Below are 141957 nucleotides of genomic sequence, written 5' to 3' on the forward strand. Positions count from 1 at the left end.
CATAGAGGCAATAGAGTAAATAAAAATAAAATATATACTTTTTATCCTTTTGATCTTATACTTTTATTTTTTTGCTCATTTTTCCACTGAAACAAAATTGAACTCCAGAAGGGTACCATATACATCGATTTTTACTTTCCTGCATCTCTTTCCCCTAATTAAATAATAAACTATCTCTTATATATTCTTTTTTACTTTCACTTTTCTTATAAGGCTTTTCACCTCAACCAAGCATTCTCTAAATCTTTGGACAAAATTGCTTGTATATATATTTGTATGTATGTATATATATATAAGAAAAAAATACAAACAACCATCTTGTAATATCGTAAATGAGCAAATTACTACGAAAAAAAAAAGAGCAACTTACCTTCATGTATTGTTAAAAATTCAACAATTTACCCCTCTATGTTTTTTAATATGAAGCAATTTACCTCTCAATATTTTTTAAAATTACAGCAATTTATCCCTCTGTGTTTTTTAAAGTGAAGCAATTTACCTTTCTAAACAGGGAGGTAATTCTTCATTTTAAAAAATACAAGGAGATAAATTGCTATTATTTTTTTGTATGGTGGTAATTTATTCGTTTGTAATATCACAGTGAGGTGAATTACATTAAACCCATATATTTAATAAAGTACAACTATTTTCTAAAATTCTTATCTTACAAATTCAAGATAAAATATTGCTTAATTGAACAAATACATTTAATTTAAATAAAATAAATAATCAGCAGCTTGGGTAGTTGAAACTTCAAAGACTAAAAATTAAGTAACATATGAGTAAAACACATACATAAAAATCAAGAAAGTAAAAAGATATCCCTAACTTTTGAAACTTAGATTATCAACTTCTCAATCTAAGTATTTTTAGATAAAAATGAATAATTGCCTCTCAAATATCTTTTAAAAGAATTGGAACGAAAATTGTATTTGTTCACATATTTCTTTAATCTACAGCAATTCTTCGATTTTCAAATTTCTTTGATCTAAGTCAATCGAATATATCTAGTCAAGAAAAACAAAATCCCATTTGAGTAATTAGTTAATAACTTTTTTTTATTTCAAAAAAAAAATGAAAAAGTGTTTTTTTTTTTCAATGAATAAAATAAATTATTCAACCGTACTTGCTGAACTCATTATGGAAGATAGGATTCTTCGTGTTTCTCTAGCTGCTAGTTCTTGTGCATTATATAGATTTTGGCTTGAGAGACGCCACTCATTGAACACTATTGTACTGTACAATTGCACTATTTATCTAATAAAAATTATATTGACCTAAAAAAAAAAACTGCTCATTATTAATATTTGTTTCGTATATATCATACGAATTTATTGATTGAATTAGCCTGGGACAGATTATGATTTTGGCATTCTTGGAGGGTCGGCATGAACTACCCAAATCAAAACCTATAACTTCAAACTTATTCATAAAATTACGAAATTAACTTTAAGGCTAAGCTAGAACATCATTGGTATGATTGAAGAGGACAAAGCATATCACCCTTTCCGGTAAAAGATTAAGTAAAATTACAATTGTCGCCTATGATTTTATTATTTCATTTACAGATTCGTTTAGGTATAAACGTATTTCCTCTATTGGATTGAGTCACGTGTAAATAGCAACTGTCATTGGATGCGATCGTAAAAGTCTTCTACCACTATAAAATCATAATTATTACTGTTTAAAAGAAAAGTGCTTGCAATCTAAACCCGCTATTCAATTGTCAATTTCACGCCTTTGCATTAATAAACATCCCTACTGTATTGCGATCTCATAAAGTGTCGTAGCTGAATTTGGACTGATTAATTAGCTTGAGCAGAAAATAAAAAAGATGCAAAACACGATTCATCAGACTTATATGGATTTCTGGCGGGCAATGTGATAATCCTGAATCAGCAAACAGTAAGTCCAGACCTTCAAAATCAACACCCTGAAATAGCAAAGCGCAAACAGATACGGAGAATCCTAATTATCACAAAGTCCCACGGCAACCGGTTGCTACTGCGATGCCATAAGCAGCTAGACGCTATATCTTAAACTTCACAAAATAGATCAAAATAAAGAAACAAAAGTGTGTTTTTCTTTTCTTTTCCCCTTTTTTCATTTATAACTCGAGAGCAGAAAGCAGGAAAGGAAGCAGGAAGACTTTTTTTTCAAACGGACTACACAACATGCATTCGGATTAACTTAAGCTTAACCGCAATAGGGAATAAGAGGAAAAGCAGTCACCTAGTGCACCAAGGATATAATCCCGAAGATATATAGAATACCATAACTTTTTAGAGTTCAAGGGCCATGAGATGCCCAATATCTTGGGAAATTCTGGCATCGTCTGCCTCACGAGTCAGGTACAAAGTCTTTCATTATCAAGACCATGATTATATATAAGCCCCCGATGTTACAATCATCTTGCCTTCCACAAGCAGAGCTATGTTCCTGTCGTGGAAAATAAGATATGGACAGTTAAAATCAGAAGAATCAAAAAGGACCATAGTATGGTGCTATACTTCATTTGATACTCCTAACCCATTCCAGATGGAGATTGTGCACCTTTTTCCAGACATGTAACCGGAAATGCAACGAGATGAAACTGGACCACTTTTTTTGAACAGTTAAAGGATTCAATTAGAGTGTAAAACAGCAAAAAATTAAAAAAAACTATCTTACTGAACTAAACCAGACTATTACTGATTTGTAGCAAGAATTGCTATAAGGTTCAACAACTTAAAATAGGAGTGATTAGAAATTTGAAGTGACAGCATCAATTTCTTATGGAGCTGAAGAGTTCTGAGGTAACCACAGAAACATGCGTTGGTTCTATAACTCACCAGTTTTTACCACTTCCGATCACATGCAAATAGACCAGCCATCACAGATCATTGACAGTATATAGCTTGATCTATATGTGGAGGGATCTGCTTGATCTCTGTCCCCAACTCTTGTTCAATCCTATACCTAAAAGAAGACAGAAAACAGGGATGAAAATGATCTCTAATAAGTACATTACTGACTAGACTATCATATCTCATATTAAAAAACCAACAAATGCATCATACAAATTGAAACGGTCCTCATAGGTGATCAGATTCACAGCTAAACCAAGGTGTCCGAACCTTCCAGATCGACCGACCTACACATAACACGAAAAAAATAAGGGAAACAGAGGAAAAATGAATATTAAACTCACAAAAAAGAAAGCACCATACCCTGTGTAAATAAGTTTCTGAATTCTTAGGGAAATCAAAATTGATAACAACATTTACTGCCTGGATATCTATCCCTCTTGTAAATAAGTCTGCAATTTGATTGTAAGAGTCAATATGATAAGTTGCAAATATTCTACAGTCAAGATATAAAATATCATCAAATGAAATAACAATCAAATAATGAAGGTAAAGGAAGTCACGCCCCCTTACTGTCATTTTATATATATCTAGCCATTAAACTTTCACAAAGACATTCATTCAAGCACAGATCTGGGGCTCCCTGAGTTTATAGTTACATAATTGCATCTCGATTATATCCTTGAGAGGGCAATAAAGTGCATTTGACTGACAACAGAATATTTCAGGTCACAATATCAAAACAATAGTTAATTTTAGCAATGCTGCAAAACAAGTAAGATTTTTTTTTCCATAAAAGAAAGACATTACGATTTAGTTGGAGGAAAATACTAGGAAAAAAAAAAAAGATGAACAAAGAAGACACAAATCATCATAAAGCCCCTACAACCACTATGTCTGAGAGAAAAGTGTTCAGAAGGCCCACACCCAAGGGCAATTCACCATCCATGTAATCAAAATAACATAATAGAGGTGATCCTTGTATTACCCTTCTGCATATGATTAATCTATAAATTACTTGTATATTTAACTGCACTACTGAGGATTAATAATTCACAAACTGTGTCACCCTGTCAAATAGAAATCAACCTCTGCTTCAAACCAATTCTTTGCACCATCTTTTTCCATGGGAGGTAAATGAACTGTTTACCTATACAAATATCACTGCATACTTTATCTTAACTTTTTTTTCAAAACTACCACCAGGACCAACAATGATACAGTCGACTTGTCTACCTCATGAATTAAAATGCAAGACATTTACTAGGCAAGAAGGCCTATTGGGACATACCAGTGCAAACAAGATTCCTGCAAGCACCATTGCGGAAGTCATGAAATACTCTGTTGCGATGATCTTGAAGCATCTTAGCATGGATGTAGAAGCAAGAATAGCCAAGTTCCGTGATTTTCTTGGCAAGAAGTTCTACTCGATTCACAGAATTGCAGAAAATAATAGATTGGTTTATTTGAAGCTGAAGGAAAAGATAATAGATACATCAACTTCAGAAACAAAATCACCAAAGATGGCAAAAGATATTCACTAAGCTATAACTAAAAATTGCAAGTATTTTTCCTTGATCTTGAACCTTCGAGAAAAGAGTGTTGAGGCAGTGAACTTTCTGTCTTTCTTCAACAAAAGCATAATATTGCGTTATACCCTTGAGAGTAAGCTCATCCATAAGGTTGATGATATAGGGTTTATGCAGGTAACGATCTTTGAAATCTTTCACCGTAACAGGAAATGTAGCAGAGAACATAAGGATCTGACGATTTGCAGGTAAAAAGCGAATTAACTGTTCAATGGAAGGCTGAAATTCTGGTGACAAAAGCTTATCAGCCTGAAAGACATAAGAAAAATACGGGTATGATTATGCAATTTTGTAACACTTATGGAAATAAACATTACATTGTTGCCAAATTTGGGAAGGGGCACAACTAGAAAACTAAGAAATATATAGGGAAATGGAGATACCATGATCATGAACAAGAATCCACAATAGTTGAGTAGAAAGTACTATTATCACAAATTGGGATTTGTTGGGACAAATAACTGTAACACCAAGGCTCAAACCTTCCGCACTTCTCATTCATACATAAAATTATATATTTTCCAGCTATACTGCATTCAACATGAGAAGTGAGAATACCACCTAGCGGTGCCAACATGACCATATCTTATATGTTCTTCACTTAATACATTACACATTTCAGCAAAAATTTAGCATCTATCGACTGCTCCGATTCCCTTTCACAACCCCATAACCAGAAATGGGGAGTGCAAGGAGAAAAATTGATAATTGGAAACAAGGTAGAGAATAATAACACGATATGCGAAGATCACAACTATTCCGCATGCCAAACAGATAACGTACTCACCCTAGGAGAAAAGATATTGAAAACATAATTATACCTCATCCATTACAAGCATAGAGCATTCATTCAAAATGCAGACACCCTTTTTTGCAAGATCAAGAATTCTTCCAGGTGTCCCCACAAGTAAATGAACTGGTTGATAAAGTCGCATTATGTCATCTTTCAAGCTAGTTCCACCCGTGGTAGCCATGACTTGAATGCTTAAATGTTTTGCCAGTTCTTTACAAACTTGTGATGTTTGAAGAGCCAACTCTCTCGTTGGAACAAGAATAACAACTGCAAAGATACACACAAGAAAAAAGTCAAGGCAAAGGATTGAATAATATAAGAAAACAACTACGACAATAAAAAACTTATCAATGTGTTTTTGTGTAGAGGATACAGTCATGCTTATTAGAAAACTAGATAAATATAGACATGATTAAAGATACATAGTGATAATGACCAGGCCTAAACATCATTAAGCAAAAAGTTGCCAGAAAGTTCCTGTGTTTACTCCAACAATGACAAATTAAGTGGGTACATGGACAAATAATGTGCCAAAAGTCCCCTATATTCTTACTAAGACCTTTCATATCTGTAAAAAGCTATAGCTTAACCTCGTAACGGCAAAACTCAGCTGACTAATACTCCAAGGGAAAAAAAGAAGTAGCTACAAGCAGAAATTTCCCACAATCCACTAGACCAGCACATATACAACAAACATCTTCTCCAAAAAACTTCAAAGATTCTACGTTTGCATGAAGTTTCAATGAATAATTCAAACCTTGAATAGCATTTTTATCTTGATCAATTTTCTCCAATGCAGGAATGCAAAATGCAGCAGTTTTCCCAGTTCCATTTTTAGCCCTAGCCAAGATATCACTCCCAGTGAGAGCAATTGGAATACTCTCCTCCTGGATTGGAGATGGCCTCTCAAAACCCTTCTCATATATGCCCATAAGCAGCTCACGCTTCAAAAAGTAGTCTTCAAACTCATTTCCTTTGGTAGCTGTAACATCCTGAAAGATAAAAAGACCAATAGCAACAAAATGGCAAACCATAAATGAAAGTGACACAAATAATCACAACTCTCCATCAATCTCAAGTCTAATAACCCACATTATACTAAAAGGCCAGGGAAAAAGAGCATCGGGGGTTGTCTGCAGGCTCCATAGTTTATGATCAATTCAATTACTTAAGAGAGTCATAGCTCGAAATTTTAGATCTAATAAACCACATACTGATAGTAATCCAGTTCAGAATATAGTGAGTGAAGAAGACAATTGTTAAGATTAGCAACCTCACCATGCTGCGTGTTACAGAAGCAAGATGGAGGAAGAAGAAGCTGCTGCAGAAGGAAACAGAGTAGCAGCAAGAGGAACAGAAATTGTTTAAGTCTCGTCAAAGTCGTTTTTTGTTATTCGCACTTTTACTTCCTTTCTTCTTTTACGTTTTTGGTTAGTTCGTATTAGTTATTATTAGTTAATTAGTTGGGCAGGTTTATTCTTTTTAAGCAGCTTTGCTGCTCTGTATAACTGTAACAACTCTTCTTGATTTTTGAATACATGAATATATTTTTCTTCACCTTGGTTTCGAACATGGCATCAGAGCCACAAATTAGTTGCTTCATTACTTTTCCCCCTTCTATGTGAATGCTCCCATAACAAGATCTCTTATTCCCCTATAAATTCTTTTCTTTTCACTTCGCAATTCTGGAAAGAACACTGAAAGAACTGGAATTTTTCTGAAGATCAGAAAATGTCAGGTTGCCCTGAAAGATTGAGACTCCATGGAGGAGAACACCCTGGAACGTGCTTGGTTTCTGTCCCTTTGGATGGAAGCGACATGGAGCCGGTCTATTAAGCCATAGAGTGACTTTCTTAGCTTACAAACATATCGTGGTTTCACCTCAAATTATGTTTGTAAGCTAAGAAGTCACTCTATGGCTTGAAGCAAGCTTCAAGACAATGGAACCCTAAATTTATAGAAAAGATGGAAGTTTTTGGTTTTAAACAATCCAAACATGATTACTTTTTATTTACAAAGGGAATGGTTGGTGGACAGGTTGTGCTACTTGTCTGTGTTGATGACATATTAGTCACAGCACCTTCAAAAACATGTGTTCAGGAAGTGAAGCAGTATTTGCACGACCTTTTTACCATAAAGGATCTAGGGGCTGCAAAGTATTTCCTTGGAATTGAGCTAACTAGGTCACCAGGAGGAATGTTGGGCACTCAAAGCAAGTATATTTCAGACATTGTTCAAGATATGGGACTTGTGCAAGCTATAACTAAGAACACTCCTCTGCCAACAGGAATTAAACTCACTTCAGAATGTGGGAATTTGTTATCAGACCCTTCCAGGTATCGCAGGTTGATAGGAAGCCTCTTGTACTTAAGTTTTACTAGACCAGATGTATCCTATGCCATCCAGCAATTAAGCCAATTCCTGCAAAAACCATGTCAGCTCCATTGGTATGCAGCTGTGCATTTAGTGAAATACTTGAGGGATGTTCTTCTACAGGTTTGTTCTTTTCTTTAACTAGTGTCTTAAAGCTGACTGCTTTCTGTGATGCAGAAGTGGCAGATTGGGCAGGTTGTTTGGAGACTAGAAAGTCATTAACGGGCTTTTGCATTTTTCTGGGCAACACTCGTGTTTCCAAGTCAACTGCAGAGGTATAATATCGTAGCCTAGCCTCCACTATGTGCGAGCTCATTTGGATCGATTATCTTCTACAGGACCTCAAGGTTTTAGTTCCCAAACCAATTCCACTATTTTGTGAGAATAAGGTGTTCACATAAATGCTAATTCCGTGTTCCAATGAAAGGACTAAGCATCTTGAGATTGATTGTCACATAGTAAGGGAGAAGTATGCAGGGTCTTGTTCTTCCTACTCATGTTAGTGCTAAAGGTCAAGTGGCATATGTCCTAACCAAACCTCTCGCAGCTCCAGCTTCCCAGTTCATGAAGTCCAAGTTAAACTTGTTTTCCTTACCACCAAGTTCAACTTGTGGGGGGATGTTAAGATTAGTAACCTCACCACTGCTGCGTGTTACAGAAGCAAGATGGAAGAAGAAGAAGCTGCTGCAGAAGGAAAAAGAGTAGCAGACAGAAATTGTTTAAGTCTCGTGAAAGTCGTGTTTTGTGATTCGCACTTTTACTTTCTTTCTTCTTTTACGTTTTTTGGTTAGTTCGTATTAGTTATTGTTAGTTAATTAGTTGGGCAGGTTTATTCTCTGTTTCAGCAGCTTTGCTGCTCTGTATAACTGTAACAACTCTTCTTGATTTTTGAATACATGAATATCTTTCTCTTCACCTTGGTTTCGAACAACAATAGACTCTGGCTGTCTCAGCAACTAGAGTCCAGATGCTATTAAACTTTTACCGATTACTTAGTTGTGTTTCGCCACTTAGCTTGAGGTTCACCAAGTTCAAGTTGTGGGGGGATGTTAAGATTAGTAACCTCACCACTGCTGCGTGTTACAGAAGCAAGATGGAAGAAGAAGAAGCTGCTGCAGAAGGAAAAAGAGTAGCAGACAGAAATTGTTTAAGTCTCGTGAAAGTCGTGTTTTGTGATTCGCACTTTTACTTTCTTTCTTCTTTTACGTTTTTTGGTTAGTTCGTATTAGTTATTGTTAGTTAATTAGTTGGGCAGGTTTATTCTCTGTTTCAGCAGCTTTGCTGCTCTGTATAACTGTAACAACTCTTCTTGATTTTTGAATACATGAATATCTTTCTCTTCACCTTGGTTTCGAACAACAATAGACTCTGGCTGTCTCAGCAACTAGAGTCCAGATGCTATTAAACTTTTACCGATTACTTAGTTGTGTTTCGCCACTTAGCTTGAGGTTCACAGATTCATTACAAGATTAAATATCTTCAACTTTGACTTCAGTGAAAGGTGAACACTAGACTTTAGTGAACAACTGTTCAAGCATCCATGAAAAGAAGACAACAGCTTAAACCATGATTAAGGCTCCACAGTCGATACACATTACGCAACAGGAAACATCATCTAAGAAACAAAAGCGCATCAGCACTTAAACTCTTTTCCTAACAGACTAACTTAGGTGCAAAGGATCTCACACATTGCATGATATTACTACTTCTCACAGCCACTTAAAGAATCTGCATTTATAAAACATTAACACTTGGCTCAGCTAACAGAAGTAACAAACCCCCCAGTTATGTAACTCAGATACATTCATATACATATTGATTGGAAAACAATAATGCACCAAATGGAGAACTCAGAAAAGAACGAGTATAAAAGGGAATAACTGAGGCAGTGACTGATTTGAATCCTCTCAAATGATTATATTTACAATTAAGTCATAATTAGCCGATGATTTTCTCAAACAATCACTTTCCCAATTTGATCTTATAGGTTCTGACATCTCAGAAACATCCTTGCATAAAATCATCAATTTTCTAATAATTGATCATCCAATTACCATATTTACTATCACAAGCAAACCTGAACGTTAATGAGACAAAACCCTAGACAATTTCAACCATAAACTAAACGAAAAACCAAAATGAATTTTCACTACATAATCCACAATGACGCACATTAATGTACCTCGGTTTTGTAACGGGTGTCTGCTGGTGGTAACTTTAAGCGTGCCTTCCAATCTTGCGAACTGGACAAGGAGATAAGCAAGAATGATAAATATCTACTGTTACATGTGCATGATAAATCATAGCATTACAGCCGAGCGTATGAAGATGGAGAAGATAGAATGAGTCTAAAAGGTTTCATAAAGTTCAACCACAAAAAGTAATAATGACGCAGTAAATAAAGATACTGCCAGACAACCACAAAAATAAGTGGAAAGTGTTGAACAAGATTTTGCCTGCCAAACATTTGATATCAAAGAGTTTGATCCTGAGAGCTATTTTAGTTCATCCTTTAATTGAATGCACGGCCCATGCTACAAGCTCACACCAGCTACAAGGGAACTGCTCCATTTTATAATTGAAGTCATTCTCTTAAAATTCGGGGTTTCTTGACAAAACAAACAAACAGGATGGTTGAGGTCTCAGCATCGCTCAGAAAAGGTGTAAACATAAACTCAAAAAGAGGCTCTTCTAGTTCCTGAAAGATTGTCAACATCAAACAGAATAACAAAAGACTCAAAGAAAACTGTCAAAATTCAAATCATCATCAAGAAAGGTCTTCCCAAATTTGAAATAATCAACACAATTGATGCCAATTGGAACCAAAAACCAAAAATCAGTTTGAAAGATAACCTTCTGGTTCATTCAAAAGACATGCTCATCTCATTATCTACACTCCAAGATCAAATGCCAATGCATAATTCAGCAGACAAACTTTTAGGTTGCTATATTTGCTAAATCAAAAATAAAGGTAAATGTCTCCAGAAGTTCAATAGAAATAACTAGTTCATTGTTCCTTCTTCCAAATTTCCAATGGTCAATCTCCCGCTCAGCGGAAAGACACTAATATCCATAGTGCCACTCTTACACCAAAAAAGGAACAAAGACCAAAACATTCTTAAGCTAAACTTCCAATGTCTGACTCCTTGTCGACAGAGTTAAAGGAAAAAAGGATACAAATAAACATTGCAGTGGAACTCACCAACAATCATTAATGAAAAAAGACTTGTAGGAAAATGCAAAACATACTTATTTGACCTCTGAATAGAAAAGGCAATTAACCAAAACCCAGAGTGCCAAAATACAGAAAAAGGAAACGACATACTAACCCGGAATCTATGGCTTCTGACTGCACAGTCTTTTCAACCTCATCAACGGCTGAATCGGCGGACGAGAGCTGAGCTCTCCGCAGCCACTGCTGGGTGTGAGGATTTTGAGGCAACTGATGATTCTGATTATTCGACGCTGGACTCCTCTGTACATACTGCTGCGTAGGGTTTCTTGGTTGGAAACTAGGGTTTGGTCCGGCATTTGGGTTCATTCCTCCTCTGCCTCCGCCCATTCCAGGAGGTGGATATCTCGCTCTCGAACTCATCAGCACCCCCCAATTCCAAATACTTGATCAAAAATTTACAACTGTTGGCAAATAGTACAAATCCTAAGCGTGTATCCCCTATATTTACAAAGAAAAACACCACTAATCTAAGGCTACAGATTGACAGCTCTAACAGAATCCCTAAAAAACAAACTCGGGCGAATATGGATCAATTTGAAATGAGGGATGAATTTTTGACACTTTCGAACAAAGGGAAAGTGAACGTTGAAAGAGAGAGAAGTTTGGGAGACTAGAATTATTCGACCGTTCGTTCGTTCGCTCGAGGGCGTCCCATCATTACATACATATATTTATGCGGATATTTGTTTTCTCCTAAAGTCGTACTCTCTCTTTCCAGCGACAAGTACCTGTACTTGCCCATCCCAATTTTTTAAACAATTAAAAATTAACTACAGTAAAATCTCTATAAATTAATAAATTTAAAATTATAAAATTTTATTAATTTAAAAAAATATTAATATATCGATAAATTAATATTTTATTAATTAAAAAAAAAGACTTTTTAAATTCAGTAAATTTAGTACATATATATTGAAAATAAATGAATTCATATATGTTTTATTGATTATATTCATGCATCGACCAATTATTTGTAACTAATTAAATATATTCATTTATAATATGAATTCATTGTATACAATTAACTATTATATTCATGGACGCATGTACCAATTCATTGGAATTACTTAAATATACATATTTACATTAATTCGTTGCACTTAAAAAATTATTATTGCTAATTAAATATATTCATGCATGATGAATGAAACATATACTATATAAATCTCAATAGGAAAATAAAATAATTCATAACACCCAACCATGTCTTTCATCTAAAAGGCATGGCAAAATCATTAATGAATGATCAAATGCGTAAAGCATTACAAACTTCATATTTAATATTTATAATTGTAATATTTATGAATTATTAATTTAGAGTTTTAATGGGACATAATATCTATAAAGGGATTCTTCGAAAAATTATTATCTTATCGAATTTGATAATTTTTTACAAAGACCCAAGTGGGGACAAGAAGATTTTATTATTTTACAGAGTTTATTAATTTATAGAGTATTAATTTATAAAGGTTTTACTGTATAATTTAAAGGATAATTATATTTACACTATGAAATATGGTCTTTTTATGCAAAATATTCATATCTTTTACGTAATTATAAAAATTATTCTTGACAGTCAAAAAGTATGAATAATTGTGTAATGATATTGACGTTTCTATAAGTGTACGTTTAAAGTTTTAAAAAAACAAAGATGGTTTGTGCGTCCGATTGACATTTTTTAAGTGTGTATATATAATACTTCAGAAAGTCGGGATAATTTCAGGGGCGTGTGTCGTATTGTGATTTTCTTCCAAGATTAAGATGGTTTATAATTAATTTAAATGAATTTGTTAAAATCTTATAAATAAATTGGCAACTTCTTATTATTTCTTTTTAAAAGATTTATAAGCTCCTTGCATCGTATTTATAAGATTTTTTCAAGAGCTCGTAAGCTCACCCAAACACCCTCCTACTCGATATAAAACTTACAAATTTTTAATTATACGTGTTGTATGGTGTTCTCCTTCCAACGCTAGGAGGGTATCTGACTAGATTTATTTAAAAGATCTTATGCTCTCATACGTAGATATTTTTAGGGTTTATAAAGTATTAGGTGTTCTTTTAAAAATAAGTTTATAAAGTGTTTGGATAAAATAAGGTCATAGAGCTTATAAAACGTTAGTATTGACAAATTCGTAATTGATTTGAAAGAATATGTTAAAATCTTAAAAGTAAGCCGACAACTCCTTGCCTTTTTAACAATTTTATTTTTAAACTTCGCAACATTTTTTTCTAAATAATTTACCAAATATTTTATATTTGTTTGTATATACTTCTTGTCGACACTAATAAAAAAACTGAATAAAAATTTATGTTTACACTTGATTGATTTTATTATTGACCTATTACGTGTTAATAAATCTTTTTTTATCAAATTATCCTTATACATTTTTATGCGTTAATGCGTGTGAAGAGGTATATATCGTCACCCTTATAAGGGTATCATTTCATTGGTTAAAAAAGATTTGCTTAATCTACAACAGGTTAGTAATAAGTCAACTAAAGGTAAATATATATTTTTATTTAATTTTTTTTCTAATATCAGCAAATCAATAAATTTTAACCAATGGATGAATTTGTTGTAAAAAAAAAAAAAACAAACCTCAAGGGTACTAATTATAATTTTTCAAACTATATGGCTCTAAGTTTAATTACACCAAACTTTAAAGGAGAACGGTTCTAAACTAGTCAGCACCCACATGGGGTAAAAATATAATTATACATAAACTTCATACAATTTGCAAATATATGATCTTAAATAAGGGGTGTATTTTGCAATTACAACTATAATTTTAAAAAGTGTACTAGTTATTAACCCGTGCATTTCACATGCTTATTTTTTAATTAAAATTATTTGATATTTAATATTGTTTGTATAACATAATTAACTTATATGACCATGCACTAGGAAGATTTTATTGGGTTTTTGGCATTTAGGTGAAGATATTCCTTTTCACTCAATGGGTTGATTCCTCATTCAATAGCAGTGATAACTTTTTTAATTATTATTTTTAAATAATTGAATTTTTTACCAGTGTGAGTAATTTCAACACTTTGAGTGGTCTTGAAAATACATTCATAATGGCCCTTGATTTATATGATTCGACTGTGAATGCAGCTACATCTAAATACCTCTTCATCAGGTACCATAGGTCTCCCATCTTAAATCATCATTTTCTAGTAGTATAATTACTTCCCGAAGCTTACTAAATTTATAATTTACTAAGTCATCCTCTTCTTCTAAAATTTTTGTGTAGGATGTTGAAGATGATGATTCTTTTTTTCAGAGTTGATTTATGCTGTTCTTTTTTAAATTTGACGAACTATTTGAAGAGTCCGTTTGTTTCCTATAAAATCTTATTGTATTTTCCTATACAAGAGACATATCTATTATAAGTTTCCTGTTTCCCATATGTAAAATTTCACCTGATCGAGACCTACCTCCTCTTTGATTAAAGGGGTTTCTTCCTCTTCCTTGTGGGGAAGCATTCCTGCAAAATAAGGATCAACCATTTATAACTCTTTATAAAGAAAATTTGATTTGTTTTAGAGATAATCAAGTCTCTTATTTCATTTATAGCTCTATTTATGGGCTGAGTAATAAATTTGAATTTAATTATTTCATTTTCAAAGGTTCCTATTATACCGTTTTCATTAATCATTTTTATGGGGAACATCTTTTGAGGAAAGGTGTTCCTAAAATTATTTCATTGGTTAAATTTTTTATTAATAGAAATTGGGAATACATTTTCTGTTGTTACATATATAGGCTTTTGGGATTTTAAATTTATCTAATTTTTGTCTATTTGCAGAAGACAATGAATGAGTTATCTTTTCGAAGTATTTAATTGGGATTATTGATTTTTGGTACAGTTAATATCTGCTCTGCTACCAATTAGAGTAGTGAATGTTTTCTTAAAATTGTTATTTATTAATAAATAAACATCAAGCATCGATCTAGCCATTAGATCCTTCTATATAGGCGGAAGGCCAGAGATAGCAAAATAAATAAACAGAAACTTATAGAATATTATGACAAATATAGGACGAAATAAATAAACTCGAAAAGAGCTAATATGAGAACATTTTACGTAGTGTTAAATTAATAAGCATGAACTCAGTTAAAAGCATCACAAGAAAGCCCAAAATGCCATCTTTCGACAACAAGCGACAACAATGACAACATAGACTTTATTCATACCTATCATTTAACTCTATGAGCCAAATGAGCTCTAATCCATTTTTATTCAAATACCCCTTATATTTATCGTAATTTTAAATACTCTTTATATACATATACATATATATATATATATATATCATTCTCTTGCTATCTTAGTTAATATGGATAATTCAACAATCCAGCCTTTTATTAAGATATTGACAAATTCAAATAAATGAATCGGACATATAGACAACTGCATTTACAATCCCTTTTGAACGTTACGGATGGAATGTAATGCTTTTGGTTTGAAGAATGCACCTTCAATGTTTCAAAATATCATTAATGATATTTTTAATCAATTTTCAAATTTTATTACTATGTAATATTATAGTCTTCTGTAATAATAAAGAAGGCCATTTCAAACATTTAGAAATATTAAAGAAATTAGTAATTAAAAATGGTTTAGTAATATCAAAACCAAAAATGATCTTTTCCAATCCAGAGTAAGATTTTTAGAACATAATATTAAAAAAGAAGAAATTATTCCTATAAATAGGAGTATAGAATTTGCTGATAAATTCCCGGATAGAATAATTGATAGAAGTCAAACGAAAATTTTTTAGAAAGTTTAAATTATATAGCCCCATACCATAAAAATCTAGCTTAAGATACAACTTTATTGTATGATATGCTTAAGAAATATCCAACTGAATGGACAGAAGAGCACACTAAAGCAATTAGAATAATAAGACAAAAGGTTAAATCATTAAATTATCTTACACTACCTAATTCTAATTGAAAAAAGATAATCGAAACCGATGTATCTGAAATAGGATTTGCGGGCATATTAAAACAAATAGATAATAATAAACAAGAATACCTAGTTAGGTTCCGTCTAGGAAAATGGAAGACAATACAACTAAATTATGCAACTGTAGCCAAAGAAATTCATGCTATTGTAAAATGTGTTTTAAAATTTCAAGATGATCTATTAAATCAAGAATTTATTCATGCCCGCCTAGATAGGTACCAGAGTCTAGGTTTATCGAAAAAATATTTATTTATACTGTATTTAGATATTTTTTCCACTAACGGAGGAGACTCTTTAAGAAAATGGAACTGAACGAAAGTTCAAGTTACAACAGGAAATACTTGTAGATTCTGAAAGATCGAAGATGGAGTTTCTTTATGAAAATTCTAGAAACGAGAGAAGATTATCTCCAAATACCGAATGAGAGTTTGAGTGACAACCAAGAGTATTTTTAGATCTTGGAAATATAGAGAAAGAATTTCGCCGTAGGAATTCTAAAGAAGACCACAAAGCCGGATCCTGAACCTCTTAATGAGGAGGAACAAGAAGAATGATAGAGAATTCACTAGATCCAGAAAGTTCTACCAGGAAATGCGGTGAAAAACATATACAAAATCGAAGTCCATGGTAGATTACCAATAAAGAAAAATAGAACTGATAATTTTCTTCACTAATACAGTTCTACAAATTATGATTAAAGAAACTGATTTTTTGAATTTTAATAGGTTGTTAAAAAAATAATTTTATATAATTAACTTATAGAAAAATTAATTAAACGTAATAAAAAAAAATATTGTCGGATCTAGTTCTGCAACAACATCTAGTCGATTCGGTGGTGATGAAAATGAGGCGCAAAAGGAGCCAGTGCAAAATGTATACTTCATTGTATTTTTTTCAATGAAAATTAAAAAAAAAAAAAACAAAATGGTTGAAGTTGTGATATTTTACAATTGTACAAAAAAAATACTCTATTATATTTGTACCCTTAATTGTAAATTTTTTAATTAATACATTTTAACATTATAATTTTTTGGACTTTAATATATTATTAAAAATTAATTATATATAATTAATTTATACAAAATTTAATTAAACAAAAATTAAAAAAAAAACAAAATGGTTGAAAAGTTGTGATTTTTTACAATTGTACAAAAAAAATACTCTATTACATTTGTACCCTTAATTGTAATTTTTAATTAATACAATTTTAATATTATAATTTTTTGGACTTTAATATATTGTTAAAAATTAATTTATATATAATTAATTTATATAAAATTTAATTAAACAAAAATTAAAAGAAAAAGAACAAAATGGTTGAAGTTGTGATATTTTACAATTGTACAAAAAAGTTACAGTGTTATATTTGTACCTTTAATTATAAATTTTTAAATTAATATAATTTTAACATTATAATTTTTTGAACTTTAATATGTTGTTAAAACTTAATAATATATAATTAATTTATATAAAATTTAATTAAATGAAAAATAAAAAAAATAAAATGAATGAAGTTGTGATTTCTGAATCACGACATGAAATCGTGATTAAGAATCCGACTTCTTCAATTTATTAAAAAAATAAACTTTTAATGTCGAGTCACGACTCAACATATTATTATTAATGTATTAAAAATAATTATATTAATATATTTTTTATTTTTTTTACTAATAAAAAATAAATAACTCTTGGCCAATGACTACGACGTAGATGACGTTACATTTTATATTAAACTAAAAGATAAGAGCAAACGCAGAGGTACTGTATATGGTCTTAGTGTAAAATCTCAACTGCTTCCAATTTTGCATTTTAATTTGATTCACTTGAGCATAACTGGGTCGAGGTACTGGATTATTGGTTCAATGGAAGAGTCATGGAATGGGACGCCGGAGACTCACGACTGCGTAATTAAGCTGGTGAGTTCAACTCTATTTTGTAAGTGCACATCGCGCTATTGGATTAACAAGTAATGAAGTCAACGAATTTTAGCTTGTTTGGTTTTAACTCCACTATCGTTTCGATCCCAGAGGCTGAATCCGCAGAGGCGGAAAGATAAGATAGTAATCGGGTGCGGAGCTGGTTTCGGAGGCGATCGGCCTATTGCGGCACTCAAATTGCTTCAGAGAGTGAAGGATTTGGACTACTTGGTACTCGAATGCTTAGCGGAACGCACGTTGGCAGAGCGTTACAGTGCTATGAAGTTTGGTGGCAAGGGTTACGATCCCCGTAGTATGTTTAATGCAACTGTGCAGTTAATTAGTTTTTGGTCTGTTTTTATTTATAGTTTGTGATTGCTAGTTTGTGGTTCAGAAGTTAACAGTGAGATGTTGTGGAAACTTGATAGTTCCAGTTGTTAAATTGTTGATTGCGTTGCTCAACTTGTCAATGTTATATGGGATTGTATTTGCGTGATAAGGAAAATATCAGTTTATGGGAGGAAGATATAGGACTTTAATGATAAAATACATGATCAGAGAACTATAGTCCTTAGGCCTTACCTCCAGGAGAGAAGGAAATAAACACCTTAGGACTAAAGTTTAGGATTACAGGTATGGCATATGGGTGTACTTTATTTGTAACTTCTGTATTTGTGCAAGTTGGAATCTGTAAGATAAGTTTTCAGCATGATACAGAACTTGATTGATACGCACTTACATCGAAGGAAGGGAATTATGGAAATGTATACGACTTTAATATATAGAAGTATATCAACCTTGGTCACCGCTATCCCTACAGGTTCTTGTAGTTTGTATAATTGCTTCCTTTTGTTTCTGTACCAATGATGATAGCAATATGAATATTATGGTCTAAAATTGCATTTAATTCTGATTGGCTTGTTGCATTAAAATGGTAATGAGATGTTATTGTGTCTCTGCTGAAACTTGTCGTGATTATGTAGTTTCAGAGTGGATGCAGTTGCTTTTACCTCTGGCTGTGGAAAGAGGCGTTCGTATTATTACCAATATGGGTGCCAGTGAGTATTGAGTGGTCATGTCTGAAAATCAAAATCTCCTTTCTTTTTACATTTTTATCCTACTTATTTAATGGTTTTGTTTTTAATTTTGAGACTTTGAAACTTCGTCATCTCATATAAATATGTATTCATACGTATTGCAACTCGCTGGAAGAGAGTCCATATGGTGCCCAAGAAGAGGTTTTACAAATTGCAAGCAAATTGGGAATGAATATAAGTGTTGGCCTGGCTTATCAATCATCTGTTTCAGAAATAGGTATTCTTTAATTAACAGAGGAAAGTAGTAAATGAATCTTCTATCATCCAAAGTTGGACTCCTGTGATGCTAACTATAGATTTTGTCTTGAACCTGTCCAGGACTGGACAATCAACTGAAATATGTTGATGGTGTAAGATTTTGGCTCTCTTTACTGTCTCTGTGAGTAACATCTCTGTCCTGATACATGTAATATTACGAGTTATAACTTGCATTAGACACGGAATTTTAAGCTGTAAACTTCTTTTGGTTGCAGGATAAATATGAAGATATGATTGAGAGTAGTCAATATTTCTGTAGTGATGCTTGAACCCCCTCCTTTGCGTCCTATCTAAAGATTACCTTTGGTCTGTGTAGGATGTTAGCGTGTATCTAGGAGCAGCTCCTATTGTTGAATGTCTCGAGAGGTACACACCAGATGTTATAATTACTTCTCGAGTTGCCGATGCTTCTTTATTCTTAGGCCCAATGGTATGAAATTATATATCCCTTTCATCTACTAAAATGCATTGTTTGTACAAAGATGTTTTAAGCATAATAATCATTTGTTAACCCTTTTGCCTGATGTTGTTGTGCAACTTTTTCTTTGGTTCTGAATAGACGTGTGCTGCACGCTAAAACCTTTCTTTCAAAAACCCATAGCATCAAGGACTTGTTTGTCTTGCCACCACCTGATGAATGGCCTCTGAATTGGTCAGGTATTTGAATTAGGATGGAACTGGGATGAGCTGCAGCTCCTAGCGCAAGGTTCTCTGGCAGGCCACCTTCTGGAATGTGGTTGTCAACTCACAGGGGGATATTATATGCATCCAGGTGATCTTTTCTTCATCTTCACATAGTGCTCAAGCTGATCCAAATATTTAAGTTTGTATTTATTTAACACTTCTATCCTTGTACAATTATTTTGAAGAATTATTTGTGTACAATTCTTCTAGGTGATAAATACCGGAGCATGTCTTTCCAAAATCTCCTCGATTTGTCTCTTCCTTTTGCTGAAGTTACCTTTGACGGCAAGGTATGTGTAGCAAAAGCAGAAAGCACCGGAGGGGTTCTAGATTTTAGCACTTGTGCTCAACAACTGCTCTATGAAGTTGGGGATCCTAGTGCATACATAACACCAGATGTGGTGAGTTGGGTTGCAGTTGCATTTTGTTACAGTCTTTTGCACCTGAATAAAGGACTGGAAAGAGACTAAAGGATTCAAAAGTTGAACCCTTTGTTCCATAAACAGATTGTAGACGTTCGGCATGTCACATTTCAACCATTATCAAACAGCAAAGTTCTCTGTTGTGGAGCAAAGCCTTCTCCTGAATCTGTACCGCAAAAATTGTTGCTGCTGGGATCAAAAGTATACACTCTCTCTCGACCTCCAAAATGATGAACAAAAGCAAATATGTGATAAAATGTGTGTATATATATATATATATATATCAAGTTAGCTATCTATGTGCAGGCATCTCCTTTTGGATCTTTATATATTTCTCTTTCTTGTAGAAATTTCTGTTATAAAACAAAGGCAAGGATTAGATATTTGGTTTCTTATTTTCTCTTCTTTGCAGGACTGTGGATGGAAAGGTTGGGGAGAAATCTCCTACGGAGGTTATGAATCTGTACAACGGGCTAAAGCTGCTGAATTTTTGGTAATGATCTCCTAGTACTTATAATAGCATTTCTATTCTTTCTTTTTCAAGGGTGCAGTTGAATTCAATGGCATGATACTATTGTTCACGGGCATCAGGTAAGGGCATGGATGGACGAACTATATCCTGGTATAAACAATCATATCATATCCTACATTATTGGTCTGGATAGTGTGAAGGCAACGTGCATTGGCGAGATAATGTTAAAGCCCAGTGAAGATGTTAGATTAAGGATGGATGGCTTGTTTGAGAAAGAGGAGCATGCAGTCCAGTTTACAAAAGAGTTCACTGCTTTATACACCAATGGTCCTGCTGGTGGTGGTGGCATCAGGTCTTTATTTTCTCATCCTTACAGTTTTAAGGATAGTCATTGGGTCTTCTTGTTCTCACTTGTTATACATCTCTACATGAAGGCATGGCTACTCAACAATGACATTACTGAGCTTTGGTTTTTCTGTTGAATGATCTAGTTTAAATTGGTTAAAGATCGAAAGTTTTATCTTTGATTGTGTCACCTGTCTGTTGTTTAAGCATGCTGCAAGAAGTTGTTAAGTGGCTTAAAATTCATGAGGGTATTTTATCGATTCATCTCGTTCCCAAACTCCAATCATGTTCAGGAGGTATTGAAGTCCAGAAGGAGATGTTAGGTGTTAAGATATAGTATTGCACCATCTAATGATATTGCCTTTTGTACATACTACAGAATGTAGTGGTTTAAAGTTGTTTGGATTATATTTTGTATTACCTAACAATTTTGCTTTATTTCAGCCAGTATTATAATGTAGTTTGCTGTAGATGAAGCTCTCAATTTGCTGAATGTGATTATTTATCATCTCATTTAAGCATTTAGTAATTCTGTACCTAATATTTGCTTTACCTAAAATTGAGATTTTCATCTAATACATTTTTTTTTTCTGGAGTTGATTTATATTGTCTTACCATTTTTTACTTAATGCAGCACCGGGTGCAAGAAAGAGATTTTTCTCGAAAAAGGATTGGTACCTCTCTCTCTCTCCACACACACACACACACAGACATTTTGTGTGTGTGCCTGCACACACTTTCCATATGTATTTTTATGTATGCATTTATTTGTGTACTTGTACGCGCCGTTTTATTGGTTGGGTTTTTCTATGAGGGGCCTGGAGTGAGCATTGTTACTTTAGTTCTAAAGAACACTGAGAGTATGTTTCTTCTCAGAAAGTAGTTAATCCTCTAGGTCCTGCCAAAATTCTCACCCGGTTTCATCTTACTTCTACAATTTCACAAATACCTGAATATATTCGAGTAACTCACCTGCATTCACATGTTGTCTGATCATTTAAAGGCTACATCAGTCAGTTTGGCGTCTAAGCTTGTAAATTTCATGCTGAATCATGTGTCGTATATTGATGATTTCACCAAATAGAACCATATAAATACCAAATTTTGATGACACAGGTTGGACGTGAATATGTGCGCTGGCAAATTTCAATGGCCCGAAACAATATCATCAGTCCAACTGATAAGAGTGCCAGTCGTTCGGTTACAAAGCAGAACTATGCTTGGCTTGAATCGGACTCGATACCTGTCCCAAGAGAAACTGTAGACAGTGCAAGCCAAGAATCAGTAGCCCAAGAAACTTGGCTCTCTGCTGCTCCCGCTGGCCAAAGGATTCCCCTCTATGATGTAGCACATAGCAGGGCTGGTGACAAAGGAAATGATGTCAACTTCTCCATCATTCCACATTATCCCCCTGATATCGAGAGGCTTAAGACGATTGTGACACCAGAGTGGGTAAAGCAAGTTCTCTCCCCTCATTTAAACCCTTCATCTTTTCCCGGATCAAAAGATATAGAACGACGAGACAAGTGGGTTAACGAGCACGTTAAGGTGGAGATCTATGAGGTTAAAGGGATTAACTCTCTAAATGTTGTCGTTCGCAACATTCTGGACGGCGGAGTCAACTGCTCGAGAAGGATCGACAGGCATGGGAAGACTATATCGGACGTCGTATTATGTCAGAGAGTGGTTTTGCCACCATGATGATTATCATGCGCTACGATCCGCATAGACTGTGTATAATTGAATTAAAATACGATGATGTGATGAATTGAAATATTATCATATATAATCTAATTGTCCTTTGTCTTTGAGCTCGTTATACTCACATTATGGAAGTAATTCAAGCCAGAGATTTTAGTGGTGTGAGGTATTGTTTATGCTTTGATATGACTGGAATAATACTTCACAAATTCTGCAAGGAATATTTCAAATTATTATTCTCCTTTATCTTTGTGTTATTATTATTTTGAAACTAACTCCTATATATCTTCATTGGATTTTTTTTTTAATAAAAAAATTCTCTTACAAGTGTCTCTATTTGAAAATTTTCCACTTATGAACTAGGATAACTCTCATTTTTTACTGATTGCATATATTTTTAAGGTAAATTACAGCGTGCTTCCTGATTGCTTATTATAATTATAAATATATTTTTATTGTTTGATAATCTTTTGAAATTAACGTTCGTCTAATAAATACTCCTTACAATGAATTATCATGAAGGATATTTGTTAGACAATGTTAGACAATCGTGAATATTAAGAGGATACTTATAATTTTTCAAACAATGAGAAGTAATTGTAATTATGACAAATTTTGTAAAAATTTATTGTAATTTATCCTGTATTTTTTAGGGTATAGCAATTTACTCCCCTTGTGATATTAAAAATGAGTAAATCACCCCCCTATGAAGAAAAAAATATAGCAATTTATAAAGGGTACATTGCTATTTATTTTTCTATAGGGGATAATTTACTTATTTGCAATATCACATTAGGGTTATTTCCCTATATTTTTATGATTCTAACAATTGGAACCTTTTAATTTTGAGATTTCCCGTTCTCTAACCCTCAAGCAATAATCTGAATTTCAAACCTGATCCAAAATCGCAAATACCAAAATAACAGACTAATTGATATAATTCTTGAATTGTCAATGTAGGAGCAAAATTTTTGGCGTGTCTTAATTTTGTGAAAGAAAGGAAAGGCCGAGAAAGAAGCAGAGGAAATGAGGTGGGAAAGCAGTGACAAACCATTCATACATAACTAACACAAACACAGGAAATGAAGGAGTCGTCAAACCATTTTCTCTCCACATTAACCGGATTCCATCCTAATTCCTACAGCATTCATAATCCAAGAGTTGTGGGGATCTCCAATCACGTGTCCACACATCCTCGCTCCATCGGTTGAGGGCTCGAATAAGTCTGCATTGTTTGCATGAGAGTGGTATAAAATCACACGTCTCGTTACGTACCAGAGATTTCAGTTCAGTTTCAACAGCCGAAAAAGTTTGGATGATTTAGGGGCGAATACGCTTTGAGACCGGACGTTCCCCTTTGAGCGCGAGCCGCGTAATCGTGAAGGTGCTAATATTGAGATTCTCAGGGGGTGAAGAAGAGCAAAATGGCATCATTCACAGGAACTCTGGACAAATGCAAAGCCTGTGACAAGACTGTTTATTTTGTTGATCTCTTGTCTGCTGATGGTGCTATCTTCCATAGGTCCTGCTTCAAATGCAGCCACTGCAAAGGGACTCTTGTTGTATGTGTGTTTTTCTTAAACCTGTTTTTACACACACACACACACACACACATGTTTTTCTGTGTTTTTGCCCTCTTTGAATTGTGACTTCATTTTCATATCAAGAATGGTGCTTGCTTCTCTTTATGTATGTTTGCAATGTTATTTGTGGCAGATGAGCAACTACTCTTCCATGGATGGAGTTCTCTACTGCAAGCCCCATTTTGAGCAGCTCTTCAAGGAGTCTGGAAACTTCAGCAAGAATTTCCAAACTGGTAAGAGAAAGACACCTTGAATCGGCTGTCGTCACATTTGAACCAATGTATAATGCACTTGTCGTCTGATTGATGCACATTTCAAGAAAAATGACAAATCATATCATGTGATTGGTTAAGAATTTTCCCTATTTCTTCAGACAGTTTTCAACTGATTATTTCCTGGCTTTTGATGAATGTTTCAGGAGCAAAGTCAGAGAGGGAAAATTCACTGGTTTGTGTCTTCTCCTTTTGTTAACTGAAAGACATATCTTCCTGAAATTGAGACAATGTGTTGTTTAAAATTGTATGCAGACAAGGACACCTAGCAAGCTCTCTGCCCTGTTCTCTGGTACCCAAGACAAATGCCCTGCTTGCAACAAAACTGTCTACCCACTGGAAAAGGTTTCTTCTTTCCATCTTTCATCAACAATCACATACATTTTTTCATCAAAGATCAACTAAAATTTGTACTAGGGGTAAAGATTCAATCTAATCATGTTTATGTATAGAGACAACATCCGGTAGGAGGTCGGGCTTATCCGTCATCCCCCACATATTATCTATAACTTTAAAAGATTATATGTAACTTGTACAGAATTCAAGAATCTCATCCCGCTCAAATTTTGAAACCGTATTGTTCCAAATAAAGAAGTTTGATTCTTTTCTTGCCATCCTGATGATGCTATTGCGCATTCCCATATCAATTGCACTATGTAAGGAGACAATCAACGCCTCATTGCACGAGGTACTGTCCATCTAATTTCGTGAGCCTCACGAACTTATATACGAAAAGATGCCTCTTTGGATCTGCAATTGATGTGGGGCGTGTGGCAGCATCGGATCAAGAAAAGATTAAATTGTTCACTCAAACCAAGTGTTCCAAATTGATTTTCCAATGACAAAATTTGTGAAAAAATAGGTGACTATGGAGGGAGAATCATTCCACAGGTCATGCTTCAAGTGTGCTCATGGGGGCTGCCCCCTCACACACTCATCCTATGCTGCTCTAGATGGCATCCTATACTGCAAGCATCATTTCCAGCAGCTCTTCATGGAGAAAGGAAATTACCAACATGTCCTCAAGGCTGCCAACAACAAAAAGAATGCTGTGGAGCCCACCGAGGCCGAAGCCGGGTCCGATGGGCCCCAGCAGTCAAAAGAGAATGAGGAGAAAGAAGACGACGACGAGGGGAAGGAGCCCGAACAACAACAATCCTAAAAGAACTTTTTATAACGACGAATATCTTGAATTTATTTTTTCTTTTCCTTTTAAAATTACTATAAACAGTTCTGAGTTTCGTATAATTTCTTTAGTTTCTTGAAAATTTATACTATGTTATTTCTTTTGCTGTAATTTAGGGTGTTTATGAAGTTGTATACCTTAATAAAAATCGAAAGCTCTCTGTATGTATGAGCTTAGAGCTGTAAAATGATTTGAGTCTAATCGAGTATTTGTATTTTAATATCTTGTAATATCCAAGTAGTATATGTACATTTGAAATTACGTTGTATTTAATTCAGTGTTATGGAATAATATTTTTATATAAAGAGTACTTTACTCATTTGATTTTTATTTCATTCTTAAATGTTTATTCATTTTTTAGATGTTTGGCATGTCACGAATTCGAATATCACTAATTATTATTTTTAGAATATCCAAAGTTTCATCTCATCTCATTGAAAAAAAAAAGAAAGATAGAATGCGTTTGATTGAGATGATTTTTTTTTTCCGAATATATGATTGAATCATATTATATTATTTAAAATAAAAATCAACTAATGTTTCTAGTAGTTAGATCTAATTTGCCACATATACTTATTTTTATAAATATAAATAGTTAATTACATTAACTTTTTATTAATGATTCTTTTTTATCATTAATTTCTTACATTTTTTTAGTCCATCTATTTATGTTAAATTCTTAATTATTTTTCATTATAAGTTACTTTTTATTTTTAAATTTTTACAATTTCTTTCAAATTTTACATCAATTAGTTTTTATAATTTAAGTAATTTTAAATATAAAATATGATTAAGTTGGCTTATTTACTTATTGGGTAAGTTTTTATTCTTAATGTTTTAAATTACATATTTACAATAATGTATTCGAAATTATTTTTGCAAGTCTATATTTTAGTGAATAGCTTTTAGATTTAGAAGAAAATTTATATCGCACTGGAATTCATGTTGACATAATTTGCAGTACCATCTTAATTTTTATTTTTCTAATGTAAATTGGATAGAGGGATTTTTTTTTATTTTAATATGTTTCATAGAAAAATATAGAAAAAATATTCTTTTTGATAATATAAATTAAAATTAATAAATATGACCCATTAAAATAATGATAACAATTGATACCAAATTAAGTTCAAATAATTTTAGTGGATTCAGATTTTTATAGAAATTTCAAGAAAGAAAAATATATCTCATTTGAAATTCAGCTGACATTTACAATATTTTTTAAATTTATTTTTCTGATGTAATTTGAATAAGAGGATATTTTTTTTATTTTAGGTTTCTCAGAAAAATAAAAAATGGTTTTTTTGATAATATCATAGTAAGATGGGGGAATTTATATATTCCCATAGTAACAGGCGTAAATATTCCTTTTCTTTTTTTCCTATAGAGTTTATAAAATTTCAAAATAAGAAGTTCGTGATCTTATAAGCTCTTCCAAAGTGCAACCCATCTTTTCTAAAAAATATTTTATACTCTTTAATCATTATATTCAATAAAAAAAAAATTATGATTTTACTTTTGTCCTTCCGATAATTGGCGTTTTCACCCAAAACAGAACTATCTATTTATATGACTATAAATTCTAACAGTTAATGATTTTTACGTGAAGCGTTTATTATACAAAACACTCTAACATCTTGTAAATTTTGACATCTTATTTATTCAAATATTTTAAGGGCTCGTTTACTTTGTATAATGTGATTAAGATGAGATAGATAATTTTATAATTTTAATCAGGAAAAAGTATTATTTTAGTGCGCTAAGTATGCTTAATTTTAATTTTTATCCGATAACTGTGTCCATTTTTGTTTAGGTCCAGTAACCTATGGAATTGCTTACTTTTAGTCCTCTGGCAGATTTTTGGACAATTTTACCCTTATGAATGCATATGGACTAAAACTGCCGTTCAAAGTTGCATAGGGATAAAATTATTCGAAAATCTGTCAGATGACTAAAAGTAAGCAATTTCTTAAGTTACTGGACCTAAAAAAAAATGGACATAGTTATCGGACTAAAATTAAAATTATACTTAGCAGACTAAAATAATACTTTTCCCTTTTAATCATGTCTTCATCACAATTAATGATTGGTCAACTACGTTAAAATTGGACTTGGGCTAAATGAAGTAAACAGAAAATAAACCTTAATTGACAAGGATATCAAGTTCAATCCTTTTAAGTAAAGTAGGCCTAAGAATTTATTTCTAAAATAGAATTCAATATTTTTAAGCCCATAAAACATCGTATAAGATGTAGCATTTATACAACGTTTCAAATAAGTTTCGACGAACACCCTAGTTTGGAAAAATATAATATATTATTGAATAAGAAATAGATAACACCAATTAGATTCATATGAATCAGATAAGGAATCACACTAAAAATATGAAATTACAAATTACAAATAAAGGCAAAAAATAACATTTCAAATTAATAATTTGATGAAGAATGTAAACAATATAGATCAAAAGTTGATGAATAATAGTCCATAATTAATAATTAAAATTATTTCATATTAAAAAATAAAAGACATCAGGAGATTATAGTAAAAGAAAAAACTATATCATACACAGAAATAATATAATAAAAATAACTAATATTAAAGACATAGCAAATTGCCCAAAAAAAAAGCTAAAATTAAAACATGATCATTTTTATTTAATTAGAACTTTTTATAAAAAAAAAATCCAAAAATAAGGGACTTTGACTAATTAGTTTTATTTTAATATTGAATTTCCTCTATATATTATATTTTAATTTTTCACTAATTTATTCCAATATACAAGATCATCAAGTATAATAATTAATTATAAACACAAGATGAAAAATTTCAGTTTTAGGATTAAAATTTTTATTTAATATTATCAAATGAGATAATCTAGAAGTGAGTTACAAATAATAGAATTAAATAGTTTTAAAATAGTTATTATCATTTTTTTGAAAATATAATTGTATATACTAATGTTTTAATTGTAAAAATATAAACAAAATTATGGCCTAAATATTTAGCTAATGGTAAGACTTTTGTAAAGTAATGGCCGCCGTCTCGTTGCCTTTGCGTTGCATTAAAGGGTCCGATCCATTTGGTCGATTCACTTATTGAATTTATTTTGTTTTTCTGCCAATAACACTTTTTTTCTTAATGTTATTTCGCGCGTGGTCGTGATTGGTTATGCTTCGAGCTTTTGCATGCTTCTGTTGAGGAAAAATCGAGCTTATCATGGAATGACTTCCAATTTGTTGTTCATAATAGAGTTTTCCTGCAACCGAAGAAGCTTGCTTAGAGAATGTGCATCAATCAGTGGCAAAGCAAATCAGAGAGGAAATAGCTACTGAAATATCAAGGATGAAGGAATCTATAGAAATTGTCCCTGGTGTTAAAGAATTGGTAATCGTGGAGTCAATTGTTTGTTCATTGTTATTAATTCTAAATGATCTTTTTCAATAAATATGTTAATATTAAGAATTATTCTATGATCGATTTCATCTTACGCTCTATATAATACTTGTATGCATTTGGTTGAAGCCTTTAGATCATGATACTAGGGTGTTGGGTCGCGTATAGGATGACGATCATAAAATCAACCTCTATGGTTTGATTTAAAATGTTCCAAGTCGATGAACCAGTCGAGATAGGGCATTGACCATGATTTCTTAGAGACTTGCACTAAGTGATGCGTTCATTTGATGATTGTTGCATTTCATAAACAATAGCGTATGACGTCTGCGCACTTTAGTGGGTGCTTGATAAGAATTTATCAAGTTCACTGAACTGACACGTAAAAGTTGTCATATGGAAGCCAATGAGGCGTGATCGGTATGTCTAGAACTCCTTGGTTACGATAGTATAGGAATTAGTCCTTTGACTTGAGGAGCCACAGTAGCCTTGTGTACGAGACGATTGTATCTTGGTCATGGCTGACGTGGCTATGTAAATACATGGTTACTAAAATACCCTATATCAGTGCAATCAGAGCATGCATGGAGGTTGATGTGTTCCAAGCATGCATGAGATGATGGTGATCTCCAATGTTTTCTATGTTGTGTAGTCTCGAAAAGTCCGTGGCCACGACTGTCAATCAAATAGGAAAAGGGATTTCATTAAGGAGACACACAAATAGAATAGATACGTAGATTTCGAAGTCCAGGATGGAAATTAATTACGAATTCCATGCCCTAGACTTTGATAGGGAGATAGCTTGATGGAGGGACCGTATCTATACGGCATGCACAGCTTACAAGTTCATAAAGAATATTCACTATTGCCATAGACTACTGTTAGGTGGCCACCCATGGTAACGGGTACCCTCTAATTAAGGAGTTAATTGAGGGTAATTAATTAAATATAGTTAAATTAATCTGAGCAAGTTAGTTACTAATTAAATTGTATATGCACAAGTCCAAGTCTGGCTGAGTAGTAAACCTAAAGGTTCACACATAACTCCATGATAGAATTTTTGAAAATGATTAATTTTATTAATTATAAAGAAGAAGAAGCAAACTTGAACTTGTCTTCTTATGAAGAAGCAAAGTTGAACTTGTCCTCTTGAGAAAAGAAAACAAAATTGAACTTACCTTCTTGAGAAGAAATAAAGTTATATTTGTCCTCTTGAGAAGAGAAAAAGTTGGATTTGTCTTCTTTAGAAGAAAAAGTAAAGTTGAACTTGTCTTTTTTAAAATAAGAAGCAAAGTTGAACTTGTCCTCTTGAGAATAAGAAGATAAGCTGAACTTTTCTTTTCTTGAAAAGAAGCAAAGTTTTATTTGTCCTCTCGAGAAGAGGAAGCAAAGTCAAACTTGTCCTCTTGAGAAGAGGAAACAAAGTTGGACTTGCTTTCCTGAGAAGCGAAAGCAAAGTTGAACTTTTTCTCTTAAAGGAGAATTAAAATTGGATTTGTCTTTTTAGAAGAAGAAGCAAAATTGAACTTCTTTTCATAATATAACAAAATAATTTCATCCGTTTCCAAGAAGGAGAATCCAACTTGTTTCTTCTTTTGAAGAAGAGGAAGACAATTTGAACTTTGCCTCATTTTGAGATCTATAAATAAGGGGATTCACTGGTGAAAATAAAACATCCAAGTTGATGCTCTCTTGATCTTTCTCTGTTTCCTCTCTTGCACTTGTTCTCTTAAAAGAGAAACGATTTCTCGTCTTCTCCGTTAATCAATTATTGATCTATTATAATCTTTTAACGCCTACTAGTATAGGTGTGACGCTCGTTGAATTTTTCACATAATTGGGAGACTAATTGGTAATTTTTAAAAATTTAAATTTAATTAGTAAATAAATTATAGATTGAATTTGAGATATAATAAAACTTGAATGGATTAAATTGGAGTTCGTTATAATATTTGAAAGCAAATTATATTAATTAAGAAAATTAACAAGGACGTAATGGGTATTATGAAAAAAATTTAATTAAATAAATAAATAATAATAATAATATTATATATATATATATAATAATATAGATATATATATATAGAATGATGAGAGAAGAGAGAGTGGATGAGAGTGGCGGCCACCGCCCACCCACTTCTCTCTCATCTCTTTCTCAATTATAAGATATTATGCACAATCACATTCACACATTACAATACACATGTATACATACACACTTCGTAATATTTCAGGTATCAAAATTTTGATTTTAATTTATGTTAATTTGTATAGTTATATTATTTAATTACTCTGTTTATTAAATGTTGATTATATTGAGTGATGTACTATTTAATCGGAGTACTTTATGATTTTGACTATTTAAATTATTGTCGAATTAAATATCACATTTGATATAAAAATGATATAATTAGTTAATTAAAATATTAAAGTTGTTAGATTTAATTATTATTATACATAATTTACTCAATTCCATTGGAATGATTAATCAAATATTTAATTCTATATATTGTTGCTTCATTAAATTATATAGCAATGATAAATTGGTAGAAAATTCATAGAAATAATTCGAAAATTATATTTAAGAAATATTATGTTATTAAAGAAGGAAAATGAGGTTTCAATGGTAATATAATTTACGGATGGTATTAAAAACGATAGTTATAAATATATAAGAGGTTTGATTAAATGAATTCGTATGAATTAGTTGATAAATTAAATATACGTTTGAGAAGCTTAGAAAGTGTAGTTATCTAAAATAAAATGGAACAGAGGTCGAACTTCAATATAAATAGAATATCAAAAAATTGGTGGAAAATGTACGAACATTATATAATATTTTATTTAGAGTTTATAATATTCTAAATATATTGATTATACGTATAATATTCTATTATAGAACGTGACGACAAAGTAGAGGGTTGAGCAGTCCCTCGTGAAACCAAAGCATTTTGGGATTTAAGGTAAGTATAGCTAATTGAATTTATATATATAGCTATATATGTAGTATTGTATATATGGTTTCTTGGATGTGATCGTGAATATGGCTTTATATTTATACGTGGATTTCGTATATTGATTGTTTATATATAGTTGTGGATTATTTGTTAGATTACCATAATATCGGTGAAATTGTTACTATGTGTTATGTGATTGTAAAGTAGGGACATGCGAGATATGATTATGTGATGATCGTATAATTGATTGTTGTGTGAAATCAAATTGAGAGTTATTATTGAGGAAGTAATTATTATAAAGAATAGAATGATGATTGTGAATTGAAATAAAAGATGATGCTTACCTAGTTGGGAACACATTCAATGGTTTATGAAAATGCGATTGATGATGATGTGATATGAAAAATATATGAATTAAGCTAGGTACTATGGCGCGTAGGGTACCGGGATATTCTGGGTAGCGGGGAATATTCTATACTGTTAGCTACACACTGGAGTGGTGTGGGGATACCATGTTTGTTGTGATGTCCTGTACTGATATTGCTACATACTAGAGTAATAGAGTGTGGGGATATCACATACAACAGGTATCCTGTGTTGTATATGATATGACGTTGATGAGATGATGATGGCCGGCAAAACCATTGACCGATGTACCCCAATTAGAGTAAGTAGGCCCCTTAATTAATAAACAATAGCGTCAAATATTATACCGTGGGTTGATGTACAGTCATGGGCATGCATTATTCTTTATATCTGCTATTGCTATATAATGAATATTTGTTAACTGATGTGATTTCATTGTACGTGACTTGCAGTCTATGTGAATATATATTGAATGATTTTATTGAGTAGGCAACTCATTCCTTGCCACGTACTTTTCAGGGAATAGATCGCACTGACTAACCACACTGGACTTTGAGTTGTGCCGTCGTTCTTATTAGGTGGGTCAACCGTGACATCTGAAGCCAGAGTTTTTGGCTGTTTGGTTGTTAAATATTCTAGTCTCTTATCAGGTTTGTGTTTAGAATTGTGGTACTACTTTCCTTGAGGTTATGTACATGAGGATATCTAGTGAGGATAAATATAAACTTTTGGTGGTATCTATTATTTTTTGTGATATATATTATATTGACAAATTAGAATTTATTTTACAGGTTGAAAGGGAATTACTTATAGAATGAGTTCTAATTAAAGAAAGGATGAAATAGTGATAATTAGATGTAGCGAGTAGGGGGTGTTACAATAGGGTTGAAGGAGATTTCATCATAGGTGCTGTTTGACTATCTTTAGAGGGAAGACATGTGTGTTCCTACCGCGAACGATAGCTAAACATTGTATAACTTGCAGAGCAACTAGTAGCTATTTCAACCACTTGTTTGAAATGAGGTTCGTTCTTGAGAACATTTAATCACCTACATCAAACGGAGTGCACCAAAGATTGGTATCCTAAACAATTCAATTGATTCCTTTTTGCATGAGATCCGCGTTGTAGTAGCAAAGAGACAGGCGATTTGATCACTAATTACAATATTGTATTATAATTTAAGCTCTAATTTCCATTGCATTTACCATCTTGAGGTCTATACAAAACTAACACCTGGACTAGCGGTTATTCTTGTTGGGGAAAGGAAGGATTCTGCAGCTTACGTATCCAACAAGAAAAAGGCCTGTGAATTTGTAGGGATCAAGTCATATGAAGTGCATTTGGCTGAAGACTCCTCAAAGCAAGAAATGCTGAAGTATATCTTAGGCTTCAATAATGATCCTGCAGTTAACGGTATCCTTGTTCAGTTGCCTCTTCCTTCTGCAAGCCTCCAAATCTGAGTATCTGTTTCCTTGTGAATTTTCAACAGCTTGCTTGTCGGTGGATTAAAGAAGATACAGTACAGTTTGCTAGAGGATGAACGATATAAGGAATAATTGAAATGTTTAATGATAATGGAATGTTGATCTTTTGAGCAAGTCACTAATTGTTGTGCATGCATCTAAAAGGTAGCTTTTTCTGAGTATGTCATTAGGTAATGAACATATGAGAGTATTTGTAATTAATCATTGGGGAAATTCCAAAATTGTAAAGAGGTTACAACCATTATCTGTTTTTGTTACTTTCTCGTCGTGTTACATAATGGTTCTGATTGTCTCGAATAACTTTGCAGCATACGAACGCATCTTGAATGTTGTACAAAGATGTTCACGGATTCAACCCTTTAAATATTGGTTTTCTAGCCATGAGAGATGGAGAATCATTATTTGTTCCTTGTACACCCAAAGGATGTCTTGAGTTGTTGCATAGATATGGTGTTCCTATAAAGGGAAAGAGGGCTGTTGTTATTGGCAGGAGTAATATTGTTGGAATGCCTGTGGCTCTTCTTTTGCAAGTAATCCGGTTGATCGTAAACCTTGAAGTACAAATTCTTAGTTTGGTTAAATTTAACCTTAACCAACAAACATCTTGCTTGTTCTGGCAGAGGGCAGACGCCATAGTAAGTGTTGTCCACTCAAGAACCAAAAATCCCGAGGTAATCACTAGAGAAGAGGATATTTTAGTTGCAGCTGTAGGGCAGCCAAACATAGTCAGAGGTAGCTTTGTCATTGATGTTGGAATAAATCGAATTGGAGGTATGAATTTCCCTTTTCAACTTAGTGCTACAGCAGTACATGCTCCTTGGAGCTATCTTGACTTTCTCAAACTTTTCATATCTATTTGAATTTTTAAAAGAGTTTTAACTCTTGGATGTGAAGAGGATGCTAAAAGCCCTTGTGGCTATTGGCTTATTGGAGATGTTTGTTATGAGGAGGCAGGCTCAATAGCTTCAGCTATCACCCCTGTGCCTGGGAGAGTTGGCCCATGACCATAGTGCGCATTTGCGAGTAGAAATGCGACTTTGGCTGACAACCGCATGATCGAAATCATTAATCTGGATCGTCATAGCAAGGGCACGATTAAAATTGGGGAAGAATTGGGCGCCCCAGCTGCGAATGACGTGGTTCGGTTGGGATTAGAGCACAATCAAATTAGGGTTGGAAAGAGGGATTTCCATGCGGCCATCAATACCAAGAAGGGCTGACAGCGGGACACACGACGAAAGTTGGAAAAGTGTAGCTGGTGTTTATAGAACTGCTGTTTTTTAAGCTTTTAGCTGAAGAAGAAGAAACAACCAATCATGGATTAAGTGAAGAAGAAAGAGGCCACAATTTCTAATTTTAGTTGTACTTTTGGTTGAATTACTTTTTGTCAAAATTTCCTTCTGAATTTCATGTAAAAGGGGGGAAAAGGCTGAATCTGGATTATCACGAAATGAATTAGTTTGAAATTTTCCCTCATCTTTCTTCTCTTTTTCTTCTTCCCACCCCTATTTTGTTCTTTTTTTTGCATTTCACTCGTGGATGTCACAAACTGCCAAACAATTCTTGGACTTGTGGTAACAATGGTTCATGGAACAAGATTAAAAGAATTTCAAAAGAAAACTGAAATAATATTAATCGATGAAAAAGCAAGGAGACAAGCTAGTGAAGAATAAATGCATACTAGGTTGGACCACATCAATGAGGCACAAGAAAGGTTACAGGTTGCTGTGTTCATCAGGGAACACACAATAGTGACCGTGCAACAATAGGTCAAAAGTATTGTTGAGCAACTGCAGCACTACAACAGGAACAAGTCCATACTTGTTGAAGGGTTCACTATATCCATAGAGAGAGGCTCATCATCAAGAATCATTGCATTCCACTCACCTGGTAATGAAAACCCAGCTCAAACTAACCCAACAAGTTGCAATGCTATCCATAGAATGGAGTTTCCTCTCTTCACTAGAGAAGAAGCAAGAATCTAGGTGAGGAGATATACCAGATACTTTCATCCTAAAGATCAAAAGCTACCATTAGCCTCTATCCACATGGAAGGTAGGGCTGAGCTTTGGTATCAAGGATATGTAGAAAAAGGGGAGTGCCCTCCAGGATAGAGCCAACATTGGCTATATTAGAAAGATTTGAAGACTTAAACTATGAGAAAGTAGTTTCTGAGTTCGATATGCTGCATCAAGAAACTACTATGAATGCTTATTTGGAAAATTTTGAGGAGTTGGAAGCTCACATGCTTATTTTCAACAAAAATCTAGATGAAACCTTCTTCATGATGAAGTTTATAAGTAGGCTGAAGGAAGAGATTAAGGGGTATGTTTCCACTATGAAGCCAACCACATCGAACCAAGCTATTGTGATTGCTAGAAAGCAAGAAACCATGGTGAATATCATCCTAAAAAAAAAAACAACCAGCCCCAGAAAATCAGTCAGAACAAGGCCCCTTTTAAACCCTTAAACAAAAACCAACCTTACAAACCTGCATTCAAACCCTTATTCAGAAATTGGGATGAATACCCTTAGCTTAGAAGATTTCTCGTTGAAGTTAAAGCTAGAAAGGAAAAGAATCTCTGTTACAAATGTGATGAGCCTTATACACCTGGGCATAGGTGTAGACTTAGGCATGTCTATATGATGATGAGTGAGGAAGAGGCTAAGACCTATGAAGAGGAGGGAGAGCAATTGGAGAAACAACTGAAGAAGAAGATGCTACTATGTCTTTCCATGCTATGTAGTTGGACTTCTATCAATTGCAAGTTACTATCACTCAGTCAGGGAAGAAAGTAATCTTGAAGGCTCCAGTTCAAAATGAGATCTGAAAACCACTCTCAGCCTACTCCTTGGGCAAGCTGTTGAGAAGGGGAAGCTATGGAGTAAAAGGGAAGCTCTATACAATCAAAAGAGTTGTATCTCAAAATGAGAATGATCCCAATATGCTTGAACTGATACACCAGTTCAAGGATATATTCTAGGAGCCCAAAACATTACCTCTTGAGAGAGCAGTTGAACATAGCATTGAATTGTTTCCAGATGCCATTCCCAGAAAAGCAACACCCTTATAGATATGCATATGGGCAAAAGACTGAGATTGAAAAGATAGTGAAGGAGATGCTGGAAAGTGGGATCATTAGAACCACCCAAAGCTCTTTTGTTTCAGCTGTATGACTGGTCAAGAAAAAGGACGAAGGTTGGAGGTTGTGTGTTGACTACAGGTACTTAAACAAGCTCACTGTTAAACATAACTTCCCTATCCATGTTATTGATGAATTATTGAATGAGTTACATGGTGCAAAGAATTTTCAATAATTGATTTGAGGTCAAGATATTTTCAAATAAGAATGAAGAAGGAGGATATTCCAAAGACTAGTTTTATCATACACAATGGACACGAATTTCTGGTGATGCCCTTTGGTTTATGTAATGCACTATCCACATTTTAGGATTGATAAACCAAGTTTTTGAGCTCTATTTCCAGAAAATTTGTATTGGTTTTCTTTGATGATATCTTAGTATACAACAAGGAATGGGGTACACATATGCTACATTTGAAGAAAGTGTTGGAACTTTTGAGGAAACACCAATTCTATGCAAAGCAAAGTAAATGTTCATTTGCATCGTTGTAGGTGGACTATCTTGGCCATGTGATTTCTGTAAAGGGGGTAGCCACTGACCTTCAAAATGTGGAATATGTGAGGAATTGGCCAGTGCCTATCAATGTCAAGGCTTTGAGGGAATTCCTAGGCCTTACTGGTTACTACATGAAGTTTATTAAGGGCTATAGAGCTATTAGCAAGCCCCTAACTTCACTTCTTAAGAAGGATGCTTTCGTGTGGAACTCTGAGCTTGAATCAGCCTTTAATCACCTGAAGGAAGTCATGACTAATGCACCTGTTCTGGCTTTACCTGACTTTTCTCAACCTTTTGTGGTTGAAATTGATGCATGTGGGAAGGGGATAAAAGTTGTACTAATGCAAGGAGGCAGACCTATTGCCTACCTCAGCAAGGCTTTGGCAACTAAAAATCTCGGGCTGTGTACATATGAGAAGGAATTCTTAGCCTTCTGCTAGTTGTTACTAAGTCGAAACATTAATTACAAGGGAACTACTTCATTATAAGGACTGACCAAAAAAAGTTTGAAACACATTCTTGATCAAAAGGTTGATTCCATGTTGCAGCAGAAATGGGTGACCAAATTATTAGGCCTTAGTTATGAGGTTCAGTAGAAGAGGGGTAATGATAATAGCGCTGCAAATGCCCTCTCCAGAGTGGAGCATGAGAAGGAGGAGCCCCAAGCTAATGCCTTTACTACTCAAATTTCGTTGTGGGTACAAGAAGTGCAAACTAGCTATGAAACACCCTATTTTAGGCAGTTATCCAAGCCAAAGTCATTGATGCACTGTCTTATCATGATTACAGTTATGAATCAGGGGTGCTTAGAAAAGGAGGCAAAATATGTGTGGGGACCCTTGGAGGAATTAGGGAGAAAATCATCAAATCATTACATGACTCAGCACTTGGTAGACATTCTGGGATTAATGGGACTTACCAAAGGATCAAACCATTGTTTTACTGGCCAACATTGAAAGAAGATGTAACACTTGGGTAAAAGAGTGTGATGTTTGTCAGAGATCTAAACATGATAACAACCTAGATTACTGCAATCTTTACCTATTCCTGACCAAGCTTGGTCATGCATCTATATGGAATTTATCAAAGGATCACCTCTTTCTGAGAGCAAGGATTCAATCTTGGTAATTGTTGACAGATTGACAAAGTATTCTCATTTCATGCCTGTAAAACATCCTTATATTGCAACCTCTGTTGACAGAATATTCTTTGACAATATCTACAAGTTACATCATACATGGCCTCCAAGTGAGCATCGTTACTAATAGGGACAGGGTATTTACAAGTAAATTTTGGAATGAACTATTTACACTATTTGGTGTGTCTCTAGACATGTCCAGTATACCACCTCAAAGTGATGGCCAGACTGAAAGGGATAATTAGAGGACTACTTGAGGTGTATGTGCCACCAAAAGCTACAGAAGTGGGCACACTAGCTAACTCTTGTTGAGTTTTGGTTCAACACTAATTTCCACACTGGTCTTAAAACTACCCCATTCCAAGTCAATATGGATATCCTCCTCACCAGTTGTCCGTTGGACCTTATCTGCAGAATCATCGTAGTGATGTGGAGGAACTGAGGCAAGAAAAAGTTAAGATGATACAGCTATTAGAGGAAATTTTCATTAGGCACAGGAAAGGATGAAACTTTATGCTGATAGAAAGAGATCTGAAAGAGAATTTGAAGTAGGGGATGAGGTGTTTCTCAAGTTGCAACCATACAGACAGACAACTTGGGTCTTAGGAAGTAGCTCAAGCTTTCTGCTAAGTACTCTGAACCCTATAAGGTGTTGGAGAAGGTGGGGAAGGTTGCCTACAAGCTCGCATTACCCCCTGGAGCCAAGATTCATCCTCTTTTACATGTGTCCCTTTTGAAGAAGAAGATTGGATGAAAATATTTTCCCTTAGTGAATCTACCAGAATTCGAAGATGAGGTTTTTAAAGTGTACCCAGTTTCCATATTAGCTTGAAGGTTGATACCAAGGAACAATGTGGGTGTTCCTCAGGTACTAATCCAATGGTCACATGCATTCCTAGATCAAGCTACATAGGAAGATTACAAGGATATCACTGCCAAGTTCCCTGGGTTTGATCCTTAGGGACAAGGTTCAAAAAAAGGAGGAAAGTATGTCGCATTTGCTAGTAGAAATGCGATTTTGGCTAACAACCGCATGATCGAAGGCATTAATCTAGACCGTTAGGTCAAGGGCATGATAAAATTGGGCAATAATTGGGTGTCCCGGCTGCGAATGACGTCTTTTCGATGGGACTGGGGCACAATCAAATTAGGACTGAAAAGAGGGATTTCCATGCGGCCATCAATACCCAAGAAGGGCCAACAGCAGTACACGTGGTGAAAGCTGGAGAAGTGTAGTTGGTGTTTATCGAGCTGCTGTTTTCTAAGCTTTTAGCTAAAGAAGAAGACCCAACCAATCTGGATTTGAATGAAGAAGAAAGAGGCGACAATTTCTAATTTTAGTTGTACTTTTTGCTGAATTACTTTTTGTTAAAATTTCATGTAAAAGGGGACGAAGGCTGAATCTGGATTATCATGAAATGAATTAGTTTGAAATTTCCCTCATCTCTCCTCTGTTCTTCTTCTTCTCACCCCTGTTCTGTTCTTCTTTTTCTGCATTTTGCTCGTGGATGTTACACATAGCACTGCTTCTCTGTCACACTCTTGCTGCAGCTAAAAGAGCTAACAATTTCAAATGAAATCTCCCCTACCATTCTAGTTCCTATTCTAAATAACAATACCAAGTTTAGCTGGTTGAGCCTGAACAATTCTTCCTTCAAACATTCCCTGTTTCGTTGTTGAACAAGCATCTCTTGGGATACGGTGGAGGCTGGTGATGACCGGGGTAAATTATATAGAAACAGATCTGCGGTTTTAGCAGGTCCCATCAACTCAAGTCGTACTTTCAAGAGAGGACAGAATCATTCAACATTGCCCTGCATTTCTCCAGATTGAACTGCTTTAGCATTGTTCTACCTTACTTTTTTCGCACTAAGGTAAAGTTTTCTTGTTGATCAGTTGAGTTTTGTCTTGTTTGACCTAATGTTATCCGAATCGCAGTTTTTAATACCAAGAACCCTAGGCATCGTAAGCGTTATGATTACTAGTTGTGCGAGCCATTCGAGGATTGAGCTTGTTGAAATTTTGCGTCTCCATAGGTGTACATTCTTGTTTTACCTAAAATTGAAGCATTATTTTTTGTTTTATATCAAATTAATTCGCCAGGGAAACAGAAAACCTCAGAGTTTGTATGAATTAAGTAACAAGTTGTCCATTTATATACAGTACACACATGAGACTGCAAAGAGTTTCTGGACCAGCTAAACCTGATTCTCTGTCTTTACCATCTCTTTTCGTGCAATACATAATCTAAACTGGTTAAATGTATTACATTTTTTTTTCCAAGTAAATATTTTTCTCGCCAAGATAAGATCTTGTATGCACTTATACGGATTGATATTCTCTGAGGTCGTTCCAGAAAATTCTCAAATCTATACGTGTTAAAATATATTTTTGTCCCGACATGTTCTCCAGATCACGATTCCACAAAGCTCCCTACTAAAAAGGTACCAAAACAACTAAAATACAAAGCATTCAATGTACTGTGGAGAAGAATTTGTGTATACAATTCAAGTTTCATGCCTTTGTGTTACACTTTTGAGCACATCTCTGTTCAGTGGATAATATGTTGTTGGCATGTATAGATTACAATGCTGACCATACAATATGAGGAAAGCTACAACAAAAGTTCACAGATAACAAAAAATTATATATACCTCCAAATTCATGCTCTCATTTAGTATACTTCACAATCCAAATTATTCCTGATCTCTGTAAACCACAGTAGCACCGTAAGATCAGAGGCCTCGATGTTGCTAGCTCAGGAAGAGAGTTGTACACTGCTTTACTGTATCCTCGGGGCTAGTAACTGATGGAAAGTAATACAGTATGTTCAGATCATTGGTCATGGAGTTCCAATAAAAAATGTTGAGCAAAGTCAGGTTTTGCAATGAAGCATTTTCCCTATAGTTTCGGTTCAGACAAAGGGGCATTTATAGAACAAAACTAAAAATTCTGCTAGCCATTTCTGGTGGCGTGTCTATGAGGAAATGTTACTGAATTCAGTTTCTGGTAGAAGTTCAAAGCTTTTATGTCTCCTTAATAATTGAATGAACCATACTAAGAAAAAGGAAAAGATAAACTGACCGGTGTGACCTTTGGTTCTCTCCGACTCGTAGATTTCATAGTCATTTCCTCCCTATTCAAGTTAAAAGGGACCAGATAGCCACGTGAGCAAGAATATTGTCTGGGAGAAAATAAAAGAGAGAAATAGAGAGGCATAGGCTGATTCTTATTGTGATAACCCTATCAAAATGATGGATAGTAACCTTGTAGGTCTTGTCTCCAAAGAAGTGAATTTCATGAAATTCATCCAGGTATTGCAAGCAATATGTCTTGTCCCAGCCTCGAGGAAAAACCTGTCCGAAACATTGTAATGAGGTATATTCTAACGATAACTGGAAACACAGTGAACTTATACAATTGCTTACATCAAAACTGATTTGCCCCCCTATGGAAAAGGTTAGGTTGAAGTGTGCAAACTTCTCTCGGAGCACAGACACCATTTTGGGCCGAATGTTGTGGACCTGATTACATTTGTGAACCCATTCCTTAGTCAAAGGAAACAATAAAACAAGGTCCTATAATAAACTCTTGAAATTCGGAAATTCACTTATGAATAAAATCCTTTTATCTTAGTTTTTCTCTTGAATATTTTCTTGATACTAGAAAATATACCTTATCATACTTTTCAAACTCATCTCTCTCTTCCTGACTGCAGTTTCTTCCGATTGGAGATACATTAAGCATCCCACTTCGAAATTCAACAAATGTTCCCCTAGAATAATAAAGAAGGGAATAAGAAGTCCATCAAAAACGATCAGGTCTGGTGATCGTTCAGCTTTACTTTTAACTCACCTTTTGATGGGGATATCCAAGTCGGCAATGTAATGGAGAGTGAAGTTAATAAACTCCTGCAACATTATTCATAATGTATCAAAATAACTATTAACCAAAAATTAATATTGCCCGTACTATGCAGTCAGAAAGTTGAAGCAAACTATATGTCATATCTAGCATCAAGGTTGCCGGTTTGCATCCACAAAGTAGAAGCAAAACGCAAAATCAATCCTCCATTCTCAACCCACAGAAGATTTTCTCCTTCTCAAAACACAAAATCTATAATGATAAGAATTGTTTTTCTTCTTTGATTATTTTGGAGATCAAGTCATGCTGACACCCTTTTGCGGAGGTAATTATGTCCTAACACCACCCTTGTATGATGCAAACCAATAATTTACAAAAGTTTTACAGAATTCTAACCTTGAGTTTTTCTTCTCCAAGAAATGACTTCAAGCTCTGCATAAATACATATCAAGTAGTCAAAATCTGAAACTAGCAACTAAGAACTTTCAGAGTCGATTCATAAGAATCTCCACTAAATAGGAAATCTATGAAGTGCTTCTAATGGTTTAACATCTATTACGACCTCCTATTTGATCTTTCAGAAGGACAAACATATTCCACCTAGGCTTATCTTACAGGAATTGACATGAAATATAATCCTACTACCATTGTTCTTGAAATTCATAATAGGTCTAAGTCTTGGACAATACCTGCTTTCCAATTAACTTTCCATCCTTGTGAGCCACAAGGCCATTCTCAGCAAACACATAATCATAGTCATTAATGACTGCATAGGTAAAAAATACCTTTGAAAGTTACGCATATAGTACTTTGAATTGATTATCCAGCATTTAAGATAAGGGTTAAGTGCAAGGTGACCTGTATTTCCAAGCTGCTCTGAAATCTTAACAAGATCGGAACCCCCAACAACACCAACAGTAACAACCTGGGAATAGAAAAATGCAACGTATGAACGCGTTCGCTTTTCCATATGTCTTTCAGGAGACCAAGAGCAAAATATGAGCCCCACTACAATGGGATCATATGTGACACGAAAATCAAAGGAAAAATCAAGTACCTTCCGAAGTTCCTGCATAAAATCTAACATCTTAACAGTAGCCACCTGCAGCAATGGAGTAAAACATGAGCTAACAAATGAATATTACTATCATTATAAGTGAATGAGAATGGATTATAACAAGAGACATCGTTCATAGGACCAAATTAAAGGTAATTAGCTTCAGACCTGAAAGAAAATACAACAGAACTTTTCTTCATGAATTGGAACAGAGCAAATGTGCAACTTCAGAACCACAATCCAACTATTCACCCAATTCAAGTTAATCAGGAACACACATTCTTTATTCGGAACCATCTCGCAAACTATTACTTTCAAGCATTACACCTTGCCACTAAAGTTTCAACCACTAACTAGTACGGCAATGTTATCCATGAATAAAAGATCCATACATGCACAATCACGCAAAAATCGTGCATACTTAGCTCAGATCAACAACTAAGTGCCCGTAAAATCATCACCGCAAATAAACTCAAAATCGATTTTACCCAGAAAAAAATCCAAACTCCCAAGTACACTTCAAAATAACCCTTAAACTCATACTGCAGTAAACCTTGCATGTCAAAGAAAAACAAAAGAAAACAAAAGAAGAAAGGGGGAAAAAAGGAAAGAAATATATCAGCTCATACCTTCCTGGGAGCAGTAAGCGTGCCATCAACATCAAAAAGAGCAATTACACCAGGTCTCCTCACAGCCATAACGAATTACTCGCTGTCCCGACTGCAATCCATCGAGAATCAACTACGTAAACCAAAAACTGGAAATGCACTCAACAGAGAACAGAAAATAGGAGAAATTGAAGCAGCAATTGGCTTACCTGTAGCAAAAAATTGATCGGATCTGGAGCTGAATGAAGCGGAAATTGAGAGCAGATCTGAAAAGCTGTGGCTGTTTCTTCTCCTGGGAGTGGCCGTAGGTTTATATAGTTTCTGAATCTGCAGTGCGGATCTCAAGAATTTCGCTTTTCCAATTTTTATAATGGTATTTGGTGGGATTTGGTATGACTACTATTCAGAGCATATGCTGCAGAAATACTGCAGTTGCCTTTTTCTTCTTCTAAGGTAAATTACACAAAGGTCAGCGAAATTTGATATAATTACGAATATATCTTATTATTTAAAAAAATTATCAATATTTTTTATATTTGATTAAAGTTATATACATTTAAATAAAACTATAATATTATTAATTTTATCTTTATTGTATGTCTTTTAAAAAAATTATAAAATTGTAGACAAGGCAAATGGAAAATTTTAAAAAATATTCATTTAGTCCACTGGTGCATTTTACTCAATTCACCAAAAGAAAAATGAAAATCTAGTTGAAACTAACGAAACAGGTTAGTTGTCGAACGGTTGAAAAAAATCAGAAAATATTGATAATTTCTCAAATAATAAGAAAATAATTTTCGAGACAAAATAAACACACGCCCAATTTTTGATTTTTTATTTTTTACACCTTATCTGTGTGTTTTTATTATTTTTCAACTTTTTATATAATAATATATATTATATATAACAAAAATACAACATTTAAATATACAATATGTTTATATTACATATTTGTATATAAAAGATATGATTTGACAATAAATAGTAATTTTTAGCTCCCAAAATCCCAACATCAAACCTATACCACTTATTTTAGAACATTTTGAATTAGCTCAAAACACAAATCCAAACATATCATCTATCTCCAACACACACATATTTATCTGTATTTTCAAAACACAAATCCAAACACTATGATAAAGTTTTAGATGAGCTTGTTGTGATTTATCCTTTTATTTTTCTTATTTTTTCTTTAAATTTTGGAAGAGACCAAAAAATCCATGAATATGTGATTGGGAGTTGGCATAAGGACAACCAATGTGTGAAGCGGATAAAAACGTATTTGGATGAGCTTATAAATTTTTTAAAATATTTTATAAAATATTTCACAATTTTTAAGATATTGAAAATTGATCGGCAAAGTTTTTGGAAAAAAAAAAAAAAGAGTTTATAAGATCAAAGAATAATATAACATAAGCTTATAAGTCCATTTAAAAGAGTAAAAAATTTCGAACTTGTTTTTAAAATATTATCAAATTTATTCAATTTTGATCGTATTAAATATAAAATTATCATTACTAACTTAATATAAATTATAAAATTCTAATATTTTATAAATTTTGAAAACATCTTATAAAATATATGAAATTACAATATACTTTATTTTAAGAAAAAGAAGAGATTATAAAATATTTTAAATAAGATGAGCTAAACACCCTCTCAAAATGTGAGTAATAATTTTTTTATAAATTCCACTTTTACCCCTTTTTTACTCTCAATTGTCCATTTATACTTTGAAAATTCTTAAACTATTGAATTTCATTACATCTCTAATTTAAATATAAACTGTCAAAATACCCCAAATACCCTTATTTGGTGACAAATACCACAAACAAGTGATAAAAAAGGTTTTTAACGCACTAGTTGTAATTACACGCAGATTTTGCGAGTATAAAGTTTAAGTAAGAACAAAATTTTTATAATTATAAATAAAATAAAATAATATATTTCTAATTAAAATGCATACGGTTAACGTACTCGTAAATTCTTGCATTTATTGATATTGATGTGTTTTGGAGATTGGATGCTATTTCTTTTCTTCTTTTTTTTTTAGAAATTATTGATTAATTACTATGTGGGCTTTTCGGTAATTTCAAGTTTCCTTTCAACAAATGTACAAATGGAAGAAAAAGATTTATGACAATTTAATTAACAAGTATATAAAGTACAAGGAGTTGATTTAAGTGATAATAATTCACATAAAGTGAGACAAATACTCATACATCCAGTGCAATTCAAATTCATAATTTTAAACTTGTTTATGAAACATCGGTTCTAACCACTAGACTAGCACATTATGGGTGCTGAGCCTGGAATATGGACGTACCGTAAAGTAGTGGTAGTCGGCTTATGATATTTGATCCTGTGAAAATTGAGTTTATTTTATTAATGTATTGACGAAATCACAGTGATCAAGTTAAAAAATATCTCAACAAGTTTTGACGAAGAGTTCGGATTCATTTAATAATATTAAAGAAGAGAGTTAAAACTGTCCTAATTGTCCAACTTAATTAATAGTTGGCACATCAATGGCAAGAGGGTGTAGGACAAGAGTTAGGCCACTATAACACATGCCATTGCCATGTGATATGGGACTTATTAGTAATATTAAATTACTATAAGATGTAAAATCTACATCAAATTGTGCTACTTGAAAAAAACAAAAATAAGGGTAATTACTCCCTTTTAAAGTTTGGTGTAATTAAATATAAATTTTATATAATTTGAAAAATTAATCTAGGTTTTATGATGTTTCTTTTTCTCTAATAAATAGATCTATTTATAGGTCAAAATTTATTGAATTTGTTGATATTAATAAAAAAAGTTAAATAAAAATTCGATTTACTTACTACTGACTTATTACAGATCAAACAATTTTTTTCCAATCAAACTACCCTTATAGGTGTGAATATATATCTCCTCACATTCATTAACATGTAAAATGTATATAAGAATAGTTTTGTCAGAAAAAAAAATAAATAACTACACCTCTTAAAAGTTAAAAAAAATAAAGTATTTAATTAATATTAAATTGAAAAATAGTTATGTATAAATTATTTAATTTTTATTTGTAACTAATTTTTATTACTAAAAGGTAGAGGTGTAAAACAATATTTATTAAAATGAATAATATGACCTCATTAATTTATTTACTTTATTTTTATTTAAATTTAAATTATAGTAACAAGGTAATCTCAATATAGTTATTCTTTACTAATATTATAACAACAACAATAATAATAATAATAATAATCCCTCAAATTATTTATTTTTTTATCTGAAAAAAACTTATTGTAATGATTTCACTATGTATAGTTAAGATACTAAAAAAGAATGGTAGCTTCATTCCTTTTCTTGAACATTTATCATTATCCTTCTTTGATGAGCAGTACAATGTTTAGAAACAATAGACATATGAGTTCCATGGGAGTTTGATTCGATCACAACTAGATCGGTACTGGAACCAGTTCTTTAAGACGAACCCTTCACCGAACTCACCGTAGGGAACCACCAGAATTTCCAAAACTATAGAGTAGCTTTAAGTTCAAGTGTCAATCTGACACCATCCATGTAAGGAGTTGGTGAAATACCGATCGTCCGAATCAGCTTTGTGATATCCATGGAAATGTCTGAAGGGGACTTGACACCACGATCAACCTAACATTGGAAATCAAGTTGAATGGTGCTTGGAGGAAAGAACAAAGAGAAACAGAGAATACAGAGGATCTGATCCAAAGATATACATGAATCAAATATATCGTTTATGAAGCTTGAATTTCATGTATATGGTTCTTAGCACCATATAAAATGCCGTCTCAAGTAACTGAGTGGTGCATGAATGTGAGAAAGAAAGATATTTTTAATTAGGATTTGTTAGAGATGAATAATCTAGGCAGAAGTGTTTGTAGGAACATACTGATGATGCAGAAACTGGTTTGATCAACGAGGTACTATAACCTTTAACATGTGCAACTGCCTCAGCCATTTGAACCCTTGATACCCTATCTGGCCCACCAACATTGAGAAGCAACTGCATTTGCTTACTCTCTGCAGAGAAGCATCATGAATTGGGTTACTTAAGACACAAATAAGGCGAGAAACAAAGTAAAAGAGAGTGCTATTTTCACAGCAGTCTGGAAAAGGACAAAGTTGTCACACAATCAATATGTGGAAAAAGAAAATAATCTTTACTTTAAGTTAACAGATCATAGCTTAAAGAGCTTATAAAGGTTTCTATAGAAGAGATTATCTGGGGGAATTGTATGCCATGATTCTTGACTTTATAAACCATTGAAGCAATTGAAAAGGTTCTCATGCTGAGTCCAAGGCACTAACCTGAGATCCATCGGTTAGTCAATATTTGTATGACCGCAATAAGATCCTTGACAAAGACGGGACACCGGAACTCGTCATGAAAGAAATCTAATGCCTCCCCTTTAGCAAGTACACCATCCATCCACTGCACAGCCAAGATATTGATTATCCATGAATTCCAATGCAAGGTAGATAAGTTTCCGGTGATTTACTTCATACTATATAATTCTTATAATGTAGCATTGCTGTAATTTTGGGCTGTTTATTTCACATCTATGGGATCTTCAGCTCCCAACGATGCGAAACATGCAAATGGACAGCAGGTGAAGTACGGATATTTTTCCGAGAAACCCAGTAAATGAAGGAGCAACCATGTGACACCCTGTATTTAATTATATTAAATATTATGAACCAGTTTTAACAAATTAATTTATGATACCAAGGAGATTTAATATTTTTCACCTACTTTATTTTAAAGTTTATTTGAGTTAATTTGGGATGAAAAAGAAATTAAATGAAACTTGTTTACTTAATTTCTAAAACTTAGTAAGTCTCAAATTAACTATCCAAATAGACAGATAGAGAGAGGAGGAAGACGGATAAGAAGGTTCTGTCTCTATGCTCTAAGAACCTACTTAATCTTTCATAGACTATAAAATCGCAACCGATTAAGATAAAAAGTTCCTCATGATTCCTTGTGCAAGAAAAGCAGCAACATCACCCCAGCATTTAAGAGCAAACCGGCATTACTCAAAAATTATTCTTGCAGAAGATGGTTTACGAAATACTCTTTAGATCCACAATAAATCTTGTAGAGCTTATGAAGTCACGAAAGTACAAGATGAGATTGCAGCATGCATATCCACCTGGATTGGAAGTGATTTAGGAACAGGAGAGATAGTTTGTGGTCCATAGATTATACTGCTTCTCAAGATTGCAAAGTTTCGGCAGTTTGCAGACACATAATGCTCTGCTTCAACTTTAGATTTCCCATAAACATTCACAGGAACAGTCTCATCTTCTTCTTTATAGAAGGATTTGGTTCCTTCATAAACTGCAGAAAATCCAAATCATTTTCAAGATGGAGACTGAAGAACATGAAACATCAGTTTCATTGGTGTTTTAATCTTTCTGTTCCTTTCTATTTCAAGTCTGAGGATACTCCTACAAGAAAACAATCCTTAACTTGCGGCGACTAAAATAAAATCCAAGTACATGTAGAATACACAAGACAACTACACTGATGTAATCAAAGGAGCCACTAGGTGTTCCGGTTAGTTAATCCAAGTTTATACTGTGGAATAGTGATTAGTCCATTAATCTAGAAACATATGACTGCCATCTGAATGAACTATGAAATTTAACAAGATCTCAAAAATGTGAAACATCAGAATTGGCATAAGAATTCCTAAGCGCCATCAACGACATAGTCATTCCTGAAAGAACAGATTCCTGAAAAAACAAAAAAACCGACTCACAGAAATCAGAATACTGCAACTAACCTTGATCAGTTGACAAATGAATCAGAAGGGTATTGCTCTCTTTAAAGCTTGATAGCCATCTCACAAGAGAGGTAGGCACATTTATCGACATGGCAGCCTCAGGATCCATCTCGCACACGCGAGGAACGGAAAGAGCAGCACAATTGATCACCACATCAGGCTGTAAACCAAATAAAACAAAAAGAGAAACGCAAAAAAAGTGGACAACCCATCAAACTATATAGCAACACAGATCAAACAAACTCCCCCATTTCCCAGCAAAAATTGAAATAATATTTGACTAAATGGATGGATTAACCACACACAAACTGGAAAAAAATATCAGAAATGTGGGAATTAAAACCTGTCCGAATGCGTGGGAGATGGCATCGAGGCCACCGCCGGTACGTAAATCGACGTGGAAAGGGATAGCCTGAGGGATCGCATCGAGCAGCGGCTGAGGAGGAGGGGAGGAATGGTGCGTGAATCCGAGAGCTAAGGGCGATTTTGGGTCTGAATCTTCAGAGAAAGACTGCAAGAGGTGCTGCCCCAAGTAGCCTGTGCCTCCAACTATCAGCACTCGCTTCTTGCTCATCTTTGAGAGAGAGAGAGAGCTGCTGCAGTGCTCAGTTTCTGTCATCAGTCTCCATCTGAGATCTTCTTCGTTCAACTAAAGTCGCTAATTAGAGAACCCCGCTTCGCAAAACAAAAAGCGTTTTTACTGGACTTTCATGGAGAATGGGCCAGAAGGCTTCTTTCTTGGATTTGGGCCTTAGTCCGGCATCAGGAGCCCATTATAACTTAATCCAATAATTAAGAAGAACTATAAAAATCAAAATAAATTCTTTTGAGCGAAATTATCGAAGGGATTAATAATTAGGATTAATTATAGTTAAACTCCAGCCCAAAATACAAAATTATATTTGTTATAATAATTTTTTTAAAATTATACTGACACCCCTCAAAAAATTCTCCATTTACACCTGACTCTCTTCCATCACGGTTTGAACAAAAGATACTGACTTCAACAAAAAAAAAGTACATAAATTTTTATCCGCCTATCATTTAACATTTTCATGTATATTTTTGTACTTATAAGGAGATAAATATAATACATATATATAGAGTGAGTTTAACAATATTACACTGTTCCCTTTATCTATATCCGTACTATATATAAAAGTGTGAATCCCGTAGATTGTTTGTTCCACATAGTGAAAAAACATTCATATCCCCAGTTAAATAATTTTTTAATAATAAATTAGAATTATTCATAAAAAAATAACTTAGAATTATTCATAGTAAAAATATATATATTATACACAAAAGTAATATAATAAACATAAATAAAATTAAAAACACAACAAATGCAAAAAAATACAAATAAAACATGATCAATTTTATTACATTAGAATTTCTTATTTAAAAAAAATTCAAAAATAAGGCTATTTTATTTTAATGTTGAATTCTTTTTGTATATTATATTTTATTTTCGCACTAATTTGTTCCAATACAAGATCATCAAATATAATAATTAGTATATACAAAATAAAAAATTTCAAATTTAAGAATTAAATTACTTATTTAACAGTATGACATAAATTAGAAGTGAATTACAAAGAATAGAATGAAATGATTATAAAACAATTAAAACCATTTTTTTTAAAATACAATTGTATATAATAATGTTCTGATAACAAAATTATGAACTTCATCTTTTTTGTTGCTAATAAGTTATATATTCGTCTTTAAATGTATATTTCTACACTGCACATGATGCATTCTAGTAACTACAAAATTATTTCATAAAAATATAAAAAAACAAGTAAAATTATTATACTTAGCATTTTTTATCCAAATCATAAAGAAAAAATACCAGATGTGACTGATGTATTCTCAAAAGGGATAAAGCTTTAAGTGTAATTAATGTTACTAATTATTAAAAAAAAAAAAAGGACACATGCTCTGCTCATAGATCTAGCAAAATTAGAATTCAAAACTTTTTATCCTTTTTTTTGTTTTTTTAACACACGCACTCACCCAAGATTCAAACACAAAACTTTCTCATATGAGAGGTCACGTGTTCAAACACTGGGACGTCCCCTTAAGATGAATTCAAAACTTGATTTCATTTACAACAACAAATAAAACATGTCCAGAACTATCAACGAATGAAGAATTACCCTCACATTTCACTACATCTATAGGCCCCATGATATCAGAAATGGATGACATTCAATGGGATTACTGAGGAATGGTCTGGCCCCGGCCAGGTCGGGTGGGGTAGGATCCAAGTCCAAAAAACTCCTGCGGGATTAGATGTTCGGTTCTGCCAAACCCGACTTAGACCCCGATCCATTACCATCCCTATCTGTATAATTGGATCATTAGTTGTTCCAACTCTACAGGCAAACTCAAAACAACTACACCAGACACAAGTGGCCTGGAAATTTATAGCACATGCACTTTCAAGTTGTATAATGGACACAGAACATCTCCACCTGCTTCTCTGTATTGAAATATCTGTCTATTTACACTATGTGTTTCAATTCTTCCTGTCACCTTCTTTTCCCAAAGAGATCAAAGGTGGCCAGCAATATCGAGCAACTTCTCATGCATTCTCCGGATTTGGTCCACTGGAGGCCTGAGTTTTCTCAATAAGAAACTCGAGTTTCTGGTTAAAAAGTCAAGAAAGAAAATCAGCTTGAGAACCAATTAAATGAATATGCACCATGCTCATAGCACAAACATTTGGAGATCACTGTATATATACAGCCAAGTTCAAAGATAAAGCAACCTAACATGAGTATAGGAAATCTTCTACCCAATTATTTTCCTGTTTTACTTTGATGTATGCAAAAGTATCTTACAGAAGTACAGAATGGTTCGTTTATTGGTGAACATGCTGCATTCAAAATTTTTAGGAGGCACATGTGGAAAGCGAGGTCACCTTCACTGACTTATTAACTTCTTCAAGCTTGTGGAGCATCAGACCAGTAGGTACAATGCCTTGGGGCTCCATAGGAGGATGGTGAGGGGAACCCATTATCTGTAAATATGAAGAATGTTAATGTATCAAGAAAGTAGTTTTGATGACAACTTAAGTAGCAAAACCGAAGTCCAGTGTGCATGAATTGGCTCATCCAGTCCTACAATTATCAGTCATTTTCATCAAATGCACACAGCAGACATTAAGATCACAATACAAGCACAAAGAAAATGGTCTAATGACAGCCCCTAGATGCAAAGATCTTTGAAGAGTTGATGTCCAACCCATCACTTTTTCACTAGCAAAATAATGAACTCACCAATGATAATTCATAGAAATCATGATAGAACATGAGCATGAAGGAAATTATGTTTCAATCAACTCGCATAGAATTTGCATTCATGAAGCTTAAAACTACCCACAATATAACAGGCATCTGGCATAAAGTGTTGTGTCTTAAGTCTTGACTAGCCAATTATATGATGTCTGTCTGAAACAAGGTCAAAATATATTATTTTACCCTCCGGCCTTTAGATGGTGTTGGCGACCTCAAAACTGCTGGACCCAAGGTCAAAGATTCCATACGATACATGCTTTCACCTCCACTTATGGGATTCCAGCTTTTGCCAACATCTTGTATAACCTTTGAAGTCTGCGTTAGTAAAACCTGCATGTTCAAGATTTGTTTAAAGTAGCACACTTTTAACATTCATATAACATGGCAAAACAGCACAGCAATATGACGTAAAGTAGTTTGTGTTACCCAAAATGAAGAGATAAGATGCAGGTAACAGTGATCGGACAAGAATTACCTTCCTAAGAAATCCAGGGTTATTAACCCCTTGAAACTGTAATTCATCAACAGGTGCTGCTTTACCATGTGAGATATATTCAACTCTAAAGGTATGTAATCCATAGACTGACTGCAACCACCCTGAAAAGATAAAGATCGTGGGGGATCAGTTATCACAAGCCATGGAAGCTTTTGGAAAGGCCAAAGAGAAGCATCACAATAATGTGTCAGTTTCTGAATGCTACAAGAAAGTTAGAATAAACATGAAAACCTCCATCTGTTATTAGAGCTCACTTCTTTCATCACGAATAGGACAGGTAAACTCAGTTAGAAGAATGCTCAAAATTTAGGTTGCCTTGGAAATAAAGCATTCAAAATAAATAAAAAAGGAAGCTAACAGATTAAAGCTTTGTTGTATACCTTGTTCAATTATAATATCAATTATCAAGGATAGTGGTATATGCTTCTCGATTTTGGTTTCTCCATAGAAGGGTATAAACGAAGGTCTAGATACCTAAACCCAAAACGACAAGCACTATCATTAGCTCACAATCAGGATTTCTATATCCAAAGTGCTAATAACACAGATTTAAGCAAGAAGGCCGATACCTTGTACACTATTTCTTTTGATGTAATGTAGAGTTTCCTGGATGCAATATCTTTCTGAAGCACATATCGTTTAAAGGGCAAATAAAGAAGCATAACTACACCAATACCCCATGCCAATACTAGTAGCAGAGATATTGAGAGCCATATTATTGTATCGTACTGAACATTCTTTGACGCAAGTTCCTCAAATGAAGCTGTATATAGAACTTGCGAAGGATCTTCAGCTTCTTCATCGACTCCTTGCTCTGCTACATGATCGGAAAGCAGCAAATCCTTCGCGGACCCAAGCTTTGGCAGCCCCTCAGCATGACCCATCAACATTTTATGAGCTGAAACCTAATATTAATCATCAACTTAAACAAAGAAAAGAGAAAACAAGAACCTAAACAAAGGAAACCTTATAGTGTAGGGCTTTATAGGACAGCAAACATGATTTTTTTTTTTTTTTTTCTCGCTAAGCACAAACGTGAGAAGAATTAAAGATACCATAATTATCTGAAAAAGTTCCAACTAGCTTTTATTTTAGCTCAGTAAAACTTCATCGATACTATAAAATTTTAAATGCAAGTATATCAATTCGCAAAAACAACTAACTGGAAGCTAATTTCAGCAGACAACAATGCTAAGCAGCCTTTAACAAGTAAATTACAGCATCAAATTAAACATAAGAAACGAACAAAAAACCAATCAACTCTCAACCAAATCTTAAATCACACATAGAAAAAAAAATCATGCAAACCTGCACTTCCGTTTTTGATTTCTTCGATGCCGAACAGAGCAAGACAAACGCAGCGAAAAATTAAAACTCTTGAAGACGTCTTTCGCCTGAAAATTTAGTTCCCCGAGCGACTGAAAATCAGAAACTTTGTTCACCGTTTGTTCATCGATAGATTCAGGCCGGTTTCGCTCCAATTTTCTGAAGAATTTCTTCCCTTTTTCTCAGTTAATGGCCAACTGAAAATGATCCGTGTAATGTATCGGGCGAAACCAAAAAGGAAAAATGGGTGGATAAATGAATAGGGTCCGGTTGGGAGGCTTGGGCTTTATCTTCTGGATGGGGCCCAATTATTAATGGGCTTTTAGTCCATCCGTCCAAACTAAAATTATTTATCAATGCTATACCTATCTGTATTCACAAACGGCGATAAATAATATCACGCACAAATTTTTTGTAAAATCAAAAATACCCTTCATGATAAAATAACTAATTTATTCAATTTTTCAAAATTTACATTAATTAATAATTATTTTTTGTTAGTATAATGTACTGATTTATATATTTTAAAGCGTGAAAGATTATTTATTATATGCACGTAGAAAAGACGTACCGCAACGGCTAGTAATAATATATATTAAGTGAAAGCACCCCTATGGTATCTCTTAATTTTGGTCTGCGATTTATTCTTAAAATTTTAAATTGATTAATTATTTTTTAACTTGTCCATTTATCATGATTTTTCATAAATATATTCTGATAGTTGTTTTTTTTTCTATATTATTTATTATCTTTGTTTGTCATTTATTTTAATATATCAAAATATTTATATTAATTTATTATCTTAATATATATTTTTAGATACTTTTATACCCTCCAAAAACTAATAATACAATTACATAAGTATTTTATTTTTATTTTTTAAAAAAATTATGTACGCAAATAGAACGTGACACATTTAGTTTATATTAAAAATTGTTGTTACAGTTGAAAATTAAATCAAACTATTGCATGCTTGATAATTGGAAGTTTTTTCGAGCTCAAGAATAAGAATTATTATTATTATTTTTTTAATTTAAAACCCACAAATCTTATTTTTTTCTTGTGTATATGAAAAAGTCTCATCAAATTATTATATTATTTAAATACATTATAAAATGATGAGTGTATAAATGTAATTGTTCAAATTCTTACCAGCATCAATGCATAATATGTATTAACATGGAAAATGTCTCTAATTATAATCATTATAATCAAAATTAAAAGGGTAAAATTCATATTACCCCTGTGATACTCAATATATTCAGATAAGTCCCTATGATTAAAAAAAAAAATCATATATCCTGTAAAATTTAAAAAGGTACACATTTCCCTCCTCTAAAATTGTATCTCACGCGCTAAAAATGGGACTGTGTAAGTATTTTTAGCCCCTAAATGCGCAAACTACCAATGTCTTTAAATTATACACATTTTAAAAATATAATATAAGTTATATGTATATAGGGATAAATGCATTTTTGGTCCTCAAATGCGGCCACTAATGCGATTTTGGTCATCAAACAGTTTAAGGTTGCAATTTTGATTCTCAAACTTTAACATTTTTGACATTTTTGGTTCTTCTGTTAACTTTTTCATTAAACTTAACGGAAATTTCATTTAAGGTGGAAAAAATTGCTATTTTTCTCCCATTTTGTGGTGTTTTTTAAGTTGTAATCCAATGCACCAATTTTTTCTTTTTTTCTTCAAACTTCAAAAGAGAATAAACAAAAAAAAAAAAAGCAATAATTTTCTAAATAGTCTTAATAAAAAAATTATCAATAGATTTTAGAAAATTTGTTGCTTAAATTTATTTTTTTTTATTTATTCACTTTTAAAGTTTGAAGAAAAATAGAAAAAATAGATACACTGGATTACAACTTGAAAAGCACAAAAAAATGGGAGGAAAATACACTTTAAATGAAATTTTCATTAAATTTAACGAAAAAGTTAACAGGACTAAAAGTGCCAAAAAATTACCAAAATCACATTAGTAACTAGATTTGAGGATCAAAATGCATTTATCCCTATGTATATATATAAAAAGAAACCTAAAAAAAATATAAAATAGAAAAATAGAGATAACTCGTCGATGGAAGTGAGATTGGCGGTGGGTGGGGTGTCAAAATGCTCGTCGTCTGACGAGCTTTTCAATGGTCATAGACTCGCATTGAGAGGTGGTCGGACGGCGGAGAAAAAAAAGATTAAAGATAGGGGCGCGTGTTAGTTTTTTTGAACAAAACAAAATAGAGATAACTCGCCTACGGATTGAAGATTTTCGGTGGGTGGGGTATTAAAATGCTCGCCATGGTAAGCTTGCATCACGAGAAAGTCAAACGGTGGAGATATGGGAAGAGCAGAAATTTTAGGATATATATTAAGACAAATATATATACATATTTATATATTAAAATATATAATTGCCTATGTATTAAAATAATATATTTTTATTTTCTATAAACATGATTAAATCTGAGCCATAAATTTAAATCGGATTATATATCAATAGTTGATTAAAAAATTGTATCTTTGTCATTGGAACAAGATTCATGTTCAAAATGCACTCGGGGCAGCGTGCACCTTTTTAAATTTTACAGAGGGTTATGTAGTCCTTTTTTTTAATCACATATACTTATTTGCACATTTTGGATATTACAAATGGATAATATAGATTTTACCCAAATTAAAATTATCACTATCCATAATTACTGTGTCAAACTATAATTTTGTCCAAGTTTAATCCCCAACAGTACAATATCTGAATCCTATTCTATTTCATCAAAGCTTCTTGCATAAACCAATCGAGCCCCAACTGATAATAATATCTCTATTTATTCATCATGAAGTCTTGGAATTTGTGTTTTTTCAAATTCAAGTGTGATAAGGGAAAATACATTGAATAAGCCCAGAAGAACCAAACGCTATGTTTGTTTTCATTTTCAAGTTATCTCCAGGACGAGTTAAAATATACCCAATGTTTGCCATCATTCAAACACCTAAATAAGGTGTTTTAAACTGTTTTAGCATAAATACATACGTATATATATATACATACATATACATAAATATATATAAAAAAGACATGATTTGACTATGAATTGACAATGAACAGTAATTTTTGTCTCCCAAAACACAACATTAAACATACAATACTTATTTTAAATCATCTTAAAAAATAAATCCAAACATACATACTTCTCTAACACACACTCATTTATCTTTGTTTTTCTCTCTCTATCTCCACAAAACACAACAAAACACTCAAAAAATAAATCCAAACATTAAAATGTCCCTCAAAAGCAAGAAAATGCGCAGAGGGCTCACATCTTTTTTAGTGAGTCGGGTCACAGCGGGCCCGCTTTGTCGGCCTTTAATGCAGATCCAATTCAATGATGCCTTAATGATACATGATCTGTATAGATTCTAACACATACATCTCGATAAATACATGAATGACCCATTTCACATGTATGCATTTATTACTATCACATCGAAATCTTATTGTGCGAACTGTATTACATCGAGCCCACAACTGATTTAAGTTTCGAAGAATTTTAGCTGCAGTGGCCTACATTTTGCGTGTGCAGTCCAATATTTCTAATCCAGCTCGAAATACTGGTCGAAACCTTTAACTCCAAGTTATGGCCAGATCACCACCAAATGTCAATGCGAATTGATATTTCTCTTATATCTAAAAGCAATAACTATTGAATTACTTTGAATGAAAAACAACTTTAGATTGCACAAATTCATTTGCCCATGTTTAAAAGAAGCAAAAAGCACCAAAAGAGATTTGCACTGAACTTAATGCTGCAAGTCTCGAACAATACATTGGATTATTACATTTAAAGCCAAAATCCTTTGTTCCCGTTTTACATGTGGAACGCACACTTCTTGTCTTAACAACAAAGTAACTGAGATTATAACCAAAACCCCAACACCTCCTGGTGCGTGTTTCTACACACAATACTCACTTCTGCCAAAATCTCCCGGACAAGATCTAATTAAGGTGCGCAGACGGCTGTCGTCGATATGGACGCTGATACTATAGACTCAACATCGGTATCGAGCTGGTCGACGCTGCAAGAACCGCCGGACCTGGAGCAAATTATGTGCATTTCTGTCGGGTTTCTACTAGTACTGGCAATCATATGCTTGTTCCTTAGATATGTATCGTCGTACCCGTTGTCTCCACCAATGCAATCTAACGATGATCGTGATTGGCATACGTCAGCAGGCACGACACGACCGGTTAAGGCCCGAAAATTTGATCGGGATTTAGAGGCTGCTGCTCATATTCCAGTGAGCATATTAGGATTGTCTGATTTTGGTGGAGAAATTTGTGCGATATGTTTGGGTGAGTTTGTGTGTGGAGAGGCTGTCAAGATTCTTCCGAGGTGTAAGCATATGTTTCACGACGATTGCATCGATGCGTGGTTGCCGATTCGCTCGTTGAACTGTCCGGTGTGTCGAGATCGGATAATTGATGACGAGCAGGATGTAGAAATTAAGAGGTAATTGTGTTTAACATAGTACATAGACACCATATTGTATAGTTGCGATTATTGCAAATTTGATATAATTATGAATATTTTCTTATTGTTTGTAAAATTATAAGTAGCTATCAAGTGAAAAATAATTATGTAGCCCCAAAACGGTCCGATGAAAATCATGATTTTATGCTTGTTGATTTTTTTTTTCTTTCTAAAAATACACATTTGAAAAGTTACAAAGAGAAAAATTGAGGGTAGATAGAGTAAATAATCCATATGATATATTAGTTGATAGAAATATTTTTAAAAAATTTTAAAGAATATATAAGATTATAATTCATAATCCAAAAACGATTTTGGTTAGTTCAGCACAAAAATTGGATGAAAATCTAACGGAATGGGCTCGTCGGTAGATGGACGATTATGTTTGGTTGGGGTGAAAAATGGGAGTATAAGAGAAATAGAAGTAAAAATGAATGTATAAGATATAGTTTGGTGTTTGGTTAGGGCGAAGAGATGGAGGGGATATAAAACTCAATATATATATATATATATATATATATATAAAACCCCTTCGAGGTCCAATTTTGTTTGGAAAAGTAAAACTATAAGATCAGGAAGACAAAAAAGTATATAATTTATTTTTATTTACTCTATCGCCCCATATATATATAAAGTTTTCCTCAAATTCTATTTTCCTTCCCGTCGATAATATTGTACATAATCGCCAGAGGAAAGATAACAAAATCACTGAAAACTACTACATCGAAGCCAACGATGAATATTTTTGTTAATAAAAAAATTATTATTCTTGTTTGATAAATACTTTTATTAATAAGATTTTTAAATTTTTGATATATTAAAATTATATTAGTATAATATTAATTTATTTATTTATGATATAATAAAATTATATTTATTTTTTTTTTGTTTAATCAAATTTTGTATAATTTCGTTATATAATTAATATATTAAAGTTCAAAAAATTATAATATTAAAATTGTATTAATTTTAAAAATTACAATTAAGTATATAAATGTAAAAGCGTATATTTTTTTGTACAATTGTAAAAAATACAATAAAGTATACAAATTATTCTTGACAATCCGATATCGACACATCTGACTGTGTAGAAGAATTTCTTTATTGGGATTGTTGTCTTGCACGCGTTTGCGCCCAATTCATCTCGTTGTGGATACGTGATGTTTGATTTCGAACAGGGCGCAAAGATATACGAATAGTACCGTCGTGGACCAACTCAAATCCACTACACATTTGAGTGTACAAAAGAATTACAATTAAGTGTACAAAAAAATCCACTATACATTTGAGTGTACAAAAAAAATTACAATTAAGTGTACAAATGTAATTTGGGTGTACAAAAAAATCCACTATACATTTGTACACTTAATTATAATTTTTTTGTACACTCAAATGTATAGTGGATTTGAGTTGGTACACAACGCTACTATTCGCATCTCTTCGTGCCCTAGTCGAAATCAAACATCACGTATCCAAAACGAGATGGATTGGGCGCAAACACGTGCAAGACAACAATCCCAACAAAGAAATTTTTCTTGTGTCGATATCGAGTTGTCAAGAATAATCGTATACTTTATTGTATTTTTTATAATTGTACAAAAAAATATACACTATTACATTTGTACACTTAATTATAATTTTTTAAATTAATACAATTTTAATATTATGATTTTTTGAACTTTAATATGTTAATTATATATAATTAAACAAAATTATATAATTAATTATATAAAATTTAATTAAACAAACAAAAATGAAAAATTGCCCAAGTCGCAATTAGAAATTGACTTGAGCTTTTCATTTAAAAAAAATAATTTTTTAATCTAAAATCACGACTGGTTATATTATTATTAATAAAAAAATTAATAACCTCAGGGGTGTCCTGGATGCGTATGTAAAATTATTTAAAAACTATAAATAATTATTATGTTTTGATGACTTGGGTATCAATCATGATATATTGATCTCAAAAGATAAATGTAGGAAAAATTGAGGTGTGTGCAAGTTGGAAGAGTATTTTAATAAATTCATTAAAAAGCGATAAAATTATTATTATGATCAAATTTTATTAAAAGAATGAAATAAATTAAAAAATATATGTTATATAAAAAAATTATAATATATTCATCTGTAATATGAGATATGAACAAAAAAATTTTTGTAAAAAATAAAATAGCAAATTACCTCCTGTATTTTCACATGAGTTTATTTGATCATTTCACATATCATAGGGTAAAATGCATTTAACCCAAATGTTATATATTCAAAAATTAGTATAATAATATGGTTCTATTTTATAATAGTATATATACATATATCTAAAATCTACATTTTCTGTATATTTGAATAAATTTTTTATACGTAATGGGTGCGTATAGGTCTGCGATTAATATTGTTTTGTATTCATCAAAATATATATATATATATATATATATATATATAAATCAATACTGTTTTGTAATAGAAGATTTGAACATGAAAATATTCGCTATGTTTGGATTCATATTTTCGTATTTTCTAAAACAAGATAAAACGTACCTTATATTTATTTTTGTATTTTTACACCTTATCTCTGTATTTTTTTATTTTTCAATTTTTTATATAATAATATATATAGATATACATTTATATATATAATATAAAACATACATAATTTGACAATAAACAGTATATTTTGTCTCTCAAAAATACAACATTAAACATATAATATATTATACATATATACATATTAATATAAAAATATATATAAAAAAAATATGATTTGATAATGAATAATGATTTTTATCTCCCTAAATCCAACATCAAACCTACACCACTTATTTTAAAATATTTAAAATTACCTCAAAGTACAAATTCAAACATATCATCTATTTTAAATACACACTTATTTATCTTTATTTTTCTCTCTCTACATCTCAAAAATACAAAACAAAACGCTCAAAACACAAACTCAAACACCATGATTAATCTTGATGTAGATCTTTGAAATGTGTCAGAAATCAGACATGTAGTACTCAACTGCATGTCCTTTCCAAACATGATGGTGTCCAAATCTAAAGTTTGAGAAACGATTAAAAGAAAAAGAAAAAGGGAGTAGTAGCAACAACATGAGTGCTTAAACACAACACATCTCCGAATGGCACAACATTATTATTTATTCCAAAGATGATTCTTTCCATCCTCCAAACTCCTCCACGAAAAATTCCCTGTCTCTGCTTTCCTGCAATGAGCAAAAATCCATAGTCTGAGGAACCAGTGTTCAACCAGACACGCATGAAGTACAAGCATGGTGTCTCAGTTTAGGAAGACGAAAGTTAATACAAGGTCTAGGATGTAATAACCTGATGAGTGAACTTGAGGCCGACTCTAATCTCCCCGCGGTATTCTTGATCCTTGACGACACTGTACGACGTTGGTGGCACGCTTTCTGCAGCAAACACCGCCTCTAGCGGAATCCTATGGTTCCAAGGTATTTGATATAACATGTTACATTGTTTATCATATACTTAAAAACTGAGAGAAAATTACACAGACACTCCCTGAAGTTTGGATCTATTGCAAAAAAAGCACGACTCTGAAAAATTGAAATTTATATGATTTTTCAAATAAGCCCGATTTAGGAAAGAATTTCAAATGAGAAATGAGTGAATTTGAAATCACTCGTAATAAGAGTAAACTTCAGGGTGCATCAGTGAAATATCTGATTATCATTTGCGAAAGCAAAATACGAACGAGCTAGGATACTCACGTTGCTTCACCAAGAAAGTCATCGTCCGTGAAAGTATCTTTATCCAAGATTTTGATTTTCAGCTCAGTAACGCCACCGGAGACGGTGAACAAGAATGTCTCGTTCCACTCGGGGGAAGATCCCGCACCTAGATATTAACATAAGAAGCAACACCGACGTGCATAAAGCATTGGTAATAATAAAATTCAAAAACATACGCATAAAGTACAAAATCGAGCCAAAAATGCACCTGATGCAACACTGCTTTTTTTCTCCTGAGTTCGGCAAGTGAGAATGGCATAAGGATCCGTGCTGGCTGCCCAAAAAAATTTTAAAATCCGCATGTGAAATTTATGTTATGTATATAGGCAGTTCAAAATAAACAAACACGAGTATCTTCAAAAGGACAGATCAAAGATTCGTGTATTTTTTAATTGGGTCGATGCGGGCCTGACATCCAACTCGAACCCGAATATCTTGACCATAGATCACGTCACCATTCAATGGCCCAAATTCAGCCACGTGGATCTGAACATATAATGTGGACTTGGTCGAGCCTGCGACATTGACCAAGGTCCCACTGCCTTGGCTTATAATTAAGCTACAACACTTCATTTTGAGTTTTGCATTTTGGAGCAGAATCCTAGTACGGGCAAAGCTTCTTCCTCATCTTTGTCTTCTCTACCCTAAGACTGATTAATGATTTCTTTTGATTCTGGTACCTACGCGGTCGGAATGAGAAACAAATGCTAATGTGTATTTTCCATTTTTAGAGTCTTTTCACCATTTCGATTCTAAGTCAACTAAAAGTCATAAATCCGAATAATAGGAAACATCGAAGTCTATTCATCCCCAAAATTCAGACAGACAAAGAGGAAAGAAAAGGAATCGGTTAATGTCAGTGTAAGAACAGCCAGATTCGATTCACTGAAACCTACAAAATCACGAACCCAAACAAACAGGAATCATCAAGACGATTATCAATCACCATACGCGGGATTTTCAGCCCATAAACTTGGACGAAATCTTATGTCAAAAGGAAAAATCAACGTTAATTCCATCAACTCACACACACACACACAGAGAGACACACACAAAACAAAAAACAGAAAAATGACCAGAGAGTTTCGATCGAAAATCATACATAAGAAATCGGTGTCATCGAGGCCTTTGGCGCTGACAAGAAGGACTTCGAGGGTTCCCTGAGACATCCTCGGATCGAAAACGAAACTGCTGAGAAGTTTGAGAAAGAGACAGGAAAATTGACAAGAGTTCTAACACCACCCCGCTCTCTCTCTCAGTTGTTATCGACTGATCTGTTGTGTCTGATGGAATGAAACTTATAATGACGTTTTAAATGCGGGTTTGAGGTAGTTGGAGCCCCGCTGTCGATTTGGTGGGAATCTTTTCTTTTCTTTTTTCTTTTTTCTTTTTTTATATAATCGAATCAAAATGATTAAAAAGGTTTATATAAATTTACATGCTCACGTTATAGGCTTTAAAAAAATTAAAAATTTTAAAACATGTGTTATTTACATTAAAATGTTTATAAATTATTTATATTATTATTTTAATTTATAAATGTTAAATTTTTATGTGTTATATATAATTATAAATAAAATATACAAACTTTTTCATATATGTATAAAATATATCATATATAATTCTATATAAATATATAAAGTTATATGCAAATGAATTAAAATTACCAAGTTCGGATCCAATTCAATCCAAAATACTAAAAATCAGAACAAATCTTGAAATCCGATTAAGACTTCAAAATCGATCCCAAATGGGATGATTCTAGACCTCGATCAGGATCTAATGCGAACTCATTATTTTTCCGTTACTCCATGTCTAATATATAATACTATTAAATAATTGTTATATATCTCTTTTTTTCTTTTTTGAAAAAACAGAGTATATAGTAATAATTCATACATCTAATGCACAAAAACCGAGACCAAAGATGAACTAAAATTCAATACGTCATAAATATACTAAAATCGATCAATTTAAAAAAATGCTCGTTCCAAAACCTGATCCAAAATTTTAATATATGAACTAACACTTAGCAGATTTTTTTTTTCTTTCCTCATCTCCCTCTGTTTTCGCTCGCCGTGTCCTTTCACCTTCCTGTTTGACATCCGCTGCCGATCGCCAATCTCAGCCTCTGAAATTTCCCATCTGCCTTCCCTTCCTCCCTCTCTCAAGGTTAGTGGTCTTTTTTTCTGTAATTTTCTTGAATTTAAAATATTTCAGAAATTAAATTTAATCTTTTCTAACATTAAAATATTTTTTATAATTAAAATATATTTATTATAAAATTAAAATATTTTTAAAATTAAATAATATTTTTAGGAAATTAAAATAAGTTATGAAAATTAAACTATATGTTTTCTGAAATTAAAATATATTTCTAAAAGATTATAATTTTTTGTAATTTGTCACAATAGATAATTATGTAACTTAGGCAATTATTGTGTAATTTTGGGTAATTATTGTAATAATTGTGTAATTTAGGCAATTATTGTGTAATTCTTGTGTAATTGTGTAATTTCTGCAATTATTGGTAATAATTATGTAGTTGGGTAATTTTTGAAAATATTGTGTAATATTGGTAATTAATGTGTAATTGTGTTATTTTACCAATTATTATGTAATTTCTATAAATTATTGTGACATTTGTGTAATTAATGAATTTAGTACACATTTTAGCATCATGGAAATTAATAACATAATAATTACAATAATCATAAAAATGAGGCTATAAGAACAATAATGATATTATTTACATAATAATATCAATAATCACAAAATTAGACAAATATTATAAATAATAATAATGTTAATAATCAAAAAATGAGGCTAATAGTTCAGTATAATATTATTCACATAACAATATCAATGATCAGAACCTTAGACTAATTAAAATTTCAATAATAATATTATTTAAATAACAATATCAATAATTACAATTTTAAACTAATTAAAATTTTTAATAATAATATTATTTACATAACTATATCGACAATCACAACTTAGACTAATTAATATTTTTAATAATATAATTATTTATGTAATAATGTCAATAATCACAACCGTATTCTAATATTTTCAATAATGTCAACAATAAAAATATTAGAAAAATATTTCAAATTAAAATACATTTACATAATCATTACAATGACCACAAAATGAGGATAATATTCCCAATAATTATTAATTATTTAAAAATATATAGTTCTTTTTGCCCACATACAAACGGATCACGGATTGCTTTAAGCTCATTTAGCAAGTGAATTTTTGCGAGTAGAACTAGTCAGATTTATTCATTTTCATCTGTCAATAAAAGACAATTTTGATAGAAATAAATGGATAAACTTGACTAACATTATAACAAAAAGTTCAGGTGATAGGCTAAAAAAGTTTAAAGCAATGATTGATCCATTTGTATATGTGCATAAAGGAACTATACATTTTTAAATAATTAATGAGTGAAATAATCATAACTTCATGATAATATTTTCAATGCGTAAGAATTAGTATATTTTTTTTAATAATTATTGAATTAGGGTAATTTTCAACAATTACAAAAACCAATATTTCTTAATAATTTTATAGATTATGTCTAGTGGTATGCCTCCTGTACCACGTGGTCATGGTCCACTATTTCCATCCGTGCCGTCTGATGCCAAATGATGCTAGACCATCTTGTGCAGACTAGGAGATGAGGAGGCCAGACCGTCGTCTACCACACCAGCAGCTGATTCTGCCCGTCCGTGGTCTGCTCCACTACCACCACCACCAGCTACACTAGAAATCGCCCCACCATCAGCGCGCCAGTATATTAGCCTCGATGATGCGAGGTAAATTTGTCTATGAATATTTTTTAGTATTATTTTATTTGAAAAATCACTAATTAACATGTCCTTTTAGGTCTGACCGCTGTTTCCACGAGCGCATCAATGTTGTGGTGCTAGGACATTATCCCCATTTGTGGGCATGTTTGAGGCAGGTGCCAGCAGAGTACCAACATTTCTGGTTCGAGTCTATTAAGGTAATGTACCTTCATCTCAATTTGGTATTATATGTTAATCTAAATTGTTTAATTAACTTTACTAATGTTTTCTTTAATTTTCTTACTATAGATGATCTACTGGTGGAATTGTAACGATGAGTCCATGTTTTGGGTCTTCTACATGTGGGCCGACAAATATATCCGGAACATCGCCTGAGCAAGCCTGGCCAAGCTACTTTGGTTGGCCAATGAGGTGCTCCAACTCCAAGCGTACTAGGCCAGCGCTGACTTCCAAGAGGAGTCCATGAAAAATAAGGCGAACTGGGCAGCGAATCCCATGGCGTCCTCTAGTGTGTACCGCGGGGGATCCTCCCCTGTCGGTATGCACAAGAGGAAGATGGTGAGTACATTATATATATATATATATTTAAAGTTTTATCATAATTTTATAAATACTATGCTAACTGTTTAATTTTTCTAATTGAGGCAGAGCTTGTTCGGCCACCCAAGCAGATGAACTTTTTGTTAGATGCTACAAGAAGAAGGCAGATGGCGGTTGGAGCGGGCATAAAGCGGGTGAGGCGAGTCATTTTTTTTTTAAATTAAGTTTTAATAATTCTGTTTGTTTTGCAGAAGACGTTTGAAAAACTGATGGAGGATCATCAGACTTAGACCACGACCGAGGACCAGGATACTCGACCGGCCGAATTGAAGACTTCGATGGCGATGACCGAGCATCAGATGTGGCTGGCTGCAGTCGAGGGCAAGAACAAGGGTCGAGCATTCGGCCTTAATTCTGAGGCTCACGTCTCCAGCAGGACATTCACATCACCATCGCCATCCTCACTGATACCGCTAGGGGTGGGCGTAGGGTCGGGTTCATCGGGTTTGGGTTCAGGTTCATCGGGTCGGGTACCCGAGTCGTCGGTAGTGTATAACACTATCCGATCCCGAACCCGAGTAGGGCAGGTACCCAACAGTCGGTTCGGGTAATTTTATGCAAATTTAATTTTTTTTATTATTTTTATTATGAAGCAATAAAATTTTATTCATAAAATAAATTACAATGGCAAAGAATCACAAGAGACATTCAATTTTTGCAAACATCATTTTTGCAATCACGACCCCAAACCCCTACCAGGACTGAAAGTAGACTTGAGTGTAGTGTGTAGAGCATCCGGGTAAAAGGATATGTTCGACAATAGACGCCCCACAATATAAAATCCTTGAGTAGTTGGTTCTGCATGCCAAAGCCACGTGGGGAACACCAGCCCAAATTCTTCCTCTTCTGTGAGGGATAGTACTGAACCTAGCCGTTCCAAATCAGAAGCCATAGCCAACGAGAGGACACCAAAATCATGGGGCTAATGCTAGGAAGGCGGATAACCGGAGAGCAAAACCCAACAGAAGACAAAAGAGACACCAGGAAAAGGGGTGTGAGAGGTAAAGGGAGGAAACGAAAGAAAGCAGAGAAAGAAAAAGCACAAATGAAACCAGACCATGGAGAACAATGCTAGACGACGTTCCAGCAATGGAGCACAACGATTGATAAAGTCGGTCGCACCTGGAACAGATCCAAGACAGAAAAAAGAAAGAATGGGAAAGGGGATAAAACAGACCCTAAGTCCCCGTTTAGTTTGATGTATATGCTTATATAAGAAAATTAGAGTAGGTTAAATACAGTGCTTACTTTATTGTATGGGAGCCCGGTATAAAACCAAAATCTTGTACTAAATACTCTTACACCTGATAACTAAAATCAAAGTCCTGTACTAATTATTGTTACACCTGATAACTAATACCACCTTGGAAGGTGGTATAAATTAGTTCCAAGGTTGCACGAAATGTGAATGACCATTGTACCATTGAAATTTGACTTAATAATAATAATAATAATAAAATATAATAATAATGATAATAAAATAATATTAAATAATAGCAATAATAATAATTATGATAATAAAAATAAATAATAATAATAATTACTATTTATTGTCAGTATCATCATTATTATTATTATTTGTTGTTATTATCATTATTATTATTATTATTTTGTTGTCTACTAAATTTTGTAAATAAGGGCTCCAAACAATTTTTCTACAAAAAGTATGTGCATATACTAAAGTCAACACTTGATAGAATTTATCTTATTTCGATAATACATATAAGTAAACACCTAATAATTATACAGAGCTTTTTTATCATTTGTTTAGTGAATGATAATCCTATCATTCATTTAACACGATTCTCAAAGTAAACGGGACCTACGAATTAGGGAAGAAAACCTCTCAGCAGAGGGAGGGCTCTCATTGCGAGAGAAAAAGTAGAGTATTTTGTACGATTTAGTATAGGGGGAAACGCAATTTACCCCATGTGTTAAGAGAAATCTGCAAAATCCTCCTTATGGAAAAAAAAAGTAGTAATTTATCTCTTGTATTTTTATAAATAGAGCAAAATATCCCCTACATCTAGTAATGTACTACATGAGTCCTTTTTGCATTTGAGTATGATTTTTAATCAATAAAATATTATTATGTATATATTTAATGAATTAAAAAATATATATAAAGATGTTATTTATAAAAATAATATTTAAATGTATATACCTCTCTTCTTCATTGCTGATTGCCGTTGTCGTCGCCGCTAACCCCATCTCCCTCCCCTCATGCTTCCGCCCCCCCTCCCCTCCTCCTCCCCCTCGCCTCCATTCCTTTCAGTGCCCACGTTGTTGCCTCTTCCCCCGCTTCCCCCTAGATTCGCCCCCCTCCCTAGCCTTGTCGCTCCTTCTCCTTCCTCGTACCAATGTCACTGTCAGCTCCACTCCTCCCCATTGGCACCCACCTCTTTCTCTCTCTCTCTGTATATATATATATTTATATAAATATATCTATACATTTAAATTTAATTATATATTATATATAATTTTAATTATTATTTAGTTAAATTTAAATCGATGATTTGAATTATATAAAATATACACTATTGATCTATTCATTAAAATTGAACTTTAGATTGAAATTAAGATTCAACAATTCTAAATAAAGGCATCAATGTTTTTAAAGTTTAAATAAAAAGATAAAAAAAAGGGTGTGCGTCATTCACGAAACACATTAGGGGTTTTTTGCTCCATTTCTTAAAACACAGAAGAAATTTAATGCTTTATTTTTCACAAGGGATTTTTTTGCTCATTTCCCTTGTCATTTGAGAGTAAACTGCATTTAACCCATTTAGTATAAGTTGAATTAAAAAAACAAAATTGAATCGGATACTAAGAATGCATTAGTTTTTATTTTCAAAAGCTCACTTTAATTTTTATATTTTTTTTGGGTAAATGTAAGTTTCATTATTAAAACAAGATCGTACTGTACAATAGTGCTCAACTGGTGGTTTCTCCCTCGATAGGCCAAGTAATATACCATAATTTATATAACGCACATGAACTAACAGAACGAGATAAATTAACATTGATAATCCTCTGTCTAATATCTTCTACAATGATGGTGACTATGATGCTTGGTGGTCGCTCTGTATGCTCAAAGCGTCTCAAATTTCGTTTCCTTCAAATGTGGTAGATGCAAGCAGCAAGGAGTGCATAATAAGCCAAGTTAATGATATGTTTTCCTCTCCATTTCTTTGTAGCCCACTCAACGTCTTGTGACCACTCTCTATTGGGCTATTCAAACCGAACAATTTGTCGAATCGCTGTCAGACATCTTCTGGCATAACGACATCGAAAGAATAGTTGAGTATATGTCTCCATTGCGCCCTTATCACATAATATACAGGCGCCTAGATATGATAGTCATGGTTTATATTATTTTAGTATTTTAAAGCTTGTTTGTTTAATCTAAGCCCTTTTATAAAAAAAAAAAAAAAGCCTAATTTCAATAAAAAATTACAGTGTAGTTCTACTTTTTATTTTAATTCAGTTCAATTCGATCGATTTATGATGTGAACACCCCTAACTAACAATTCCAATCCTTGCAATATAAATTTTATTATTAGCATGGAAAACGTGAAGGATTTTAGGTTTTAGAGTTGTTAGAAAAGTTTGACACTTTTGCGTGAACTTAGTGGGAAACTATACTACTGCACATGAAAAGCGTGTTTTGCTGTACATTTTCGTCGTTTGTGAAAAGCAATTTGTGTCTTGTGAGTTTGTCCCGACGTGAAACTCAGTATGGTTCGTACCTTACCACTAAACCCACCATCTTCTTTAATTGTACGAAATACGAAATTTGTTATAAACTTAGAGAAATTCTAAGTTTATTAGCCTATCACTCTTAATAGAATATAAAGTAAAATATATGTATTTCTCCAACAAACTTTCTTTGTTCACTCCAAAACCACCTTACAAATGAAATACATGGTGGTATTTATAGACCACCAAAATTGTGGTTACAAAATACATCATAACTATTTTAATTACAAATTATAATGGGGGATACAAAAGGGTGTATAACATAATGGGTATTAAAAAAGAATATGAAGAGGTGTATGCATTCATATATACATATTATATATAATACTCCCCCTTGAATGCATACCTCTTTATCATATACATCCTGCCTCGTTAAAAACCTTGCCTGGAAAAACCCAATGGGATAAAAACCAAGGCTAAGGAAAAGAGTACAGTTGTATAATCTCCCCCTCAATTGAGGCAGATATCTTTCAGGTGTCGCATGCCAATATTACGTATGAGTTGTTTGAACACCTTTGTTGGTAATGCCTTCGTAAACAAATCTGCTAAGTTCTGACTTGATGAAATTTGTTGAACATCAACTTTGCCTTCCACTTGAAGCTCGTGAGTGGAGAAAAATTTTGGTAATATGTGCTTGGTTCTGTCGCCTTTAATATAACCATCCTTGATTTGGGCGATGCACGCCGCATTGTCTTCATATATTACTGTGGGACTTTTCTCGATTGATTGTAGTCCACATGATTCATGCACATAATGTATTAGTGATCTAAGCCATACACATTCACGCCCAGCCTCGTATAATGCAATTAATTCTGCATGATTTGATGAGGTGGCTACCAAAGTCTGTTTGGTTGAACGCCATGAAATAGCAGTTCCACCATACATGAATACATATCCAGATTGAGATATAGCTTTATGTGGATCAGATAAATACCCCGCATCTGAATAACCAACTAATTTGGTTGTTTTGGCATCATCATGCCTTTCAAAATATAGTCCCATGTCACTTGTTCCACGTAAATAACGTAGCACGTGTTTAACACCATTCCAGTGTCTCTTTGTTGGTGTTGAATTATATCTTGCTAGTAGATTAACAGAAAATGCTATATCTGGTCGGGTATTATTAGCAAGATACATCAATGCACCAATTGCACTGAGATATGGTACTTCTGGACCTAAAATCTCATCATTATGTGCTGGAGGACGAAACGGATCTTTATTAACATCAAGCGATCGAACTACCATAGGTGTACTCAATGGATGAGCTTTGTCCATATGAAAACGCTTAAGGACTTTTTCTATATAGTTCGATTGATGAATGAAAATTCCACCCTTAGTATGTTTGAACTGCAGGCCGAGACAATACTTTGTAGTGCCTAAATCTTTCATCTCAAACTCACTTTTTAAGTAATTAGCTGCTTGTCGAATCTCTTCAGGAGATCCAATAATATTCAAATCATCAACATACACGGCTATGATTACAAATCCCGACTCTGTCCTCTTTATGAATAAACATGGACTTATTTGATTATGGCAAAATCCTTTCTTTATTAAGTACTCACTAAGACGATTGTACCACATACGTCCTGATTGTTTAAGTCCGTACAAGGACCTTTTCAATTTGATGGAGTACATATGATGAGACTTTGACTGTAATGCTTCAGGCAATTTTAATCCTTCAGGGATTCTCATATAGATATCTGTATCCAATGACCCATACAGATATGCAGTTACCACATCCATGAGCTGCATTTGTAGTTGTTCAATTACTGATAAACTGATTAAAAATCTAAGTGTGGTAGCATCCACTACAGGTGAATATGTTTCAGTAAAATCAATTCCGGGCTTTTGAGTAAAGCCTTGGGCCACAAGTCTAGCTTTGTACCTTACAACTTCATTTCGTTCATTTCTCTTGCGTATGAACACCCACTTATAGCCAACAGGTTTGACACCTTTTGGTGTTGGAGTTATAGGTCCAAATACTTCTCGTTTATTTAGTGAGTCTAGCTCATCTTGTATGGCCTTTTTCCAACTTTTCCAATCATTTCGATGTCTACATTCCTCCATAGTTTGAGGATCATTTTCATCTTCATCCATGATTTGGACGGCTACAGAATAGGCAAAAATATCATTCATTTCAATTTCTTTACGATACCAACCTAAACTGTTATGAGCATAATTAATAGACATCTCATAATTGTCCTCGAGATATTGCTCATTACTTTTAGAGTCTTCAGATAAAATCGCTTCAGGGATTTTATCCTTAGAGACACTAGTGGTCACATTCATATCGTGATTAACTGAGACGATATGTTCCTTTCTCTTTCGAGGATTTGCATCTTTAGAGCCAAGTGGTCTACCACGCTTCCGGCGTATTTGTGACTCAGATGCATTTGATTTATTAAGAATCGCTTCAGGGACTTCTAAACGAGCTGGAACATTTTCAGCCGGAATATGTGATTTTGTGACCTTTTTGGTATCTATCAACGCTTCTGGTAGCCTATTTGCAACACTTTGCAAATATATGATCCGTTGAACTTCAAGTTCACTATCATTTGTCCGTGGATCCATAAAAGACATAGATGTTGCATTCCATGCAATATCTTTCCTTTTAATCTCCTTATCTACTCCCCCTAATGCCGGGAATACTGTCTCATTAAATTGACAATCCAAGTACCTAGCAGTGAATTGATCACCGGTCATTGGTTCAAGGTACTTAATAATTGAGGGAGACTCAAAACCAACATAAATTCCCAGTCTCCGTTGTGGCCCCATTTTAGTTCGTTGAGGAGGGGGTATCGGGACGTACACCGCACAACCAAACACCTTTAAATGAGATATATTTGGTTCTCTTCCGGAGACCAATTGTAATGGAGAAAATTTATGGTAAGCGGTAGGTCTAAGACGAATTAGAGTCGCTGCATGCAATATTGCATGTCCCCATGCCGATGAAGGCAATTTTGACCTCATCAATAAGGGTCTAGCTATTAATTGTAACCGCTTAATTAACGACTCTGCCAGGCCATTTTGAGTATGTACATGAGCAACTGGATGCTCTACAACTATCCCAATTGATTGACAATAATCATTGAAGGATTTAGAAGTAAATTCTCCCGCATTATCTAGCCGTATCCTTTTAATAGGATAATCAGGAAAATGAGCCCTCAATTTAATAATTTGCGCTAACAGTCTTGCAAAAACAACATTTCGTGTTGACAACAAGCTTATATGTGACCAACGTGTTGATGCGTCAATCAACACCATAAAGTATTTAAATGGCCCACATGACGGTGTTATTGGCCCGCATATGTCTCCTTGAATTCGTTCAAGAAACATAGGAGATTCTACATTCACTTTTGTCATAGATGGCTTTGTAATTAGTTTTCCAAGAGAACAAGCCGAACATATGAAATCGCTTTTAACAAGGAACTTCAGGTCCTTTAGTGGGTGTCCATGTGAATTTTCAATGATCCTATACATCATTGTTTTACCTGGGTGACCAAGTCTATCATGCCACAAAGTAAAAATACTTTGATCAACTAACTTCGGGTTAGTGATACTATGTGTTTCAACGGAGCTTATCAATGTGCCATATAAACCAGAACTATATGTTCTCATTCTTTCTAAAACTTGCTTCTGGCCAGTTTTACATGTTGTAAGGTACAGATATTCGATACCATTTTCATTCATGGTTTCAATATGAAAACCATTTTGTCGAATATCCTTGAAACTCAATAAGTTCCTTTGTGATTTACTCGAATATAAGGCATCATTGATATATAATCTTGTTCCTTCAGGTAACAAGATTGTAGCTCTTCCGGAGCCTTCAATAAGATTACTAACTCCTGAAATAGTACTCACATTTGTTCTTGTCATTAACAAACTTGAGAAAAATTTCTTGTTTCTCAAAATTGTATGCGTAGTGGCACTATCAACAAGACAATGTTCCTTGTCATTGAGATTTGTAATGGCTTGATCCATTCTATATACATGAGATAGATATATAATAAGTAAAAGAAACACTTCATTCATAAAATATAAAAACATTACTCGATAAAAGAAATACCCTACAAATGAAAGTAAACATAACTAAATACTGGAAACATACTAATAACATTTGGGATAAATCTAATCAACAAGCATGTCGAAATCCTCAGTAATGTCGAAACCCACGTTCCCTGTACTACTGCAGGAGTACAAGGTTGGATGCATGAAAAGTAGAAAATGTTTTTTCCAACATTTGTTCATCCGTCACATCTTCTCCACATAACCTCAACTTTGATACAATTCGAAACATTTCAGAATTATATTCAGCAATCGTTTTGAAATCTTGCAGTCGCAATTGTATCCACTCATATCTTGCACGTGGTAAGATTACAGTCTTTTGATGGTCAAATCTATCCTTTAAACTCTTCCAGAGTTGAAAAGGACTTTTGACTGTTAAATATTGAGACTTCAGGCTCTCATGAAGATGATGACGAAACAAAATCATTGCTTTAGCACAGTCTTGCTCAGAAGCAACAGTATTTTCTTTTATTGTTTCTCCCAATTTGCTACTTGCCAAATGTAGTTCGGCATCAAGAACCCATGATAGGTAGTTTTTTCCAAAAACATCAAGAGCAACGAAATCCAATTTTGTGAGATTGGCCATTAAGCTACAACAAGTTAATATGCACTTTTAGCATAATATACAACATATACATAAAAGTAAAATAATATGTATTACACATGATATAAAGTAAAAATGACATGAAATATTACTAACATTAAGTTACATATAAGTTACCATGTAATTAGTATGAATTATAATGGCATGTATACATGGAATTAAATAAAAATGTTTGCCTTAAATCTTATAATGTTACAAATAGCAATTAAATGGTATTCATGCCAAATCATTTTCTTAATAAATAAATTTTGTTGCAAATACTAGCAAAACATGTAAAATACATACATGGGCATATGAAAGAAAACTATGTGGGCAAAGTTAATAAAATTAACTTCAAGTTAGTCATATAATAATAGCTATACTATGTTATCGAAAAATTATCAGAAATCAAATAAATAAACGAAGAAGCATCGGGCTTCTTGATCAAGCCATTATCTCAAAACACTTCAGGTGGTGAGAAAATTAAACATATACTTATCATCGCTTCAGGGATGATATTGCACATAATTGGTACAAAATATTTCACCTACTACTGGAGATGATTTTAACTCATTACTTACTTTAGGAAGCAATGAAATTTTATACTACATATCCACTTCAGGGGATAAAATCAAGAATTATATGCCTACTTCTGGAGGCAATATCACATCCACTTCAGGGGATGAAATCGAGAATTTATATATAAAAATATATATATATATATGTCTACTTCAAGAGACATTGAAATATACAATATAATTACTCATATTTTATTATGAAATATTCAAGAATAAAAGTAACTATGATATTGTAAAGGTAAACAAACAAAGAATAAAATTATACTAATAAAATTAACATTTTACCTTGATCGATCGTAACGTAACGTCGTGCTGATAACGTGTTATAAACTTAGAGAAATTCTAAGTTTATTAGCCTATCACTCTTAATAGAATATAAAGTAAAATATATGTATTTCTCCAACAAACTTTCTTTGTTCACTCCAAAACCACCTTACAAATGAAATACATGGTGGTATTTATAGACCACCAAAATTGTGGTTACAAAATACATCATAACTATTTTAATTACAAATTATAATGGGGGATACAAAAGGGTGTATAACATAATGGGTATTAAAAAAGAATATGAAGAGGTGTATGCATTCATATATACATATTATATATAATAAAATTAAGTTAATTAATAAATTTATATTGTAAACACGGATTAGAATATTTAATATATATATATATATATATATATATATATATATATTGACGAGGCTGGTGATTAATGGACAGATCAACTTTTCGAGATAATACCAATTAGTATTTGTTCGGGATAATTAAATTTTGGTCCGTCGCTAATTTGTTTTTAGTTTCTAAATATATTTAAATTCTATTTTTGTCCTTCAACTTTTAAAATATTAACAATTTTGGTCCTTAGGCTTAATTATTAACCATTTTACCCTTCCAAAGAAAATATATAGTTCAACTATGTTTTTCCTATGCCATTGATCATGCCCAATTTGCTTCCAAGAATAAAATCAAACCTTCATAAATTCATACACTAAAAAAAAAAAAAACTATTGGCTATAATATTAATGGCTAGCTATGACTAAAAATCATGGTAAATGATTACTATTAACTACGATTAAATAAAACTGATGCAGAAAACTAGCCTTTTCACTATGAAAAAATTATCTGCCACGATAAAAAGGTTTAACCACCTTCGCAAAAATCACGGGCAACAATCACTGTGCAGCTATGATCAATAACTATTTGTTACAGCTATTTGTTATTAACTCTTTCAGTATGAAAATTGTGCGAGTGGATAATCTGTATGTACCCAAAATAAGTGACTTATGGTTTTTAAAATATGTTCTAACCTACGATGATGATCGGACATGAAATCATTCAAATTTTCAGTTTTCTAAAAGAAAAAGAAAATGATCAGTAGATAATCTGTATATATCCTGGCGGCTGCATGTTGATCACGTGGCTTACAACCATAATCCCTCCGAATATTCAACAATCCGATCTTTATATTATTCGAAGATTTCAATATTTTTGAATAATTTAAGATTAAAAAGTTGTTAATGATGTGTTTTTTTTAATTCATGTAAGCAAATTGTACATAATTGGATGTTAATAATTTAGTTAAACCCCAAACAACATCCACATGTGCACATGTTCCCATCTAATTCATTTTAGTCCACAATATTTTATTCTAATTTTCAAATAATTTTGATCTTCTCCATCCAATTTAAATTAATCCCTCAAATGAATAATTTTTCCCTATATTTGCTCTACAACACAAAACAAATACTCTTTTTTTTTCTAATTTACAATTTGGTAATAATTTTATTTTATTTTTCTAGGGAAAATCACATTTTTTATTCGATGTGTTATGATTTTTTTTAATTTAGTCTCATTTGTTATATTTTTTTAAATCTCATAAATTAATATTTTTTCTCAATTTTGGTTCTCAAGTGTACTTTCTGTCCCATAATTAACAGAGTTGTTAGTAATTTGACGTGCATTTTCATACATTTTTTGTTAATTATTAGACGTAAAATGCACGTAAGATCTAAAAATTGAGAAAAAATCATAACTTATAGGATGCAATATTGATAATTGTAACAAATGCAACTAAATTGAATAAAGGCCCTAACGTATAGGACAATGAATGCGATTCTCCCCTTTATTTTACTAATAACTTTAATAATTCTTTCAAAAAATAGAATAGTGTTGACATCAAAGTATTTTGAAATAAATTATCAATTAAAAATCCAAATAGATTTACAATAATTGAATTCGAAATTAAAATTCTAAACCTACATGACTTTTACACAAATTTAAGATAATAAAATCGCAATAAATCCACACTGAACTTGAACTTTATGCATTTTTCATTGGTCAATTCAAGATATATATATATATATATATATATATATACACACGCACACACAAATAATCAAGTCTGGCTCATTATGCGACGAATCCATATCAAAATTTATGATGTTCAAATCCAATAAAAATGAGTTCAAACGACTTAAATTTTATTCATCCCTGTAAAAAAGGGTATCCACCACACTTCTACATATATATATATATATATATATATACATCATATATATATACATCATATCAAAAGAACTCTAACTCCAAAACTCTGTCATAACGAAAATTTTTACCTCTTTGTTAGTGTCAGATTCACATCTTGATACTGTATTTTAAAGTGATACGTAATTTATTGTACAAAATTCGAAGAAAATTTACATATTCGATTTAAGAACAAGCATCAAATCTTGAATTAACATGTGAACAGAAGAATCAAGAGGAATGATTACTTGTAAGATTTTTAACTCCTTTTTCTATAAATTTATAAATTTCAAGAAATTATGCAGCCCAATTAACTAAAAAGATCAAATTCGATTAAGTCATAAGTAGTAGGCCGAAAGGAGATAAAGCTCAAAGAGAAAAATACCACATCAACTCAATCTGAAACTTGCTAGGGAAACTGAGCCACTCCAAGTCCAGCAGCAGCCCACCAATCACGATTGAATGAAAATCGTGGTCGGAACCAATCCAAATAATATGGAAAGAGAGATGTCGGTATGTCGCCCATCTTCCCGGGACCCGTTCAACCCAACCCACCCACCAAACAATGCCAATTATCACAGCAAATGATGTAATAAAGAGCTTAAAATAGCAAAATGGAAATAAAAGACTGAAAATTGTGAGAGAGTCTTGGCTGCTGCACAGAATCTCTACTCTGATTGCGAGGGAGCACGAACACTATGGCCACCGCCAAAGAATCTCCGATGCCCGAAGCCACCACGGTCGCCCAAGATTTCCCGCTGGAATACCACAAAACGTTGGTGCTATTTTTCAAGCGTATGGGAGTTCTTGAAACGATCAAACCACAGCACAACGTGAAGGACTCCTTCTCCAACCTTGTTGGTGGAAGTCTCAAAGTTGTCTCCGTTGAACGCGGCAAAATCTCTTGCCTTGTTAAAGTCAAAGCTCCTCTTCTGGTACTCCCCCTCCGCGCCTTGTTTTCTTTTTCAGCTGATTTCCTTATTTTTTGTGTGTTATTTTGTTGACTGACTGCTAGTGTTTGGAAGAACTCATTCAAGAAAATTGATGGGTTTGGTCCCCTTTGGCTGATCTTGGTAAAATTTGGATCTTTCTTTGGTTAAGTGGTTTTCTGGGTTTTGAAGGAAATTAGAGGAAGTGAATTGGGAATTTGGGGAGAACTGTTTGGTTCCAGCAATTGGTTTTTCTGGTTATGTTGCGCTATTGGGATTTTTCTGCAATTTACATGTCAATTTCCTTTGTTTATTTTAATTTCACAAAGAGGCATCAAATGCAGATTATGTTCAATGATCTCCATCTATCTGTATAGTGAATTTTATTGATTTGGTTGGTTTGGTTAATATAGAATGCTTATGGTGGAATGCATGGAGGGTCAGTTGCAGCTGTGGCTGAGAGGGTGGCAATTGCTTGTGCCAGAACAGTCGTCGGAGAAGACAAGAGTCTCTTCCTCGGAGAACTTGGCATCTCTTATCTCTCTTCTGCGCCGCAAAATGTGAGTGCTTCTGCTTTCCCAGTCGACCTTTGGATTTTAGTTACATGGATTAATCTATCTACTTTTTACTATGTCGAATCATTGTTGTGTAAATGCAGTGCTGCTGCTTCGTTCTTCGGTTGTAATATTAGTTTATGTACATGTGTTTATGACCTGAGAAGGTTTACCATCAAGATTCTTCTAAGAGATGCTGAGTTGTGTGGTGATTTCCTTCCCGGTGTATCTTCTTGCTACCAGTTTGAAGTCTTGTAAAGCAGCATCTGTTAGTTTCATGCTTTTCTTTATTTAGGAGAACTCAAAGATAATTATTTGAATGACTACAACTCATATCTCAGGGATAGTGAAATCTCATTCTTCCTTTACAAAAATGGATTTACATTCAGTAAATTGAGTCAATTCTTTCGACTCTGTCGAGACCCTATTGTGATATAGTAAAAAAATTATATGAATTATAACAGTGGAAGCTAGTTTATGGACCACAGGCTGTTGTATGATGGTAGAATTGTGACCTGGTTATACTACCTTTATATAGTAAAATTCTGGCTTGAAGAAAGTAAACTGTTTTTGATGTTTCAGTGTTGATCATATCTGTGTCCTTTCAGCTTAATTTTGGACATGTCTTTCTGAGTTGAGACTGTGTATCACAGGCAGAAGTAATAATTGATGGGTCTGTAGTAAGAAGCGGGAGGAACCTGACAGTAGTTGCAGTTAATTTCCGACTTAAGGAATCAGGGCGGTTGGCGTTCTTGACTCGTGCAACATTCTATAATATGCCTGTTTCAAGTTTGTGAACCAACTCCTGAGTCCAATATCATAAAACTCAAACATCTCGGTATCCATGTTTATCTGGTAAAAACGTTTCCTGCATATTATCTTTTCCTCCATAACATGCTACTTTGCTGCACGTTTTCTACTTGCTCGAAGATTGAGGGTTGGCCAATAATGACTATTTTGTGTATATTTCATGAATTTTCAACTACTATTAGTTCTATGGAATTAACTTCATTTATTACACATGTACTGTGTTTTTTTATCTATTACTGTTCAGTTCTGGGCTGGCTTAAAGCCTTTGGAGTGATTGAAGGCAATATGCATGTCTGGAGCAGAGGGTAATCTCGTTATTGGTGAACTTCTGCTATTATTGTTCTCTCTTTAACTTCACAGCGCATGAGAAAATCAAGAAGAGGATATTAGGATACAAGTCATAATGTGTCGGTCATTTTCCTGTAGCAGCACAGGATAACAAATCATAGTTTGTACTTTGAGGATGGAGGTTGGTTTGTAATCAATTCTGAAGTTACCCTTTGCTAATACTATAGTGTTTCTGTCAATAAACAGCTAATTTCTTTGGATATATAAGCTCTGGAATCTCATGCTAGTTAGCATCAAGCTGTAAAATAATCTTTGCCAAGAACCCTTTTGATCTCTACACAAGTTGATTTCATTACAGCCCTCAACTGCAGATTCTTGAATCCATAAAGATGACCTAAATTAATTCCCAAGAGTGTCGTACATGTACATATAAGTGGATGAAAATTCCATATGAGAAGAGGAGTACGAGTAGTTGCTTGGTCGAGCCCACCTCTTGTGGTGTGATACTGGAAGCCTGAGAGTAGCCTGAAAGTCGCATCCTTCAGTTCTCAGTTATGTATATCCATCGATTGCGGCACACGAATCTAGTTAACTTTTCTTTGAGGAAATATCACTGCCCAGGCAGATAACCTATGATATAAAAGACATCTGTCAAAATTTGGGAGAGACATTGAAAGGATAATCTTTCATGGGAGAAGGATCGGCTCCACAGTTGATAATACATTTGTCGTCTTTCTTTACCTTACAAGTCTCTTTTCTTCAAAGGGGAGTAGCATAGCTCCAGTTCTTGCTAATATTAAGAGATAATTACATAGACGTCTCTTGAAATTTTGATATATTACAAAAGACTCATTGATTTAAAAAACATATAATATATTCCTTGCACTCGTGTTTCACAATACTTATGTAGTAATGTAAAACATCACTTAAAGCAATACAGTGTAATATCTTGATGGGATGTCTTGTAATATGCATAAACCTCAGAGGCTGTTAGTATAATTATTCCCAACATTAAATCATCAAGACAGATGAGTATGAACAGTTACAGGATTATTTTAGTTTTATAGACTTTAGCACAAATGACTGACTAAAAAGTTCGAAGGTCTGAAGGTTTATAATATGAAAAGGCATTTGTACGATCAACTTGGCATGCTAAATTGTGGAGGAAATTCAGAAAACAAGATAAACATGACCAAGAAATGAACGAGCATTGCTTACTTATCGACTATGATGTAGGATTCGGTAACATTCAGGGAAATATTGCATTTACAAATGCCTCGGCATCAAATGGTTGGAGATCTTCCACGCCTTCACCGACACCAACAAACTTCACAGGAATGCCAAGCTCATCAACCACACTCACCTATGAGTCAAGTATCGGAAAATAACATTTTGTGAGTGGTGAGTTTGGCACAATGCAATAGAATGTAAGTTTACAAGGGATATAATTGAAATTTGTTAAGACATACCACACAGCCACCTCTGGCGGAACCATCAAGTTTTGTCAGGATCAAACCAGTTACTCCGACAACCTGGGATTGATCAGAAAGCCAAACAACATAGACAAAAGCCATCACTGAAGTTGAAGTGAGAAATAAGTACTGAAGTCCCTAGTCTGAACATATATAAGCTAGGGTCTTATTCAAGAGTTGCATAAAATGAACACCAGGTTCCAGCATTAACTTTCTTGAAAATTAGATAAACTTTTTATGTAAATGACCGGCAGTAAGAAACATTACGTCATTGAATTCTCTTGCTTGTGGAAGCATGTTTAGACCGGTTGTTCCGTCCAATACTTGCAGGATCTCCTGTCACATTAGAAAAGTAATGCATGCAAGCATGCCATCATAAGAACAAGAACTCAATATAAATTCAATATACGATTCATTTGCAATCATAATGCAGATGCGTTCACGACAACATGAAAACGAACAGCATTAGGTATTTATCAACAAATAAAGATTAGGAGAGCATGCTAACATTTGGTGCACCAGAAACAACTTTCCCAATAGCTTTCTTGCATGCTATCAACTCTTCCATAAGACTATAATTCGTATGCAGCCCTGTTAACTCCAGAGAAGGAAAACATAGGCAAAAAGCATCAAATCAGTTAAAGGCAAGTGTAGATCATGAAGCTGAATGCATAACAACAACAGACTTACGTCCAGATGTGTCGCATAGGACAACATCAAAACCTTGTTCTCTTCCCCTTTTTACAGCCTGTGAAAGAACTACTCAGGAAAAACTTCAAGATCGCGTGTTAGAATCAACTATCACATCATTCAAATTTTCATTATGGGACAGGCCATTATCAACCTGATGATGCTTTTGCATTTTCCTTTTCAGCTACAACAATCTCACAACCTGTCCTTTCGGCCCATATCTCTAATTGATCACTTGCAGCTGCTCTAAATGTATCTCCTGCTGCCAACAGTACCTAGCAAAATTTTAAAAGCACACAAACTGGAAATGAGAAGCAAGCTAACTTTCATATATCTTGGGATATGTCTTTGGCAGCAACATATCTATCTTCAACCAAGAATCAGACAACAGAGAAAGAAAGTACCAAGTGCATTGCTCAAACATTTTTTTCACTGAAAACACTTTGAAGTAGCAGATATTTCTTAATGGTAAGCATTTAAGGTTGATGTCATCATAAGTTAATAAATGTGGTCAATAACAAGTAAAAATGGGAGAACAATTCAATTATCACCTCACCTTGGTCCCTTCTTTTTTCAATTTATTAGCCAGCTTTCCTGCATTTGAAAAGGAAAGAAAGAGAAGAAAAAAGATCCTGTTATTTACTGTCTTGCATCCAAAAGATCTTTAAAACCACAAACTTAATACCATAACAGCTTCATGGAAGTATCGTGCAGATCAAGAGGAAAGTCTTTCACTCAATAATTGTTCATAAAAAACAGGGAACCGCTGTATGAAACTTTTCTCCAAATACTAACATACATGACTAATGGCATTCAATGAAATGCAAATCAAAATTGGCTTCCAGTACTCAATCATTACATTACACGCAAATCTTGCAGATAAACATTAATTGAAACACAAAACAAACTAATTATGGCCCCCGACACCACCTAGATGGACTTACCAAGTGATGTAGTCTTACCACCTCCATTGACACCAACAATCATGATAACAGCTGGTTTCCTAGTGAAAAGTATATATTAGCAACTTATGATGGAATCAGTATATACATGCACAGCAAGGTTCTTTGAACTAGTCTGACCTGAAACCGAGCTGCAACTCGGTTTTAAGCCCCTTTGCTGTTAGCAAATTCAATATGCTTCTCTTTAAAGCATCCTGCGGCACCACAAAGCTACATTAGCTTAAGTCCTATGTTGAGTAACTCGACGATACATTGACATAAAAAACTTTCAAAGATGAGAAACAGATCAGTTATGACATCCGAACAGACGCATTATAAAATGTCTGAATAATTACTTTGATTTCACTTCCTGATTTGAGCTTGCCGGAGTATATATCATCCCTCAAGCTCTCCACAATCTTTATAGTGATTTTAGGCCCAAAATCAGCAACTAACAATGCCTAGCAGTAAAAAAAAAGGAAAAATGTTATCAATCAAGATATACACAACGAACCAGATAAAACGAAATCAGTATCGCAATGGTCCTACAATACCATGCACAACATATGTGCATCAAAATTTGTCGGCCAAACACCATCAAAGACACCAAGAAAACAATTGAAGTAAAACCGAACAACCAAAAAAGGAAAAGGGAAAAAAAAAAAAAGATACCTGCAGAAGCTAATACCAATCAAGCCACATATATTCTCACAAGATAAACAAGAAACAAAAGGTTCATCTTAGCAACAAATGATAGCTTATAATCTTCCTGAAAATATAATAAAAGTTGAAATCTTGAACCTCTTCCAGTTCATCCAAAACCCTGTCAGTATCAGAGAGATTCCAGTAAAGCAGAAGCTCATCAATAACAGCTAAATTATCCCTCGTTTTAGAAAACCCGGAAAAGATTTTCTCCACATCGCTCTTGGCTTTTTCTTTGATTAGTCGGCCGAGTTTGGTGAAGAAGCCCGTCTGTCCCGCGGAGCACTTGAACCGGGATATTAGGGGTGGGGCTCCACAGTTCCGCTGCGGTGGGAAGTGAAGAATGGTGGAGGCTGAGGAATTCGCCGGCGGAGATGGTTTGGAGGGCAGAGGGAGGAGACGAGAAGGTAGAGGAGAAGCCATTTTTTCTCCTGTGTTGAGGCGAAGAAGCTGTAATGGATAGAAAGAAAAAAATCACTCCTTCACAACAAGCACATAAACGACGTCGTATTGTTATGAGCGATCATCATATCTACAAGGCAAAATTAAATTTTCAATACTTTCACTCATCTGTCTTACAAAAATTTTAAATACATTTTATCTTATATTTTATAAAATTCTTAAAATAATTTTAAAATTAAAAAAACTCGACACATCTACTTTACATGGTTTATTATTTATGGGTTTAAATATATTAAGTTTTTAAATTTTAAGATTATTATGAAAATTCCGTAAAGTATAAGACTGAAATTGAATCCAATCTTGTAGGATTAAAAGGGCAATTTCACTTATTTCTCATTGTTATTTTATAAATTTCAGTTTGGACACTGTACTTTGACTCAATCACATTTTAGCCCCTACAATTTCCTGCCCTGTATATTTAAATTATTGCAATACACTCAAATTAATTTTTTAAATTTAAAATACTCTAGAAAATTTTAAAGTTGTGTCCAGACTCCTCAAATACAATAATTTAAATAGTAAAATAATTTTTTAAATTCAAAATTGTCCAAGACCACATTTGGATGAAACGATGAATAAAAATTTAAAGATTTCAAATTCAGTTTGTAATATAAATTTATCCAACAAGTTAGATAAATTTATTATTATGAATTTGAAATCCTCATCGCTGGATGAATTTTATATATTTTCGCGCTTTGATTAACAAAATATTTTAAAATAAGCAGTCGTAGAAAATTGTAAGATTTATTTAATGAGTAAACGTTTTGAGATCTTTATAGTAAGTTTTTCAAAATAGAAAATAAATAAATTGTGAGATGATTATTATTATATTGTTTCAAAATTAACTATAATTAAATTACCTTTTAACTAACAGAAATAATGTTATATAAAATATCATGATAATAATGATGGCCATATATATGAAAATATCACCACTTATTGTTGCCAATAATAATTTTAGGGTAAATTACAATTGACTCCTTTAAAATTTATCATATTATAAATACATCATGAAGTTAACGATCCTATAATAAATATACCCTGCAATAGAGTGCCACGAGATGATATTTATTAGATAATTACTAATACTAAAAAATATTTATGATTTTTCAAACAATAAAGAGGGAAATTATAATTATCTCAGGAGAGTTTGCTGTAATTTACCCATAATTATACTACTAATTTTTTAACACTAATTATTGTTAGTAATATTTTTTATGAAATAATTATTAAAGTCAAAAGTATGAAACAAACTAATTTTAATTATTACCGAGTATATATAATTATTGCAATATTAATATCATCACTTAATTTTTTTTAACTAATATTCAATATTTTTCTGGTGTATATAGTATATTTTTATTGTCTTTCCATTCATAAAAATTAAATTTTATTAAGAATACAAGAAATAAAAACTAAATTGTACATTGATTGAATACTTATTTGTTGCATCAAAAATGATTTCATGTTTGTGATCATCAGTGTAATATTAACATCTCACTTAATTTTTTTCCACTAATATTCATATTTTGGTGGTGTAATATAGTATATTTAATGGTTAAATATACTTTGCCTCCAAAACTATTTTTTTTTATGTGATATTTATCCTTTTAAATTAATAAATATAACACTTACCCTAATAATTAAATTTTTTGATAATAATATCCTTATATATATATATATATATATATTTAGTTCAATTTTTCTTTTTTAGAATTTTGTATGGATGCAAAAATAGCACGGATCCTAATGAACTTGGACCTTTGTTTGGAATTTGGACCAACAAGTGTAAAGACTTGGAGAACAGAACCTGCAAAACAACACGTTAGCACTTTGATGCCTCGTTAGAGGATGCCTTTCTTGCTTGCTCCCCACCCCCCAAAGCGCTGGGAAAATAGTTTTTCTAATGTATTGCCTCTTTATCCTTGGACTTTTCTGGATCGTCGGATACATACTCCTCCTCATGCTCTACATGTTGGTGAAAAGACACTTGCCCTTTCATCTTTGCTGAAAAGTTGAATAAGAAACCATATGACTGCTGGGTTTTGATTGATGAAAAGCTCTTGGTACACTTTGGCTTGAGCCCTTAGGTAGATGCCCTTTGCATTCTATATTCTTATTAATTCTTGATTGTTTATTCTGATATGATAGTGATCACACTTCATTCTTTTCTTTGGCAGCGGATGTCATGTTCAACAAATTAATGCGCGAGACTACTTCTGGGAGACATGTTGGGGAGACCCCTCCCTCCAAGCCTCCTAAAGGGACTCTGGCCTCTAGTGAATCCAAAGGTAAACAACCTGTTTTTTCTACACCGGGAATCACACCCGGGGTCTCCTCCAAGAAACCTAAGATGAGCTGTCTAGGTACCCCCTCCAACCAGCTCTGCAAGATCATCTGCCACGCCACCTCCTCCTCCTCTTTTTCGAGATGGGAGGGGGGTGTCCCCCTAAAATCCTTTTGTGTTGCTTAAGATTGTTTATATACCCGCCAATCCGAGCAGGATAAAGGGAAGAGCTCCCTTTGGTGACAACAAACAAAAAGGATCAGAAAAATTGCATAGAAAGAGGTTGTTGGTTACATAGAGGCCATTAGAAAGACAGTTGAGCATGCCAGACTTGAGTTCCCCAATGCTGAGGAGGGCAAACAATACTTGGTGGCTTACTGGTACAGCTGCCTCCTGGATTTCCAGAAGTAAGTAGATTTCCAGCGAGATGTGGCAAAGTAGCGGTGCCCTTCGTGAAATATAGTTTTATGGTTTGCAAAGAGCAGTTCATGGCTCAGGGGTATCCCCAAATTGGAGAGGAACCTTCATTTCTGAATCTTGATGCCGCAATGGATAGCGCTCCAGAATTCTTCACCGATCCTTTGATTTTGTACCAAAAGCCCTCCCCTTCGAATCAAGTTGCCTCTTTCTCTCCTTTAGCCAATCATATTTCTGTCTTGTTTTGAATAGACTCAAAGGGGGTCCTTGCAAAAGAAGACTTAGACCACATATTGGGGGAGGTCGAGGTTAAGGCGAGAAACCCCAAATCAAAAGCTGCATAGAATCTTGTAGCATGGGACATCTTAAGTGAAGGAGCCTTAGAACCAAAGGAGGATGATGCCCCTCTGGTTGCTGATGGAGGACCCCAAGATGCCCTCGCTTGAGACGACCATGTTGAGAAAAAGAAGGAAGACCCCGCTTGTGGGGAAGAAAAATGAGAATGTATTTGCCTCAACCTCTCTCTATCTCTTGAAATAATTTACTTTTTCCTTCTCTGCCTTTTCCCCCATTGTGAATGGAGATGAGATAAAATGTCTTTTTTCTCTTTTTTATGAATGTTGGTTTTGCTCCGCCCGACTATGTTTTAGGCCGGGGGTAATGCGATGTCCTGCTTCTTGCTTTATGTCATGTTTGATATTCATCGTATAACTTGCGTATGTTGTACATTTACCTTCTTACTTCTGATTGATGGAATGTTTGCATCTTACTTGAGGGGTCTTTCTGTATGTTGTGAGGGATATCCAGCTGGAATACTTCCTTTACTATTTCCCCCGCATTTCATATGTTCTCAGGAACAAAGTTAATTTTCATGTTATATTGCAAAGTGTATGCATGTAAAAATGAACAAAGGGCATATGAGGGCTTTGAACAAGAATACATGGTTCCCCTTATGATGGATGCCTCTATGGTTTTTAGTAGGGCTTACTCCTTCGTTAGTTTATGCCTCCCCTTATTATTTTGTATAAAGGCATAAAAAACACCATACCTTTACCGGGGATCCCCTCAGACTGGGAAGGATACCCCCAAGGGGAGGATTTCGGACAAGGGGGGATGCCTTTCGAGAGGACTTATTTTTTTAGGAGGATGTCCTTCAAGAGGACTTATTTTTCGAAGGAGATGTCTTTGAGGAGGACTTATTCCTTGATATGGATGTGCTTCAGGAGGACTTATGTAGTAAGGGGGATGTCCCCCATCAATCATAGAACATTTTAAGATTGTGTATGTTCCATGGACGAGGTAGGGGACATCTTTCATTATCTTCTAATCCATACACCCTTCGACCTATTATTCCCTTGACTTTGTAAGGTCCTTCCTAAGTAGGCCCCAATTTTCCTACCGGCTTCAAGGCATCTACTTTTCATATTACCAAATCTCCTACTTGGAAACTTTGAGTTTTTACCCTTCTATTGTAGGCGTTAATCATAGTGTTTTTGTATATTTGAATACGGACAAAAGCTTTTTCTTTCAACTCTTCAATGAGGTCCAAATTTTCCTTCAAGAGCTCTGTATTACCTTCTTCAGAAAAATGTAGGATTCTATGAGAAGGCATCCCCAACTCAGCAAGAATGATGGCCTCAATTTCGTAAATTAAGGCGAAAGGACTTTTCCCCGTAGATCCTCGAGGTCTGGTTCTGTAAGCCCATAAGACACTAATTAGTTCCTCCATCCAGTTCTTGCCAACTTGTTCTAATCTCCTCTTAATTCCTTGTACCAGAATACTGTTGGTGACCTCCACTTGTCCATTAGCCTGGGGGTGTGCCATTGATGCAAATCTTTGTTTGATGTGTAAACCCTTGCACTATTCCTGTATTTTTATACCTTGAAATTATCGTCCATTGTCCAAAATTATTTCTCTGGAAAGCCCAGAACGACAAATAATAGTCTTCCGTATAAATTCCATTACTTCACCCTCTATGATGCGAGCGAGTGGTTCTGCCTCCACCCACTTTGTGAAGTAATTAATGGCTACTAACATAAATTTTCTTTGACCAGGAGTCAAGGGTAATAGCTTCACAATATCTATACCCTATTATGTGAAAGGACAATGTGACAGTATGGTAGAGAGAGGTTCTACAGGTTGATGTATAAGAGAGGAATGCTTCAAATATTTTTTACATTTGTTTACCATTTGTTGTGTGTCTTGCTTCATGGTGGGCCATATATATCTAGCCCGCAAAGCTTTGTTAGCCAATGTCCATGTCCCAGCATGTGCTCCACAACAACTGCTATGTATCTCTTTAAGAACATGTATTCCCTCCTGCTGGGATAGGCATCAGAGCAAAGAGTGTGTAAAAGATTTCTTGTAGAGGATTCCTCCCTTGCAATAAGAAGCGAGTGGCCCGAGCTTTGAGTCTTGCTACCTCCCACCTATTGTCAGAGAAGTGTCCTCATTCCAGCCATTGGATCATGGGTGTCCTCCTATCTTTTATTGGAGATAGAGTTAAATTCATTTTTACCCCCTATGATATGTAAAAATATCAAAAAATTCCCCTATGAAATTTTTAATATAAAAAATCACGCCTATATTATGAATAAATAATCACACTGCCCCATGATCAACTTGAGCCTATTTTTTTAGAAACAATGACTAGAATACCCTTCCTAGTCAACTGGTCAAACTAGGCCTATTAATAGGGGTGTGCATTTCAGTTCGCCAAAAACTGAAAATTCGGTTCGGCTGTTTTAAGAACTGAAAACTGAACCTAAAAGGTTGTAGTTCGATTCTGTTAAAATCAAAATCGGTTTGGTTTTTCGGTTAAAAAAAAATGAAAAACCATTTTTTTAAATAATATGTATAAATAATTTTGGTATTTTTTCAATTTTATCCAAAAATACAAGTACTAAAATATCATTAGGCACACAATCAATGAATCAAACAAAAAAAAAAAAACAAAAATTTTCTATTAGGCATTTTAGCAAACACCTTCAAAACAAAACTTGTAAGTCAATTTTTTTGAACTTCATCCTCCAATGTAAAAGAGCAAAATACATGATGGAGAAGACGAGTGGATAGAGCTGCTGCCGCTGGCTGGAGTGGAGAGAGTGATGGAGACTGCACTGGAGAAGGAGGAATCTGTCGTCGCGTTGTCGTTTTCTTTTCTCTTTTCTCTTTTCTGTGTTCTGTTCTCACGATTCTTCTTTTCTTTCTCTATCTTTATTTTATAATTTATATTGTAATAATATAATATTAATAATAACATACAAATATAATATAATATATAATATATCGTATTAATATAATATAAAAAAATTCAGTTTTTTGGTTCGGTTCGGTCAGCGAACGGTGACCAACAAAACCTACGTTGGGCGACGGCATCGCCCTTGCTGCGTTGGGTGATAGCTGTCAGCCAGGGGTGAGGAGCGCCCTCCTCTACAACAGCGGCATTCGCAGTTTCCCTTTTTCTTAATACATAAATTAATTTAATTAAAATAATAATTTATTATACAAATAATTAAATAATTATTAAATAAAATAATATTTTATTATTAATAAATATATATAATATTTTAATTAAATTAATTATTATATAAAATAATATTTTATTATTAATAAATATTATATGATATTATATATATTAGATGTGAGAGAAGGGCAAAAATATCAAAAAAAGAAAAAAAAAGGTACTTTCATAGCCAATTCGCAGTCAAAGCGCGTGTGACCCAATTTCTATACGGAGAATTTTTTTTGAATTTTATTTTATATCACCGGGGGGGAGGGGTAATTGAAACTTTAATTTTTATAAGGGATTTTTTGAACAGTTCTATTATCATAGGGGGGTCCTTAATTTTTTCCCATTGGAGATATCACTTGAACGCTCATGGCCCTTGGTCTTGGTAGGTGTTGTATACTGATGTGTTTGGTTCTGCAATCCTCTAAGGCACTAGCAAGTTTGGAAAGGCAATCGGCCTTAACATTTTCTTCTTTGGGGATTTGAACAAGCTGGAATCTTTTAAATCAATGTCTTTAATTTTGTTACCTGTTGCAGATATTGTACCATGTTTTCTTCTTTGGCTTTATATGTACCTTCTACTTGTTTGACTATTAGTTGGGAGTTTGAGTGAGCCACGAGATGCTTGGCTCCTACTTCATGGGCCATTTTAATGCCTACCACTAGTGTTTCATATTCAGCTTTGTTGCTGGAGGCCTTGAATCCAAATTTGCTAGCAAATTCTAGATCCTCCCCTTACGGTGAGGTAATGACTAGCCTGCACCATTTTCTTGTTGTGGATAATTATGGAGTAACCATTTTTCAATCTTGGAGGGGTCCTTTAAAGTAGCTCTCGCCAGGTTATAAACAAAATCAGCTAGAGCTTGCACTTTAATAGTTGTTCGTGGTAGCTATGATATATCGTATTCGCTTAATTCTATCACCCATTTTACCAATAATCCAGAGGTATCTGGCCTACCCCAAAATTGTTTCAATGGTAGGTTCGTTTTTACCCTAATAGGATATGAAAAAAAGTAGGGGAATAATCTCCTAGCTGTGATTACTAATGCCGGAGCCATTTTTTCGATGTGAGTATAATGTCCTTCTGCTCCGTTGAGTATCTTACTAACATAGTAACTAGGCATCTACTTCCCTCTCTCCTCTCGAATGAGGATGGAGCTAACGACCTGAGAAGCGGTAGAGAGATACAGGTAGAGGGTGTCCCCCAGGAATGGCTTTACCAACAAGGGGAGCCTCGCTAGATACTTGTTGAGTTCTTCGAAGGCCTGCTGGCACGCGGCGTCCCATTCAAAATTCTTTGTTTCCTCAATCTTTGAAGAAAGGTAAACTTTTCTCTGCAGCTTTTGAGATAAACGCGCTATCATCTCCGTCAATCATTTTCATTAACATTAGTTGGTGCCTTCATGTCCAAGATGACTTTGATCTTACGGGAGTTGGCCTCAATTCCTCTTTGAATTACCATAAATCCAAGGAAGCTCCCTCCTCGTACTGCAAACGGGCATTTTTCTGGATTGAGCTTGAGCTGGTAATTTTTCAAGACGGAAAACATTTCTTCCAAGTCTGCGATGTGGTCCCCGGCCTTTTTACTCTTTACTAGCATGTCGTCCACATAAATTTCAATGTTCCTTCCCAGTTGTGAATGAAATATCTTGTCTACCAAATGTTGGTAGGTGGTTCCTGCATTTTTCAATCCAAATGGCATAGTACGTAGCAGAATGTGCTAACAGAAGTAATAAAATTGACTCTCTTATGATCTTCAAGAGCCGGCATAATCTGATGGTATCTTGTGAAACATCCATCATGCTCAACAATTCGCATCCAGATGTGGGATCAACCAATTGATCGATTCGGGGTAAAGGATAAAAATTCTAGCGACATGGTTTGTTGAGATCCCTGAAGTTAATGCACATTCTCAACTTTTCTCCAAGTTTAGGTACCAGGACCATATTGGACAACCACTCAGAGAACTGTATCTCCTTGATGTGTCCTACTGCCATCAGTTTATCTACCTCACCTATAGTTATCTTGTCTTTCTCAGGTCTGAAGTGTCTTTTCTTTTGCTTCACCGGTTTGATGTTGGGACCTATGTTGAGGTGATGAGTAATAGCATTTGGGTCAATCCCCTCCAAATCTTGTGGATTCCAGGCGAAGATAGTTATATTGCGTCGTAAGCATTGGATTATTTCTTCTCGAACCGTACCCACCATCTGAAAACCAATCCAGGTAACTTTCTCTAGATTTCCAGGTACGAGCTCAATATTCAACAATTCTTTAGCTTGTTGAAGTTAGGCGGGTGTCCTGTCTCCTTTCCTTAGCCTCCTCCACTAGTTCGGTGTCCTTCCCTCGCTTAATTGGGGGCGCCTCTCTAGATGCTTCATCTGTACTCCTTTTTTGTCCTTTGCGCACAACTTCTATATAATATTTGCGTGATTGTAGGGAGTCCCCCTGTACTTCTCTTACGCCACCGGTGCAGGAAATTTTATCTTTATATGGTAAGTAGAGATTACAGCTTCGAAAGCGTTGAGGGTGGGCCTCCCCAAGATGACGTTATAAGCGGAGGGTATGTCCACCACTAGAAATTTCAGAAGGCAAGTTTTTCTAGTAAACCCAATTCCTAAGGTCAAGGGAAGTGAAATTATGCCCCAAGGATGGATTACAACAAAGAGGCTAAGTTCTGTCTTTCGAAACTTTCGAATGCTGGCAAATTGGTGCAAAAAGAGAGAGATCGAACTCCTGAAAGCTTCCAATTGCTCGCAAGGGCAATTAATTGAACCAGTGTTGAGCCACCCTCGCGAATGTGGTGAAGAAAACACGACATTTGATCCCATTTGTATATCTATGTAGGAGGGTTGCATTCTTAAAGCGCGAGAGATGCTCCTGAGGGTCATTGGTATCATTGTATTTAGTGATGGCTGGGTTACGAAAATTTGCTAGGAGTTCATCCATCTTCACCGCCTCTGTGAAGGGGACACCCTGCTGCTCGTCTGTGGGAGTCCTTGCAATTTGGTACTGGACATATTTGAGGCCTTTCTGTAGGCATTCCAAATGCTCAAGCCATTGTGGAGGAACCTCCTGTTGGGTTAATGGGGCCCCTGTCCTCCTATCACAGTAGGTGCAGGGGCAGGGATGCCTTCCTCAAAGTCTTCTTCTGGGGCATCCACTATTTATTATTTTAGATAAAAATGAGTAATTACATATTAATTTTTTTAATATATTTTCTTGAAAAAAATCTGATAAAATATATTAATTCATTTTTTTCTAAAAATATTTAACTTTTGTTTAAGTATATATATTTGTCAATTTTTTTAAAATACATATATGAGTTGTGGGTTATATTATATTTGTTTTGTATTTGTTATATATATTAATTTGTATTCCACTTTTAATTTAAATTTTTTACTTATTAAAATTAATTAATTAAGAATTTAGTGATGATTTAATATGCAAAATACTAAAATATATTGAGAATAATATAATTGTTCAAAGCATTAGGAGCATTTTTGTCCAATCTAGGAGGTAAGCATTATATTTGTTAATTTAAAAAAGTAAATTTTACATCCAAAATAGTTCATGGGTGTAAAGTGTAATTTAACCTGTATATTTCAGTCTTTCCATTGATAAAAGTTAAAATTTTATTAAGAACTAGCCTGTCGTAGCACGTCAACCCATATGTACATATAATAAATAATCTTTCACATTTGAAAATATATTATAAATAAGAATAAAATATAAAAATCAATAAATCACATTCAAAAAAACTAACATAAGGTATTACCAACATAATAAAAGAATTGGTGCTCTCGTGTTAAAATAATGTGGGGTCATTTTCATGAAAAAATAATAATTGTAACTATTTTTTTAAGTTATTTAATTAGGAATATAATTTTTATTTTTAAAAATTGGTGCAGTGGTGTCACTAACCACCATTGTAATTATAGAGGGCCTTTAAATATAAAAGATTGGCCATCGTGACACGTTATCCCTATGTGCATAATAAATAACCTTTTATATTTTAAAATATATTATTTATTTATAAATAAGAATAAAATATATAAACCAACAAATTACATTTCAACAAAAAAGAGAAACAAATAACAAGAATGAACTTAAGGTTCGTTTGGTTCAAGTGAGAAGAAACGGGAAGTGGAAGAGGGAGGAAAAAGGAAAGAATAATAGTTTTTCTTCAAGATGTTTGGTATAATTGGAAGAAGAGTAACTCTAAAATACATTTTATTGTTTGGTAGGAAGAAAATAAATTGAGAAGAAAAGACTAATTTTTGTAATTTTACTGAATAACCATTTTCCTCATTTTGTATCAGAAAATAAATAAATTAATATTATACTAATATAATTCTAGTATATCAAAAAATTAAAAACCTTATTAATAAAAAATATTTATCAAATAAGAATAAAAATATTTATCAAAATGAGTATTGTTTATTTATTTAAAAGTGTTTAGTTTAAATAAAATAAAAAATACTAACAAGATTGTTTACCTGATTGTTGACTTTAATGCAGTAGTTTTTCAACGATTTCATTATCTTTTCTCTAGTAATTGTGTACGATTATCAGCCAAAAGAAAAAAAGAATAGGAGGAAAATTATATATATAGATATATATGTGTAATAGAGTAAATAAAAATAAAAACTATACTTATATTTTTGGCCTTATACTTCAACAATATTGAACTCTAGAGGGGTTTTATATATATCGAGTTTTACTTCACTTCCATCTCTTCCTCCTACCTAAACACTAAATTATCACTTATACATTCGTTTTTACTTCCACTTCTCTTATACTCCTATTTTTCTCCTCAACTGAATATATTCTTAAGGTATTATCGACACAACAAAAGAATATTGTAATGGTATTACAATGACATAGAATCACTTTTTTAATTAAGAATTATAATTGTCATATTTAAAAATTAGTGTAGTGATGCCACTAACTATCGTTTGAGAGTATTGATGGACTTTATTTTTTATATTTATATTAATATAAAAAGAAAAGCCCCTTCACACTTACAAATGATGGTTAATGACATTGTTGCATTTCTTTTATGAAGTAAAAAATGTCTTTCATGATAAATTGACTAACTTATTCAACTTTTCAAAATTTATATTAATTGATAAAATATTCTTTCTTTCTTTCTTTTTATTAATGCTATATATTGGTTTATATATTTTATTTTTATAATAATATATTTTAAATATAAAAAATTATTTATTATATATACGAAAAAACAACGTGTCAAGAACAACTAATTATTATAGATAAAAACTTTATTGAACTTTGGTCGAATACTTATTTTGTTGCATCAATAATGAAATCGCGTGTGTGATATCATATCCGGAACATATCACGCGACTTTATGCTACTGTATTTTTTTTATTTGTTTGTCGCTAAAATGAGTTTTGCGATTTCATTCTCTCTTATAATTATGTGTGGAAAATATGTTGTCAAATAGTTCCAAGTTGATTAATTTAAATGTATTTTATCTACGCTTTTAATAATTAAGATTAGGGATAATTAAATTATTATTCTTTGAAATTGAATTATATGTAAATTTTCTATGATTTAAATTATTTTTAGTATTCCTCAAATTTGTTTTTGCTTAATAAATTGATTACTCGATTAGTAAAAATTCACTAAATTTATTAATATCAGCAAAAAGAAAAGAATAAAAAATTATATTTATCCCAATTAATTTATCACTGACTTATAGTATGTAATTTGTTTTTTCCTTAATACTACTCTTACAAGGGTGAAGAAGTACTACCTCACATGTATTAGCATGTGAAGACGTATAAGGGTTGTTTGGTCAAAATTTAATTTGTTTGACTTGCTGTAAGTCTACAAGTCAATTGGTGGGTAAATATGAATTTTTCATTCATTTTCTCCTATCAATATCAACAAAATTTGGTGAATATTAAGTGACGGATAGACCTATTTGTTAGGCAGAAGCAAATATCAAGGATAATAGATGTAATTTTCAAACCATAGAAGGTCTAAATGTAATTAATCGAACTTTAGGAGAAGGTGATATAATTATTCCTTAAAATTAAATAATTAAAAACCTTTTATGTAGCTCATTCAACAAGCACCAGTGGTCTAGTGGTAGAATAGTACCCTGCCACGGTACAGACCCGGGTTCGATTCCCGGCTGGTGCAAACCTTTTACAGGCAGCTGTGATTATCGTTGTGCCGCTGCGACGGTTGGGTCTGTTGCTTTCACCGATACATTCGGTCGATGAGATGGCGCTTGCCTTGTAACATTTTTTGTTTTTTTGGCAATTCCTATTCAGAGATTGAGTTGCATTGCACATTTGCACTTCAACTTTAAGACTGCATATTGCTACAAAAGAATGAAGCCCATGAACTGAAATTCTGCAGTTAACATCAGTAAAATTTCAGCAGCATGCATTCTTGTCACTTAATTTACAAAATAGTTTGTAAATACATCGTTCGGAACTTCCAAGAAATCGAAAGGCTTCACCTACACTTTCAGGTTTCCTACGAAATTCTATATGTGGCATAGAAACAAGAAGCTGCACATGACTATTGGACGGCGTACACATTCGCTATATGAAAATAACAAAGGGCTCTGATACGTACACAAACAGGCCACTTTTGTATTTTGCTTGAAGCGGGAACTTCTGGGTCCAACAGGACTGCCTACACGAGCATATGGCTGCTGGTGGGTGCTTGCTCAATTATACTTCTTCTCTACGACTTTGGTTGCCATTCTTAAGTATATTGAACTTGCAGAGAGGACAGATTGCATTTATGACTAGCCACTTGTCTATGCAGGCGGAGTGAAAATGGTGGCTGCAAGGGAGCTCACGCAGTTCAGCTCCATCGTCGTAGGCACAAAGGCAAATGCAGCACTCCTGCAATCCAAAGCAGGAACATTTAGGAGATAAATGTTTTTCAAAAGAACCAGACACCAGAGCTACCTAAGTGCAGAAATCTCAACTTCATGTTTATGCATGCAGTGTAAAGTCAAAAGCCCGTGACCTGACAAAAACTAGAGGGAGGAATACATTCATACTTCAAGTTCCCACAAAAATTATTAGATGCCTCAGTGATTAAGGGGGTATATAACCATATGGTCCAGCACTCACAACACCACAATCCACACAGAGCATAGAGCATAGTGCCTACTGATAGAGGACCGATCACCGTGAGATCCATAGAAATACAACTCATCTACGTAAAGCAACAACATTGCATGATAAATCAGCTGATAGAGAGAACGAAATCATAAGGCATTAATTGTATCCAGAAGGTCAAATAGTCTAGCTGGACATACAGCATCCTCTGGAGGAAGGACATGCTCCGTGGGCGAGTCAGTGTCGCATTCCGTCAGAATTCCACCAAATGATCCTTGGCTTTCACCATTGTGCTTCTCAAAATCAGAAATTTTTCTAAATTTTAACCTTGGTAATCTCTGAATGTCTTCCTTGGAAGCTCCTTCCTGAAAACATAATGCCAATCAAGAACAATAATAAACAATTAAATATGCATGTAATATTATCAATCAACATGACCTTATACCAGAACTAGTAATATTATTGAAAGTGATGAGCAAGTTATGCAAAACATCTTGGAAGAAATGTAAGAACCCTAGAGAAGCACACCGATTAGCCAGTGAACCTAAGTTCTAGTGAATTATATGGGCCAACTGTATACATGGGTTTCAATGCTAACTTAGATTATAAATATGACATCTTCACTTGAACCATAGAAAGTTCAAATAACTTATAATGGAAGATCAAAACATTTCCTTCATTTTGGTCAAAGCAGAAGTAACAAGCACATTAAAGATGTTGATACTTGGGGCTAACAAAGGAGTTGCTAAAGTATACAGCAGCCAGATATTCACTCGAGGTATGGAAGATATAACATGAGCGGAAACCCAAGCAGTTCAGCTTTATATCTGTTCCACAGTCCCCTTTTCTGTTAGAAGAAAGTGCAAAGTCTGGCTCGTAGCTTCAGCATGGATTAAGTTTTTGCTGAGAGGAGCAACTAAAAGGTTCTACAAAATAAACTACCTGATCTGCAACTGCATATAAGATTGCAATAATACATGGTAGACAGCAGCAAACAGCAAGTCCAATCACACAAGCCACAGCTATGCAAATGACAACAAAGAACACATCGAATGCCAGAAATGTAATGGAAATCCTGCACCGGAACTCAATAGTTGGTAAACATAAATAGAAACCAAAAGGAAGTATGTAAAACTGAATTAGCATCAGTACATATAATATTTGGACAGACCAATAAAGCTGAGGTGATTCACTAGGCAAACTTTGGCCGCCAGCAGATACCCAGTAGAACCCAATTATCCACCAATAGAATGAGAAGATAGTAGTTGCAGACTCCAGACGCTTAGTAAAGCTGCCAAAAATATTCTACACATTGTTATCATCAATATCAAAATTCTCTACTTTTAGAGTAAGAAACATGGCCTCAATCGTGTACCGCATGCTTGTGTGAATAGTTACTAAGAAAATCAAGCAATGACTACTATCCATACATAGATATATACCCCAAACCCCAGAAGCCAAAATATTTAAAATCAAAATCACAAACAAGCTGCATATAGCAGAAACCAGATGGGACTCCAGCTGCATGCTACTTATTTATTTACATAAACAGAGGAAAAGAAATGCAAGGTTGGAATTATGCATTCTTCAACATGGAACTATGAATTTAATCTCCATCAAACCTATAATGCTCAGTAATGTATTAGCAAAACTTAATTAAACTAGTGGTTTCGGATAGGAGAGTTCACATAACCAACTGAACTGAGTACCTAAAGAATACTCCTAAAGTATGTACCCCTGTTCTACAAACAAACGTCAATGTAACACTAAATTCAGTACTAATTCCGAACTTCAGAGAATTAATAGCATTGCGGTAATCAAATTAAAGCCCATACAAAGAGAACACAGATATTCAACCATACCCAGTTTCATCATCACTTTGCCGGTGATCCCCAGTCTCCACATCATCGCTTCCGAAGCTCGAAATCGAGTAGTTCTGACTGTAATTCAGCTCACCTCTGTCGCTCCTTACCAAATTCTGCCGCGAATACCTCTTCTTATACTCCGTACAAACACAAACTCCACGAAGAACGCACTGCAGGGCATAAACGACAATCCAAAGCCTCAACGGCGTAGAAGGAGTTTCATCTCGGCTCATGATCAGCACCGAAACCGAGACGATTACAAAGGCGACGTTCCAGACGAGGTCTAGAATCACTATCGGCTTAGAGTAAGCCCAGTCGCTCTGCCGTTCTTCAATTTGCTCAGCCGCCGCTGCTCTCACGAGGACGGAAGGCTCTCGCATCGCGCCGCCCCTGCTGCTGGCGCGGCGGAGGAATTGAGCGGCGCCGCGGAGGCTAGGAGCGGGGCGTAGGAAGCGGGGGCGGCGAGCGCGGAAGATCTGGTGGCCGAGTAACGGCGTGGTATCAACGGGGGGAGTGTTGCGGTTGTCGGACATAGTGTCGCCGGAGGAGACTTTTGCTGTGTGACTTTCTGGATCAGGCAAGTGTTGATCCAACGGTGAGAAACGAAGAAGATCAAGCGCGTGCGTGAGACAGACAGTGATCAGCAGTGTAACTGTGAGTAATAAATAATAGGTTGGGTTGGGGATGCACCTTAAATTAATTAATTAATGTACTATACTAATACAAGTAGAAATACATGTGAATTTGATATTTACATTTTGGCATAATTACACTCTCCTCCTTCATTTTTCATATAATTACATATAAATTCTCTGTAATTCAAAAAAATTATATTTAGTACTCTTAAAATTTGCTTTTATCTTTCAAATAAGTTCCTCCGTAAGTTAAAATTCACAAAATTTACTAATATTAACAAAAAAAAAAATAATGAAAATTGATACTTACCTCGATTGACTTACTACTGACTTATTACAAGTAAAAAAAAAAAGATTTTTCAACCAAACTACCCTTATAACGGTGAATCCAACCTCAAAATCAACTTCGCCACTCATGTATTTTACATAAATCACTTAAAAAAATAAGGACAATATATATAATAAGATTAACGTTTTTAGATTGTATGAATAATTTTTTAAAATATATAAATGATTTATATAATAATATTGATATCTTTTATGAATTTATATATAATATTTTAAAAATAAAAGTGTTTTATATAAATAAAGTATAAGTAAGGGGGTTTAGATATAATTTATCCTTACATTTATTTATGTAAAGCCAACCTCAAAAAATATTATATCTACACTTTCTTATTTATAATCTACTTATATAAATTATTCATGTCATTGAAAAATTTATATATACATTCATTAAAAATATTAATATTATTTATATAATTTATCCATACATTTTAGAAAATTGCACATCACTCCACAAACTATTCTTGCTTTTTAACTGCTAGGGGTGGTTTGTATAATTTTACAAAAGTGGGGATAATTTGTGTAGACAAATCATTTATCAGAGGTATAAATATGTCTGAAATTAAATAAATAGTGGAGAAAAGAAATAAATGTTTCTAAAAATATTTTATTTATACTATATATTAAGGGAGAATTTGATGTTTTCCTTATTTTTAGTCTTTTTCTTATTTCCCCGCCCACTTTCACATATTCGCCGCTATCTTCATATGGTAAAAATTATTTTTCTAAATAGTTATTTATTTTTTATTGATATTTTGTTTTCTTTTTCTCCTACTTAAAATATTTTCTTTGAAAATTATTTATTTTTTTATCATAATTATTTTTATATTACTATTTTTTCTATAATATTTTTTTTATTAAATATTATGTAATTATTATAATTTTTTTTTGGGCATACATGAGACGTGCCACATCCAACTAATATAAATTAAATGCGAAGACAATTAAACAATATATATTGATAAAAAAGAAAAGAAAAATTAGATTCCCACATTTGGTTTCAATTTTAAATAATTCATATATTTTCAATTTACATTAAATTAGTCCCTTTAGAAAAATATTTAGGTGAGATTGTCCAGCCAAAAAAGTGATTTTTCTCATATTATTCTTATATATTTTTTTAATTTTTTACAAGAAATAATGTTAGTCCCTCTTCAATTGCAAACTCTTGAATGCACCAAATTCAGATACAACCTTAAAAGAAAATGATGAATTATAATACAATTCTTTTACATAAAAAAATAATTAAAAATTTCCATTAAAAGAAATTAGAAAAAAAAGAGCAGGCAGCAAATGGAAGCTCATTTTTGTATCAGGAAAAGAAGTTGCAGAAAAGATATTTTTGAGTACAAAAATAAATGGAAACCTAAGTCATCTCTAATCCTCTCCTCCACAGACATCATGGCTATCTTCAAACTTTATATATAATCAATTATATGTTTTAGATGTATATATATAGCTAAAATCTATCACATCCTCAGATCCATACAGCAGTTCTTGAAACCATGTTTTTGTTTTTGCCACTGGTGATTCAAAAACTTGCCATGTATTGCTGGTCCTTCTCCTGCTCCAGCAAAGTCCATCTCGTGCGCAGGATTCCTTCATCATCAATTTACCGTTCCCATCGACCTGCTTCAGATGGGCACCGTAGCATCGACAAAAAGTTTGTACATAGCAGCTGATAGGAGACTAGTAGTCCCGGAGCTATTCACTTCTTGGCATGGTCGGGAACGAGCCGCTGTAGCAGCTCGGGTGGTGCACCAGCCAGCTCTGGAGGAATGGACAGCAGGGTTTTAGAGAAGGAAAAATTACGCCAACACCCTTAAGGTTTAAGCATATTATCAAAGTCTGAAACTCACCTTCAGGGGAAAAGTCGAAGAGGGGAGGTAATGGTCGCCCGTTAGGCAAGCATGCGTTAGGTTCTCTTAAGTCATCGAAAAACGGGTGAGCACAAGCCTCCAACTGAAAAATATAGGGGAAAATTTGTAACAACTTAGGGGATACAACTAGGAAATGTGCCCTTGAAGTAAAATGATGCTGATAATTCACTTCACGGGAAGAAAAGTGATTCTCAACCTAAATTCTTTATTGAAAACGCTATCAAAGAGAGGGAATAACTTACGGCGGTGAAACGTAAAGTAGGTGAGTATTGGAGCAGCCTCGACACTAAGTCCACCGCTTCCGGTGGCATTCTCCTTTGAAATACCTGGAGAAATAACTTCATTTAGATTTGTACTCGTATCCTTTTCTTTCTTGCTTGCTTTCTCACTTCCTTTTCTTTTCATCTTTCTTTTTGTTTACAAGGTACGGTAGTTTGATTTATGAACAAACCTTGTGCCATGGGTGGGCTTTAATTTGTGGAAATTTAAACTCGGTGTAATTTGGATTCATGCACTTGATTTCCTCCCTAGTCGGCGTCCCCAAAACCTAACATGAAAACAGAACACGGGATCAACTTAGAGATGCACATACCATGTTTGGCTAGACCAAAAACCAATCATCTTGAAAGTGTTATTACACCAGTTATGTGATTAGCTTTTGTTCAGCAGAACCTGACCAAGCCAGAACTTCCTGAAAAGTGGGGAATTCTAAGTTCAAGGAAGAATATTTACCTTAATTATTTCAACCAGCTGATCAACACTGCTCTCCCCGGGAAAGAGAGGCTGCACAATTTTTAACAATGTTAGGAATTCTAGTAAAACCAAAGCAAGAGATACAAGGAATATCGTCAAATCAAGAACTTCTATACAAAGGCTTATAGGTATAAGAAGACAGATGGCCATCTCCAATTAAAGGAACTATAGAAGTACGGCAATCATCATTATGAAGAAACAAGAGCGGAAATGCAAAAGAACACTGATAAAATAACTTATGGGGAAAAACAGGAAAAAGAAATAGATATCGTCAACCACACTTTTCATTGACAAGCAGCATAAAAGCCTACCTGCCCGAGAAGTAGCTCAGCCATAACACAACCTACAGACCACATGTCGATGGCCGTTGTGTATTCTGTGGCTCCAAAGATCAGTTCTGGAGCCCTATAATATCGAGAGCAAATGTACGATATATTTGGTTCACCAGGTACCTGGAGCAAAGCAGAAATCTCACTTATAGCTATTCGATGGGTCTTGATTCAGATTTTACAGATTTTGCATAAAATACAACGTACCAACATCTTTGCACTCCCAAAATCACAAAGCTTAAGCTGATGTGTGTGAGGATTAACCTGCAGCAACCGTCACATCTTAAATTTCCAAATAAATGAAAAGAACTTGGCAACTTCAAAATATAGGCAAAAAAGATTGCATAAACAACAAATGTGGGTATGAAGGAAAAAGACAAAGAAACAGAAAAAAGGCTGAAGACTGGGGATGAACTAAGAAGAGCACATCTTCGCATAACTTTGATAATATACCAAAAGAATTTCATTCACCTAGAAATAATAAGGATAAAATGAATTAAAGTCGAGAATTTATTAGAGTGATAATGATGCTTCTTCGTCGAATACTATGACATGCTTCGCTGAAAGAAATTCACTAAAATTTGGAAAGGAGAAAGAACCATACCAGTAGATTCTGCGGTTTAATATCTCGGTGACAGACGCCAACAATTCTATGTGTGTAATTTAGCGCTCGGCATATCTACAGTTTCACATGCAAACACCACCAGAAATGGTTTCATCTTTCAAATTGCAACAAAGTAATGGAAGAACTAAACATACAAACAAGCAACAAGAAGCTACTCAACTAGTGCAGCTCAATTATATACCTGGTATGTATACAGCTGCACAAATAACATAGGCATGTACTGGTTCACTCTGCTATAGTGCCTTGAAGCCCGATAGACCGTTTCTGATACATACTCCAAAACAAGATTTAGGTACACCTCATTCTTTTCTGTAGTAGAATAGAAAGAATGCTTCAACTGAACAACGTTAGGATGGTTAAGCATGCGCATTATCTGCAGTTCTCTGTTCTTATATCTCCTATCCTGCAGCACCTTCTTTATAGCGACAGATTCACCCGTTTCAAGCCATTTGGCCTACAACACAAAGTTGGATAGGAAGTATAAGTCAATCGATTTGCTGCTCTAATTAATTTAAAAAGAAAAAACGCAGCAAAGCAAATTGTTAATTCAATGTACCTGATATACAACTCCAAATGAACCAGTGCCAACAACACGCTCTGCCATATAAGACATTGTCTGAGGAAAAAACAGAACTTAGAAGCAAAGTACTTTACAGGTGCTTATTCACCTATATCTACAAGCATCTTGGAAATGAGATAAAGCCATGAAAAGATAAATCTAAAAGCTAAAATAATCATCCAGCAAAGTCAATCACCTGTTTCGGTTGTCCATTATGCCCACCAATTGAAGTTACGATAATCTGACCAGCTTCTGTTCCATTGCCACTCACAATAGTGGATTCCATATCCTGGAATGTAATCTCTATCAATAAAACATAAACAAAATGCTACTGAAATATACTATTTCTGGGCCTGGTATTTGAAAAATCTCAAAGTAACATCGAACCTTGACATTTGCCTCATGATTATCAGTTTTATCATCTCTAATTTTCATTTCATGCATTTCTTTTGGAAGCTCATCATACCCAGACTTCTCAGGTTTACCATGTACATTAGATGTGCTTGCAACAGCTTCTAAAGAGTTGGATTCCATATGCTGCTCTGGCGCTTGCAGACAATTTTCTCCCGTCTCTACGTCGCAGCTATCTCTGTGATCTAGTTCTTGCTCGACCTTCACCCTTTTAATGCTAGAATCCCCAACCTGAACCAAATACCTCAAAACTTTAGAATATGGCTGGTATCTCTATTTCTACCCTATTCCACTATGCTTTCACTGGAGGACTTCATAACATATATGAAGCTGATAATGCAAAGTTGAGCGACTCTGAAAAAGATAAACCAAAGAGGGCATTCCCCAGTGCACATTGGTTTTCCACATCCAAACTCATCCGGGACTCCTCCGCCCCCCATGAACTAAAGGATGGAGTAGACAAAAATACAAAGACAAGGCAAAACAACGGACGGAAAATGACACATGCCAATTGACGCAACTCAACATTTGCAAAATCCCAAAATCTGCGACATATATGAACAGCATGATGCAGTTGTAATGCCAAAATCAAAGGCTAACATCAGCGTTTCAGACTCATAAGTCAAGCATTGTTGCTCTATCAATTGTTTCTCATTTCAAATACTGAAACTAACATAAAAAATCAATGCTGGCTCTCTTGTTTCTGTATAATCATAATAATTGTATGCAGAACAAACGGGAAAACATGAGACACAGGATATCATAAAAACGTTGAAATGTTTAAAACAACATCCCCTAAACACATGTTCAATTAAAACATCCTCAGAGCCTCCTCCCCACCCCCACCCCAGAGGAAAAAAAGAAAATAAGAAAATAAAAGAAAATTCCAAAGAGAAAAGAGAAACGCAGCTTGACAGATTGACAACCACTTATTTCAAAGAACAAGGAAAGCCCACCAAAACTCATAACTTATTCCATCTTTTCATCAATGTTCTCAGCTTCCATACAAATTCCAGGCATTCCCGAATAACAAAATTAAATACATAAACTACCAAAAAATTTCTTTTCACAATTTCCTGAGCATTCAGAATAAAATCAGACATTTCCTTCATGATTCCGAGACTCCCCACCAGAGAACGATCACTTGTGTCATTTTCTATTTATTTTTTCCGTCCAGCCTAATCTTTGATCACGTATTTAGAAAATAACGCAAGAACCCATGAACACACGCATAGAAATAGAAAGAAAGAAAATTACAGGATCTGAGACGGAGGAGCGGCCCGAAGCAATGCTCTTCAGCCGACGCATCATATTCATCTCGTTAACCAACCAAACAAGAATCCAAATCAAAATCCCAGATGGAAAATGAACGGAAAATCTATTCCCTTCCGCCTCCTTCACCCTTCAATCAAAAAATTACGAAAAAACAAAAAAAAAAAAAAAAGAAACCAACCCACAATAGAACAAGAAGATTAAGAAACAATCAATCACTCCTACGTCCAACAATGAGAGGAAAAGAGGCAGAAAAATGGTATAGAAAAACGAAAATCTTTTTTTTTTTTCCCTTCTCTCTCTCTTTCGTCCCTGCGTTCGAAACAGCAACAGAGAGAGAGAAATAGGAGAGAAAAATGAGATGGAAACAATGGGAAAAAGCTGAAAGGAAATTCCCAGAGAGAGAAAAAAGACAAGAGAGAGAAAGGGGAGAGAGAGAGAGAGAGAGATGTATATATATTTTATTTATTTCCTTCAGTCAAAGCTTCAAAGCTAATCATTATTCATTCCGACAGTATTTCTTGTTTTCTTTCTCCTTTGATATTTGTACTCGCGGTCAGACTCTGCTTCCTGGCCGTCGATTCCTCGTTATAGTGATCCGACGATAAGGAGTTGAAGGGATTTCAATGTGAAATGACGAAAATGGGCTTCACTAAGATGGATATGTAACGGAATATTCCCTTTCATTTTGACTGGGCCGTTTGCCTTTCGCTTCAAGCACATAAATTCAGACTTACGACATTTCTTGAATATTTAATTTTGATGACTATAATAATTTCTCAATTCTTTTTTATTTTTAATATATATAAATATATAATAAGCAGCTTTATTTGAATTTTGAAAATCAATATTCAACAAATTTGTACTCCATAAATGAATTATTAGGCCATTTTTCATAATTTATAATTGAAATTGTAATTTAAGGTATAATTATACAGTCCTCCGCTGATATTCAGTATAACTACGTATAAGTCTCACGTGATTTAAAAAATTATATTTAGTACCCTTGAATTTTATTTTTATCTCACAAATAGTTTCATCTATTAATCAAAATTAACTCAACTTGCCGATATTAGTAAAAAATAAATAAATAAAAAATTATATTTACTCTTAATTTACTTATTATGAATATTGCAGGTTAAATAAATCTATTTTGATCAGACTACTGTTATACATTTTCAGACGTGCTAAATGCATGTGATGTGTACATCTTCATCCTTATAAGGGTAGTTTTATTTGAACTACGACAAGTTAGTAGGGTTGTTTATATCGACAAATTTCGGACTTGCAAAAATTATTTGATCTCCATGTAAAGAAATATATTTAGAATAATTATTTTTTAGAATTATTTTAAAAACTTCAAACATCTTTATTTTAATGCAACTCAGTCAAATTCCACCGACCGCCAATTCCAAACATTACTTTTTAATTAAATTATAATGAGTTCTCTTAAAATTTGATATAATTATAAATATTATATCATTATTTAAAAATTAATAATAATCATTTCATAATTAATAAATTATCTGATCTTTTTATGGAAATTTGAAATTGTCAATTTTGCTTTTACTTTTTTTTAAAAAAAAATAGAAAAATTTTAAGAAAATGAAATTCGGTGGATGGAACCAATTGAAAAATTATAAAAAAAATATTGTTTAAATAGTTCACGAAAAATTTCAAAAAATATTAAAAATAAATAAAATTAAATTTATAGGGCATTTTAATCAATTTATTATAAAAAATCAATAGAGACTAACAAATTGGTCAGTTGTTCGACGAATATTAACATCATATGGGTATTTGTAATTTTTTAAATAACGAGAAAATTAATTATATCAAACCTCATGGATTGATGTAATTTTATGTTTTTTCACTTTTGCACAAATAAAACGAGTCTTATTTTCATAGTTTCGTGAAATATTTCTTAATCAAACGACGCGCAAAATAATTCTTTTTATAAGCAAGTACGATGATTTTGACTTAGATTATTAAAAGCTAAAGTGAACATAATCCACGTGATAAAATTCAAGGTTATTAGAATAAGATCTCTAAGTTGGTTGGAAGTAATCTCGGGTTATATATAAATATATTGTCAAATCATTCCTCGTTTCAAAATTTATATTTTGACTTTGTTTTTTTTTTTTTTTTTTTTGAAATAAACAGAAAAATTATGAGTCAAACTCTGGTCATTACAACCTTCGGCATCTTCTGGTGCAAATTGATGTGTTAAGGAATTTGTTGTCCTCTTTACATGTCTGAACTTGCATGAACTGAAAGCTTTGGCCTTGAGTTTGACGTCCAGCAATAAAGGTCCCAAGGCTGAGTCGCCTTCCTCTGTCGAGGCCAGCCCCTTCAACTATAATCTTTTTGCCATCCCCTATTTGCACCAAGATCGACTAATGAGTTCGGCTAGCTCCGATGACACTCGAAATTCCAAATGCCTTTTCTAACAGAAAATAAAAGTATTTTATTAAAGAAATATACATTATGTAGGCTCGTATTCATCCTCGTTAGTCTCGTAGTCCTCGAAGGTGCCTTCATCATTCTCTTCATCTTCATTAGCAGTTTGACCATCTTGAGTCCGTGAAATACCTGCACCCTGCTGTTGTGCAATTTATAAACCATTAGGATCACGTAGATTGTACGACTGATTATCCATAGCACTTTAGGGATTGGTACGACTTTATCTGGCTGATATGCGATCTCAGTCAACTTGGACTCATCAACAACTTTCCGAGCCTTGATTTTGCAAACAACCATCCAATCCTCTTTGTCCCTCTTCATATTTGGGTACTCAGTATAGTACACTTGTACTACTTGTTGTGCAAGTATGAATGACTCATCCTTTTAGTACATGTTTTTGAAGTTTACATCAATGATGTGATAGCTTGGTATACCTTCATGCCTCTTATTGGATCGACCCAACGACACTTGAATAGAACGATGTGCAAGTTCAGAATAAGTGGGTGTGTCAATTGAATGATCTCTTTGATGATTCCATAAAAGTCATTGTCCTCATTTGTATACGATGAACTTTTGACACACACTCCATAATTCATGGTTGACTTACCGGCGTTGTGATGTTCCGTGTGAAAGTTGTACCCATTCACATAATAGCAAGAGACAAATGTCACTTCTACACTTGGACTCCAATAATGACACTTAAGGAGCTCGTTGTTCGTGTAGTTCAACTCGGAATGTGCCTACACGTTTATATATTAATAAGATATTTTGTATGTTGCACAAAGTACTTTTAAAAATTAAAAAAAATATTTGAACTTACACATCGTTTGAACCAATCCTTGAACTAAGTCAATTAATAATCGGATCGACCGATTGGTGATGTTGGTACAGTTCGTTCAAGTATGATCTGTACATACATTAATCAGATAAACTATATATATATATACATAAATACACTATTAACATATATGTATATTGAAAATAACAGCTTACTCATAATATGGCATGACTACTTCACAGTTAGTCAAAATGTACGTCTTGATGATATGCCGTTTTGGTCCACTGAGTCATATCTTCTATGAGGCACCACTAGCCCGACCGGGGTAGTTGAAAATAGACACCTGGATTCCATCGCCATTGCTTGTGCGCTTATTATTTCTATGAGGCATGCTTTGTTTGGGTAGCACGTTCGGTTCAAAGTATTGTGAAGAAAACAAATCAATTTTCTCAATAATGTATGCCTCGACAATTGATGCTTCGACAGGTGCTTTATTTTTCACCTTTTTCTTCAACTCATATAAGAACCTTTCAAATGGGTACATCCACCTATATGGCGATGGCCCCCGTAAGCGAGCTTCATACGACAGGTGAACAATGAGGTGCTCCATTGAGTCAAAAAAAGTTGGAGAAAATATCTTCTCAAGGTTTCACAGTATGATGGCAACACTGTTTTCTAACTCATGTAGCTTGGTGATATCAAGCGTGGTCGAGCATATGCTTTGGAATAAAAAAACTAACCTTCCTTAATGCACTCCATACATGCTCAAGAAGCATCTCACGAAAGGCAATTGGGATCAATTTTTGTATGAATACATGACAGTCATGGCTTTTTATTTCATGCATCCGCAATTCCGTCATCTCAACGCAGCGTGCAAGGTTAGACGCGTAGCCATCAAGAAACTTACGGCCACAAATCTATTCACATATCCTCATTTTCTGCACCTTACTCAGGATATAGACTTCTTTAGGCATAATGTCCGATCTACGTTCATTGAACTCAAGCTCTAGGCAATTACAAATGATATTTAAATCCCTGCATGCATCAAATTATCCTTCGTCTTTCCCTTGATGTCCATGATCGTGTTGAATATATTGCCAAATACATTGTTTTCAATGTGCATGGTATCAAGGTTGTGTCAGATCAGATGAGTTGCCCAGTATGGAAGATCCCATAGGATGCTTTTCTTCGTCCACTTATGGTCGCTACCATAGCCAGAAAGGAGTGTCAACGGTATTTCAATTGCTAGACTGATATTTACAACCCAATCGAGGATCTGGTCTTTTGTCAGCCTCGGACGTGCAATCTTATATTCTACACAATTTTTCATAAAAGCTTTCTTGTTCCTTTGGCAGTGATGGTGCCAAGGGAGAAACTGTCTGTGGCAGTCAAAATAGCACACTTTCCTATCATGTTGCAGATGAAATGCCCCTGTATCATCCATACAAATTGGACAACCCATAACACCGGAGGTACTCCACCTAGAAGCCATCCCATAGGCGGGTAGGCCATTCACAGTCCACATCAACGCCGCCCGCATGATAAATGCGTTATTTGTGGCATTGTCATACATTCGAACACCCACATGCCATAATTGCAGTAGCTTTTCGATCAACGGTTCCAAGTACACATTGAATAGAGTTTGCAAGGCTCATGGCAGGTTCGATCCCTGTCTATCCCACTTTTTTGAAAGTAGTCAAGTTGACTCTAATCGCGTACGCCGAGCTTCAATGGATTGTTGTGTTAAGTCGCTCTTGTGAGAGATAGGGATAACAGAGACAAGGAACCACTGTCCCTTCGGGTAGGGCATAGGTGGCTACGTCGGAAAAACCCTGGATCTACAAGACTGACTTCACGCTCTCTAGAAGCTCACAGCAGAGGAAGGTAAAGTAATTATTCCTGGAACATCAAATCAAAGAAAATAAAGATATTGTGCAAACGCTTCAGATTAGAAGGGCTAGAGATCACCATCATCAAAAACATGTTCTTAGAACTCGTGCACATGCCAGGAGGAGATTGTACGGTATAATGATAATGGGCCAACATGAATAAGACGACCGTACTGACCGCGCAGCGCAAAATCGTCTGTGCAAAGGCCTAACCGAACATTACGCGGCTCTTCTGCAAAATCAAGATACATCCGGTCAAAATGCTTCCAAACCTCGGCATCAAATGGATGACAAATTGACCCCTCTCCCATCTGATGTGTGGCATGCCACGTCATGTACTCGGCAGCTGCCCTCGAAGAATACAAGCTCTGTAGATGGGACTAAGCGGCAGGTACCTAAAGATGGCATACAGGAATTTCTTGCGGCGCGGGGCTCCCCTCAAGTCGGCTTGTACCTAGCGTCTCCACAAAACTTGCAGTACTCCATATCGACGTAGTCCTTCCAGTACAACACACAACCATTCTTACATGCATCGATCTTCTCAATAGGTAAACCCAAATCCTTTATTAACTTCTTCTTGCTGTAGTAATCTTTCGACAGGGTCTTCGGGGCAATATTTTATTAGTCCACTGGGATATTTGACCATATGATCGCTTCGAAATATGGTCATCCACCTTGATATCCACCAATTCAGCAACAGATGCTAATTGAAATTGGGTGCAATCATTCCACAATGGTTGCTTGGCAGCCTGCACTACATCGTAAAAGTGATCTGCCAAACTGAACACATAATCAAAGGGGCCTTCATAATAATGTGAACTAGAATTGGCATCAATAGGATAGGACCTCGTACCATCATCAGACACACCATCATGATATGAAGAAAATTAACTCAACCTGGCTGCATAAAAAACCATCCTCTACGCCTAATCCATTTGTTCATCACCCAGTGTGAATAATTACCCTCGATATGGGCAGTTGGGGTTTGCTCCTCCAGCACTTGAGGGACAGTCACAGACTTGAAGTACTCCTGCAACCTCTCTCGCCATGAAAAGTTTGATTATAATATTATGGCATAAATCCTCGCATACACAAGTGATAGCTGAATTGTTGGGTGTTCTGAACTATGTATTTGCATTTTTGGCAAGGGTACCTAATTTTGTCTCCATTCATATGTCCACGTTGACCCGTTGCCCATTTTATGAAAGTTTTAACCCCATCCTCAAACTCCAATGTAAGACTTGCGCTCCCCGGGAGGTTCTTATTATACATCCATCTACTCAATTCTCATAACATGATTATATATATCACTATATTTACACATATATATAATTAATTTTTTAATTTGATGACCTTCAAATTTATAAATATTACACTACACTATTTAGGAGAATACATATAAAGACATGTATAAGATTAATAAAAATAAAACTAAAAGAAGTAAACTACAATTAATTTCATTAAACATAATAAAGTATTAATTTAGCCGTTGTTACCTGGTCAACCAACTTAAGAGATGATCAGCACTAGTTGACGGTCCAAACTTCGAGTAATAATCTACAAGCTTATTGAGTGTATATACACAAAAATTAGAGTTTGACAGTGTGTGTGGTTAGTAAGAATTTCTACAATAAATGAAATAAATTAAAAATAACTTGCACATATATAAGTTTTTTTTTTAGCGGCTTTTGCAACGGCCTTTGAAATTCTTAATATAGTCATTGAATAGTAGCCGTTAGACAATGAAGCTGTTATTTTGTAGTGGACTTTGTAACGATCATTATAAAAAAAACCATCTCTAATGTCATGGTTTTTGTAACACTGTCTTAATTTTTCATGATTTTTTCCATTGCCATTGTAACGGATCCTTATTTCACCAAAACGCCATTACAAAAAAAATTAGTCATTACAAAAATCATAACAAATTAGTAAAGGCAATAAATTGTGACGGTCTTAGGCACACCGAAAACTTGTAAGGACTTTTGTAATAGTTCTTGCCGTTACAAAAGAAATACATTTTTATTACCCCCTTAATGAGGTTAGCATGTCTCATCCGTTACAAAACTGTTACAAACACCTTGTGTATGGCTGTTAGAAATTCTGCCATTTTTTGTAGTGTAAAAATTATATATATATATATATATATTTGTCAAAATTGTTAGTTTTTTATAGTACGAAAGTATTTTTTGATAAAAATAATTTATTAAATACAAAAGTGATGCATGCAAAAAGTGCACAGGTAGCATAGTTTGTGACTTGAGCTCTTTGGTGAGCCAAATTCTTTGCAAGCTTAAAGATAGGAGCCTGTAAACAAAAAGTATTAGTACTTTGATACTCAAGTCAATACATAATTTTGAAATGACAATTTTAAAATAAAGAGAAGACACGAAAATAAGATAGCAAGCTATATTAAAAGAATGAGTGTATATGGTAGAAATTGCTTGTGTATGCTTAAAAAAAAAAAAAAAACACGTCCCCTACTTAAGGTGGGCAAACCTATTTTTATACTCACACCCCCCCTTCCAATAAAGGATGAGTCCTTCCCCCCAGGGAATCGGGAGGCAATTGCTAATGGATAGGCCTCCTAACGTTGTAGTGTTGGTTGCAGAGGTTCAAGAGAGTCCACTTTGGCTCACGAACCCTACTAAGTAAGAGCCTCGCTCTTCTAAGGGTCTAGCGATGTGGACATCCTTATCACTTTCGGAACGAGTAGTTTGTAGCATCTAGATAAGTGCCCTTGTAGCTGATAGGGTGTCGTTAGACCTTCTAAACACTTGAGATTAGCAATTTTCTTCCTGGGCCCTAGCTGGGGGAAGGCTCTTGAAGGCCTTCCTAAGGTTTCTTGTTATATTGAGCCTCCTAGGCTTGTTGTTGGGCTGGTGTATGCGCCGCAAGTTAGGCTGTTCATTCATGACCATATCATTCAGAGTACCCACTCTGAGGAGGATGAGGCCCAACCAATCCTCCATAGAGCATAGAGTCTCTTTTTGGGGAAGGGAGACCTCTACCTCCCTTAGAGAAGATCCTCCTCCGCAGGCACATCGTTAACCCTAAAGGAATTAGGGACAACCTCATCGAATTTCAAGATCTGTCTTGTTAGACGTGGTTTCACGGCTAGGACCCATCTTGCTTTGGGGAGTGTGAGCTTGACCCTGATGGGGGATGATAAGCAAACCCGCACGTGCCCCACGTTTTGGGTAACCACCCAATAGGGGGCAGTTACTTGGCCTGAATATGATTAACTGCCCCACATGCTCTTCATCTCCTTCCTTTAGTAGCATTCCTTCCACTCCTCCCCCTCCCGACTTGGAGAGACATTTTTAGCTCTAGTGGTTTTGTTTTCGCCTACTCTTCCCATTATTTCCATAAGTTTCTTTCTCTAACTTAACTCCTTCATCTTCTTTCTGGGATTTCTTTTTCTTTTGGAATTTTGTGTTTATCTATCGCTTCCTTAGATGAGTGTGTGAGATTTGTACGCAAACCAACATGATGATCCCTTTGAGGCCACTTTTGGGAGGATGGACCATGGATCATCCATATTTTGGTACGGTCTCGAGATGGAGCCTAATGCAGGCTGTCGCTACCCAACGCCCGTCTTCCCTCTAGCTTGTTGATGTCCACCGTTTAGTGGAGGAGTATGGGATTCCTTTGGTTTACACTATTTATGTCCCTTCTCCCGATAGTCAGTCGGATTCCTTTCCCCCCACTTTTTGTGTTTTTTCACAACCCAACTCAAGGCAGGCCTTCATTTCCCTATTCCTCATTTCTACGAGAAGGTTTCCCATCTTTTTCAAGTCCTTCTCAATCAGCTGACCCCGAACCCCTTCTATTATCCCCTATGGTACTTTAGCTCAATAGTGTCCATGTCAGGAAAAAGGTTTTTTGAATATTTTCAATTAAAGAGATTTGAACTTGGTGTTTTCCATTTGACCTTGCGTCTTGGGGTGTTTTTTTTTGCCTGCGTCCAAATGTTGGAGAAGTAGTTTTCTCTGCCTTTCCCCCCACCCAATGGGTCTTCCTTATAGATGGATTTTTTATCTTCCTTCTAGTGTTTCTTTTTCTATAAAGGATAGGACCACCACATTTTTGTCTTATGTTGGAGGAACTAAATGGCCATTCATATGACTGTCAGAGCTTGATAGATGAGAGGTTCCTCTCTGACTTTGGATTGAATCCTTTAACCACCCCTTCTGAGGGAGTCTTTGGGTATTCAATGTTGTTTTTCTGAATTTTAGTTTACTTTGGGTATTTGAATTATGTATGATAAGCTATTTAGAGATCTTGCTTCAAAAAGCCCAGGGGGTAGTTCTGCATTTTTCTTTTCCAGGGCCCCTAGAGGGACTGCTGCCTCCATTGAGTCAAAAGGGAAACATCTTGCTTATGTGGCCCCATGGGGATTTTCCAAGAGGGAGAAGGGGAGCTCCTCAGGACACCCTTCCCTAGGAGTCCCCCTGCCTGCCTCTATGCGCTCCGCGGCTCTCCTCCCCCAACCTTCCTATCATGTAGGTGGTTCTTTTTCCAAGCCTCAATGTCTTTCTCTCGATTGGGGTCTTTACACATGCCAATCCTTGGATGGAACCTTAGCCTTGTGTTTGGATTTTTGAGAGGGGTGCGAACTCTTGGAGACAAGTACTTTTATCTTCCTTGCCTAAGGAGAATTTGGATAAGATGTTAACTTCCCTTGTCTCTGAGTTATTTTTTTTATGCTTTTCTCCTCACATTTTTTGCTCGACTCTTTTTCTATTTATAATTTTTTGTTTGGTAGTGGTGGTGCTGGAGGAGCTTCTATCCCTCCATCAAGCTGCACTTTCTCCTTCCCAGGGGTTAGGTAGAGGAGGAGGTTAGAAGACAGGGTGGAGTTTTTGCTGGCTCAGAATGCCAAGTTAAAGAAGGCCAAAAACGATGCCATGGGGAGGTATAAGTAAGTTGAGAAGGAAGCAAAAAAGCTGTAGAAATTGTTCTTAGCTCTCATTGAGACTCAGTCAGAGCACTGTTGAAGGTAGCAGAGTGGGCTCACTTGGATTTTCCCAACTCCAATGATGGCAGCAGTACTTGGAATTGTATTGCTAGCTGTCTCCCTAAGTATAAAAAGTTTGAAGAGGTCTAGGGGGAGGTGGCAAGGATAGCAGGGCCCTTCCTAAGGTATGACTTCTAAGCTATCGAGAGTAGTTTGCGTCATATAGATGTCCACCCGGTAGGTGAAGAGAAAGTTTTTCTAAACTTTGAGGCAGTCCTGGAAGGCACTCCCAATCCTTTCACAGATCCCTCTGCTCTTGCTACCGAGACCCCCTCAGCTAATTTAGGTATAGGGGTGTTCACCTTTTGTCCACTCTCAATAAGATTTTCTTGTTGCCTTGGACTTGTCTTGCTAAGCCTGCTGTTTCTTGCATGATTTTTGTTTTTCTTATTGGATGATGTCCGAAAAGAAGAGATTTTGCCGATCAATTTGTGCTATATGAGGCAAAATTACCTATATTTATGCCTCTGAGGTCTCACTCACCTAGGGGTTCTGATTGAATGAGTGTCTATTCTGGATATAGGGCTTGGAAATGGTGATCATGCCTGTTTTAGACCTAGGGCTTTTATGGTATGCCTACTTTTTGGCATGGCTTATTGTTCAAGAAATATTGGCTATGCAACTAGGCCTCATAAACATAGTATTCGAATCATAATATAAAGTTATATGAGAACTATTTACCTGAAAGTCCTTTTAGGGGAGTCATTTGTTTACCTGCCCTCTTTCTTTTTGAGAGGGATGCTTGCTTTGAGGCAGGTCTTTTTCCTTGAGAGGGATGCCTGCCTGAGTTAGACGTAAAACCTCCTGAGGTTATTTATATTCCATGGTCAGGGGGCGTCTCTCCATGTTTTCTAGCTCGTAAGTCCATGGCCTAGTATTCCTATGACCTTGTACGACCCCTCCCAGCTGGGATCTAATTTGCCAATTAGTTTCAGTGTATCCCCTCCTCCTAAGCACTAAATCCCCCACTTGGGAGTTTGGGGGCTTTACCCTCTTGTTGTAAGCATTGTCACCATGCTTCTATATTGTTGCATTAGGAGGAACGTTCTCTCCTGTATTTCTTCGATAAGATTCAGATTTTCTTTAAGAAGGTCAGCGTTACATTCCTTCGAATAATGTATGAGCTGATGAGAAAGCATCACCATTTCGGCAGGGATGATGACTTCTATCCCATATCTAAGGTAAAGGGGTTTTCTCCTATGGAAGTCCTTAGGGTGGTTCGGTAAGCCCTGAGGACATTAGTTAATTCTCCTGCCCAATTCGCTCCTACTCGTTCTAACATTCTCTTGATTCCTTGTAATTGTTATAATGGGTGACCAAAAGCCAATTGGATTGGTTATTTGCTATTCGCCAATTTTTATCGAATAATATTGAATTGATGAACGTATAAAAATTCATTGAGTTGGAAGTGTATTTCGTTGTGCTTACTACTGATATTAAATGGGGCTTTAATGTGTAGTACCCTCTATCGATACTACGAAATATCTCCCCCAAATATCATATTTAAAGTAAACCCTATATATGTAAATATGCACACATCATCCCAATTTCACAATAGATACAGTCAACCCACAAGATTATATATATACATATGTGCATATTCCAAACACCACAAGGTAAACCATCATAAGTGATTCCCACATCTTCCGCATTTTCAATTCCTCTTTATACATTCAAAATGTAAGTTGTATTTTAACTGACGTTTGAGGAGAAAACTGCATACTGGCCCGACCTGACTGAATGCAGTGTTTGGACCTAGCCCTTGATAGGTAGATACCTCAAAATCTACTTTTGAAAAATATTAGTAGAGGAAGGAGCCTGCAACTAAACAAGTAAATAACCGAAACCACCTACATGTGTATATCAAACATAGTCCAGACAAGACAAATAAACAACATATATAGAATATAATCAATTTAATCTCAAGATAATCAACTTTATTGCACAACATAACCAACTCAAGATAGAACAATCAATTAAACTCTTCTTCTCCTAGTCTGCTTACCAGAATTGATATAGTGTTTTTCTGCACCAACTCAATCTCACCATTTATTATTTAATGTTTAAATGAATCCCCTTGACATGCGGCTCATCAATTTCAATTCACATCATAACTCTTTCAATTCAGATCATAGCTCTTTTCATATTGCATCATAACTATTTTTCATATCACATCATAGCTCTTTTAATTTCATTTCGCCATATAGGCTATTCAACAACATCAAGGGTATTCATACCTCAATTATATTCATTTTCTGCCACTCCCTCATTTCCACATATCACCATTCTTGTAAGCAACTAGTAACGTAAAACCATATATCAACATATTTGGAATTAGCCACACACACAATACATACTAGTAACTAGCCACACACACAATACATACTAGCCTCTCCTCCTCTCCAAAAGTTTCTCTCTCTCTCTCTCTCCTCTCCTCTCATTCTCTCCATCTCTTAGTTTCTCTTTTGGTCTTAGAGACCAAAGAAAAGCGGAAGGAGATCAAAACACGTTACCAGTAGCTTTTTTTTTTTATTTCCACTCTTTCTTGATCGTTCTTGCTAGCACGAGAAGGACACGTCCTTTTAGTGGGAGGATAGACTATTCTAGAGTATCCCATTATCGAGATCTCACCTTGAATAGATTCGGAACGGAGTTGGATAATGAAGAAATCAAAGCTTATAGTTGTACGAGAAAAACAACGAGGATAAAAGTCTTTTTATGTTTTTCGCCTCTTCCTGTTCTTCTTGTTGTTTTATGGCTTTTTATTTTTTATTTGTACACCGAGCGCCCGGAAAAGATCAACGGTACACCCCTTAATCATTATTTTTCAATTTTTCGCGCTTCCGCCACCCTTCCCGGGCCAATCCACTTTCTTCAAGTGGTATCAGAGCCCAGTTTGGTGTCTAGGCATAACATGTTTAATGTAGATTTGCATGATAACATGTTTTAATCAACTTTGGAGACACGATTTTTTTGGTTTTAATTGCATGTGTAGATTTAGGGTTTTATATGTTTTAATTTTTTATTTAATTTTGGGCACGAGATTTTTCTTGAAATTTTGAATTTATGAAATATAATTGATTTTTTTTTGTTTCAGGAATTGCAGAAAAAAAAACAAAAAATTCAGAAAAATCAAAAAACGATAGTAGATTTGTTGTTACCTGCCGATTGGTCACTGGTTGGCAGGTGCGCGGCAAGACAAGAGCCTTGCGTGCCCACCTTGGCCAGCACGCCTGCCGACGTGTGTGTTGGCAGGAGCACGCGCGTGCGCGCCTGCTGGCGGCCGATCGGTCCTCATGATCAATTTTTTCTATTTCTTTGAATTTTCTGCATATTTTTTTTGAAACAATTAATTTTGATGAATTTAATTTTTTGTTGAGATTTGGTACAAAATTAAATTATTAAAATTAATTTGAATAGATTTCAAAACAGAATTAATTTTTTGCATGGGTTGCACTTACGTCCACAATTAAGTTGCACTATTTTTTATTTAAAATTCCTTAGATTGGATATGTGATTAATTTATGATATTGGATATCATTATTATAATGCATGGTTTGCATTATAACTTTTTGTGTATGTTTATTTTGAAAATAAATGTGCTATTTTTTTAATTGGATAAACATGGATGATAACGAAGCCCATTTCACCTTGTGAATGATTTTATTTTCTATTGGGTTGGAGCTTCCATGCCTCTTATTTCTTATCTCTTAGTTTTTAGCCTAATGTTTAAGGTTTGCTTTCTCATTATTAATGTGCTCCCTCCACTACTGTTTGGGGTTTGTTTTCAATTGTAATGAGTGTAATAGGTTAGAGAGAGGTTTACTTTTATTTATTATAATAATTTTAAAGAGCAAGCCCATACGATGGAGGCCTATGGGTTGGCGCACACAGATCCATGGAGAAGAGACCCGAAGGACGGAACCCATGAAGGAGATGAAGAAATATAGATTACAAGACCCATAATATATTGATCGGTTAAATATCTTGTAATAACGTAGGGCCTACCCTAGGACTAACCATAGGTAGGCTCAGTCGATTGGGTAGGTATTTGGGCTTGTGATCATCCAATAAAGGGGTGCTAGGCTTCTAATTTTGCGTGCGATGAATTTTTGTTAATGCTTTTAATATTTAGAATATTATGTATGCAAAGTATTAATATGTGATGAAGTCTCGATCAAATAATTAATAACTCTCACTTGGTTGACTAGTTTGAAATATTAGACCCTAAAAATGGAAATAAACAAAGGATTGTTATTCCATGCCTTTCATCTATAGTAATGTAGTGAGGAAGCTGATTTCACCTACACGTGGTCTTACGAGTCGTTCCACATGTGGACTGAAATGAAACTGCACTATTATTGTGAATGACGCACCTATTTCTCTATCTCACGAGTCGTAGGGCCAGATAGTCTGTGCTATAATTCGATTGATGGGTCCGGTCTAACACTAAGTAACGTGATTTGCTTGGAGTCTTTGTAATCACGTGAAGAATGATGAGGCAAAATATCTTGGGGATCTCATAGGTCGAGAATGGTATTGGATACCTCCCACAAGACTATTTCCATGTGAATCGTAAAAGTGGGGCATGGAGAATTTTGCTTGTGTACCTCAAGCCCACTAGAAAAAGGTTATTCAAAACCCCATTTGATAGTGATGGGCTTTTGTAGAAATAGTGGGAGGGTTAATGATTGAAATCCTAGTCCTTACCTTGAACTTAATATTATGATAATCTATTAAAATATTTATGTTATTATAGATGTCTAAGAATCCACTTAATTCCATACTTGAGGCTAATAGATTTGATGGAACAAACTAGAATTGGCTGAGAAGTATGAGGATAGTCCTCGATTTCGAGAACCAGACTTATGTTCTGGATAAGTCTCTACCTCAGACTTTATCGGAAGGGTTTCTGCCAAGAGAACATTTAACGATCAAAAAGTTTACTCAGTGGAATGAGGACAACCGAAAAGTACGCAGTATCATACTGAGCTCAATGAGTAACGAGATCCAGAACTAGTAAAAGAGGTAAGACGACGTCTGGTTGACAATGCACCGCATGAAAGAATTTTATACGATACCAGACTGACATATTAGATATGCCGTGATGAAGACATTCTTCAGTGCTACAACGATTGAAGGGTCATCCGTACGAGAGCATGGAGTGATGATGTTATCCCTAGTGGAAAAGTTCAAGGAAGAAACATACATTGACTTGATCCTATAATCAATACTTCCCTCTTTTGATCAATTTATTATCAACTACAACATGAATGGTCTTGAGAAAAGTCTTCATGAGTTTATTAATATGTTAATTCAGTACGAGACAATGATTGAAAAATCTGTGTCGTTAGTACTAGTGGGATAGTTCAACCTCTAAAGCAAAGAGCAAAATTGCTGGACATGAGAAGAGGGAGAAGAATGAGACGTCTTCTACTGCTGCTAGCATTTCCTATTACAGCGGCAGGTAGGGGTAAAAGAAACAGGAAGAGGGTTCGTCAGTCAAGGATTCTGAATGATATTTGCATCTATTGCCAAGACAAGGACCATTGAAAGAGAGAGTGCCCTAAGCTCCTCTTCGATGAAGGTAAATCTTTAATTGAGTATTAACATAATCGCGATTCTACACTTGGTATTGGATACCAATAATTCATAATCTGTGAATAGTTTGCAGGTGATGATAAGGAGTAGAAAAGACGAAACAAAAAAGTCCTAAGGCTTAGAGATGGCGGGGCAATTGCTGCAAAAAATAGGGACTTAGTTAGGCTTAATGGTGATCATGTTAGGATAGTGTTATGTAACCTATCATGATCAAAATAATATTTTCAATTATTATTGGACAATTTTAATTACATATATTGATCAATAAAGTCTTTTATTTGACATTGAATGAGATTCATGTCTGCTGAGTGAAACATATACTTTATACTATCTCATAATTGAAATATGTATACTCAATAAAGAATAAAATAATAATCAAGAATGAAACTTACAGTTCTGGTAGGTCAATCTCTTCCAGTTGAAGATGAGAAAGATTGATTTGAATAGTACTAGCAATAGTCAATTTGAATTCATTAACTTTCAAAACCTTTTTCGAGAAGTAGAAAGACCGATTCTTTTGTAGGACAAGATGAGTTTATTAGTTGCATATTGGATTGGATCCAGTGTGATATCTATAGGTCACCAAAATACATAAGATCAGGACGAGCTTTACAAGTCTAATTTCGTTTGATGAGGTTCAAAGAATTAGACTTGGAGTGGGGAACCAAATTTATTGCCTTTCAATTGGATCGAAAGGGTGTGTATTTAGTGGGAGTTCTTGAATATCGAAAATGAAAATGTGATTCTCACTCAGTGAAGTTCTTTACTAAAAGAATCACAGTTGACCGGTCTTTGATAAAAAATAAATCAAACTAAGTTAGACTTTGTTTGATGAGTGTTTCAGTGAACAAGTTGCCCTTATTGTATGATGAAACTCTCGTGCCACAAAGTACTGAAGTTAATGGGATATTCCCATACACGTCAAGGAAATAGTTGGAGTAAGTTTTTCATACAACTTCTCAAAAGCATGATTCGTAATCAAATAACATCTCTAACTAATCGTATTCCAATCCTTGTTTGTCCTAACAATTGAATTATAATTCAATAGAACATAAGGAGGAGCCATGTGGGACGTCATTCAGAATCAATGACTTGGAGCCTAAGGATTCACTATAAAGATCAAACTCCTTCAAATCCAGCACTATAAGGTCTACAGGTAAATTTACATCTCCGATTCTCACTAAACTCCCTTTTCTAACACTGTTCACTATCACACCCCCTCCCACGGGCAAATAAACCATCAAATTACATCCCAACGGACTATTCTCTCCCGGTATTTTAGATGCAAATTCGGATGAAATATATGAATGTGTAGAGCCAGGATCAATTAAAACATAAGCCGCAATGTCATATAACAATATTGTACCTGATATCACGTCATTCGATGCTGGGGCTTCCTCTCTAGTAATGTTATATATCCTTGCCTGGGTCTGTCCCTGAGTAACTTGTGCTCCAACCCCCCTCATACCGCTACTAATGGCGTGGCCACTATCTCTGCTACCCGCGCCTCTACCTCTGCCTCTGCCTCTCCCAGTTCCCCTGTCACTACTCCCAACACTGCTTTGGCTCTGGGTCCCGCTAGCAACACTTTCAGTCACGCCTATAGTTTGACTGGAACAATTTCTGGCTATGTGTCCTCTACCTCCACAGCGATAGCAAGTCTTCGGTATATTATCCCGTCTCCAACATGGCCCTTGATGTTGTCTTCCACAAGTAGAACAACTCGGAGGAAAAACTGGTCCTCGACCATAACTCGGTCCAAGTCCCCTTCCTGATCCAGTAGAAGGCGTAGCAAATGAGCTGCGTTCGAATGAACCTCTGTTATAGCCCGTGGATCCCCCAAACCTCTGTCCACTACTTCCTCGAAAAATGGGACCACCACGTGTAAAACTCCCACTTCCCGCTGAGAATGAGCGACCGGTTCCCCTCTTGGTCAACCTACTCGATTCCCCTATTGCATATGTTGATTTCCTCTTCTCTTCCCCCTTCTTCTTGTCCTCCATTACTGCTTCTTCCATCCGAACCGCCGATTCAACAAGAGTTTTAAAATTTGTAATTCTGATTGCGATGCCTTTTCTGATCTCCGGTCGTAGCCCCTGTTCAAAATGGTAGCAACGATCCTCCTGCATCTCTATTGCTTCCGGTGCATACTTGGCTAATGCTGCAAAACGGAGTTCATATTCTGCCACTGTCTGATCATCCCCTTGCACTAAATTCAAAAACTCCATCCTCTTCTTGTCCCGGTACATCTTGGGTCTGTATTTGTCATCAAACTCTTTTTGAAACTCAGCCCAAGTTATTTCCCTTGGCTCATATCCCCTCTTTACAGACCTCCACCAAATCAAGGCGTTACCCACGAACAAAGAAACAACGTACTTAAGTCGATCCTCTAGAGTGCAATTTATTAAGTTCATCACATCTTCGACTTTTTCCCACCATCTCTCAGCAACCTCTGGGTCTAGTGTACCCTCAAATTCTGTAGCCCCCATCTTTCTGATTCTTTCATAGTTACGATCAATGGTAGGAACTACTGGTGCTGGCACTGGAGTGGATGCGCGCGCCTGTGCAAGTAACTGCGCTTGTGCTTGTGCTTGGGCCTGAAAAGCCATTTGAAATATTTGTGCATACTCTGGTGGTAATCCTGCCACTGGAGCACCACCGGGAGGAATAGGAGCCTCAGCACCAACACCCTCTCGACCTACTTCCACCTCACCTGCACTTGCCACTGAGCCCTCTACGGACTCCGCTGACTCTTCCCTATTAGCTACTGGGTCAGCACGTGTACCTTGAGAAACCATCCTACATTAAACAATTCAATCATTAAAGACATCTCACAATCATTACCCTAGAAACGTAGACCTGCTCTGATACCACCCAATGTAGCACCCCCTACTCGCTACATCTAATTATTACTATTTCATTCTTTCTTTAATCAGAACTCATTCTATAAGTAATTCTCTTTCAATCAGTAAAATAAATTCTAATTTATCAGCAATATATATATATATCACAAAAGGTATTAGATATCACCAAAAGTAATATTTACCCTCACTACATGTTCTCGTGTACATAACCTCAAGAAAAATCATACCACAACTTTTAAACACAAATCCCGACAAAAGACCAGAATATTTACAACCCAAAAATAAAAAACTTTGGCTTCAGAAGTCACGGCTGACCCACCTAATAAAGACGACGGCACCGCTCAAAGTCAATGTGGCTAGTCAGTGTGACCTATCTCCTAAAAAGTACGTGGCAAGGAATGAGCTGCCTACTCAATAAGTATAGCTGATCAGTTTATATATAGATACAGGCAACAATTTCACGTACATGCAGTCACATCGACTAACAGTCATTATCAATAGCAACAACAAATATAAGCAGTAATACCTATTCACAATTGTAAATCAAGCTATGACACAATATTCAACATTATCGTTTATTAGTTAAGGGCCCCACTTACTCTAATTGGTATACATCAGTCAATGGTTTCGCCGGCCATCATCATATCATATACAGCACAGGATACCCGTTGTGTGATATCCCCACACTCTTTTACTCCAGCTGTGTAACAATATAGCACAGGACATCACAACAAACATGGTACCCCCACACCACCCCAGTGTGTAGCTAACAAGCACAGGATATTCCCTGCTGCCCCGGAATACCCCGGTACCCTACGCGCCATGGTACCTAGCTTAATTCACATATTTTTCATATCTCAATATCAATCACATTATCATCAATCACATTTTCATAAACCATTGACTGTGTTTCCAACTAGGTAAGCATCATCTTTTATTTCCATTCACAATGGTCATTCTATTCTTTATAATAATCACTTTCTCAATAACAACTCCCAATTAGATTTCATCAACAATCAATTATATGATTATCACATAATTATATCCCGCATATCCCTACATTACCATTACATATCACATAGTAATAATTTCACCAATAAGATGGTAATCTAACAAATAATCCACAACTAATTATATAAACAATCAATATACGAGAGCCACGCATAATAATATTAAGCCAAATTCACGTTCGCATCCAAGAAACCAATATACATAATATATACAATAATACACATATAGATATATATAAATCCAATTAGCTATACTTACCTTAAATCCCAAAATACTTCGATTCACGAAGGACTGCTCAACTCTCTACTTTGTCGTCACGTCCTATAACAAAATGTTATACGTATAGTCAACATATATATAGAATATCATAAACTCTAAATAACCTATTATATAATGTTTGTACATTTATATCAATCTTTTAATATTCTATTTATATTAAAGTCCAACCCCTGTTCCATTTCTTTCAAATAACTACCTTTTCTAAGCTCCTCAAATATATATTTAATTTATCAATAAATTCATAAGAATTCATTTAATCAAACTCCTTATATATCCATAACTATCATTTTTAATAACATTCGTAAATTATATTACCACTGAAACCTTCTTTCCCTAATTAATAACATAGTATTTCTAAAATATAACATCCGAAGTATTTCTATGAATTTTCTGTCAATTTACCGTTGCTATAAAATTTAATTAAGCAATAATACATAGAATTACATATTTGGTTAATCATTCCGATGGAATTGTGTAAATTAGTTATAGTAATAATTAAATCTAACAAATCTAATATTTTAATTACCCAACTATATCATTTTTATAGCAATTGTGATTTTTAATTTGACACTAATATAAATAGCCAAAATCATAAAATACTCTGATTAAATAGTTCACCGCTCAATATAATCAACATTTAATAAACGGACTAATTAAATAATATAATTATATAAATTAATAAAAATTAAAATATAAAATCTTACCTCAGTTTCTTCCGTAATTGTGTGTGCAAAGGTGTGTGTATAGATATGAGTGTGTGTGTTTAAAGTGTAAAGTGTGTGTGAGGGTTACTTTTAAAAATGAGGAAGTGTAAAAGAGAGGCCCCACCGCCTCACCCTCAAACTCTCTCTCTCTCCTCACTCATTACATATATATATGTATATTGTTTATATATATAAAAATATTATTATTATTTTATTTATTTAATTAAACTTTTCTCAAAATACCCATTACATCCTTTTAAATTTCTTAATTACTATAATTTGCCCCCAAATATTATAACGAACCCCAATTTAATCCGTTCAAGTTTTATTATATCCCAAATTCAAACTATAATTTTATTTACTAATTACATCTAGATTTCTAATAATTACCAATTAGTCTCCCAATTACATAAAAAATTCTACGGACGTCACACCATGTATCCTATAATGAGTTATAACTCATACAATTAATATATCGGAAATATCATAATTTTTAAGTAAAATATTAAATATTATTCGCACAATTTCTAATAATTCTTTAATATTTCATTTCTATAGAAATATAAATCTTCGTTTTAGTTCTTCTTAATAACTAGATACTCTAGGCCTCATAAAAATACTTATAATCTATCATTTAATTCGTAGGGATTCATGTAACCAAACCCCATATATATTTATAACTATCGTTTTTATAACATCCCTAAATTAGATTATCATTAAAAACTTCAATTTTTCTCTTTAATAATATAATATTTTTTAAATATAATTTTTAGAATATTTCTTTGAATTTTCTATCAATTTCTCGCTATTATATAATTTAATTAAATAATAATACATAGAATTGCATACTTGATTAATAATTCCAGTGGAATTGAATAACTTAACTATAGTAATATTTAAATTTAACAAATGTAATAATCTAATTAACCAACGATATCATTTTTTTATTTGATTTGATATTCAATTCGACACTATTTTAAATATCCAAACTCGTAAAATATTTCGGTTAAATAGTACATCTTCAATATAATCAACTTTTGATAACCAAATTAACTAAATAATATAATTATATAAATTAAATTTGAGTTTTCGTACCTCTATTTCTTTTTTGTTTCCGCGAGAGAGAATTGCAATTTTTTTCAATTGTGTGTGTTGTGTGTTGTGCGGTGTGTGTTGCGTATGTGTGTGTGTATAAAGGAAAATGGAAAGAGAGTGAGGCGGTGGGGATGGTGGCCCACCAGTCCACTCTCAACACTTCCTCCTCTCTTAATATATATGTATATATTTTATTTATATAATATATATAATATTATTATTATTTTATTTATTTAATTAGATTTTTTCAAAAATACGTATTACATCCTCCCTAAATTTTTTGATTAATATAAGTTGTCCTAAATATTATAACGAACTCCAATTTAATCCGTTGAAATTTCACTATATTCCAATTATGACCTATAATTTATTTACTTATTAACTAAGTTTTATTAAGATTTATCAATTAATCCCCCAATTATGTATTATAATCTTTAGGGCGTCACACAATTGTCAAGAGCGGTCTTTAATACCTAAATAAGGATTGAAGAGGTGCTCTTGACACACTAATTACGGAGAGTTGATTCTCGAAGGCTAAGCGGTACTAGCTTCCAGATTCATGTGAATAATGGATAAGTCCTCCAAGTATAGACACGTTCGAACTTGATGTTGAGCGTAGTAGCTTGAAAGGATTTCAAGTAAATATCCCATTTTTTTAAAAAGTTGAACGTAGAACGACTTTAACAAGTTGGTGTTGGAAAGTGGTCTGGACGAAAAACCGCATCTATTGGATGAATATGGTGCCTAGCACGATTGAGCCAGTTGTAGCCTTGGAGGCAAATGACTAGGTTAGGGCTAAAGCTTTTGGGTCAAAGATCTCATCACAAGATTCACGAAAATTCTTAGTTCACAATCATATGCAGGCAGTGATGGTGAAGGAAATACATGGTTGGACCGTGAAGATCTAGCAACAAATAATATAAACCTAGATTACTGAGTATTTAGAAGGTTTGAGTTATGAAACTGAGTCAGATCCTAGATTACTCATATTTAGAAGGTTTGAGTGACATAGGTAATTCCTTAATGGTCAAGTGGGAGATTGTTGGAATAGGTGACCAAACGCCAATTGGATTGGTTGTTTGTCATTCGAATAATATTGAATTGATGAATAAGGTAAGAATTCATTAAGTCGGCAGTGTATTTCGTTGTGCTTACCACTAATATTGAATGGGATCTCAATATCGCAACGAAATGCCCATAGACCGAAAGGTTAAACCCGTTGAGTTGGGTTGCGCATAGGTTTGGCAATCAGAAAATCAACCTCTAAGGGTCAGTCCGAAATGTTCCAAATTGAGGATCCTAAGATAAGGCGTCGATAGTCCTATAATGACTTGCATTAAGTACTACAATCGTATTTCGCCGGAAGGATACGTAGGTCGTTTATGCAATTTTAGTAGATTAGTTGGCAAAGTAGTTGACTGAATCACGGGAACCGTCATATGGAAGCTTCTTTAGGCTTAATCGGTATGACTGGGATTCCTAGTTCCGATAGTATGAGATTAGTCCTCGAACTTGAGGAATTATAGTAATCACATGCATAAGAAGACTGTATCTTGGATATGGCGAGCGGTGGTTGTGTTGTGAGGCATGATCATCATTAGCTTTATCCACTGCAGTCAGAGTATGTAGCAAGGACAGTGGATTCCAAGAGAGAATATGTCCCCTATTAGTATATGATAGAGAGTTATCCTACTATATCTATGCCCCCACCCAGGAGAATAGGCATGGAGAGAGGAGGGTAATGAGAGACTCTACGAGCTAGTGAATAAGAGTGGAGTGCTTTTGGTACTAGTCACATTTTTCCACTAGTTGCTTAGTGTTTTGTTTCATGGTGGGCCAAAAATATCCAGCCTTTAGAGCCTTGTTGGCTAGGGTTCATGTTCCTACATGGACTCCACAACATTAGCCATGGATCTCGTTCAATACATGCACCTCATGAGACAAACATCTTAATAGGAGACGTGTGAATGATTTTTTATATAAGATGTCCCCCTAGAGCAACAAACGAGAGGCTCGACCCTAGTTGCCTCCCATCGGTTCTCCAAAAAATGCCCTTTCTTCAGCCAATACAAGATAGGTGTCAACCAGCCCCCCTCCACTCCCCCGGGAGAACAACTTGGACCTCCAAGGAGGCATCAAGTTTTGGCAAATATTGTATAGTGATTCATCTGATTCTGCAATCTTCCAAAGCACTAGCTAACTTAGATAGATATTCTACCTTAGTATATTGTCTTCTCTAGGAACTTGCATGAGCTGGAAGCTTTCCAGTTTCATCTTCAATTCCTCTATTTGTTGTAGGTATTGTACCATATTATCTTCTTTGGCCTTATGTATTTTGTCTATTTACTTGACTATGAGCTGGGATTTGAGTAGGCTATCGGTGTCAGGCTCTAGATTCGTGAGCCATTTTCATACCCATCGCAAGGGCTTCATACTCAGCTTCGTTATTTGAAGCTTTAAACTAAATCTTACAATGAATTCCATATCTTTTCCTTGAGGAGATGTAATAACTATGCCGACCCCACTCTTATAAGGTAGCTAACCTATGCACACGCACCAACCATATTTGTTTAATGAGAGATTTGTTGGGAAAAGGGCTTACCATTTTAGAGATAAGATCGGCCAGGGCCTGAGCCTTAATGGCTGTTCTAAGTAGATAAGAGATATCGTACTCACTCAACTCCACAACCCACTTTACTAGTCTGCCTGATATGTCGGGGTTCTCAAAGGTCTGTTTTAAGAGGAGGTTAGTCTTTACCGCCATGGGATGTGGAGGAAATAGGGATGCAATCTTCAGGTGGTGACCACCAAGGCGAAGACCATTTTCTTGAGGGGGTGTACCACTCTTCTACTCCATTGAGTACTTTGCTCACATAATAAATGGACACTTGCCTCCTAGCTTCTTCTCTGAGAAGGATAATATTGATCGCCTGGGGAGTCGTGGATATGTAGAGGTACAATATATCTCCTAGGGAAGGTTTGATCAGTAGCAGGAGTTCTACTAGGAAGTCTTTTAGTTATTTGAATGCTTGTTGACAGTCTAGGCCCCACCCAAAGTTTTTGGCCTTCCTTAATATCTTAAATAAGGGTAATCTTTTCTCGGCGGATTTCAAAATAAAGTGGATGGAGGTTGCTATTCTCCCCATCAACCATTGTACTTCGTAAATATTGATTGGGGCTTTCATGTCCAACACTGCCTTGTTTTTAAGAGGATTTACCTTGATGCCTACTAGGTCACCATGAAACCTAGAAATTGTCCCCCTCTACTCCCAATGCACATTTAGTCGGATTAAGCTTTAGCCTATATTCTAGCCAGGCCAATGTTTCTTCTAAGTCCATAATATGATCATCTATTTTTTTTAGATTTTACCAGCATATTGTCTATGTGACCTCTACATTATTTCTCAGTTATGGCATAGTATTTTATCAACCAAGCATTGATATATAGCGCTTGTATTTTTAAGTCCCGAAGGCATAACTATATAACAGAAGGTGCTGGCAGAATTAATGAAACTGACCCTATTCTAATCTTCTGGGAGGCATCCATCATGCTTAATAGTTCACATCCAAAAGTGGAGTCCACTAGCTAATCAATTCTAGGGAGTGGGTAGAAATCCTTTGGACAAGCTCTGTTAAGATTTTGAAAGTTTACGCACATCCTCCACTTGTCCCCTGGTTTGAGGTGGTGTGTGATGATGCTGGGATCTATTCCCTCCAAGACCTATGGGGTCCATGCAAATATATCAGTATTCCATAGAAGTTACTAATTAAATCTTCCTTAACTTGTTCTCACTTTTGGCACCCAACAGGAGTGTTTTCTTCAGGGTCCCCATGTACTAATTCTAACGCGAGAAGTTCTTCTACAGGCTAGATTAAGAAAAATCACAATAAAGAAAATAGAGGGAAACAAATCTTTTGGAGCCAATTGTTTTTCCTACGTCATTTATAAATTTGTAACAAAAAATATTGAGAAAAAGATAAAACGGTGTCATTTTGAACTATATTATAACTTGTTCTTGTTGCAAAAATATATATTGTTTGTTACGACTATTTTTTATAGTAAAAGCTTAATAAGATTGGCATCTTTTATTACGGGTTTAAATTCATAGCTAAAATCATATTTCGCTATGCTATTTTCCTCGTTGTAAATAATTTGATAGCAAAGGCCTTTTTCTTGCAGCGTATGCTAACGATTTATCTACCACTAGGAATATGAAGAGGCAAGTCCTTCAGAAGGGCTCATTTCCCTAAGAGAATGAGAGTGATATGAGGCCTTAGGACAAACCATCTCTCGCGCAAAATCGTATAGTGACATATCCACCAATTCTAAGGGGATATTAAGCTGTATTTGATAGTATGCCTCTCAAAATAGATAATGGTTTAGCTACCATCACTTTTAGAAATTCGACTCACTTCATAGTTGGCTAAGGTGGTAGTAATGACCAAAGGCAACCAATCTGGCCATCTCAGTATGTCCAAGCTGGATGATTAGGGTGTCCTTCACTTTCCTTTATTTGAGTTTTCCTGGCGCTATGTGAGTCTCCACCCATAGATACCTCGTTTCAGAGCCCCAAATGCCGAAGACTTGTGGGTCTCCTTTCTCGGAGGATCAAAACTAAGTTCTTTCAGGGTTTTTCTCTGCATTGTTCTCGCTTTTGGTAAAGGCCAGTACCCTGAGTTTTCTCCTAGCACACGAACTCTTGCAAATACCCATTTTGAATTAGTCATTCTACTTCGTTCTTCATATGTCGACACTCCTCTATAGTGTATCCATAATTGTTATGAAAATGATAATATTTGTCAGATTCATGGCGAGTGGGACTATCTCTACCAGATCTAGGCTAGGCCTTCAAGACCATGAGTGCTTGAGCGATAGGAGTGTAGACGGGCCCCTATTTGGAATGGTGACTTTTTGTCTCATAACTCTGCTCTTGGTTTATTGGAAGGAACATTGTCCTCATCCGGATCCTTCATTTTCTCACCACGTCATTCTCTCTTAGAAATTTAAGCATCCTCCATGTTGATATACTTTATTGCCCTGGTCTCACAAGGCACCTTCCACAAAGCGCAACGTGTGGCTAGTAGTCCGCTGACTACTTCCGTCAATCCCAACACACACTCCCGCTCGGCACTAATGCAGCGCGCCGAAAGGAATCAGAACACGAAAGCAATAACGCAACGACAACAATTCGAATGCACGTTTCAGAAAATAGATTACATTAAACTGAAAAGTGCGAATACAATGATCAACGATGCTAGAGCAAGGGGATCGCCTTGAGGGGGACTCTAACACATCACTATGTCAAGCTTCTTATACTCATCCCCCCCCCCTATAATAGGCTTAAAAAAATAAATCCTATTGAAAACATTAGATATTAAAAAGGCTGAAAAATGCACCACAGGAGGTGTAACGTCCCCCTAAGAAAACTAAACAACAGAAAGCAAATAACAAAGTAGTAAAAGACCAACACCTAGGACTCTAAGACTGCGGATATCTAGCGTCTGTCGATGAAGCCTAAGTGGTCGGCCATGTAGAACGGTTGAGTGGCCGAAGTGCATGTCAAGGGTGCCGAGTGCGCGGGCGGCCATTGACATTCTCCCCCACCTAAGATAGCTACGTCCCCGGCGCTATGGAAGTATAGTACGCTTCGACAAGAGGTAGAAACGCCTTTAGGTTCGTCACTCGATCCCAAGTATTCTCCTCGCTGCTGCATCCCCTCCACTTCACCAAGTACTCTGTGTGGTCTCTCTTCGCGGTACTCGTCACTCAGTGATTCAGGATTGCTTCATCCACATTCTCCTTCGTCTTCGTCAGTTCAAGTTGTAGGCGGCTGGGTTGATTGCAGGTATCGTCCTCCTTATCTGCTGAGTACTTCTTCAAACGGCTCACATGGAAGACATTGTGGATCTTCCACTAGGGCGGCAACTCCACCTTGTACACCAGCGTCCCAATACGCCTAACGACAGGCAAAGGGCCAACATACTTCTGCATCAACTGAGGATCTCTCCCCCTTGATGACTTTGACAATCTCGGATTTGGGACCTTCACCAGCACCAAGTCTCCCGCATTAAACTTGATGAAGCAGCGATTCTGATCTGCATACTTCTTCATCCGCTTCTGAGCTGTTTCCAGGCAACTTTTACCGATATCGACGTTCTGCTTCCACTCCTAGGAGAAACTTCGAGCAAGAGGGGATCTCACACTTTGTGGGGTGTCAAGAGTGTGAGGAAGGAGCAGCTGTTGCCCAGTAACGATTTCAAAAGCGCTCTTGTTGGTGGAAGAGCTCTTTTGGGCATTGAAACACAGCTGAGTGATATCCAGGAGCTTCACCCAATCCTTCTGCGTACCTCGCACAAAGTGCCGAAGGTATTCCTCCAACATAGTATTATAGCGTTTTGTCTGACCATCGGACTGTAGATGATAGCTCGAGCTCATGGAAAGTGTGGACCCGAGGAGTTTGAACAGCTCAGTCCAGAAGGCGCCAGTGAAACGGGAGTCTCGATCACTGACAATATCCTTTGGCAATCCCCAATACTTGACAATGTGCTTGAAGAAGAGATGAGCCGTCCCTTAACATGTTTGGGTGCTGCGATAAATGTAGCATATTTCGACAATCGATCTACCACGACGATAATAGAGCCTAAGTCCACGACCTTAGGCAATCCAGAAATGTAATCCATGGAGATGCTCTCCCATGTACGCTTTGGGATGGGAAGTGGTTGCAACAAACCAGCCTTCTTCTGATGGTCTGCCTTGTCCTGCTGACATATCAAGCAAGTGCGGACATACGTCTCGACATCGTCCCGCATCTGTGGCCAATAGTAGGCCCTCTGCACCAAGGCATACGTGCGCTCCTGTCTTTGGTGTCCTGCCCAAAGAGTGTCGTGGCATTCCGAAATGAATGATTTTCGTAGGTCCTCGCCTCTCATAACATATACGCGGTTTCCTTTGGTCATCAACAATCCATCCTCGACCCAAAACTGTCGAGCCTTCCCCTGCTCGACAAGCCGAATCAGGCCTTGCGCTGCGGAATCTCTCGGTAGTAACTCCCGCACCTGATCCTTCACAAACATAGCAACTACACTAGAGGAGACCGCTGCTATCGACTCCAAATTCGCCAAATCCGCCCTGCGACTCAAGGTGTCTACTGCATGGTTGCTGGAGCCGGCCAGGTACTCCAACACAAAATGAAACTCTGATAGTAACTCCTGCCAACGTGCCCGTCTGCTGGTCAGTTTCGGCTGCGACATGAAGTGACTCACTGCAGTGTTGTCCGTCCTGACCACGAAGGGAGAGCCTAACAGATAATGCCGCCATAGTCGAACACAATGAACTACAGCCATCAATTCTTTCTCGTGCATTGAATAACGCCGTTCAGCATCCTTCAACTTTCTGCTCTCAAAGGCAACTGGATGTCCGTCTTGCATTAGGACTCCTCCTAAAGAAAAGTTTGAAGCATCTGTCTCCACCATGAATGGTTTCAACATATCTGGTAAGGCCAATACAGGATCTGTCACCATCGCTCTCTTCAAATCATTGAAGGCTACTTGACATTGGGGCGTCCAATTCCAAGTCTCTATTTTCTTTAGTAAGTCCGTCAAAGGCGGTGCTATCGCGGAGTAGCCCTTCACAAAGCACCGATAATAATTCACCAAGCCAAGAAATGAGCGCAAGTCATGAACATCGCTCGGCAGTCTCCACTCCTTAATAGCTTAAACTTTCTTGGGGCCCATCCGACTGCGTCCTCTCTCCACAATGTGCCTCAAGAAATTGATACTCTCCCGAGCAAACGAACATTTCGACACCTTCACGTCTAACTCGTGCCCGTGGAGTCTCATCAGAACCTGCTGCAAATGGTCCTCATGCTAGACCAAGATTTTGCTGTACACCACAATGTCGTCCAAGTACACCACCAAAACTCATCAAGAAAATCGTGAAGTACCTGGTTCATCAGGGTGCTGAAGGTTACGGGAGCGTTAGTCAGGCCGAAAGGCATGATAAGAAACTCAAAAGCTTAGTACCTCGTGACAACTATCGTCTTCGCCTCATCGTCCTATTTGATACGGACCTGCTAATAGCCCACCCTCAAGTCTATCTTCGTAAAATAGTTCGTCCGACTTAAACGGTCGAAGCAGTCTGCCACCAACAGTATAGGGTACTTGTTCTTCACAATGATCTTGTTCAGCGCCCGATAGTCACAACACAAGCGTAGGGAGCCGTCGGCCTTCTTCTGAAACAGGATCGGCGCTCCATACGGCGACTTAGCGGGTTTGATGATTCTGCTCTCCAGCATATCCTTCAACTGCTTCCTAAGCTCCACAAGCTCAGGTTGGGACATCCTGTACGGTGCCCTAGCGGGAGGTCTCGTGCTAGGCACCAACTCAATCTCGTGATCCAATGCCCTCTTCGGCGGTAGCTTCTAAGGCAGCTCGTCTGGTATCACATCCTCGAACTCTTTCAACAGCTTCTTAATATCGCCGGGGATGGGCCCTGACGTCTCCTCCATCTCCTCAAAATGAAGAGTGCACAAGTAGGATGGCTCATTCCGCTTGTGCCCCTTCTCAAACTACATGACCGAAAAATTCTTCTCTCCTGTGCGTCCGGCCAAGGTAGGGATGACACAAGGTTTTGCTCCCATCATCATCAGCGAATCAACATGAGATAAGATCGCTGTGCGTGTATCCCGTAGGAATCAAGCCCGAGGATAAGCTTGAAGTCGTCCATCACCACAACAGAAATATTGGTCTTGCCCTCATAAGCACCAACCTTAATCAGCACAAACTTGGCCACACCGGCAATGGGTTGTGCGGCCGAATTGATCGCCTTCAGATGCCCAACTCTCTTCTCCAGCACGAGCCCAAGTCTCGCCACTTCAGCGCTTGCAAGGTAGTTGTGAGAGGCTCCTGTATCAATCACGGCACGGATCGGCTGGCCATGAATCTTCACATCAACGAGCATCAACCTTTTCTTCCTAAGATTCCGGGGCTGAACTTCTTCTTCTTTTTCCGGCTGTTCACGATAAGAGCCAGGACAGTCTTTCTCACAAGTGGTGGCACAACTCTCTTTACCGCCACCGTGGACAATGTACTACACCATTGGGATACAACACCCAAATTGTCCTCATCCTCCTCCGAGTCATTCTCGCCACCTGTCGATGCTTGTAGCTCCACACTTTTCGAGGGTGACGCCTTGTGGGTAAAGGTCGCCAGTGCATTTAGCAATTGTTTCTTTGGGCACTCCCAAAATCTATGCGGACTCGCATAGGCAGCACCCGCTGCTCCTCTGCGGTGCCCCCTATCTGCTCTCTTGGGGCTTGTTCCTGCCTAAACTGCCCTGTGAGCTACTTTGCGCATAGGGCTTCTCTCCCCCACCTCAGTTGCACTTGATGGGCCTGGATCTCCGCATACTTGGTACGCCACTATAGCAGTCACCAGTAGATACATGGTTGTAGTCGATACCTTCCTTGCCTCGTCCTGCACATCTGCCGAGTCTCTGGGTTGAAATCTGCCAAGCGTTCGGCCGCTGTCACAGCTGAACTTAAATCAGTCACCCGTTGGCGCTGCAACTCAAGTCTCGCCCATGGTTTCAAACCTTCCATGAAAGTGAACAGCTTGTCCTTCTCCGACATGTCTCGGATGTTCAGCATCAGCGCTGAGAAAGCTTTCACATATTCCCACACGGAACCTGTATGCTTAAGCTTTTGCAATGCCCGCCTGGCATTGTACTCGACATTCTCCAGGAAAAACTGCTCTCGAATCGCCTCCCGAAGAAGAGCCCACATATCAAGCTACACTTGATGGGCCTGGATCTCCGCATACTTGGTACGCCACTATAGCATAGCGTCACCAGTAGATACATGGTTGTAGTCGACACCTTCCTTGCCTCGTCCTGCACATCTGCCGCAAGGAAGTACTGTTCCATGTCAAAGAAGAAGTTCTCGACCTCCTTCACATCACGAGCAATGCTATAGGCCTTCGGTTCAGGAATTCGAAGCCTAGCACCGGGGTTATGAGCAACAACAGGGGTGCTACTCACAGCACGTTGGAGCAAACCAATCTAAATGGACATCTGCTCCATGTCACGCCGCATATCGGCAAAGCCATCGCCTCCAAAGGCACCAGCCATTTCTTGAATCACCTGCCGACATTCGTCCAACTCTGAATTCAACACCGTGATCTCAGATTCCAGGGAAGAGACCTTCTCCTCCAATTCAGCCAACCGAGAGTGTCCGTCCTCCGAGTTCTCAGTTCCCTTGCTAGGCGAGGCTGCGTGTCGTGGGCTCTCCGCATCTTGCCCCGACACCCTCGTAGCAGCAGCATTCACTTGGGTCACTGCAACCCGCCTCGACCCCATCTCGGCACGAAGCTTTGGTACCACCTCTCACGAGGCGCCTTCCACAAAGCGTAACGTGTGGCTAGTAGTCCGCTGACTACTTCCGCCAATCTCAACACGCACTCCCGCTCGGCACTAACGCAGCACGCCGACAGAAATCATAATACGAAAGCAATAACGCAACGACAGTAATTCGAATGCACGATTTCATAAAATAGATTGCATTAAACTGAAAAGTGTGAATACAATGATCAACGATGCTAGAGCAAGGGGATCGCCTTGAGGGGGATTCTAACACGTCACTATGCCAAGCTTCTTATACTCATTCCCCCTTATAATAGGCTTAAAAAAATAAATCCTATTGAAAGCACTAGATATTGAAAAGGCTGAAAAATGCACCTCAGGAGGCGTAACGTCCCCTTGAGCAATCTAAACAACAGAAAGCAAATAACAAAGTAGTAAAAGACCAACACCTAGGACTCTAAGACTACGGATATCCAGGGTCTGTCAATGAAGCCTGAGTGGTCAGCCATGTAGAACGGTTGAGTGGCCGAAGTGCACGTCAAGGGTGTCAAGTGCGTGGGCGACCCTTGGCACCTGGCCAGAAGGGCGTCGAATCTTGAGGCAGGCTTCTTAGCTAGAGATCTGCAAAAATCCCTATCCATTGCCATTGAGATAAAGCTTTAGCCTTGACTTCTTGAGTGATAGAAGACACCTTCAAAGCTGTCGTGTTGAATATGTCAAGATAGTCCTTTAGGGATACCTCATCCTTCTGTCGAATCTTGAAGAAGCTGAGCTCCATCTCTGGTACTTCTTGCTGCTAGAAAACTGATGCAAGAATAGGACCAAAAATTCTGAAAGCTTCCTATTGCGCCTGCCAGCAATTGGTTGAACCATTGTTGGGAAGCCCTTGTAAAAGTGGTGTTGAAGACTCGATACTTAATTCCATTGATGTAATGTTACAAGAGAGTTGTGTCCTCAAAATGAGACAAATGTTCCTGGATCCATGGTGCCATCATACTCAGCGATGATAGGGGTCCGACAGTTCAAAGGAAGCTTATCCATCATGATTCCTTTAGTAAAGGGGACCCCACAATGTTCCTCCAAGGGTGCTCCCATGACTTGATATTGGACGTTCTGAAGTCCCTTCTGTAAACACTCCAGACGGGTTATCCATTGAGAGAGAATTCCTTATGGGAATTCTGGGGGTTGATTTGGCCTTTCCTAGGGGCCACTAGTCCTTGGGCCTTGACATCCAGGGGGCATGCGCGTCATAGCCATCAATTGCTTCCGTACTGTTGATGTAATCATCTGCTGTATAGTCCCCATCACATCCTTGAGGATGTGTCCAACAACGTGCTGTTTCGCAGGGGATCCACTAAAGGTTCAAAATGCCTGGAAGATCCTGCGATCGCTGATCGTCCAACAGGAGCTAGGGAGGTGTCTGCCACTACCTAGAGGGCTTGAGTATTCCTGGCTACATCCACAGCCTCTTGTTTGTTGGGGTGGTTGTTTGTAGCATCTATTAGTTCTCGCATCTTAGTTTTGTTTCCCACAAATAGTGCCACTTGATGTGTGCAAAAATCCTGGGTGAGCTAAATTCTTTACAAGCCTAATGGCAGGAACTTGGGAAAAAAAA

The 141957-nt window shown here is 35.1% G+C and overlaps 15 protein-coding genes, 1 long non-coding RNA gene and 1 other non-coding gene across 23 annotated transcripts; 7 read left to right on the plus strand and 10 right to left on the minus strand.

The window, feature by feature from the left end:
• Positions 1-2061: 2061 nt before the first annotated feature.
• On the minus strand, positions 2062-11497 carry LOC105173177 (DEAD-box ATP-dependent RNA helicase 8). Its single transcript, XM_088875586.1, has 10 exons — positions 10931-11497; positions 9784-9844; positions 5986-6220; positions 5257-5495; positions 4433-4684; positions 4138-4318; positions 3210-3298; positions 3060-3133; positions 2832-2958; positions 2062-2439 (listed from the first exon to the last, which is right to left on the minus strand). Exons 1-9 carry the CDS (start codon positions 11194-11196, stop codon positions 2880-2882), a joined length of 1476 nt encoding a protein of 491 aa, XP_088731712.1. The 5' UTR covers positions 11197-11497; the 3' UTR covers positions 2062-2439; positions 2832-2879.
• A 6066-nt stretch (positions 11498-17563) lies between these two features.
• On the plus strand, positions 17564-22817 carry LOC105173178 (propionyl-CoA carboxylase). Its single transcript, XM_011094851.3, has 13 exons — positions 17564-17728; positions 17840-18041; positions 18712-18786; positions 18941-19042; positions 19144-19175; positions 19400-19513; positions 19741-19855; positions 19978-20168; positions 20274-20390; positions 20602-20682; positions 20781-21013; positions 21641-21680; positions 22123-22817. Exons 1-13 carry the CDS (start codon positions 17675-17677, stop codon positions 22705-22707), a joined length of 1941 nt encoding a protein of 646 aa, XP_011093153.1. The 5' UTR covers positions 17564-17674; the 3' UTR covers positions 22708-22817.
• A 931-nt stretch (positions 22818-23748) lies between these two features.
• LOC105173179 (LIM domain-containing protein PLIM2b) lies at positions 23749-26010 on the plus strand. The gene is made up of 5 exons (XM_011094852.3): positions 23749-24269; positions 24424-24523; positions 24709-24737; positions 24818-24907; positions 25425-26010. The coding sequence occupies exons 1-5, from the start codon at positions 24132-24134 to the stop codon at positions 25722-25724; spliced, it is 657 nt and encodes a 218-aa protein (XP_011093154.1). The 5' UTR covers positions 23749-24131; the 3' UTR covers positions 25725-26010.
• Positions 26011-31263: 5253 nt separating this feature from the next.
• On the plus strand, positions 31264-35428 carry LOC105173262 (bifunctional protein FolD 4, chloroplastic-like). Of its 2 annotated transcripts, XM_088875462.1 has the most exons (4): positions 31264-31378; positions 32044-34482; positions 34573-34723; positions 34847-35428. In XM_088875462.1, exons 2-4 carry the CDS (start codon positions 34279-34281, stop codon positions 34954-34956), a joined length of 465 nt encoding a protein of 154 aa, XP_088731588.1. In that variant the 5' UTR covers positions 31264-31378; positions 32044-34278; the 3' UTR covers positions 34957-35428. The 2 variants fall into 2 exon arrangements, 1 of the variants encoding a protein (XP_088731588.1); XR_016062818.1 differs by having other exon boundaries at positions 32044-32107; positions 32987-34964.
• A 5758-nt stretch (positions 35429-41186) lies between these two features.
• Positions 41187-44662, minus strand: PMM (phosphomannomutase). Of its 3 annotated transcripts, XM_011094853.3 has the most exons (12): positions 44468-44659; positions 44280-44370; positions 43651-43695; positions 43452-43518; positions 43283-43359; positions 42990-43025; positions 42585-42640; positions 42405-42504; positions 42158-42253; positions 41996-42085; positions 41814-41865; positions 41187-41535 (listed from the first exon to the last, which is right to left on the minus strand). In XM_011094853.3, the coding sequence occupies exons 2-12, from the start codon at positions 44346-44348 to the stop codon at positions 41483-41485; spliced, it is 741 nt and encodes a 246-aa protein (XP_011093155.1). In that variant the 5' UTR covers positions 44349-44370; positions 44468-44659; the 3' UTR covers positions 41187-41482. The 3 variants fall into 3 exon arrangements, with proteins under 3 accessions (XP_011093155.1, XP_088731587.1, XP_088731586.1); XM_088875461.1 differs by having other exon boundaries at positions 41996-42253; positions 44280-44391; positions 44468-44662; XM_088875460.1 differs by having other exon boundaries at positions 41996-42253; positions 44468-44661.
• A 2914-nt stretch (positions 44663-47576) lies between these two features.
• On the minus strand, positions 47577-50725 carry LOC105173181 (NAD(P)-binding Rossmann-fold superfamily protein). The gene is made up of 6 exons (XM_011094854.3): positions 50421-50725; positions 50078-50237; positions 49442-49629; positions 48597-48720; positions 48178-48308; positions 47577-47918 (listed from the first exon to the last, which is right to left on the minus strand). Exons 1-6 carry the CDS (start codon positions 50694-50696, stop codon positions 47787-47789), a joined length of 1011 nt encoding a protein of 336 aa, XP_011093156.1. The 5' UTR covers positions 50697-50725; the 3' UTR covers positions 47577-47786.
• A 1441-nt stretch (positions 50726-52166) lies between these two features.
• On the minus strand, positions 52167-55444 carry LOC105173182 (uncharacterized). Of its 2 annotated transcripts, none has more exons than XM_011094857.3 (7): positions 55187-55444; positions 54448-54776; positions 54259-54352; positions 53858-53979; positions 53566-53712; positions 53007-53105; positions 52167-52730 (listed from the first exon to the last, which is right to left on the minus strand). In XM_011094857.3, the coding sequence occupies exons 2-7, from the start codon at positions 54766-54768 to the stop codon at positions 52668-52670; spliced, it is 846 nt and encodes a 281-aa protein (XP_011093159.1). In that variant the 5' UTR covers positions 54769-54776; positions 55187-55444; the 3' UTR covers positions 52167-52667. The 2 variants fall into 2 exon arrangements, with proteins under 2 accessions (XP_011093159.1, XP_020553277.1); XM_020697618.2 differs by having other exon boundaries at positions 54448-54783.
• A 3786-nt stretch (positions 55445-59230) lies between these two features.
• On the plus strand, positions 59231-59716 carry LOC105173263 (RING-H2 finger protein ATL79-like). The gene has a single exon (XM_011094952.1). It carries the CDS (start codon positions 59231-59233, stop codon positions 59714-59716), a length of 486 nt encoding a protein of 161 aa, XP_011093254.1.
• A 2964-nt stretch (positions 59717-62680) lies between these two features.
• Positions 62681-64794, minus strand: LOC105173183 (elicitor-responsive protein 3). The gene is made up of 5 exons (XM_011094858.3): positions 64605-64794; positions 63711-63776; positions 63482-63608; positions 63075-63189; positions 62681-62953 (listed from the first exon to the last, which is right to left on the minus strand). The coding sequence occupies exons 1-5, from the start codon at positions 64669-64671 to the stop codon at positions 62888-62890; spliced, it is 441 nt and encodes a 146-aa protein (XP_011093160.1). The 5' UTR covers positions 64672-64794; the 3' UTR covers positions 62681-62887.
• Positions 64795-65284: 490 nt separating this feature from the next.
• LOC105173184 (uncharacterized) lies at positions 65285-68575 on the plus strand. The gene is made up of 6 exons (XM_088875644.1): positions 65285-65315; positions 65539-65674; positions 67183-67329; positions 67400-67520; positions 67612-67881; positions 67972-68575. The coding sequence occupies exons 1-5, from the start codon at positions 65285-65287 to the stop codon at positions 67696-67698; spliced, it is 522 nt and encodes a 173-aa protein (XP_088731770.1). The 3' UTR covers positions 67699-67881; positions 67972-68575.
• An 11372-nt stretch (positions 68576-79947) lies between these two features.
• LOC105173185 (Thioesterase superfamily protein) lies at positions 79948-82301 on the plus strand. 2 transcript variants are annotated; one of them, XR_848703.3, is made up of 4 exons: positions 79948-80369; positions 80777-80923; positions 81571-81772; positions 81972-82301. XR_848703.3 is itself a non-coding variant. In XM_011094859.3 (3 exons), exons 1-3 carry the CDS (start codon positions 80133-80135, stop codon positions 81712-81714), a joined length of 528 nt encoding a protein of 175 aa, XP_011093161.1. In that variant the 5' UTR covers positions 79952-80132; the 3' UTR covers positions 81715-81937. The 2 variants fall into 2 exon arrangements, 1 of the variants encoding a protein (XP_011093161.1); XM_011094859.3 differs by lacking the exon at positions 81972-82301 and having other exon boundaries at positions 79952-80369; positions 81571-81937.
• Position 82302: 1 nt separating this feature from the next.
• Positions 82303-86320, minus strand: CPFTSY (signal recognition particle receptor protein, chloroplast (FTSY)). Its single transcript, XM_011094860.3, has 12 exons — positions 85920-86320; positions 85475-85579; positions 85260-85333; positions 85122-85180; positions 84734-84771; positions 84332-84452; positions 84178-84246; positions 83996-84078; positions 83755-83823; positions 83485-83547; positions 83234-83378; positions 82303-82645 (listed from the first exon to the last, which is right to left on the minus strand). The coding sequence occupies exons 1-11, from the start codon at positions 86241-86243 to the stop codon at positions 83265-83267; spliced, it is 1119 nt and encodes a 372-aa protein (XP_011093162.2). The 5' UTR covers positions 86244-86320; the 3' UTR covers positions 82303-82645; positions 83234-83264.
• Positions 86321-98598: 12278 nt separating this feature from the next.
• On the plus strand, positions 98599-98669 carry TRNAG-GCC (transfer RNA glycine (anticodon GCC)). Its single transcript has one exon. It is a non-coding gene; the product is annotated as a tRNA-Gly (tRNA).
• Positions 98670-98891: 222 nt separating this feature from the next.
• LOC105173187 (E3 ubiquitin-protein ligase At1g12760) lies at positions 98892-102162 on the minus strand. Of its 2 annotated transcripts, XM_011094861.3 has the most exons (5): positions 101473-102160; positions 100782-100901; positions 100553-100685; positions 99811-99975; positions 98892-99388 (listed from the first exon to the last, which is right to left on the minus strand). In XM_011094861.3, the coding sequence occupies exons 1-5, from the start codon at positions 102006-102008 to the stop codon at positions 99212-99214; spliced, it is 1131 nt and encodes a 376-aa protein (XP_011093163.1). In that variant the 5' UTR covers positions 102009-102160; the 3' UTR covers positions 98892-99211. The 2 variants fall into 2 exon arrangements, with proteins under 2 accessions (XP_011093163.1, XP_088732014.1); XM_088875888.1 differs by lacking the exon at positions 100553-100685 and having other exon boundaries at positions 100763-100901; positions 101473-102162.
• A 1578-nt stretch (positions 102163-103740) lies between these two features.
• Positions 103741-108704, minus strand: LOC105173188 (shaggy-related protein kinase alpha). Its single transcript, XM_011094863.3, has 13 exons — positions 108270-108704; positions 106989-107243; positions 106798-106890; positions 106599-106658; positions 106224-106496; positions 106022-106096; positions 105625-105681; positions 105400-105540; positions 105068-105118; positions 104787-104882; positions 104578-104661; positions 104315-104417; positions 103741-104225 (listed from the first exon to the last, which is right to left on the minus strand). The coding sequence occupies exons 1-13, from the start codon at positions 108327-108329 to the stop codon at positions 104164-104166; spliced, it is 1410 nt and encodes a 469-aa protein (XP_011093165.1). The 5' UTR covers positions 108330-108704; the 3' UTR covers positions 103741-104163.
• Positions 108705-125066: 16362 nt separating this feature from the next.
• On the minus strand, positions 125067-126830 carry LOC148784976 (uncharacterized). The gene has a single exon (XM_088875645.1). It carries the CDS (start codon positions 126828-126830, stop codon positions 125067-125069), a length of 1764 nt encoding a protein of 587 aa, XP_088731771.1.
• Positions 126831-127000: 170 nt separating this feature from the next.
• On the minus strand, positions 127001-128940 carry LOC148784977 (uncharacterized). The gene is made up of 3 exons (XR_016062934.1): positions 128891-128940; positions 128166-128228; positions 127001-127273 (listed from the first exon to the last, which is right to left on the minus strand). It is a non-coding gene; the product is annotated as an uncharacterized LOC148784977 (long non-coding RNA).
• Between the last annotated feature and the right edge of the window lie 13017 nt (positions 128941-141957).

This window comes from Sesamum indicum, linkage group LG11 (assembly GCF_026168435.1).
Source record: "Sesamum indicum cultivar Baizhima isolate 11 linkage group LG11, ASM2616843v1, whole genome shotgun sequence".
Classification (NCBI taxonomy): domain Eukaryota; kingdom Viridiplantae; phylum Streptophyta; class Magnoliopsida; order Lamiales; family Pedaliaceae; genus Sesamum; species Sesamum indicum.

Coding starts and splice junctions, on each gene's coding strand:
- PMM (XM_088875461.1), bottom strand. CDS start 44,348: ATGGCTGTGAGGAGACCTGGTGTAATTGCTCTTTTTGATGTTGATGGC. Junction 43,696..44,279: donor CGCTTACTGCTCCCAGGAAG/GTATGAGCTGAT, acceptor CCATTGCTGCAG/GTGGCTACTGTTAAGATGTT. Junction 41,536..41,813: donor GAGAACCAAAGGTCACACCG/GTCAGTTTATCT, acceptor ACTTTCCATCAG/TTACTAGCCCCGAGGATACA.
- CPFTSY (XM_011094860.3), bottom strand. CDS start 86,243: ATGGCTTCTCCTCTACCTTCTCGTCTCCTCCCTCTGCCCTCCAAACCA. Junction 84,772..85,121: donor TGGTAAGACTACATCACTTG/GTAAGTCCATCT, acceptor TTTCAAATGCAG/GAAAGCTGGCTAATAAATTG. Junction 83,548..83,754: donor AAGCAAGAGAATTCAATGAC/GTAATGTTTCTT, acceptor GATCAATCCCAG/GTTGTCGGAGTAACTGGTTT.
- LOC105173181 (XM_011094854.3), bottom strand. CDS start 50,696: ATGACAGAAACTGAGCACTGCAGCAGCTCTCTCTCTCTCTCAAAGATG. Junction 50,238..50,420: donor TCTCCCACGCATTCGGACAG/GTTTTAATTCCC, acceptor TTTGGTTTACAG/CCTGATGTGGTGATCAATTG. Junction 47,919..48,177: donor AACCAGTTTCTGCATCATCA/GTATGTTCCTAC, acceptor TTCCAATGTTAG/GTTGATCGTGGTGTCAAGTC.
- LOC105173179 (XM_011094852.3), top strand. CDS start 24,132: ATGGCATCATTCACAGGAACTCTGGACAAATGCAAAGCCTGTGACAAG. Junction 24,738..24,817: donor CAGAGAGGGAAAATTCACTG/GTTTGTGTCTTC, acceptor AATTGTATGCAG/ACAAGGACACCTAGCAAGCT. Junction 24,908..25,424: donor CTGTCTACCCACTGGAAAAG/GTTTCTTCTTTC, acceptor GTGAAAAAATAG/GTGACTATGGAGGGAGAATC.
- LOC105173178 (XM_011094851.3), top strand. CDS start 17,675: ATGGAAGAGTCATGGAATGGGACGCCGGAGACTCACGACTGCGTAATT. Junction 20,169..20,273: donor CATACATAACACCAGATGTG/GTGAGTTGGGTT, acceptor TTCCATAAACAG/ATTGTAGACGTTCGGCATGT. Junction 20,391..20,601: donor TGTTGCTGCTGGGATCAAAA/GTATACACTCTC, acceptor TCTTCTTTGCAG/GACTGTGGATGGAAAGGTTG.
- LOC105173185 (XM_011094859.3), top strand. CDS start 80,133: ATGGCCACCGCCAAAGAATCTCCGATGCCCGAAGCCACCACGGTCGCC. Junction 80,370..80,776: donor AAGTCAAAGCTCCTCTTCTG/GTACTCCCCCTC, acceptor TGGTTAATATAG/AATGCTTATGGTGGAATGCA. Junction 80,924..81,570: donor TCTCTTCTGCGCCGCAAAAT/GTGAGTGCTTCT, acceptor TGTGTATCACAG/GCAGAAGTAATAATTGATGG.
- LOC105173262 (XM_088875462.1), top strand. CDS start 34,279: ATGTTGTACAAAGATGTTCACGGATTCAACCCTTTAAATATTGGTTTT. Junction 34,483..34,572: donor CTGTGGCTCTTCTTTTGCAA/GTAATCCGGTTG, acceptor TTGTTCTGGCAG/AGGGCAGACGCCATAGTAAG. Junction 34,724..34,846: donor TGGAATAAATCGAATTGGAG/GTATGAATTTCC, acceptor TTGGATGTGAAG/AGGATGCTAAAAGCCCTTGT.
- LOC105173183 (XM_011094858.3), bottom strand. CDS start 64,671: ATGTCTCAGGGAACCCTCGAAGTCCTTCTTGTCAGCGCCAAAGGCCTC. Junction 63,609..63,710: donor AAAAAGCAGTGTTGCATCAG/GTGCATTTTTGG, acceptor GTTAATATCTAG/GTGCGGGATCTTCCCCCGAG. Junction 63,190..63,481: donor GACTTTCTTGGTGAAGCAAC/GTGAGTATCCTA, acceptor TTGGAACCATAG/GATTCCGCTAGAGGCGGTGT.
- LOC105173182 (XM_011094857.3), bottom strand. CDS start 54,768: ATGTTGATGGGTCATGCTGAGGGGCTGCCAAAGCTTGGGTCCGCGAAG. Junction 53,713..53,857: donor ACCCTGGATTTCTTAGGAAG/GTAATTCTTGTC, acceptor TTGAACATGCAG/GTTTTACTAACGCAGACTTC. Junction 52,731..53,006: donor AAGTTAATAAGTCAGTGAAG/GTGACCTCGCTT, acceptor CTTTTTAACCAG/AAACTCGAGTTTCTTATTGA.
- LOC105173263 (XM_011094952.1), top strand. CDS start 59,231: ATGGACGCTGATACTATAGACTCAACATCGGTATCGAGCTGGTCGACG.
- LOC105173188 (XM_011094863.3), bottom strand. CDS start 108,329: ATGAATATGATGCGTCGGCTGAAGAGCATTGCTTCGGGCCGCTCCTCC. Junction 107,244..108,269: donor GCTCCTCCGTCTCAGATCCT/GTAATTTTCTTT, acceptor TATTTGGTTCAG/GTTGGGGATTCTAGCATTAA. Junction 104,883..105,067: donor AGCTGGTTGAAATAATTAAG/GTAAATATTCTT, acceptor TTTTCATGTTAG/GTTTTGGGGACGCCGACTAG.
- LOC105173177 (XM_088875586.1), bottom strand. CDS start 11,196: ATGAGTTCGAGAGCGAGATATCCACCTCCTGGAATGGGCGGAGGCAGA. Junction 5,496..5,985: donor AGATAAAAATGCTATTCAAG/GTTTGAATTATT, acceptor GTATCTTTGCAG/TTGTTATTCTTGTTCCAACG. Junction 4,319..4,432: donor TCAACACTCTTTTCTCGAAG/GTTCAAGATCAA, acceptor CTTTTCCTTCAG/CTTCAAATAAACCAATCTAT.
- LOC148784976 (XM_088875645.1), bottom strand. CDS start 126,830: ATGGTTTCTCAAGGTACACGTGCTGACCCAGTAGCTAATAGGGAAGAG.
- LOC105173187 (XM_011094861.3), bottom strand. CDS start 102,008: ATGTCCGACAACCGCAACACTCCCCCCGTTGATACCACGCCGTTACTC. Junction 99,976..100,552: donor TATATGCAGTTGCAGATCAG/GTAGTTTATTTT, acceptor TTATGTTTTCAG/GAAGGAGCTTCCAAGGAAGA. Junction 99,389..99,810: donor TCCTTCCTCCAGAGGATGCT/GTATGTCCAGCT, acceptor TTTGGATTGCAG/GAGTGCTGCATTTGCCTTTG.
- LOC105173184 (XM_088875644.1), top strand. CDS start 65,285: ATGCGAACTCATTATTTTTCCGTTACTCCAT. Junction 65,316..65,538: donor TTATTTTTCCGTTACTCCAT/GTCTAATATATA, acceptor AACACTTAGCAG/ATTTTTTTTTTCTTTCCTCA. Junction 67,521..67,611: donor TCTGGTTCGAGTCTATTAAG/GTAATGTACCTT, acceptor TTCTTACTATAG/ATGATCTACTGGTGGAATTG.